This window comes from Euprymna scolopes, chromosome 44, assembly GCF_053919585.1.
Source record: "Euprymna scolopes isolate OS-2025 chromosome 44, ASM5391958v1, whole genome shotgun sequence".
NCBI classification, from domain to species: Eukaryota; Metazoa; Mollusca; class Cephalopoda; order Sepiida; family Sepiolidae; genus Euprymna; species Euprymna scolopes.
The window spans coordinates 33,118,738-33,262,916 of record NC_136525.1 but is presented as its reverse complement, the minus strand read 5'-3'; the positions used below and the strand labels follow the sequence as shown (position 1 = coordinate 33,262,916).

Genomic DNA, 144,179 nt, shown 5'->3' with positions numbered 1-144,179 from the left:
CCCCCTAAAAAATCATGAGGAATTTTAATCGCCTCAACTGTAACAGACATAGTGCTACTCTCCCCCGACCCCCCCCCCCCCAAAAAAAAAATCAGGAGGATTTTTTTTTTTTTTTTTTGTCACTGCCTACCGGGAAAACCTTGTGCACACACTCCCCGAACCTGTCTGGTCTCTCACCATTTTTTCAATAAGAAAGACAATCTTTTATACATTTTACTTAAATAACACTTGCAACATTATTAAAAAAAAAACAAGTGACATTTTAACAAAACAAAATTGCTTCTCTACTGTTTCTGTTTTCGACAACACTAAAACAATATAATTGAACACAATAAAACTGAACCTGAAAAAAATTGCATTTAACAATTATAAGTCTCTTTTTATCCTATTCTTTTTAACAATTAAAATATAAAGTTCCTATGTATGCGTACAGAAAAATTTGTTTAAACAGTCTTCATGTTTTTCTATAAACGACAATTTTAATAAAAAGAATTTTTCATTATGACCGTCTATTTTTTATTTTCTTTTCCTTATTTTTTTTTTCAAGTGAAGGGCCTTGTCTCTTCCACTCTGCACAGATCATCCGCTTGCATCCCCCCCCGTGAATCGTGAACAGTGATAAAAAATATTAAAATTCTAAAATTCTTGACCGACCTCACCCTAATCACTCATCACGTCAACCTTGATATTTACCAATAATTTATTCTGTTATGTAATGGATGGCTGGGACCATCCGATACATAACTGAAAATAAAAACTTCCTTAAAAAAAAAAAAAGATTTGAAAGGTGGGCATCGAATATCGATTGTCCACCAGTCGAAGCAGCAAAAATAATTACGTCGTCAACAGAGAAATCGGACGACGATTTTTTTGTTTACAAAAGCGAAGGTTTGTGAGGATTGAATATTTTGAAAAAAAATGTAAAAAAGTTAAATAGCATTCATAAAAAGAAAATTGTTTAAATGATCAACCTGTCGATAAAGCAAAATGTTTCTCCCTTTTTTTTTAATCGTCGGCTTAACTTATAGAAATGTGATGGAGGTTTATGGCTGCTAACTTAGCACATGCGGACATATGACCAACACAAACTGAAGATCTTCAACCATTATTCTTTACACCACATCCTCCGGGTCTGCTAGCAAGTTTATCCTCAACAGTACAATCTTTCCTTGCCGGTCACCTTTGTTGGTTTGTCCACACCCTTTCACTTCATCTTTGAAGTCATTGATCCAACACCACCACCAGGCTTGAAGAAATGCTGCAGTGGATAACTAAATACCTGGCTCCAGACAGAAGCAAGATGCTGAACTGATACTTGACCCTCAGTTTTACATCGTCTGTGTAACAAAGTGCATATGAGTGCATGGGAAGATGTGGCAGTGAAGCATGGCTGCCTTGCAAGGAGATTAGCAGCAGTAGCTGAAAAACGCACATGCAAATTAGAAAATGCGTGAGAAGAAGGAAAACAAAAATGCATCATGTGCTTGGGAGAGAAAAAGTTGGCGTCAAAGTGAATTGATGTATAAAGTGAAAAATGACTGATTGCAGCCAGTGTGAGGTCAGAGAGGAAAATTGGGCGAGATGAACAATGGCGAGAGACTTTTAAGTGGTGTCGAAACAATTATAACGGTAAAAAATTTTTTTTGACAAGGTTTTTATTTCTTTTCTCTTGTTTGTATGTAACAACAACGTTACAACTGTTGCTGGAACCACGCACAACTTGCACTCATAACAAAAGCATCCTTGAATCACCATGTCTGTTCGGTGTTCGGGATGTGGTGAACCTGTTGGAAAAGCCGGCCCAACTGTCCCAAAGTGAATGCCACAACCACGACCATGATGAGGCTTAAGAAAAATCTAGAAAAGAAATGTTATTTGGGGTGATAAGCATTTGATTGCTTTTTTGTTGTTTATTTTATTCATTGATCTTTTTTTAATTGTGTTTACATGGATTCGAGACTATCAGTGCCCCCCCCACCACCACCACCACTAAATGTTAGAAAGTACAGGAGTAAAGACACACAATATGACACAATATGAAATAGGTTTGGTGAAAAACTTAGGAAGTCATTTATCAATGTAGACAAAAGGAGGTTGATATTGGATTATAGGTCAGGATGTAGCAGTACCGGTAACAAAAAGATTAAACAATCGATGTAGATATATTTTGTGGGTTTGCTATGTGCGGCAGTATGATGGTGATGGTCGTGATGATGATGGAAAGAAAGGTTGTTATAGTATTGACTTAATACAATTATTTGTGGATATAATGAATTCATAAAGAAGAAATCTCTTCTTCCCTGATAATTAGAATGACACCCAACAGCCCTTAAAAACACGCTAACTGAAAAAATTGGTGTCTTGGGTTAGAAAATGTCAGAAACGGTGCCTTTTGGCAATTTTACAAGTTCCATCTTTATGCCACCTTTATTAAGAAAAGCAGTTGACCTAATTCCTTGGAGAAGGAGGCGTGCCTGAAATACAGGTCAGGTGTCATGAGTTTCTTTGGATAGGAAAAGCAAGATACTGGGCACTAATTCAAGTGGCCATTAATTGTGTTTGGACCTTGGAAATAGAGAGAAACTTGGTTATCCAAAAGATAACCGATTTACTTATTTTTTACAGATACAAAATGCCATTTGAGAAAAAGCTTGACTATGCAAATGGAGCTCAAGAGGAGGAGGGAACTTCTCACTTGAGTGATGGTGAAAGATAGAAACCTAATGGAGGTAGAAGGCAATGCAACCTTCCTGTTGAAAGTGGCAGTCAGAGATATAAATTTGAGGAAGAAGAAGAAAAGGAACATTTTTTTCAGAGCATAAAACACTTCCAAACAAAATGCCTGAGATTAGTTTACTGAGAATTGTTAAATAAGATTCTGTAGATCGGAAGGCAGGTTCCAGTCCACTTTATTCTCAATATAATGAAAGACAAAAATAGCCTCAACACACTCTGTCTGATCGCCGGAGGATTCACATTCAGAGAAAAAAAAACCCTTGACTTTCACTCAACTCCAATTGTTATAAAGCTGTGGAACACAAGAAATTATCTGTTATCTGTCTGTCTATATATGTATGTGTATCTATCTGGCGAGGTAAACAAAAGATGAGATGTGGAGCTATGTTTTGATAAAAGTTGTCAAAACATATTGAGGTATAAAATGGACACGTTGCACTGAAAGTTGTAAAAATAGCTGACCAGAAAGACGTGGTTGTTACCATGTGATCAGGTTGGCTGGACATAGAGAGAGTTGGAATTTGGATGTAAAGAAGAGCGGACAGGTTAACGGTTATCTCTCTTGTTCCCCCTCCCCGGGAGGGAGATGACATGTCTCCAAATAGGAGATTAGAATTAAACACAAGCAAAGATCCTCACTTTCGATTTTCTGTGTTCAACACCTAGAAAGTAAATAAAAAGCCATATTAAACTAACCATTGCTTTGGAGTGAAATGCATTCGTTCAAAGTTTCCAGCTTCCCTCTAAGAATAGATGAATTCAAGGTGGACCAAAAGACTAACGATGCAGTTGATTAGGTATGTCAAAATGCATGTATGATACACATCCGCATGAGAACAATCCACACTGGAGAGACAAGCCCCTAGACTTAGGGTCGCCCATTCCAACTTTACTAAAAGAAGCTGCCAGTCCTTGGGCATTTGCATTTTGAGTCAGAAATTTTTAAATGATCAGTTTTGTAATTTCCAGTGAATAATTATCTTGTTTTTTATACAATAAACCCAATTATCAACTTGTTATTCTTTGCTTCTTTTGGCTTGAAATGACCTATAATTTGCAGTGATACTGACTTAGGAGACCAGAGGTGAATGGATTGTACACTCAACTCCAAGTGCTATATAGTTGTGGAACACAAGAAATTATTTATTTATTCGTCTGTCGATCTATCTATATATCTATGATCTATCTCGATCTATCTAACTGGCAAGGTAAACAAGAGGTGAGATGTGAAGTAATGTTTTGATAAAAGTATGTGTATATATGTATATATATATATATATGTGTGTGTGTGTGTGTAACCCAGTACTACCTGCCTCATGGTTGGGTCACTGGCGACTAAACTGGTTCTCCCACCAGACTTGTTTGGTGAGGAGGGCAGCTAGTCTCCCTGAAGGATTAAAAACAAGACCTTTCAAAGGGCGAATGAACCCTTTTTCGGGGTTAACGGTCAACTAGCACCGTGAGTGTTTGTGTGTATGTATGTATGTGCTGGGGTGGAGAGGGCTCCCGTAAGCCATAGTGAAGGCAACCTTTCTAGGAGAAGCAAATCTCTGATTTAAAAAACCATAAAGCGGGAGAGGAGTACCTGCATTAAGCTGGTCTGCAGTTTAACTTGTTGCTGGTTATCTTGCTCTTGCTTGTTGCTGGATCTCAACATTTTGAACCGAGAGAGAGCCTTAGCTGTCAGACAAATCGAAGACTCTTTAGCATCATCTGTGTATAGATACTCCCTCAGGCATTTGTCTATAAAAATGGTCCTCTGGCGATGGAAGTCATTTTTAGGCTCATGGACTTTAAGTGTCTGAGAGAGTGGCACTAGTCTGACAAGACGTTGCAATCATCATCATAAATATATATATATATACACACACACACAGGGTGACCCAAAAAAAACATATATATATATATATATATATATATCCACAATCAACACATTTTCACAGCAAGTGCTCATCTGAGTATGACGAGATCCCTGGCGACACCAGATGATCTTGCTTCTCAAATAGAGGAAGAGAAGATGGGAGAGGATGAGGTATGATTAGGGTGGCGATGCTGAGACTTGGTCAAGGAAAAACAGATGTTTATGAGATTTCTGTCCACCAGAGAAGAAATAGTATCTTTAAATGAAAAGCAGATCTAAAATCTGATAACAGGATTCGTGGAACAAGAGATTGTTTTTCTAGTTGGATTTGGTAAAAATGAATTTTAACTACTAATTGAGTGAGACAGGTACAATGACTTGGGTTCAAAGGGTCTGCTTTGGTGTCTGGGAGATGTTGTCATTTGGGTCCACCTGTTGTATTTAACTACCAGACCACCGAGCCAGTGATAAGTTAGTTGGACAGATAAATAAATAAATTGAACCTAGGGAGAGATATGGTCATGAAAGAGGAAGAAGAGGGTCACAAATAATAGAAAATGAAAAGAATAAAATAAGGGGATAGAGAAAGGAGTTCACGAGAGAAGAAAAAGAATAAGATAATGGGATAGAGAAAAAAAAGGAAAAGTAATCTTCAATATGAGAGAGGGAAGAAGAGGCCAGTTTTATAAAAACGATTGGCTTTTTAGAGTTAGGGTTCTTTTACTGGCTGGTATCGAGGCGTCCACATCGCTCTCACCCCACATGGGGGGGGGGGACACCCATAAGAGCTGTTGAAAAGCTCTTGTTCTTAGCTGGGAAATTAATTAGAGGAACTTAAGTTATACAACCTGCATCATGAAGCTTGGGTCAAAGAATTTGACTATAAACAAGTGTAAAACGATTTATGAATAATTATTTTGTTTCATTATATAAAAATGTTCCAGAGTTTTTCCTTGTTTCCCGATTGCCGGCCTGAATAAGGATACAGTTTATTTCAGGTATACCCTGACGCAAGATGATGAAAGAGATAGACTGGATCCAGCACGAAGCCAGAGTGACGGCTGAAATCGACAATGTTGCCACACAGACTTAGGGTCATGCACATTTTGCGTGCCCTGAGCAGCAGAAGGATATTTTCCAGTGACCAGTGAGAGTCTGGTCACCCTTGAGGGGTCCACCACTAGACAAGTAAGAATATAGCCCTGCTGGGTTGCATCTATGGTCCTGTGAGCTGGGAGCGACGAACACGACCAGAAGTACATCACAAGTATGCTCCAGTGAACCAGGATAGCGACGGATGCGGCCCGGCCCTCGGACGAGAGAGGGTGTTAGGGTTATATTATGGTGCCGATGACATAGGATATCACATCTCTGAGATGTGTACGAATGAGTAACCACAAACACATTTTTGAAGCGTCCATGAACAAAGCTTCTTTCTTAGAACTGCCTGCTTGTGGAACTCTGTTCCACTGATCTAACTTCCAGCTGACTATAATATAGTCGTCTTCAAGTTCAATGTGAACAAGTGTATGGCAAAACTAAATCCAGTGTAATTATATACATTTGAAAAAATGCTAACTCATGTCACTGGAAATGACGTCAGCTCTCTTTGATGGTGACTTTTCATAGTTAAATAAAAAATTGATTTAGGGTAAGTTGACAGTATAGTACAGAATAAATTATTAATTTATAAATATTAAAAATGGTACCAACGTGATTATCGGGTTTACAAAAGTAAAATAACAAAGTATCACGAAAAATGATAATACGCTTGAAAATATTTACCGGTAAGAAGAACCAAATACGAAAATAATACAAAATAAAACGATAAATTTTACAATGAACTGTCAAGTCATTTTACCAGAAATGACGCCATGACACTGAAACTTAATCAGCCATTTTTCTTTTAGCATTAGTTACTATATGGTATTCTAACCCTGTTTATATGGGTTGGGGGGGGGGTTGCTTAACTGGAAAGGTATTGAAATGTTGAAGCAAGGGTTTCATAATCACAACCATGACAATTTTTTATGTAATTATTTAGAAAATCTGATGAGTCATCGTCCAGAAATGATATTATTTCTCTAAAGATATGGTATGTCGAAATTAGTAACATATCCAACAATTATGAAATACTGTGCTTGGTAAGTATCAGATGGGTGACTAATTGGGAGTACCAAATGCTTTATGTAGATCACCAAATTTAAGCAACATTGAGCCTGCTCAGTATGAGATGGGTGACCATTTGTGAATATCAACTGCTTTATATAGATCACCAACGTTAAGCAATATACTGTGTTTGGTCAGTATGAGATGGGTGACCATTTGTGAATACAAAGTGCTTCAAATAGATCACCACAGTTAATCAACAGTGTGCCTAGTCAGTGTAAGATGGGTGACCATTTGTTAATACCAAATGCTTTATGTAGATCATCAAGTTAAGAAACATAGTATCTGGTCAGTATGAGATGGGTGACCATTTTTGAATACCAAGTGCTTTATGTAGATCACCAAAGTTAAGCAACATTGTACTTTGTCAATATCCGATGGGTGACTATTTGGGAATACCAAATGCTTTATGTAATTACCAAAGTTAGCCAAGATCGAGACTGGTCAATATCAGATGGGTGACCATTGATGAATTTTCGAGTAGAAGGTGGGGTGATAACCTGACGTGTTTACTTCCATTAATGACGTCATTCCTCTTAAAATTATAGTGTTAAGTGGCTGGCAACTTGATATTATATCATGGATTGGCGAGGGTTTAAATGAGTCAATATTCCCAGATATTATCTCCATTTTTTTTATTCGAGAAAGGAGGGGGCGATTATGTGGGTTAAAATTATGAAAAATGAATGTCGAAATTAGTAACATATCCAAAAATTTTGAAAAATGATAAAGTAGAAAATTAATTATTAATGAAAATAGTTTTTGAACCAGACTTGAGATTATACATAATAAATAATAAAGAAAATAAATCTATGGTTTCTACTTAATTGGTATGTTGAAATTAGTAACATATCCAACAATTATGACAAATGATAAAATAGAAAATTAATTATTAATGAAAAACACTTTAGGTTATACATAATGAATAATAAACACAATATACCAATGGTATCTACTAAATTGCTATGTAGAAATTAGTAACATATCCAACAATTATTAAAAATGATAAAGAGGAAATACATACTCGTAGAAGGCTCGATATTGTATAGGATTGAATTAGACAGGTGAAAATATTTGCTGCCAGAAGGCCTGGTGTCGCCCGAGATTGAATGAGACAGGTGGAAATATATACTGGCAGAAGGGCTGGTGTCACCTGGGATTGAATGAGACAGGTGGAAAAATATACTAGCAGAAGACAGGGCGTCACCCCGCTTTAAATGAGAAAGGTGGAAATATATATTACCAGAAGGCCTGACGTTGCCCGGCATTGAATGAGAGGGGTGGAAATACTAGCAGAAGGGACATCATTGCCCGGAAATGGAATGAGATAAAGAAAGTATATACTAGTGTAAAGAAATATGGTATGGGTTTGGATGTAGAGAAGAACAGACAGCTTAACAGGTCGCTCACTTCCCTTCACTGGGGTGGGGACGCTGACATGTGTGAAAATAAGACTTATGCAAACAAAGACATTCACTTTCCATTCTTCTGCAATCAACATCTGGAAGGTGAATAAAAACTATATAAAACCATTCATCGTCTTGGAGTGAATGAATATTCGTCCAAAACAGGTTTCCAGTCTCCCCCTCCAAGAACAAGATGACTTCCAGGTGGACAAGATCAACGACACATGAAGAAGGTATGTCCAAAATACATGTACCACACACACACACAAAAGCATATAAGCAATTAGATATGAATATATCACAAATAGACAGAACATTAGACAACATACAATGGTGTCTCCTTTTGTGATAACAATACAACGGACCCCATTTTGGTGCTCGTGTTCTGGTGCACCCATACAAGGGTGTGGAAACAAAAAATCGAATGTGGAGGTTACCACGGTGGAGAAAAATAGACACAACAGAAAAAAAAAAGGAATGGTTCTGAAATACATGTACCACACACACACACACACATAAAAAAGCATATGAACAATTAGATGTGAATATATCACAAATAGATAGAACATTAGACGATCGACGGACCAACCGCTCCGTTTCGGAGCGCGCGTGTCGCGTCCCCTGCCACAATGTATGGGGCAAGAGCCAACAGACAGTATGTCACGCTTTCTCTCTCCATAGCCTGGATTGACTTTCTCTCTCTAACTCTCTCTCTCTCTCTCTCTCTCTCTCTCTCTCTCTCTACAACAATAGACTTTCCCTCTCACCAGCTAACAGCGAGAGACGCACGCCAAACTAAACACGTGCTGTATCTATTCTTTCATTTATTGCTTCATGAAATAAATTCTAGTTCGTTTATTTCAATTTAGCACGTTCGTTTCTTTCTCAACTCAATCTATTTTTCCTATTTTGAACGACTGGGGATATATATAATATATCCATCAGTCCTTAACAAGTCTCTAGACTGAAAATTGTATACACACACACACACACACACACACAATTTTCACTTTTATATATAGATTATGTCAGCCCCTTTAAGAAACTCGGTTCTTTTCATTGATCATTTTACAGTTCAAATAAAGTCGGTCACTTTAGTAATATTATAATCATTAGATCAGTCTGACAGACGTTAAAACGATTTAAAAAATAAATGTTTAAATTTCAATTATATTTCTTGTGGTTGGCAGTCACCAAGTGGATTTGGTCCTTGCTAATGGAGTTAGAGATGGTTTCGTTGCAGGGGTTGAATCTCCTGACCAATGGTAATTGTGACACCCTGCAAAGATTCCCAAATTATTAGTGTCTGTAGGTATTTAGTAATTATCACAGTAAATAATTATATATATATATATATATATATATATATATATATATATATATATATATATATATATATATATATATATATATATATAAATAAAAAATACAAGATTCAAGCAAGCAAACAAGGACACCCAGCCAGTCCACAGAGTTTTATAATTATTAAAACATTATTAAAATATTCAGTGCTTGTGCATCTATGTTACAGCGATATTTTTGGAATAATGTATTCAAGTTAAATTCAATTTCTCTGAACTTACTTTGTAGAATTAAAGTCCCATTCTAACATTTAATGCAATTATTATTGGCCATCTTTGTTAAGCCTGTCATAATAGACAAGGTGTTAGTAACAGAGGATAAGTAAAAGAAAAGGATTTTGAAGAGGCAATAATATGAGGAATCAAAATCCTGTTTGTAGGGAACATAGAAAAGTCCATATAGTTTGGAAGTAAACCTTTGTGTCAAATGGAATTGGGAGTAGGTCAACGTGCACCAGGTTGCTATGTTGGATGGTGAAGTCTTCTTGTCATTGTCCATAGTCTGACGAGATTAGTTCAAGTCTCAGGAATGGAGTTTAGTGGTCAAACTGAGCGACATAGGTCCGTTACGCAGTTGTGTCACTTCGCAATTAAAAAGAGTGAACTTCAGTAATTACTGTTCTGCTTTCATAAGAGCTTGTTTCTGATTAATTAAATTAGAATTGCAATTACTCTAATCAACGCCAAGCTTATAAGCCAAGCTGATATTTCAAACATCGTTAATGCCAGCTGCTGATGCTGATGCTGTTGCTGTAGTACTACTGCCACTACAAATGAACTACTAAAAATATTAAAAAAAACTAGAGTTATCTCCCTTTTCATCTTATTTCCTTTCCTTATACTTTAAATAAGGCCCTGTCTCATTGGCCAAAAGTGCTGCTCATCGACCAATCACAGCAACCTATTTATTAAGCGGGACTAGAGATTCCCTTTAAACTCTCTCTTTCATTCGAACCTCAGTGGAGAAAAGACGTTTTATTCCATCTCTCCTTTTCCTAACTTTAATGGAGCCGTCAAACTGAACACGTTAAAATAAGAACTTTTTTGGGGACTTCTTGAAAAAACGCAAACGCAATTGTTTTGCAACCTGCTTATTTTATATTTGTATTTATTTGAAGTTAAATACACTTTTATTGTTCTCCGACTTGTATACTCGTGTTTCTTTTTCATCTGAGTTAAATACACTTTAATTGTTTTCCGACTTGTATAATCATGTTTCTTTTTCGGCTGAGTTAAATACACTTTTATTGTTTTCCGACTTGTATACTCGTGTTTCTTTTTCGTCTGAGTCCTCTGGTCGAAACACAGCATTTTGCAAAACAATTCTCAAGTTTAGCTGGTTGTATAATGGTACTGATACTTCACCAATCACACCGTGTGTTCTTAACCTCATCGGACTCCACCCAATATGGCAGGTGTTCTCTTGATTGTACATTGTCCCGTCACAAGTTGGCCTGTTGATCGTCTTCACCCACTGTGTTTTCATGGTGAGGCGCTTTGCCTCTCGATCGAATCGTCTCCTAACCTGTGTAGGTAATCTCCGGGTACATCAATCACTCCGCTGGTCCTTGTGGCTTGCTGCAAAATGAAGAGTCCTCACCACAAACAGAACTCTGGTTTATAATAATAACAAACTATTTATTAATTTCATTACTTCATAACAGCTACTGTCTAAATTGAGGTGACTGACTATAGCAGTGAAACGATGTAAGACCAGACCAGTAAAGCCACAGATTTCCCATTAACACAGACTAGTTAACATAATAACATCAGGCCCTGAGGGCTCCCAAATCGGGAGCGCTTGACCAGCCCAGCCGTTCAGTTTGCTGGCTATGACTCTACTCTTTTTAGAATTCCCTTTTCTAAATCCAACCCCTTTTCCCCACCTCTTCTTCAAAGATTGGCTACAAACAGCACCTCTTAGAGCTTATCTCTACCAAACCTCAACCCCCACCTGCACTGAGGGTTTTACTGATCAAATAAGTAGTGATTAGTCATTCCAGGTTGAACAATGCCTGGTGGCGACCCCTACCTCCTTGACCCCCATTCTAAGCTGTCAGCCTTAATCAGCCAAGAATCTCTGGATCTCTTCACACCTCTCAACAGAGGTTTTAAAAACAACCTTTCATGTTAAAAGATATATAATCACAATGAGATAAAAACAATTATTATTTGTTTTTTTCTCTTTCTAACAAAATCCCATAGACATTTCTGTTTTGTCCCAATCAGACATCAACACCCCCTCTTCTGCCCTCTCTTCCTCTATTTGACAAGCAGGACCATCTGGTGTCGCCCGGGGTCTTGCCATAGCTGTTACAAAAAAAGAAAACACAAAAAAAATAAAATACAGGAGTTCACTTTTAAAGAAGTCCCTTATTTATATAGATATAAAAAAAAAATCTCTACATATACATGAACGAACTGTGTTTACATTCTCAACGAGTGAACGAGGCACCATCTTTAGGACCTCGTGCGGACTTGGAAATATTTGTTAAAAACAAAAGAAGAAACATTTACAACAAAACAAATTAATTTTCATTATTGTGCAATAAACTATATTTATTTCACAAAACACTTGAACAAGTCACCATCTTTATGACATCGTGCGGACTGGGAAATATTTGTTGAAAAGAAAAAAAAATTCTTCGCTATTGTTTGCCATTGTGACAAAAAAAATTTCTTCACTATTATTTGTCTTGTGACAAAAAAAAACTTTTAAAGCAAAGCTTATTTATTGCTTATCCCCCCATCCCACCCCGCCGCCCGAGGAACAAAAAAAAATAAAAATATTTTACTATTCTTGAGCTAAACTCTGCTCTTGTGGGGAGACAAGAAAATAGAAACATTATTGGTCTACTTGGGACTCCACGTGTTTCAAAGCTGTTATTCTCCGGCGAGACTCTTTTACAAATTGTTTGTCGCTCTTCGAGAAAAGAAGAAACTGGATTCACGTTTGATTTAAAATAAATAGGAGTGAATCCTAAAATGGAGAATTTTAAGACATGGAAGGGTGTAAGGGCTCTCGAAGTTGTCTTAACCGTACTGTATACCGATACTCCATGGCTGACTGGGATAGCTTCCGTACATTTATATCTGATCTACCTCTGCATTCCATGTTTAAAAAGGATGTGTCCTCTATAGTATCAGACCTGACCGAATGGTTACTGTTAGGCATAGATCGATTCATACCATCTAAAAAATTCCAACAAAAACCTACCAGCCAGCCAGCCATGGTTCTCCCCAGAATGTGCTGCTGCCATCGCGCACAGAAATCACTTTTTCCATAGCTACTAACGTAATAGATGCACTGAGACTAAAGCTGCTTTCAGGAACGCCAGCAACCACTGTAAAAGAGTAATAAAAAATGCAAGAGAGCTATATGCCCAGTCTGTTAAATCCAAAGTAGCTAATTAGCGGCTTGGTTCCCACCAGTTTTGGCAAATAACAAATAGGATCCTGAACAGAAGTATGCGTTCTATCCCAACCATTATCAATGGACCAGAGGTCATCTCGTCAGCGCCAGACAAGGCCAAACTATTTGCCAAGAACTTTGCAGCTAATTCTACCCTATGCGATGAAGGCCATCAACTCCCCATATTTCCTCCTATAACACAGAACATGCCAGGTAACATACAAATATCTGTGCATGAGGTCGTCAAGCTAATCAAGAACCTTGATTCCAGTAAAGCAACTGGCCCCAATTATAGTGTTCAAAAAGCTTCAACCAGAACTTGCTCCCATACTTACGAAACTGTTTAAGCATTGCCTTAAGGAGAAGTGCTTTAGTGGTTGATGGACAAAAATCAGAGGCCCAGAGTATTAATGCTGGAGTCCGTCAAGGGCCCATCCTGGGCCCAACTCTCTTCCTGATCTACATCACATACTTAAATCATTCGTTGACATCTATGCTGATGACACAACCATCTACGGCAATACATCAAAGGCTGTAAATGACAAAGCTCTCTCTCTGATTCTTTCTCCTCTGATCTCGAGCGCGTGGTTCAGGGGGGGGGGGAGACGTGGCTGGTTACCTTTAATGCATCTAATACCAAACTCCTATCTTTACATCATCAATGCTCTGTTCCCCATCTGGCATCAATTGAAATGGATGCCTCTCGTCTAGAAGAAGCCCCATGTTTTGACAAGCTTCTGGGCTTGACCTTCATTCCTGATCTGAAATGGAACACGTACATCAAGTCTGTTGCCAAGGTCGCTGGAAAGATGGTGGGATCCTTCTACCGCTCCAGAAGATATCTCATTACTGATGCAATTCTCTATCTATATAAAAGCCAAGTACGTCCAAGGATGGAATACTGCTGCCATATCTGGGCAGGAGCTGCTGAAAACAGCCTATCCTGCCTTGACAGAGTGCAAAATAGACTTCGTGGCTTAGTGGGGGATGCCCTTTTCTCTTCTCTGCAACCTCTCGCCCACAGAAGAGACGTTGCAAGCCTATCTTTGTTTTATCGTTATTTCTATGGCACTCCAATCTCTGGTCCCCCCCTCGCCAATCTTTTACAAAAAACACCCGTCTAGCTGAATCCACTGTCAAAAACTTTCCCCACTCTTTATCTATGTCTAAATCAAAATGTAGATTCCATGAACAAAGCTTCTTTCTTAGAACTGCACGCCTGTGGAACTCTGTTCCGTCTGCCTGCTTCCCACCTGACTACAACCTGGATGTCTTCAAGTCCAACGTAAACAAATTCCTGATGAACCGCCCCCTTAAGTAAACACTTTATTAAATCTCAACACTAACGTACTGTACTTACAATAACCCTTATCCCTGAGTGGCTTGATAAGTGGTGACCACCTTGTAAAAAAAAAAAAAAAACCATCAAAATGCTGGAACGTGAAAGACTAAGAGTAGGACCTTCCAGAAAGAGGAAGATATTATAAAGGAGATGCTAGTTGAAGTTCGTTCCTTGAATGAAAAAATTAAAGCAATAGTCATCAAAGCAGAGTTTGATTTGAAGAACTGTGGTTTCATTGACGAACAGAAGAAAGAAATTGAGTTTTGCTCTAATGTTAATGATCGTCTTGGTGACATTGAAGAAACAGTTGAAGAACCCAACACATCGGAGAAATCTGAAGTTGGCTTTGTACCTCTGTTATCCATGCCCAAGTTAGAATGTGCAACCTTCAGTGGAATTAATCCATCCAAATTCGAATTCAAGACTTTATTTCACAATTCAAAAACTGTACAAACTCTGTTAAATCCGTTAAGTCTAAATTAGCTTTATTGAAAGGTTATTTAAGCGATTATGCTTTACAATTGGTTTCTCGTCTAACGTTGGAAGATGAAAATTTTAATGTTGCTGTCGATCTACTGACAAAAGATATCTCCTTTATTATTAACGAAATTTTTAAGCAGATAATTTCTGCATCATCTCAATATGACCCTGAATTTGTGTCTGTGAAACAATACCTTGCGGAAGTGAGAGCAGATTTGTCTGAACTGAAAACGTCATATCAGATCGATTTGTTTTTAGAATAAGTCCCCTGGGTTTTTGTTGATCAGTCACATTATGTTTGAAAAGTTACCTGTGGTCTTGAGAAGGGAAATTAGTCACAGAGTGGGCACGAATTACCCGTCTCTGACTCAAATATTTGACAATTATAATGAAGCTGTTTGTGCTCTGTCGAGGAAACAGAAACTACTTCTAAAGGCGAAGGAACACATGTTAAAAATCAGAATAAGGGGAAAGGAGATGCTCCCTTACAGAATTTTTCTACTAATTATGGCGGTACATACTACAAACTTTGCTCAGTACGTGGCCACTCCATATTGAAGTGCAGCAAATTCTCTACTCATAAAGCAAGAGTTGAGAGGTGTAAACAGTTAAAATTGTGTATCAGATGTTCTAGTTATAAACACAAAAGCGAAGATTGCCCTGGGCGCCAGGACAATTCTCTCTCCTGCAAACTGTGTCCCTCTAAGGCACATATTACACTTTTATGTGATAGTCCCAAAAAAGTAATTTCACTATTTTCCCATGTTGATGAAAACAACACCATATTACCTATTACATAATGGAACAAAGAAAACTACGGTTAACTGCCTTTTAGACACTGGAAGTCAGTGCTCTTATTTTTCCAAAAAAATATTAAAGGAACTAAGATATCCTGATGGAGATTCGAATCTTACCAATTACCAGATGAAAACCTATGCAGGTGTTACGGTAAAGAGTCTTGAACAAGTTGTTTTGAATGTTAATGTTGGTAAAGGGAGACAACTCCCCATTCCGGTTTTAATAGATGACAAATTTGGTATACAATTCCAGTTTGATAATTTCTGTCAAGTAAAGTCCAACCTAAATAAACTAAAATACAGGTTGGCATTTTCTAGTGAAAAACAGAGCAATGCTATAAAAATTGACGGTATCCTAGGTGTAGATATATTTCAATTCATGACTAACTCCAGAATTATTAAATGCATGAATGGACACGCATGGGATTGACCTCAAGAGATTGCTCCATTTGGTAATGTTCAGCATTTTTTATATGCCGATTAAATCTTTCCTGTAGGAACTGGAAGATCCGATCATTGTGCTAATTATCATACTATAATATCGGACATGTACGTTGCCTAGAGCGCCAATTGAACGCTATATTGGAACCCAAATTAATCTACCAGGATCCATTCTCTGATATATTTGAATCTTCAAATGTGGAGAGAAATTTAGAAAGGATGTTTACTGTGGAAACTGATGGCACTTCCCTTGATGAAGAATTAATCACGGACTATGACCGAAATAAAATCGATAGCTTCAAGAAGTCTATTGAATTTAAAAACAACTCATATTTTGTGGATTTACCTTGGCATAAAGATAAAATCAATTCTGTGCCTTCCAACTACCAAGTCGCTCTTAAGGTACTTGACAGAACTATGCTTTCCTTGGAAAAGAAAAAATGGCTGAGGCCTATACTGATATTTTTCGTCAACAAGAGACTGAAGGAATTATCGAGAGAATTGAAGTTGCCCCACAGGATTTTCACAAAATATATGGATACCCCATAGACCAGTTTTCAAATTTGATCAACAGGTAACTACCAAAATAATATCTGTTTTTAATTGTTCTTTAAAGGCTGGAGGTGGTTATTTTCTTAATGAGGCATGTTACCCGGATGTTAATATGTTGAGTAATATGCTTGAACTTTTACTTTACTATAAGCTACCAGTACCCGACGCCGTACTGTGAATTTTGCTCTATCAGCATTAATCTCAGCAAGAACGCCAAGAGTACAGCCCCTTCCCGAAGTTAATCCACTCTCGCGCGCATCATCCTTACGAACTTTGAACACTTTGTTTATTTTACTTTCTCATTAAGTTTAATTTTTATAAATAAACGATTGAGAAATCAATCATTTAAAATTTAAATATATATTGTTTGTCTGGTTCCTTCTTGCCACCATACGCTTATTCATAATATAACAATAAGGGACCAGTTTTCCTACCTAGTGAAAGGGGACGAGTTTTCCAGGGACGAGTTTTCCTAAATTCATTTTCCGGGAACGAGTTTCCTAAATTCATTTTTCGGGTACGAGTTAGTTTTCTGGATACCAGTTTTCCGGAGATGAGTTTTCCGGGCACCAATAAAGTTACATCGTGTTACATATAGGGCGGGTGTAATTCTGTGGTAAATTTTGTCTAGTAGTCTCGTTTGGGCCATAGTTGAGTCTCGATAATCGCTGAACAATCGAAAATTAAACTAAATACTGAGAGAAAAACATCCCATAAATGTCACAAATCATGCGAACATGTATTGTTCTACGAGTATTTTGTTTAATTTTCGCTTTTGGAGCGATTTTTTTTAAGGAGACCATAATTTTGTTTGTTCTAACACTACGCTTTTTATACTAGCTTTATTTTTAAGTAAAATGTTTTAAAATAAGTTTAAACACAAAAATCTTATTCAGGTAGTAGAAGAGTAATTTAGCTTGGTTTTGATAGTATTTGTGGGTTAAGTTCAAGAATAGTTACCCGATGTTTTATGTGTGTCAGAAACTTTGTGAAAAATATTGAATAATTCGACACCCTGTCTTTCCAAGCTTATAACTACTCGAAAAATGTAATTCAAACCCTAATTTTATTTTCAATTAAAGGAGCAAGGACCAAGGTTTCATTAAAAAAACAAAAAAAAACAGCAACGTGATTTTAAAAAAAGAAAGGTTTTAAACTTCAGACTTTGCAGGTAAATTTCTAAAAAAAATACTATTTTTTTTTTGTTTTAAGTTTGAATATATTATTTATTGATCTTTTATCTTCAATTTGTGATATATAAAACTTTGGTGACTAAATTAATTATTTACTTTTTAATAGATATTTCAAAATGAGGGGGGTGGCGTGAATTAATTCGACCCCCTGTCTTTCCAAGCTTATAACTACTCGAAAAATGTAATTCAAACCTTTTTTTTTTTCAATTAAAGGAGCAAGGACCAAGGTTTGCTAACCTTCCAGAGGTTGAAACCCAATTACAGGAGACTAAACCAGACATATAATTTCTAAGTTAAACTGGCATTGGACAGACTATTTCCCTAGATGAGTTCGTAATTAAAGGATACTCTAATTTAACTTCCAAATCTGACCCCCAAGATCGCCATGGGCATGGAATATGTGCCTACATTAAAGATGGGTTTCCATGTGGTAGGGACATCTCCAGAGAAGATCCTAACACCCTATATGTGCTTCTGGGTTGCACTAGCTCAAACTATTGCATTTATATTTGCTCTCTATTGCCCCCACAACAGCGGAGTTACTATCTTTAAAAGCATAGCAGAGAAAATTCAACGCCCTATCTGCTTATCTTTCAGCTAATATTCATGTCTGTGGAAACTTCAATGTTCACAATGTGGAATAGTTAACTCACTCAAACAAGACCGATGATGAGGGGAGGTTCTGTCATGATTTCTCCATTGCTTATGACTTCACTCAGATTGTTAACGAACCCAAGTCTCCTAGACCTCTTTCTCACAACTTGCCCTGAACTGTGTCCAGCTTCTGTTCTGTCTCCACTTGGATCTTCCAACCACTCAGTTGTATCAGTTAAGATAAAAATGAAATGTAATAAGTCCCCAGATGTATCTCTCCATTGTACAGTATATCAATACTCTATGGTTGACTGGGATAGCTTCCGTACATATCTGATCTACCTCTGCATTCCATGTTTAAAATGGATGTGTCCTCTATAGAATCAAACCTGACAGAATGGTTAATTATAGGTATAGACCGTTTCATACCCTCAAAAAAATTCCAGCAAAAACCTATCAGCCAGCCATGGTTCTCTCTGGAATGTGCTGCTGCCATTGCGCATAGAAATCACTTTTTCCATTGCTTCCAATGTAATAGATGTACTGAGACTAAAGCCGCTTTCAGAACTGCCAGCAACCACTGTAAAAAAGTAATAAAGAATGCAAGAGAGTTGTATACTCAGTCCGTCAAGTCCAAAGTAGCTGAGCAATGGCTTGGTTCCCACCGGTTTTGGCAAATAGCAAACAGAATCCTGAACAGATGCGTGTGCTCTATCTCAACTCTCATAAATGGACCTGAGGTAATCTCGTCAGCATCAGACAAAGCCAAACTCTTTGCAAAGAACTTTGCATCTAATTCTACACTTTGTGACCAAGGCTGCCAACCTCCAATATTTCCTCCTGTATCAGAAAACATGCTATATCAAAAACCTTGATTCCAGTAAAGCAACCGGCCCTGACGGTATTCCAATTACAGTACTCAAAAGACTTCAACCAGAACTTGCGCCCATACTTACAAAACTGTTTAAACGTTGTCTTAAGGAGAATTGCTTCCCGTCACCCTGGAAAATCTCATCAGTATGCCCCATATTTAAGAATTCAGGTGATCGGTCATCTCCCTCACAGTACAGGCCAATAAGTCTCTCGTGCATCATGAGTAAGTTGCTGGAATCTGTGTTAAATACAGAAGTAATCTATCATCTTAGCAAAAATAACCTTCTTAGTGACACACAATATGGTTTCCGTTCTGCTAAATCTACAGCAGATGTGCTTACAGTTATATCTCATAGGATTAGTGAATCTCTCGACGGAGGCAATCTTTCTAGAGCAATTGCTCTTGACATATCAAAGACCTTTGATAGAGTATGGCATAAAGGTTTACTTCACAAATCTCCAGCTTTGGTATAGCTGGAAATGTCTTCTCAATTATTAAATCATTTCTCTTTGATAGGTTCATAAGAGTAGTGGTTGATGGGCAGAAATCAGAAGCTCTTAGTATTAATGCTGGAGTCCCTCAGAGGTCCATCCTGGGCCCTACTCTCTTCCTGATCTATATTAATGATCTTCAAATCACATCCTTACATCATTCGTAGACATCTATGCTGACGACAGTACTATCTATGGTAGCACATCTAAGACCGTAAACGACCAAGTTCTCTCTAATTCTCTCTCCTCTGATCTTGAGCAAGTGGTACAATGGGGAAAGAAGTGGCTTGTTACTTTTAATGCATCTAAAACCAAGCTCCGATCCCCATCTAGCATCAATGGCTCTCGTCTTGAGGAAGCCTCATGTTTTGACAAGCTTCTGGGCTTGACCTTTACTCCTGGTCTTAAATAGAACACCTACATCAAATCCGTTGCCAAGACAACTGGAAAAATTGTGGGATCCTTCTATCGAGTCAGTAGATATCTCACTGCTGATGCAATTCTCTATCTATATAATAGCCATGTACGTCCAAGGATGGAGTAGTGTTGTCACATCTGGGCAGGAGCTGCTAGAAAGGACATCCTGCCTTGATAGAGTTCAAAATAGACTTCGTAGCTTTGTAGGGGATGTTCTTTTCTCTTCCCTGCAACCTCTTTCTCACAGAAGAGATGTTGCGAGTTTGTCTCTGCTTTATCATTATTTTCATGCCAAGTGCTCGGCTGAGCTCCAATCTATGGTCCCCCCCTCGCCAAACTTTCACAAGAAACTTTCACATCTAGCAGAAAACACTATCACTAGTTTCCCCCACTCTTTATCTGTGCCTAAACCTAAGCGTAGATTCCATGAGCAAAGCTTCTTTCTTAGAACTGCACGCCTATGGAATTGTCTTCTGTTTTTCTGCTTTCCAGCTGACTACAATATGGTTGTCTTCAAGTCTAACATAAACAAGTTTTTGATGAGCCGTTCCATATGTTAACAAATTTACCGAATCTCCATTACTAACGGTTACTATATTGTCCAATTTCTACTTTACACCCTTTAACCCTTATCCTCGAGTGGCCTCTTGGCCTTGATAAGTGGTGATGCCTATGTAAAAAAAAAAGAAAAAAAAGAAAACGTATTATCAAAGAAAGCAATTATTTTATTCAGAAGAATTAATTCAGTTTAAATAATTCTTGTGTTATTACAAAACAACAAAAAAGAAAACACGGTACTTATGTATTTTTGGTACCGCGCTGAAATCATAATGTTATTATTTCGAAAGCCATTCTTAACATTGGGGGGGGGGACCCCGCCTCTTCCTCCAATATAAACAGAAAACATAAACTCTCCTAAAAATGTTAAATGGTATTCTAATCGGTAAATGTCGGCGTATTACTTACAGAAAAACGGTTAAATAAACTGCAGAAACATATGTTAAACCACACAAGTTCTATAATTGAATACCCCCAACAAAAAAAAGAAAAGAATGAAAAACATTAAAAACTATGTTGTAAGAAATTCTGCAGAAATAAGTAAGCTTTTTATTGGATGGTTTCTCCACCCACGGATTTATTTTAACCAATCAAATTGCATGTTATAACTAACTACCGAGAATGTTCTCGGCGCCAAATTCCCTTTTCAGATCAGAATCCGAGCAGATGCGGAGTTGGAAAGACTGGATTTCTCACTCGAATCAAGGCAGCGAAATTACTTGTTGCTTCGAGACGTTTTAATGCCCAAATGTGGAACGGAACATTATCATTACAATTACCAATGCCCTTAAGTAGGACGAATTTATATTTGCACACTAGTGCTTCAATTTAATGTCTGTCAAGAGGAAATTAAGGTCTACAGTTTGACCTGTTATTTGTCCGCCATTGGACAGATTCTACAAGGACTCCTCGTGTATGCCCAGCTAGCAGCCCGACTTGGAAGTCACCTCAACAATTCTACCTAGCCTTTATCGAAGACAAACTATTATTCCCTTTGGGGACGTTACCCGCCCAAAGTGGCAGATAGCTGAAGATGACACATCTTTTGCAACATGGACTTTTTTAATAAAATTTACGTTGAAGTTTTAAGGTGAGCTTGTTTTAATTTCTGTTTAGTTTTCTTCCATTCTTCCAGGGGCAAAAACCTTGTGAGAGAAATCTCACATTGTTTTTTTTTTTTGCTGTTCCCCCCACCTCCCCTAATGTTTTTTTTTTTTTTTTTTGTTTTTTGCGAAAGCATAGCCCTCCTTCACCTTTTTTTTCTTGCAAGAGTCACGTTGGTTTATATAATTGTAGTTTAAATTCTCATATCATTAACTTGCAATAAATGCCAACGTTTTTTTTTTTTTTGTCGGACTGTTGATTTTTTTTTTAATATTGAAGCGTTCTTGAATTTATAAATTGTTAAAAAAAAATATTATCCATCTTATTAAATTGTAATGGTTAACAAATTTATTAAATAAATAAATATTGTCCATCTATTTAAATTGTTACTGAAAAAAAAAGTCGTCATCTTATTAAATTGTAACTTGAAAAAAAAAAAAAGTTGTCATCTTCTTAAATCGTAACTTGAAAAAAAGACATCTTTTTTCTTCCTTCATTATTCTAATTCCTTGTGAAGATATTTTTGATATTCATTGATTAAAAACAAAATCTTTTTATCAGTTGTGATTTCAAGTGTTGTCTGTTGCTTAAATATTGTGTTGGAGAATTTGTTTTTTTTTCATACAAAATTGGTCCGCAACGTCTGTGTACATTTCCCTACACAATAACTCTGTTAATTTTCATCTACAGATTAGAAATTTGATATGCAGACTATTGAGATTTGGGAAAATCTTTGTAATCGGTTTTCGGTCAGAAATTTGGCTGTTAAGGAGTCAAAGTTCAACGATTTGACGTTTGAGAACTCTACCAAACTCTTCTGCCAATTTTGAGTCTAAACACTTGAAATTTTAGATATAGTTTCCTTGCACATGGATCGAACTTAATAACTTGATTTGAGCCTAAAACAATAAATGAAATAAGGGTCAAAGTTGAAAAAATTTGACCTCTGCAGTCTCTACCAAATTACTCAGACAATTTCTGGTCTAAATATTTGAAATTTTACATAGAGGGTATTCAGAGATAGGGCAAGCTTTTTAATCGGTTTGGGTCGAAAATTTGAGCTTCCAATATATAAATGTATGTATGTTTGCATGTCTTCCTAAAACTTTTGACAGAGGCGACAAATTTTCACAAAATCAGTATCGTTTTGGAGCTCGACCCTTCAGTTATTGCGTAGGGAAATGTACACAGACAGACACACAGAGAGACAGACAGGCAGACACTTTCCACTGAAAAGTATTTTAACAAAAGTTTGCAACAATGGTTGTTGTGACCTATGGCGTAGGCAAGAAATAAACACCTCGTCAGTCTGGTAAAGTTAATACAGACGTAAGTCTTCCTGTCATATAAACACCTCGTCAGTCTGGTAAAGTTAATACAGACGTAAGTCTTCCTGTCATATAAACACCTCGTCAGTCTGGTAAAGTTAATACAGACGTAAGTCTTCCTGTCATATAAACACCTCGTCAGTCTGGTAAAGTTAATACAGACGTAAGTCTTCCTGTCATATAATGCTGGACTGATCCAGAAACAGAATATTTATTTTCGAAAAAATACAAAGCAATATTTTAAGAAAAATTTGGCACAAGGCCGCAAAAATGGGGGGGGGGGGGGTAGGAATATCTTCACAATTAATGCTAACTAAGCTAATCTAGCTAGTTCCTTCATTCACTCTACTTTCACCACAATACCGCATTCATACTATACATCCTTCTTCATCAATAAGAACATCATACAATGAGAACCTACTTAAAACCCATATAAGAAAAAGGAGTGTTACAGGAATAAAAATTTTGTGTCCAAAAATAAAGTGATATTTACAATGTTAGTAACAAAAGAGCCCCTCTTTACTAAATTGTGGCAGATGAGCCGATTTGCCAGTCGAAAGGATGATGTGGGTCTAAAACACCTCTTAGAAAAATTTAGAAAGTTAGAAAGAGGAACTCGCATCTCTGACAAATCAAACGATCTGTGACCTAATTGGGGAACAGAATGGGAGTAAAGAAAAAAAAAATTAGGGAACAAACTAAAGATGGGGGCTGATGATCACTATCACACACTAGCTAGATTATGAACATAAATGCTTACAAAACTGGTCTTTAATCTAATCTAAAACGTGACCTGCTCTTGACTAATAAACGGGTCAAGATTGACTGTTTTTGTTTTTCAAAATCGTTTTCCTAAGGCACGTCCAAGTACCAATCAAACTTTGCTCCAATCATTCGGCAAACACACACAACAGATACCCACCTTTCGGCAAAGTCTGACAAAAAGTGTCTAACCCTCTCTGGCTTAATACGATCCTTCAAGCAGCAACAGAAGATTCGTATAAGGTCGAGAGGAGTGAAGTCCTCAAATCCGTAGAAACACTTCATACATGCGTTCCAAATCACACCACTCATCACAACTAGCAAGGTCAAACACAATTCTTTTTTAAGCCCATCAGTTGTCGGTGCCCAATTGCTACAGACATTGATAGGAACCAGAGTAAGAGATGATACATTTAGGATGTGGACCATGAGACCTGCAAAAAACTCAATCAGTGGCACAATAATGCAACAATAAACGAAGGCATGACATAAAGTCTCAACCTAACCGCCACATCGCTTACATATTGGCAAAGTAACCAAGCCAGCTGAGTGAAGTCTCTTACCGACCCAGAGAGTATCTTGAATCACCAGTCAGGCTAGAGAAGCCTCATCGTTAGTGAGACACCCTGACCTTGGCGCCCAAGGCCAGACTGAGCAAAGCTGACCCTTTGTCAAAGGGAGCCCCTCACGAATATCATCCCTAATGGATCCCCTCACTAAAACCCAATATAATGCCTTTCGTGACAACAGCAGAGTGTAGAGAGGCTTTCCTCCACTCTTAAAAGGAACTTCAATGCGCGATGACAGTCGTGATAGAAGGAGCACTCACCTTGGGGCAACCTGTGTGTCTCCCCCTCAGACAAGTACACACTCCTCAAAGCTGGGAAGGCTTCCTTAGTGTTCTCTTTCCATAGGCCACCGTTTTCTTCACTTTGTGTACACATTCGATCCAGGTAGTAAAGCCGAAGTGTGTGCAGACACAACTCCACATTTTGCATACCCAGACTGCCTTCAGAAGGATGAAGATAAGATATCACGGCAGACCATAGAGGCCTTTCCAAGCCATAGGAATCTGAAAAGAGCCCATTGCAAATATAGCATTGTATCTGGCAGGATAGAAAGAACAGAAAGACGGTAAATAAAGATTGGATGATGTGCGCGTTGCACATCTCCCCTTTCTTCTTTAACGAAAGGTTTCTGCTGATCCACAGACTAGCTGCAGACCGGACCACTTTCAGAACCCCCAACCAATTTTTCTCTAGGTTAGGACCGAACCAGACGCTGAGTATCTTGCAAGGCTTGTCATTCCAGCTAAACAGTTCCTTAAGGGGGACATTCCTCCAGGCACCGATGCGCAAGCTCGAGGACTTGTCACAGTTAATTTTAGCTCCTGTTACCGTTCATACAATCTAATTTCTATGCTGACAACACTAATCTCAACATTGCTTGTTACAAGCACTGTTTCATCGTCGGCATAGGTGGAGTACTTTACCAGGGAGAAGCTACCTGGCAGAGTTATTCCGCAAAGGACCGGATTCACCCTTAGGCTGCAAAGAAAAGGTTTCAATGCAAGCACATGGACCATAGGTGATAAGGGAGAACCTTGACAAATGGAATGGGATAAGCTGAAGGGCCTTTATCTGTTCCCATTCACTTCTCCCATCACTGCAGGGTTAGCATAAACCCACGTGAACCCACAAGCGAAATTACGGGCCAAAACTGGCCATCAACAAAACAGCCCTCAAGTACCGATGGTCCACCCTATTGAAGGCTTTAAATTGATTAGTGTGGCCTTAGTGTCAACTTTTTCTATCAAGTGTATCGTGCGCAAGTTATCCTGGATTGTCCTGCCTTTCATGGCACAAGTTTGCTCGGGGCTAATGAGACTAGCTCGGACAAGCTGCAGGCGATTTGCAAAAATCTTGACCAAAATCTTTAACTCAGCATTAAGCATCGTGAAGGGCTGATAATTATCTAACCAATCCTCACTATCTTTGCTTTTGCGTAACAGCTTCACGACGCCCATGGTAAAGTACTTGAGGATTGAGCCATTCCTAAACCATGAGTTAAATAAAACTGTCAGCAAGGGAACAAAGATGTGCGACAACCTCAAATATACTTTGTAGGGCAGACCATCGATCCCCAGTGACTTATTAAAGCTGACCCGCTTTAAGACTTCGATGACTTCACCCTCTGTTATGCCACCTTTGTACCTAGCCGCTTCAGTAGCCAAAAGATGTGCAAAGTCAGCCAAATAGGTGTCGAACTGTTCTAATGACAGACTGGGTTCCATGTATTCATGCACTTTGTTAAACGTCAAGTCATTACGCAAGTGCGCACATTTCGGTAAGAAATTGATCGCACATAGCGTTAACGAAGGTGGTAAAATGGTGCAAATAGTCCCTGGGTTCAGGAGTTAATACCATGCAGATGGTAAATTTGCGACGGGTTCGATTATCAGATTCGTTGTCAGCGACCTTGAATACCCCTAGAAAACCAAATTAGAGTGGTCGGTGTTCTGTTATAGTGGAAGGTAATATTTACTGATGAAATTAAAAAAGTGAAAAAAAGATTGTCCGTTTCGATATCGGAAAGCGGAAAAATATTCAGATGTGTACCCTGAACTATTCTCTCCTTCAACAAGCCGGTATAATGTTCAATCTATCCTTATACACAAGCTACTCTTATACATGCTACTAATGAAGATGACAAATAAAGTTGTTTTTTTAAATGTTAAAGTGAGACTTCCTTTCGTTGTCTTAATTTATACTACACACCCACAAAGAAGGTAGAATGCCATTAAGACATCCTGTGATTAAAGGCCAAACTTAAAAAGAGTATCCTAAGTTGTGTAGCAGGTTACTCAATCACATTATATTTAAATTTCTACATCTTGGTAAAGTCTGGGAAACAGGGAGCAAGGAGAAAATTCCAAAGGCAGGCAGTTTGAGAGAAAAAAAAAAGCTGTTAGGGTAGGAAGTATTCAGCATCTGTGGACCTCTACAGTTAAGGAGTGAGATTTTGCTACTAGTCATCATTCTCGGAAATTTATCCGTGTTCAAATAAATTCGACATAAAAACGAATAGCCTGCAAAAAAAAAAAAAATAGGGTAAATTAAACAAATAAAGTCGAAATAGGTTTTGTTTAAAATGAAGAAAATATTTTATTTACAAAATAGGTTGCAAATTATTCCCTTTGCAGACAAGCCAAAATAATAAAAAAAAAAACGCCAAGTAACAAAAAATACGACCCCCCCCCAAAAAAAAAACTGGTTTATAAATTGTAAACGTTGCTACAACAAATGACTACCATTAATCTGAACATTAAGAACAAGTACTTCCAAAAACATGTACACAATAAATTCTATGGAAAAAAACATGTACACAATAAATTCTATGGAAAAAAACATGTACACAATAAATTCTATGGAAAAAAACATGTACACAATAAATTCTATGGAACATACTCACATGTTTGAAGATTGACTGTACAGTCATTTGTCTTTTTTTTAACAGTCAGTTTAAAGGCTTTGAAATTACTCCAAATTTCTTTCCCTCAAAATATGTGCGGATTGTGGCTGCATATATAAAAGTTATAAAGAAATGTTCGCCTTGTCGAGACCCAGGTTTTTTTCTTGATGGGTTATACTTCCAGAAGGAAGGCTCAAGAATCCTTGTCCACAGCAGGCAATGATGCACACGTCCACTCTCTCGAAAAGGAAGATTTTTGGATCAAGTAAAGAATAGATACCCTGTGGCAGACGCCGCCGCCTGGCGGTGACAAGCGCACATTTCAACTAACACCGGTGATTCGAGCTTGACATTGGCACACGCACATAGCGTCGGTTGTTTGTAAACACGTCAAATAGCAAAAATGCTCGAATATTCGCCAGCAATTTTTTTTTTTTAATATGATTGATATCTCTCTAAGATTCCAGTTTCTTGGTATGATTGATATCTCTCTAAGATTCCAGTTTCTTTTCATATCATACATGAGACCTTGATTTTACATTAATCGCCTTTCTTGTCACCATCTAAAGTATTCACATGCAGACAAAAAGTGTGCACGGTAACACGCAAGCAAAAAAGCAAGCAAGATGACAACATCTGAGATTTCGTAGTCCATAGATTAAATATTCGTATCAGACTTGACTTTTTACATTTGGTTTGAAATGAACGGCCTTATTTGTACGAGGAAATAATTTTGGTTTACACCGGTAACCGGTGCATTCGAAGTAAACGTGAAAAACATGGAAATTTATGAATCGATTTTTTGGGTGATTTTTATATTTTTAAATTTTATTGCCTCCTCACAAACTCTTCCTGGTATGTATTTTTATTTCATTATTTACACTAAAAGCAATAATGGCGAAGATTTTATGATAAAAACAATAACAATAGATTTACAACTTTTCGAAAGTTTTTTTTTTTTTTTTTTTTTTCTTGGAATGGCGTGTTATTCATACAACATTTCGGCCGATGTTACTCCCGACCTTCTTCACGTGTATCTTGTCGGACTTGGGAACTTCGAAGAGGAACCTTTATTTAATTCATAGTGGTATCATGCTCTCGTTCCGTCAGCCATGACTAGGTAGAAATCCTAAATAATTCGCACTGAGGATTGACCCTTCAACTTCGAGAAGAATGTAACTTACAACTTAATTTACCAAATATTTTATCCATCACAACGCGGGTTCTTGCGGTCAACATAGATTTCCGAGTTCGACAAGATACATCTGAAGGTCGGAGATTGCATCAACCGAAACCAGGAATAATTCTGTCGAATTCGGCGATAACACAATTGCGAATTACTTAAGACTTCCACCCGAACATGGCTGACGAATCGAGAGTAACTTACCTTCATAAATTAAATAAATAAATAATTAAATTAATTAATTAAATAATAATTCGAAATTCTGTGCAGATTCTAGAGTTAACAGAAAGATTTCCGTGTTCGACAAGATACACCTAAAGATGGTCGGAGGTTACATCGGCCAAAAACACTCAAGATGAGAATAGTCCAAATAATTCAAAATAAAAATCCTCATTTCAAAAATTTCGAGAGTAATCATTATTATTAACCGATATAAATTCTTTTAAATCATATACGGCTGAGAAATTAGTCAAAACAATTTTTGGGTGCTTAAAATTTCCCCTCTCTCTCTCTCTCTCACACACATCTATATATATAAAAGCCAAACGTCTGTGTGTATGTATGTATGTTTGTTTGTAACGCTAAAACTTTTGAAAGACGGAACCAAACTTGACAAATTTGGTATCATATCGAAGCCCCATCACCCGGATGACAAATATCGAAATTTCACGTCAAACAGACCACTAGAAGTTGGTCAACTGATCAGTTATCTTCGAGGGGGGCCCCAAAAAACCTGTCATTATCTATGTATATAAAAGACAAATGTTTGTTTGTAACGCCAAAACTTGAGATGAAAGATTCCTCTCCCCTAAGAATAAAACATATGTTCAATATCTGCTTTTGTTTTTTCATTGTTTATACGGTCCCGAGCAACGCCGGGTAGCCCTGCTAGTATATATATAAATAAAGAAAAATCGGTATTTTTTTACGACCTGTCCCAGCGTAGTATAAACAGTAAACACCTAACCATCCCATGTTAAGAACGGCTTTCGGAATAACCCCCCCCCCCCATGTTAAGAACAGCTTTCGAGGTTGGGGGTGGTATTCCGAAAGCCATTCTTAACATGGAAAGGTTGGGATGTTTATAATACGCTGGAGCATTGGAGCATTGGAGTGGAGCACTCACGTCGTAAAAATTTACCGAAAAATCTGTATGATGTATGTACGTAATCGTGATGGAAAGAAAATATCCTCCACTAAAAATCATGTAAATTGATCAAGTATTTTTGATTTTAAATATGAAAATCAAATGTTTTGGTCGAACGAACTGCGACGATCTCGTGACGACATATTGAGATCAAGGAAAATAACTCGTAATAATTTAAACGAATTTTTAGAAAGCCATTCTTAACATAGGAACAGTGAAAAAACAAATTCGCTTAAAAATGATTTTCATTGTAAAAATAAAACTACTTGATCAATTTACATGATTTTTGGAATATGATATTTTCTTTCCGTCACAAGTACGTACACCATATAGATTTTTCTTGATTTTTGTTTTTAATATAGGGGAAAATCTGAACAAGCACCATTTATTTTGTTTGCTTTACCAATTCGTGTGTGGACTATTTACGTTAAAAAATAATATTTAGTAGAAGTTAATATAAGCGTTTAAATTTACGTAAATATTGGATCTTAAGAAAGTAGTCATTTTTATTCACTAATTGATTAAGGATCAGATATTAAAGGAACTTTAAAGGCTTAAAATTTTTATTGTTGTAGACTTTCAAGAAATAACCAACAAAACAAAAAACGATTTGAAAAATAAGTATACAACAAATGAATGCTACAAAAGGCAAGATAATTTACTCTTCTACCTACCTGGATAAGTTTTATGTGTTTAAACTTATTTCAAAGTGTTTTTTTACTTAAAAATAAAGGTAATGTAAAGCCTGTCGAGTTAGAACGAAAAACAAAATGGTGGTCTCGTTATTGCCATGGTCAGGCCTCGATAATCGCTCCAAAATAAAAAATTAAACAAAATACTGATAGAAACACATCTAATAAATGTCACTGATCACACACAAATGTTTGTTCTACCAGTATTTTGGGTGCTTATTTAAACTTGCTGTTATTTAGGAAAACAAAAATAAAGAAAAACCTTTATGGTGTACTTGCTTGTCATGGCATGAAGATGTGATACTCCGAAAATCACAAAAATTGATCAAGTGTTTTTTTTTTATTTAAGAAAATCAATTTTTACGATTTTTAGTGATTAAGTACTTTCATCAGCCATTGATGATTTCTCGTTTCTGGAAAGGTTGTTAAGTAAGAGGTAACAGGTGATCAATTTTGAATTCAATCAAATGTGGCGACTGGTTTCTCTTGCATCAATCAAGTCATAATATTTGATATTCTTAAATAAAAAAATACTTGATCAAATTATGTGATTTTTGGAATATGCCATCTTTGTTACATGGCAGATACTAACATCATAAAGACTTCTTTTTTTTTTTTTTACAAGGTGGTCACCATTTATCAAGGCCCGGAAGCCACTCAGGGATAAGGGTTATTGCATGTACAGTACGTTAGTGTTGAGGTTTAATAAAGTGTCTACTTAAGGGAACGGTTCATCAGAAATTTGTTTACGTTGGACTTGAAGACATCCAGGTTGTAGTCAGGTGGGAAACAGGCAGACGGAACAGAGTTCCACAGGCGTGCAGTTCTAAGAAAGAAGCTTTGTTCATGGAATCTACGTTTTGATCTAGGCACAGATAAAGAGTGGGGAAAATTTTTGACAGTGGTTTCAGCTAGACGGGTGTTTATCGGGAAAGATTGGCAAGGGGGGACCAGAGATTGGAGCTCAGACGAGCACCTGCCATGAAAATAACGATAAAACAAAGACAGGCTCGCAACATCTCTTCTGGGGGAGAGAGGTTGCAGGGAAGAGAAAAGGGCATTCCCCACTAAGCCACAATGTCTATTTTGTACTCTGTCAAGGCAAGATAAGCTGTTTTTAGCAGCTCCTGCCCAGATATGGCAGCAGTACTCCATCCTTGGACGTACTTGGCTTTTATATAGATGGAGAATTGCATCAGTAGTGAGATATCTTCTGGAGCAGTAGAAAGATCCCATCATCTTTCCAGCAACCTTGGCAACAGACTTGATGTACATGTTCCATTTCAGACCAGAAGCTTGTCAAAACACGGGGCTTCTCCTAGACGAGAGCTATCCATTTCAATTGATGCCAGATGGGGATCAGAGCGTTGATGATGGATAGGAGCTTGATCAGAGCGTTGATGATGATAGGAGCTTGGTTTTAGATGCATTAAAGGTAACCAGCCATGTCTTTCCCCACTGTACCACGCGCTCGAGATCAGAGGAGAGAGAATCAGAGAGAACTTTATCATTTACTGTCTTTGATGTGTTGCCGTAGATGGTCGTGTCATCAGCATAGATGTCAACGAATGATTTAAGTATGTGTTTTGGGAGATCATTGATGTAGATCAGGAAGAGATGGACCCCTGAGGGACTCGAGCATTAATACTGCGGGCCTCTGATTTTGTCCATCAACCGCTACCCTTATGAGCCTTATCAGAGAGAAATGATTTAATTATTGAGAAAACATTTCCAGTTATACCGTAGCTGGAAATCTTGTGAAGTAGGCCTTTATGCCATACCTTATCGAAGGCCTTTGATATGTCAAGAGCAATTGCCCTAGAAAGGAAGCCTTTGTCAAGAGATTCACTAATCCTATGAGATATAACCGTTAGCACATCTGTGGTAGATCTTGCAGAATGGAAACCATATTGCATGTCACTGAGAAGGTTTTTTTGGGGGTTTTTTTTTACATGGGGATCACCTCTTATCAAGGCCCGGAAGCCACTCGGGGATAAGGGTTATTTTGTGTACAATAATCAATGGCATAATATCGTATTAATAGCTGGTATTGGAGATTTGATAAAGTGTCTTACTTAAGGGGGTGATTAATCAGGAATTTGTTTATGTTGGACTTGAAGACATCCAAGTTGTAGCCAGGTAGGAAACAGGCAAACGGAAGAGAATTCCACAGGCGTACACTTCTCAGAAAGAAGCTATGTTCATGGAATGTACGTTTTGATTTAGGCACAGATAAAGAGTGGGGGAAATTACTGACAGTGGTTTTACCTAGACGGGTGTTTATCGTGAAGGATTGGCAAGGGGGGACCAGAGATTGGAGCTCGGACGAGCACTTGCCATGGAAATAACGATAAAACAAAGACAGGCTCGCAACATCTTTCTGTGGGAGAGAGGTTGCAGGGAAGAGAAGAGAGCATCCCCCACTAAGCCACGAAGTCTATTTTGTACTTTGTGAAGGCAAGATAGGCTGTTTTTAGAAGCTCCAGCCCAGATGTGGCAGCAGTACTCCATCTTTGGACGTACTTTGATTTTATACAGATAGAGAATTGCATCAGCAGGGAGATATCTTTTGGAGCAGTAGAAGGATCCCACCATTTTCCCAGCGGCCCGGGCAACAGACTTGATGTACGTGTTCCATTTCAAATCAGGAGCTTGTCAAAACATGAAGCCTCCCCAAGACGAGAGCCATCTATTTCAATTTATGCTAGATGAGGAACAGAGCGTTGATGATGTAAAGTTAGGAGCTTGGTTTTAGATGCATTAAAAGTAACCAGCCATCTCTTCCACGCGCTCAAGATCAGAGGAGAGGGAATCAGAGAGTCTTTGTCATTTACGGCCTTTGATGTGTTGCCGTAGATAGTCGTGTCATCAGCATAGACGTCAACGAATGATTTAAGTATGTGTTTAGGGAGATCATTGATGTAGATCAGGAAGAGAGTTGGGCCCAGGATGGACCCCTGAGGGACTCCAGCATTAATACTGCGGGCCTCTGATTTCTGCCCATCAACCACTACTCTTATGAACCTATCAGAGAGAAATGATTTAATTATTGAAAAGACATTTCCAGTTATATTGTAGCTGGAAATCTTGTGAAGTAGGCCCTTATGCCAAACCTTATCGAAGGCCTTTGATATGTCAAGAGCAATTGCCGTAGAAAGGAAGCCTTTGTCGAGAGATTCACTAATCCTATGGACTTATCACCCGAATTCTTAAATACAGGGCATACTGATGATGTTTTCCAGGGTGTTGGAAAGCACTTCTCCTTAAGGCAACGTTTAAACAAGCAAGTTCTGGTCGAAGCTTTTTCAACACTATAATTGGAATGCCGTCAGGGCCAGTTGCTTTACTGGAATCAAGGTTCTTGATTAGTTTGGCGACCTCATCCACAGATATTTGTATGTTGGATAGTGTGTTGTCTCTTGTAGGAGGATATGGGGATTTGATGACCTTCGTCACAGAGGGTAGAGTTAGCTGCAAAGTTCTTGGCAAATAGTTTGGCCTTGTCTGATGAGATGACCTCAGGTCCATTGATGATGGTTGGAATAGAACGCATGCATCTGTTCAGGATCCTGTTTGCTATTTGCCAAAACTGGTGGGAACCAAACCGCTGCTCAGCTACTTTGGATTTGATGGACTGAGCATATAGCTCTCTTGCATTTTTTATTACTCTTTTACAGTGGTTGGTGGTAGTCCTGAAAGCAGCTTTAGTCTCAGTACATCTATTACTTTGGTAAGTATGGAAAAAGTGATTTCTGTGCGCGATAGCAGCAGCACATTCTGGAGAGAACCATGGCTGGCTGTTAGGTTTTTGTTGGAATTTTCTAGATGGTATGAATTGATCTATGCCTAACAGTAACCATTCGGTCAGGTCTGATACTATAGAGGACACATCCTTTTTAAACATGGAATGCAGAGGTAGATCAGATATGAATGTACGGAAGCTATCCCAGTCAGCCATAGAGTATTGATATACAGTACGGTGGAGAGGTACATCTGAAGACTTATTCTATTTCATTTTTATCTTAACTGATACAACTGTGTGGTTGGAGGATCCCAGGGGAGATAGAACGGAACATGAACATAGCTCATGGGAAGTTGTGAGAAAAAGGCCTAGAAGGCTTGCATATCGGGCACACGGGTGGGTTCGTGAACAATCTGAGTGAGGTCATAGGCAATGGCAAAATCATGACAGAACCTCCCTTCATCATCTGTCTTATTTGAGTGGGTCAGCCATTCCACATTATGGACATTGAAGTCACCGCAGATGTGAATGTTAGCCGAAGGATGAGCAGACAGGATGAGGTAAATTTTCTCAGATATACTCTTCAGGACAGTAACCCCACTGTTGTGGGGGCGATAGAGAACAAATATGAATGCGGTGGTGTAAGCAAGTGCCACCCAGAAGCACATATAAGGTAAATTAGGGTCTTCTCTGGAGATATCTCCACCATGCGGGAAGCCATCTTTAATGTAGGTGCATATTCCATGTCCATGGTGATCTTGGGGGTCAGATTTAGATGTTAAGTTAGAGTGTCCTTTTATTATGAACTCATCTAGGGAAGTGGTTATTTCTGCTGAGGTGGTTGACTACTTCTCTATTTAATATGGATTCCAGCAACTTACTCATGACACACAGGAGACTTATTGGTCTGTTCTGAGAGGGAGATGACTTATCACCTGAGTTCTTAAATACAGGGCATACTGATGATGTTTTCCAGGGTGTTGGAAAGCACTTCTCCTTAAGGCAATGCTTAAACAGTTTCATATGGGAGCAAGTTCTAGTTGAAGCTTTTTTAACACTATAATTGGGATGCTGTCAGGGCCAGTTGCTTTACTGGAATCAAGGTTCTTGATTAGCTTGGCGACCTCACGCACAAATATTTGTATGTTACCTCGCGTGTTGTGTGTTATAGGAGGAAATACGGGGAGTTGATAGCCTTCATCGCATAGGGTTGCATCTCTGATCTCACTTGTTGAACATTGTGTTACTTCTAGACATGTTAGAAGGTTCTCATCGCTCTTCGGATTTGTACAGTAACACAATGTTCAACAAACGAGATTGGAGATGCGCCGCTGTACAACTCATGCTCTCTACCAATCCAAGTTATGACAACAAGACTATTGCTAGCACCCTCAAAATGCATCGCTAGATTGCCACAAATAACAGAGATGTGCCCAGGGTGATGAAAACAAAGTTTCTGGCTATGGTCATGGTCTTTGGTGTGGTTTCAAGTGAGGGCTACATCATGCCGACACCGACAAGTTCAAAAAGATCCAGGCTTGGCTCCAGAAGGAGTGCTACGACTTTGTACCCTTCTCTCACTGCGCCCCCACCTCCTCCTGACCTGAACCCGCTGGACTATTTTGTTTGATCATACATCGAGAACATCACCAACATGATCTCCCATAAAGCCAGCCTGATTGTTGCCATCCGCAGAGTATTTGCAGAGCTCCTGCCAGCGCTTGTGGAAAAGGCATGCTCCCAGTCCTGAACTCGTATCAAGACGGTGATTGAGGCTGAAGGCGGCTACATTGAATAGATGTCAACTCTAATACATAATCAAGTTACCGGAATTGATTTTGTCAATAAAATTAAAAAATAAAGCCACAGTGCTGTTTTCTTTAGGGCGTTATCGTTCTACCCCGTAGTTCAGAAAAAGTCGGTTTGATTCAATTCAAATTCTAAGAAGCACTAATATAATTTCTGTTGGTAAAGGTGGTAAACATTTCCAGACACATGTAATTTTATTGGAAAAGCAATGTACCTCAAAAATTGTCATTTTTTAAGATTATGACATGCTGAATGTATTGATATTAAAATCAATTACTTATGAAATAGTTAAAAAAATAAAACGCTTTAAATTAGTAAAGTAGGCGGCATACTGGCATTAATTCAAATTGTCCATTTGCAAAAGCTAATCAGTATAAAACTTGAAAAAGAGAAAATAGCTCACACAAAAAGAAGTAATTTAGCAAGTTATATCAAATAATTTATTGCAAAAACAATAATTGGCATTTGTGCATTTTAACAATTCAAGCAGCTCCTGTTACTCTCACTTCTCTTTATTTGTCCCTCAGTCCTCATTTTTTGATGAGTGATTTTTCTAACAAAGGGAGAAGAAAAGCTTATTCTAGGTTGGCAGAATTTTGCACGAACAGTTGGCAAAGGTGTCAGAAATTTTCTGTTTCTATGTCTATCCTTGTAGCCATGTCACTAGTAAGGGTGCTGGAGGTAAACGTTTTATCTGGGCTGACATTATCCGCCTGATAGTCAGGGACCCGAACCTTGGATTAACCACTAAGGAGGCTGTCCTATCAGTAGGCGCAAAGTACTGGGGCTGCTGTATTGCCATTTGGTGAATGGATCCTGGACCATGCAGTAGCTTCTGGTGGGGCCTCTTGATGCCACATTAGTGGATAATTGTTACGGCTTTACCTTATCATGTTCTACAAAAAAAAAAAAAATTTTCTTTGTTTCTTTTTCTCTCTTAGTTTCCCCTCTCTGTACTGCTCTAAGCAAGTCTGACGACCTAGTCCACAAATTCCAAAACTCCATCATGACAAGTTTCAAGAAAAAAATACACGATTAAACCTGGATCTCCAACTTCCAACGCAGACCCCCCACTACCATGTCTCCTTCACCAACATCAGGGGTCTACGTTCTAACATCCCAGAGGTTGAAACCCAATTACAGGAGACTAAACCTGACCTTTTATTTTTAAGCGAAACTGGCATTGGACAGACTATTTCCCTAGATGAGTTTGTAATTAAAGGATACTCTAACTTAACTTCTAAATCTGACCCCTAAGATCGCCATGGGCATAGAATATGTGCTTATATTAAAGATGGCTTTCCATATGGTAGGAACATCTCCAGAGAAGATCCTAACTTACCCTATATGTGCTTCTGGGTTGCACTAGCTTACAGTACTGCATTTATATTTACTCCCTATCGTCCCCACAACGTCGGAGTTACTATCTTTAAAGCATATCTGAGAAAATTGACAAAGTCCTATCTGCTTATCCTTTAGCCAACATTCACGTATATGGAGACTTCAATGTTCACAACGTGGAATGGTTGACCCACTCAAACAAGACCGATGATGAGGGGAGGTTCTGTCATGATTTCATCATTGCTTATGACCTCACTCATTTTGTTCATGAATAATAAAAAGATCACCAGTTTTAAGGAAAATACAATATGGGTGAAAATTTGGAATTTAATTTTTAATAAATGGATGAAAAATAAATCTTGTACTTGTTTGGTCTTTTAAAACTTTTAATTCCAATATCAACAGTACTTATTAAACAGTGGATTTTCTATTATTTTGATAGAATAATACATTTAACTGGAAAAGGAATGCAGGAACATAGATATGTGAGCTGGGTTACTTTGTCGGCGGGCATAAAGGTAATTTATCTTGAGTTATTCCTGCCTCGTATCACCATGTTAATGTAAATAACGGAGTGAAAGAATGCTAATCTGTCTACATTGAAGTCTCAACGAACTGATTTGTGTTTGCCCAGGAAGATAGCCGGGCAGAACTTAGTGAGTATGTACGAGTAACTGTGTAATTAATATGCTGACCAAACTACACCTCGGTATACCACAGAATATTGCACATACATATAAAAAAAACATGTCATTCCTACAAATATGTAACCATTTTTTTTTTATCTTGACCATTTTCTTAAGTTTTCTGAGACAAGTTCTGTGTGTATATACAATCTTTTTTGTGGGGGAAGAGGTGTTGTATTGAAAAATGGATTAAAATATGTTAAAATAAAGGTACTTTTTTTGTATTTTTCTAACCGATGCCTCTACCACCATTTCTCCATCGACACTCCCAGAATTCCTTGCATTTGCCCATCTTTTCATTTTCAAGCTGGAATCATCCTCACCTGTTTTGTGCTTCTACGGGTGATGCCTTTTTCTTTGTTTCCACATAACGTTAATCCTAAATTGACAGTTTATCTCCCTTTTTTAAGAAAATTATTAATATATATGGAAGTGTGTAAGAAGGTTGTAACAATGTAGAACACTAAGGTATTGAAGTAATATGGCAACAGACAAATGAATGATGGTCTTGATGATTTCATAAAATTTTATATATCTATTTTTCAAAATCATTCACATATATAAATTAGTAAATATGGATTTACAACTTAATATAACCGAGATGGTAAATGTCTTTGATATTTCAAGAATAACATCTGTTTTATTATTAATATATCCTTATAATATAATTCATAAGTGAATTACCAAAAGTGGTGAGTGTTAACTTCTCATCTGTAGAATAAGCCATAAATAATTTGAAACAAAAAATATGAAAAAAAGTGTTTTACAAAAGTATAACATTGTTGATGAGATTGTGTAGCATTTTTTAAAAATTTAATTAAAAAGTATTTTTTTTACTTTTTTTAATTGTTGAGCTTACATTTTTATAATCTGCACTGGCTTGCTTTCTTCTACTCCTCTTACTACCTCTTTTTAATCTTCTCCTCCTACCCCTTACTTCTTCATACTGTGACGTAACCCATAAATGGATTACGTAATTGATTGAAAATTGAAAAATTTAATTTCGGGCCAACGAGAAATGTATCGTTTTTTGTTATTTTATTATTTTGCCAAAGGCAAATGAACATAGTTTCAAAGAGAGAGAAAAAGACAGTGGGAGCAGGAGAGAGAGGTGAGGAAAACCTTTTGACAAGCAAGCTAGCGAGATGACCAGGTCATTTGACCAGAAACCCATCGATCTGTGTGGGTTGCTAGGCAACGAAGAATAAAGGAAAGAAAGGGGTTAAGAAACATACTGAGAAGAGGAAGAGAGAGAGAGAGAGAGAAAAAAAAGAGGAAGAAAGACCTTTTGGTACAGGATGCAGACTTTTGGCCGGCACACCACGGCGTGCACAAGTGGAAAATTTTCCACTGCGTCACCCAGCGACAGACGAACGAAGATGTGGATATCCCTCCCCCTCCACCAACAGCGAAAGGAAGAAAGTAATGCCTGGGAGGAACTCCATATCAACGGCGAGAGAAAAAAAATAATGCTTGGGAGAACAAGCTGGCGTTGTCGGAATACTGGGTGTTAATTTCACAAATACAGGAGGCATGATATTCCGAGAATAACCCAAAACAGTGAATGGATACGACAAAGGAACACAGCGTGCTGTGAACTATTGTCCGAGTTGAATAAAATGAAGGTTAAAGCTTGCTTTGAAAGTTGAAAGAAAAAATAAATAAGAGAAAAGAAACATAAAATAACCGTGAGTTACCTCTCTCTCTCATATGTTTAAGTCAACAAGTTCATATTGCCATTGTTTCGTTTGGACTGATATTTTTTTTGTATTGAAGTATTTCTCGTTGGCATCCTTCGAATAGTATATAAAGATACCCCTCCCCATCTTTATAATTTGTTCTTTTTTATTTTCACTTAATTACATTATTCCTCGCCTACCATAGTTAGTTCATTGTTTTATGATAAAATTTAATTTCGAAAATATTACCATAGCGTGTCGTGTTTTTCGGTTTTTTTTATACGCTGTTCGTCGTCTATTGTATATTTCTGGTTTTGAAAGAGTCTCCCCATATTTTTATTACAGCAAGTTGTACCGAACCCAGGGGGCGTACGTGTTTTAATGTTCATTGTATTTCATGAATGTCTTATTATTATTTTTTTTGTTATGAACTCACGAATGTGTTGTTATTATTTTCTGTTTGCATTAATAACAATGGAATTCGTAATAATACCCAGTCATGGCAAAAAAAATACTTCTATTAATCCATTATTGTTGATGTTAATGTTTTTTTTATCAATTATTTCAGAAAGTGATGTCTTAAGCATCAAAATTGTAGATGACATCGACAATAACTGGTAAGTAACGATTGTGTTTTGCTTATTTTTACTGTTTAATCACAACTTATCAAGGCTAAGAGTCACTCAAGGATAAATTTAATGATATGGGAAGATTGTCATTTGAAGGATGCTGAGCAATCAATCGCATGAGTTAAGTTTGCTTATTTACTTTACTTACCTCCTCTCTACGTCAGGTTAGACACAAGGGCAGATTTTAAGCTGGCTGAGATATCATGAAAATTAACACACTTTGGCTTACAAGAATGCTTGAACAGCCTCATCAGCATTCCCTAGTAGAAGCATCTCAGGCAATTAATCCCTTGTAAAAGTGATATGAAATAAACTGATCTGCTCATTTTAGGAAAAATGGACTTGCCGAGAGACTGTAAATTTCCATCTAACATGTCAATAGTAGCAATTTGTAGCAGTTATGGTGCCAGAATATTGATGTATACTTGTGTAACATACTTTTGTTAATAATATCACCATGTTTGTCTTGATTATTACTGGCTTGCAAAATCACAGCACAAAGAGAAGGTAAAGCATGGGAGGGTGGACCTCCTGAAACTGAACAAAACCACACCTCATCCCAACAGCAACAGTCACTGTCGGACTCATCATCAAGGATATATCCCTGATGTGCCTGAGTTGGTTCTTGTTGATATAGCATTTGGAGACGACCAAGCTGTAACCTGCAGGGAAGCTGTTGCAGTCTATAAGGAAGCAGTCTTTGTGGTTCCCAAAGAAAGGAAGTTCTTGGAAATAAACCCTGTTCATGCAAATTTGATAAGGAATGGTTGTCAGCTGAAAGATGTGGTATAAATTAAGTTTGATTTCTTATATGGTGATACTCGTTACAAATCAATATGTTCATAGTAGTTAAGTGAATACTCGTTACAAATCAATATGTTCATAGTAAAGTAGTTAAGTGAATACTCGTTACAAATCAATATGTTCATAGTAAAGTAGTTAAGTGAATACTCGTTACAAATCAATATGTTCATAGTAAAGTAGTTAAGTGAATACTCGTTACAAATCAATATGTTCATAGTAAAGTAGTTAAGTGAATACTCGTTACAAATCAATATGTTCATAGTAAAGTAGTTAAGTGAATACTCGTTACAAATCAATATGTTCATAGTAAAGTAGTTAAGTGAATACTCGTTACAAATCAATATGTTCATAGTAAAGTAGTTAAGTGAATACTCGTTACAAATCAATATGTTCATAGTAAAGTAGTTAAGTGAATACTCGTTACAAATCAATATGTTCATAGTAAAGTAGTTAAGTGAATACTCGTTACAAATCAATATGTTCATAGTAAAGTAGTTAAGTGAATACTCGTTACAAATCAATATGTTCATAGTGTGTATTGGGCAGCATGGCATTGTGAATGTGTGTGCGTTTACCTTTGTTCTTGTAGTGTGTATGTAGATGTGTGCAAGCGATAAAAGGCTGGATACACAAGTCATTGAGTTCTTTTGCCTTGTCATCCTAGGCTGGTGAAGTTTCTTCTCCAAACTGATTCTCTTGATCAAGTCTTATAAGAATTTCTAAGTTTGCACTGGCTTACTATATTCACGTATAGGTGTTACTTTTTTTAGATTTGCAAAGATTTGACTGAAAATATTTTTGAGTTTGCACGTCCATGTCAAAATCGTCTTGTTTGGGACAATGATGAAGAATGAATTCCAACAAAACGGAGAAGGAACTAGGTGTAATCAATCATAGCCATTTGGGCACTTTTCTACAGGGAGGAGTCGCTTTTTTTGCCGATATTTTCGAAAGTCTTTTTGATTATCTAGCCTTAATTTAAACTCATGCCACTTCCAGTTTGGCGATGGGCGCAACAGCTAACACGACACGTTTTTTTTTTCACCCTTTGCTGTACGTGTTCTAGCCCGCCTACTACAATTTTCTTTTTTTATTTTTTGTGCTCGCAATTTTCCTTCTTTTTTTTTTTTTTCAACCAACACCCTTACACACACCTCCACCTCATCTTCGTGTCACGGGTTCAAGCCTGCCTGCTACAACTTTTTTTTTTCTCAACACACACCTACAAATACCCAGGCAATGCCGGGCACCCAGTCTAGTAGAAAAATAAATTATAATCAATATTTCAACTATTAGGGTGCTTTTTTTTTCTTTTTAGAGGCAGTAAAATTTAAATCAACAACTTTATTTTCTTTAATTGTAAATTTGACAGTTCAGCTTAGTTTGGAAATTCATCTTGACTGACACCTGAGCAGCATTTGCAAATTTCAAATGATACAATCAATTTACTCAGAGAAGCATTTGATGAACGAATACTTTCATGAAATGGATCTGTCAGCTGGCCATGTCTATGATGATAAATCAAACACTTAGAAGATAACATTTAGTGCCTGATTTAGTGTATAGTTTGTGAAAATTTGACCTCTAGATTAAGCCATATATGCAAAGCTGCAAGGTCATATGCCCAAAATTATATTTAAATTATTATGTTAAAAATTAATTTTATGAATAAACCATATATTTGTATAATAAAAATATTTTTCTGTGATTTATTTCAATTTAAAGTGTGCTACCTCTAAAAACAAACACCCATTAGAAAGATAAAAATCTATGTATATATTTACAGGTAAGTGGAGAGATGATAACCCGTTTATGTGCAACAAAATGTTCAACAGTGGAGATGTGTAATGTTTTCATTATAACAATGGGTTCTTTATATGCGTGTATGGAGTGTTTATACATACTTGTCTGGTGCTGCCACTTCCTTTCATTGTCACTGTTTCGTTTAGTGGTTGCTATTCAAATAACTTGTTTTCATGCAGGAAAGACACAAGGAGACGTTTGCTGAGTTTTATTAAAGGTTTTATTTTTGAAAGAATTGACTTAGGAAAGAGAGAGAGAGAGTGTTCTCTTAGCTAATTATTTAGTTATAGTTAACTGCAATGGGTGACAAACGGACAAAAATATTGAGGTAACACATTGCAATTAGTGATTATTAAAGTTTTTTATGTTATTGGCCAACTGCCTTGCACAACCCATGATTCTGGTTTGCAGATCTGGATTATTAACATGCACTTAGCGTGACCCTTGCCAAAATCCACACTAGCTAATTTAATCGCCATTGACATAGGGTCCATAATATATAACAGATCGATAAGAACTCAGGCATCATCATCATATTTGGTTAAACGTTCATTTTACATGCTAGTATGTGACTTCTTTTATAAATTGACTTCCAAAATAATCTATCTCTGGCCAGATCTTTATTTATCCTTCTGTCTCTCAAGTTCATCCTTATCATTTCCTCATTTCCTTTACCAACTGACCCTGCTGCCTCTACTGTTCTACATCTATTACTCCATTTTTTCAACATGATCATACCAACGCAGTCTCCTGTTCTGAAAAATGATATGATGGATGTGTAATGGTAGGATTTGCGACCTCAGAGTAAGATTGAATCTAGATAGTATTGGAGTATGTTTGTAGAATAGCAGACTTTAATGGTATGGCCACGATGAAATAATGCATGAGGCGTTTTAAGGGTAGTAGATGTAGAACAGTTGAGATAGCAGACTCGGTTCATGGGGGAAGCCAAGGAAAACATGGAGAAGTGATAAAGATGGACTTGTTAGAAAGAGGGATAAATAAAGACCTGGCCAAAGATATGCCATTTTAGAAGTCAATTTTTGAAAGTCATCCTACACATGTCAGCATGTAAAATGGATATTAAACCAAATATGATGATTAGGAGGACACAGGTAGATTTATGCAAAGATTTCTGTTTATTAAGTTCATAATTGACATTGTTTATGTCATAAATAGAAAATATCTTCAGTCTAATAATGTTCCTAACTGGAATAATACAATAAGAAAGGTAAACCTGTCAGTGTGTGTTAAGTAGGAATACGGAATGTGTGTAGTTGTGTTCGTTAATGTCATTCTGGAATTCTTGTGTGATTATTACTATTTTGTTATCGTAATCGAGCATGATAATAAAATTCATTTTTTTTTTTTTTAAATTTTGTCAATTTTTGCATTTATTCAATTAGAATTATGGAGTCAAAGGCTCAAATTCTAGTAAATCTTAAATTTAGCCTATTATTATTGCAGCAAAGGAGAGTGTAATGTTTAATATCATGACGAACGAACATATATTACACTCGATGCCTCCGTTCAGTCTCGAAAGACAAAGGACACCCCTGTAGGGGCAGTTGCGCGTGTAATTGTGAGGCAAGGGTCGCGCAATCCCTAACCACACCTCTCCTGAATCGACACTGTTTTGGGTTCAGTGGCAAGGAGAAGACCAAGACGACTGGAAGCAATGCCGAGATAAGCGGAGAGCACATACAGCACCTGGAAGTCCCAAATGGTAACCCATTTAGTACTGACCAGGCTCAACGGTGCTTAACTTCGGTAATCTGGCGGGAACCAGTGTGTCAACGTGATTATACCATATATATATTATATATATATATATATATATATATATATATATATATATATTACACTATTGCACTCTTAAAAGAGGAGTTAACATCTGTAAGGATGATCACATGACAAGCAAGCATATATTACACTACCTCACTCAGAAAGAGGAGATAATACTTAAGAAGGTCGTCCCATGGTAATGGGGCATGTACAATACTGCCTCCTCCATCCAAAGAAGGCAATACTTGGAATTATGATCTCATCACAGCAGAACAGATACTACAACAGATGCACCTGAATTGAACATTGACAGATAGTAATAGTATAGTTTCAATTTCAGACAGATACCAAATTTCCATTGTTAATAGAAGTAATAGTATAATTTCCACTTCATACAGACAGATACCAACTTTCCATTGTTAATAGAAGTAATAGTATAATTTCCACTTCATACAGACAGATACCAAATTTCCATTGTTAATAGAAGTAATAGTATAATTTCCACTTCGTACAGACAGATACCAAATTTCCATTGTTAATAGAAGTAATAGTATAATTTCCACTTCGTACAGACAGATACCAAATTTCCATCGTTAATAGAAGTAATAGTATAATCTCCACTTCATACAGACAGATACCAAATTTCCATTGTTAATAGAAGTAATAGTATAATTTCCACTTCGTACAGACAGATACATAATTTCCATTGTTAATAGAAGTAATAGTATAATTTCCACTTCGTACAGACAGATACCAAATTTCCATCGTTAATAGAAGTAATAGTATAATTTCCACTTCATACAGACAGATACCAACTTTCCATTGTTAATAGAAGTAATAGTATAATTTCCACTTCGTACAGACAGATGCCAAATTTCCATTGTTAATAGAAGTAATAGTATAATTTCCACTTCATACAGACAGATACATAATTTCCATTGTTAATAGAAGTAATAGTATAATTTCCACTTCGTACAGACAGATACCAAATTTCCATCGTTAATAGAAGTAATAGTATAATTTCCACTTCATACAGACAGATACCAACTTTCCATTGTTAATAGAAGTAATAGTATAATTTCCACTTCGTACAGACAGATACCAAATTTCCATCGTTAATAGAAGTAATAGTATAATTTCCACTTCATACAGACAGATACCAAATTTCCATCATTAATAGAAGTAATAGTATAATTTCCACTTCGTACAGACAGATACCAAATTTCCATCGTTTGCCAAAGTAAAACAAGTGTATTTATGCCAGTAACGTAAAAATCTTGTGTTCTGGTGGCGATGAAGTCACTGAAGGCGTTTTTGATATTGCTTAGGTTTTTGAAGCATTTCTCATGTGGAAGGTTGTAGAGATACTTTAAAAAATAGTAGTCGGTAGGTGAGAGGTCTGGAGATTATGGTGGATGAGGCAGAGTGTCGTAGCCCAATTCGTTCAACTTCTACAGGGTCAGTTTAGCAACATATGGTCGGGCATTGTCATGGAAAAGAATTGGGCCGTTTCTGTTGACTAATGCTGGATGTTGTTGTTGAAGTTTCTGATGTATTTCATCCATTTGTTGACAGTAATTCACTTCTAACCATTGATCTGAGTGTCGCAGGTTGTCGTAAAGAACCCACTTTTCATGGCAAGTCACAACCCGGTTGAGAAACGGGTCGTTCTTCATAACAGCGTTTCTTTTAGTTGTCATTCAATTCGTGAGGCACCATTTATCAATTTTATTTGTCTTTCCAATCTCTTTTTAGTGGTTGGAAATTGTATGCATAATGTCGAATTTGGAAGCAAATTGTCCAGCAGTTGTGCATGAATTGGCTTCAAGGCTTTTAATTGATAGTTGTCAATGTCCGATGGCTGACTGCTATGCTCATCACCTTCAAGACTCTCATTGCTGCCACAAAATTTCCTAAACCATCTGTGTGTTCAGTAGTGGTTTTAATGCTATCACAAAATTTCATAAATCATCTGTGTGTTCAGTAGTGGTTTTAATGCTATCACAAAATTTCCTAAACCATCTGTGTGTTCAGTAGTGGTTTTAATGCTATCACAAACTGTTTCAGCAGCTTTTCTGCCTAGTTTGAGTTGAAATAAAAAAAATTGTGCGAATTTTCCTTTTTCCATTTTGTATTCAACGTTCTGAAAAGAAGACGTAATTGTTTTAAAACGATTGTAAGTTAAATCAGTAGATAGAGCGAAAACCGCTCTTTAAAATTAGATATAAAATATATGGTATTATAACGAAAACTTAATAGTAAAATACATAATTTCAAATCAAAATTAATAATTCCCCAAGAACTTTCTTCTCAACCTAATAATAGAAATTTTAGTATAATTCCCACTTCAGACAGACACATACCAAAATCTCTATTATTAATAGAAATAATAATATAGTTTTGTCTTCAGGCAGACAGATACTAAATCTTTGTTATTAATGGAAGTAAGAGCATAGTTTCAAACAGGTACTAAATCTCCATTATGTTAAATGATGTAAAAAGGTAAAAATTGAAAGTCTTAACCTTTCATTATGTTTTTCCTTTCCTTAGGACAAACAATTTTGGGAATCAAGCACAGGCAAAACCTACACTGGAAGCCAATGTGAAAGCAGCTAATTTCTCTGGACCTCCACATTTTAAAACTTTGTTTGGAAAATGTTTTGAAAAAGTTACAACTTTGTAAGTTTCTTTTTTCTTTTTCTTTTTTTCATAAATTTGTTTGCTAAAAGTTTGGTCCTCTTGGATACAAACAAAACGACTTACAATGGTGCAGCTCCAATTAGTGAGTTTTGAAGAGTTATTTTATTTATGACTCTCAAGTTCATTCTAACTCGAAATGATAATGTTAGATAATAGCCGTGTAGAAGCATTAATTATCTATCTATCTGTATAATTATCTATCTATCTATCTGTATAATTATCTATCTAGCGATGAGTGGACAACAGAGATTTGAATCGTCATGTTTTGACAGGTGTCAAACTCTGTGATCCGGTGGGTTTGCACTGGATGGACTAAACAGGTCTCCCCTCAGAATGGAGAAATAGAAAATCCCACAAGCCAAGATCACTCCACTTCTGCTGAAAAAAATACTGGGGAATAAAATATATAAAATCCGACATCTTGGTCTATGTCTTGTGAAGCATCTTCCTCAAAATAGGTCCGGTTCCCCAAGATGGTTGAAGAAGCTCCCAGAAGCAGCAGCAGCAGAAACAGATATGTTGTCATGTTATGTGTATTATATGTTCTGACACACATGCATCGATAAAGACTAGCCAAGTTACAGGCTGTTAAGATAGACATTTAGTGAGAACAACAGACATTTATTTAGTGCCACGTACACACACAAACACATACACACATTTATATACACTCCGTTAATTATTAAAGAATACATAAAAACAATTTAGTGATAACACAACATACGTTAATTTGGTACCATATATATGATGCCGTCATATAGACCCTCCCCCTAATACACAACAATAATGTCCATGGCATGGAGGACACATTTCTTGGTTAAATGGAATTTGTTTTAACTATGATTTGAAACTTAAATTTAGATCCAAATTTGGGAGCTTTATTTTCCATTTTTTTTTTTTTTTTTTTTTTTCACTGAAATACAAATTTTATTTGGTTGAACTATAATAAAGAAAACTCAAGCATTTGTCTGTTACAAATGTTTGAGTTTTTTTCTTTTTCTTCTTTTTTTATCTTTTTCTTTTTGTTCTGTTTGATTTTCCTTTCCTTCCTATTTTTCTTTTCATTATCTTTTTTGACTTTTCATTTGTTTTGTCAACTTCCTTAACAAAAATGCACCAACCATTGATGTTGTTTCATTATCTTTTCCATTTGCAAAACTCAATCCTATTCTGCCAAGCCAAAAACAATTTTCCTCTACAAAACAACATAACCAAAAATCATGAATAAATATTTGAAGATATAAAAGACTTAAAGCATAAAAACTTTTACCAAAATGATTGGATTTGGCATAAAATAGTCCAAAAAAGGTGGATATGACATAAAATAATCATTTGTTTTTTCTTTTTTTATATTTTGATCATTTTCTTTTCTTTCATTTTTTTGTGGTGGTGGGGGGGACTTTCTTTTTCATTTTATGTTCTTTCTTTTTCATTCATTTCTTTTGTCATTTCTTTTAGTCAAGTATTTCTTTTTTAATTTTTGGTCATTGAATTTTAGGGCTTTTTCGTTCATTTTTTTTGCTTTATCATTCATTTGTTTTGTTTTTTCGTTCATTTGTTTTTCATTTTTTTTGTTTGTTTTTGGCGTTTTTAAAAATTTTTTTGTATCTTTCATTTTTTTTACTTTTTCATTCATTTAATCTCTGGTGCCTTTTCTTTTTCTTTCAGTTCTTATATTTATTTATATTTTTTTATTTTAAAAAATATGAAATTTTACTTCTTTAGACAATTTTAGAATAAGAGTTAGTAATTGTATCGGAATGGGAATTTAGAACAGAATCAGTAATTATATTGAAATTGGGAAAAATATTGGAGTTGTTGCATCATTACTAACAACACAACTGTTTACAGTACTTTTGTTGATGAAATGATGATCGACAATCTGTTGAGGTCCAAAGAATTTCCCACAGAACATCTAACCTATTACAAACTGTTTTCTTTTTTTTTCACAGATATAAATATGTGTTTTGTCCATTCCATAATGTAACTCAACACGAAATATCATTGCAATGGAAACCTTATAATGGAATATTGGGGTAAGTATCGGCTTTTCTGTTTTTGTTTTTGATTCTGTCTCTACAGATATTCCATTATCTCTGACTACTAAAACATTTTTTTGTCTGATGTATCTTTGTTTGCATTCAGTATCCATGCCTTGCATGTGCAAAGCGTGATCGTGATGATTAGTGCATTTAATAGCTTCACTTTGGTTCTGAGATGCAGACCTACAAAGGAGGATCCAAGCAGTAGAAATGCGATGCCTCAGAAAACTCCTTGGTCATACAAGGACCATGTCATCAAGAATGAGGCCTGCAGAAAGGTCACTCAATAAGTGCGTTACTATGAAGATTTACTGACCATGGTGGTAAAAGGAAATTCAAATGGTAAAATGCTTGGGAGGATTTATAAAAACTGCAAGGAACAAGAAGTGGGTTGACAACATCTTTTATTGGACAGGGAAAAGTTTTGATGTTATCCACGCACTCTCCCATAACCACACTAAGAGGAGCCAGCTGATCCCTCGTTCATCCACCATACAATGCCTTGGCGGGTTATGATAACAGTATCTTTGTCGTTTACACCTGTTTACATGATTTTCATTTTGAATATATATAGTTTTTATTTTAATTTTATATACAGATACTTTCTTCTCAGAACAAATTTTTGTTAGATTGGTTGAGCTTGCTAATAAATCAGTTTCTGTAGAGAAAATTGTAATGAGTATGAAAATTATTTGTCTCCAAAAACACCCACGTTTCGGCACATCCTGTAGGAATCAGCTGCTGAATAATAGAAAAAAAAAAAAACAAAATGACGATGCCCAGTTGATTTTATCATCAACAGTCACATGATCTAATGAAAATTCTTACCGGTCATATGCAAATTAGACAATCTTGGGTTACATAAAATAAGCTGTTTAAGAAACAAGAAGGTTGATTTTGAGGAAAGATGTTGAGGCGTGACGTATTATTTTGAGGAAAGATGTTGAGGCGTGACGTATTATTTTGAGGAAAGATGTTGAGGCGTGACGTATCATTTGGAGCTGAGTGAAGTTAAGAAGTAATGCGAATTATGGCAAATGGTATCAGTGGAAAAAGGATGCTGTTAATTTATTTGAGAACACAGTTTCAAAACATCATGTATCACCAAATAGATAGTATATCTACGGCAGCCATTTTAGTCCTACATTAGCAAATATTTCTGTTGGACTTTTAGGAAATCATTTCCTTTCTAAAACTACTAAGCCAACTTTTTTACATTGACTTGAGGCAACATTCACCCAGGATAGGTTGAGCTGACTCCTCCCACAGAACACACAGCATCCTGGATGAACACAGGCCATGCATAAGTCTGCAGCAGCCAAGATAGTTATGGGTAGCCAGTCCTCGAACCAGTGTGCCTATTGTTTTATTGTGGTTTCTGCCCAGAAAGCTGTTTGCCATGCCCAGAATGTAACAACCATTACAGAAATATCTCCAAGATACAGACAAATTAATTCACACTACCTAGCAAGTAACGTTATCACATTCAGTATGCAATATAATAATTTTGATTTGTCATTATTAGGCTATGACAACAGCATATTCTTTTCATTGTTTTGACTCTCGAGTATATATCCGATACAGTTAGACACAGTTCATCAACCAAGAACCAGATCACTGTATATAAAAATATATAAGATATCAACAGATACACACTCGAGAGTCAAAACAATGAAAAGAATATGCTGTTGTCCTAACCCTAGTCAGTATGATTATTGCTACTTGTGTGAATGTATGGTATACCAATGTCTAATTAAAAAATATATATATAAACGTTCACTGCTATTGCTGTACACAGAGGAAAATGATGAGGATGGGTTTAAAAGAAAGAAGGATAACTAAAGACTTGGCTAGAGCTAAGTTGGTTTGGAAGTCAATTTCTAAAAGCTGTCCAACACATGCCTACATGTAAAACAGATGTTAAACTAAATTTGATGATGAAAGAAAATGAAAATGTACTACTCTATGCAAGAATTGAACTCCCAGCATCCAGATTATTAAAGTTTTGTATTTAATGTATTACTCTCCCTTTATTTCCCTCCGCCCATCATGTCTCGTTTCATTTGGTCACTGTTTAGACTTATGCAAATGTGCACACCTTGTCATTATGATTATTGCCATATGTATGAGTGTGTAATATTATGTGTTACTCTGCTCAACAATGATAACCAATCCCAATGTTCATTTCTTATCTTCTGTCTGTGTTGTTGTCTAGGCATGTGTGCACACGTTCACAATATAAAAAAATAAAATAAAACACAAACTTTTGACACATTCAGTTGCATTCTAAGAGTATGTGTGACAACATCGACTCTCTAGATGCTAACGTCCATATCTACATTCTGTCGATGCCGTGTTTGTCAGTTGATGTCAGCTCATCTCAACCCTTTAAAAATCATTCGATCTGGTCCAAGGCCATGATCTGCATTCGACTCTCCAACTTGCAACTGTCCTCAACTCTGACTGTTGCAAGACTGTCTCCAATTATCATAAACTGTCACAAAATTTACCACCACATCTAAAACTGCCTATAAACTAACCCTCCAGTCTTGTGCCTGCTGCCACACCTTAATTAACAATGCTATTTTAATTTTCATTGTGTGTGTTGGTGAGCAACTTCCTCTCCATTGTTCTGCTGATAAACTTACTTTCTCTTTGTCATATTTTTTCCTCTTTTTCTTAAATTCCTAACATTTGGGAGAGGAACGTCGATAGTAGCACAGGTGTATCGTTTAATTAAAAAAAATTGAAAGCATTTGCTGCTATTGCTGTAATTATTGGATTGTTTTTCCTTCAAATTTCAGAATCTGGCAAGAATGGGAAATTACGGACAACAAATTTACGGCCATGTTAATGAAAGACGGCGACAAATGTGGAAGTATTTATCGATCGGCAAGGGTGAGTAAAAGTCATAAAAAACCACAAATCCTCGGCTTTTTTTTTTACCATTGTTGTGTGACAACGTCAAGCTCAACAACAATCACCAACCCTAACACTGTGTGCTGTAGATTTTTTCATCTTCTCTTTTCTCTCACATTTGCATAATTGGGGAGGGGGGGGCGACATGATTACAGAAACCAACTCTCTAAATGCTAATGTCCTCATCTTGATCGTCTGTCGAGGCCACGTTTGTTAATCAGTGATCAATTTATCTGCTCTCAGCCAGAACCAGCTTTCAACTGTCATAAACCATCTTAAAAACTCATTACCATTTCTAAAACTCGATAAACTAATTCTAAATATATTGACTTCTATGTCCGATTCTCTGTCACAGTTACTGCCACACCTTGATTAACTATCCTATTTTGAACAACTTCCTCCCCATTGCTTTTCGACTAACATTACTTTGTATACTTTTGGTCCATTGATCAACTTATTTCCTCTCTTTGCTATAGTTTTTTTATTTCCTAACACTTGAGGGAAGGGAATTCTCAATGCTATCACATTGTTGTAGCGACGTGTTTGATGGTTCATGCATACTGCTCCTCATCTAGAAGGAAAATTTGCAATGTAATTCTCCCTATCTTACTGCGTGAGGCATATAATGTTTCACTGGGAAATAACCAATAGACGACAGGGACATAATCATGAACTCTGATAAACAAGTAAACAGACTCAGGTAGTGGGTATTGTGATTGGTTAACCAAATAAACAGGAGAAAATGCAAAAAAACATGAACTCCAACAGATTCCGTATATATCTTCATCTGCTTTAAGGCACAACCTGCTTTTAACTGTCCCTAACTGCAAACTGTCACAAAACTCACTATCATTCCCAAAACCGTCCATAAACTAAGTCTAAATATCTTATTCTCCATGTCCGATTCTTTGTTACAGTTATTGCCATATCATGATTAACAATCCTAGTTTTGAACATCTTTGTGTGCCAGCTCCCCCATTGATTTTCTATTAACATTACTTTCTTTACTTTTGTTCTATTGATCAACTTATTTCCTCTTTTTGTTATAGTTTTTTTTTTTACTTCCAAACACTTGGGGGGGGGGGAAATTCTTAATACTATCACATTGTTGCAGTGATGTGTTTGATTTTCCTTTTTTAATGCTTTTTTTCTAAAATTTTGTAGGTGGTGTTTACGTGTTCCAACAAAAATCAATTGAACGATGTTTCCGAACCCGAAGTATGTCATTACCTTCTCCATTTTGAGACGCCACTTGTTTGCCAACCACAGACAATGTTTGTCTATCCATATTTAAGCGCAGAACTAAGAGACGCATGGGACGAAATTGAAGGAGAGTTGCTGAGAGAAGAAATTACAAAAAAGGTTCTTGTTTGTATTTCTCTATATTTCAAATATAAATATATGCTTATATATTTTTATATAACTAGATTATTTGCTTGGAAATTTAACTTGGTTTGTCTATGCCATGGGGACATTTTGGAAGAGTTGTTACATTTTGAGCATGGAACATCAGCTACCCGGGGTATAAATGATTGATATGTTGTTTGCTTAATTGGTCTTTTGTCAAGTTCTCTCAAGTTGGATCATGATGCTAGAAAATGTATGTTGTACAAAATGAGCTACAAGACGTTTTTGTAAAAATAAAAATTATTTCATTTGAAGAAAGAACATTTTTTTTTAAACCCAAAAAGTTGACCTGTTTTTTTTTTTTTAATGATCACAAACAGGGTGGCAATTCCAACTGCTAAGCAAATCTTCTCTTGTGATGATGAAAAACGACAGAGAAAACACAAATACATATTAAAGACAAAAATATTGTCATTGTTTTTAAGTTTAACCAACTGTCAGCCTCATTGATCTGATCTTTTTAACCTGATAGCCATCACTTTTTATCAACAAGCTGTCAACCTGAGTCAAGTCTGTTTCCATCATATTTCGTAACATCTTTTTCAATTTTACTTGTTTTCCCAAAAGAACAAGGAAGGTCGTGTATAGGACCCCAAATTTTTGGTGAAGCGCTAGTTCCTCAAAATGCGCCCTTATTGTGCCACGTCTATGTATAGGATTCTTTCCTAAACTAATTAACTGATCATTAATTTTGGAGCGCAGCTGCTATGTCTATGCAATTGTAATGTACCTATATTAAGTTAATTTAGCTTTATACAAAGGAGTGAAAGCTGTTTGTGAAAATTCAGATGCATTTAATTTTTGCGAAAACTGAACAATAGGCATTAGAAATAAATTAATAAATATTCTCCAAATTTACATTTCTTTAGGGTATTTTAAAGGCATTTTAACATGAGCACAAACTCCCATTTGAAAATTCAAATACTTCAGATTTGCATTGAATTTGATTCATAGTGATCTATTGTGTCTAGTTTATCAACATAAACATGCGATTTTACATATCTCCAAAAATAATCTCATGGGGTAAAATCGCACAAATGCGGTGGCCATTTTGTGAAATTATCCGTTCATCAAATGTTTCTCTCAGTAAATTGATCATATCATTTGCAAACGCTGTTAGGTGTCAATTTCTTAAAGATGAATTGCCAGACCAAGCTGAACTCAAAATAACCGATAGTTGCCAAATTTGCAACAAAAGAAAATTGTCAATTTAAAGTTTGCTGCCTAAAAAAAAAAACCACCTTATATATATATATATATATATATATATATATATATATATATATATATATATATATATATGTCATCCTGTTGGACTTTAGAATTTAAACCTAAATAGCATTGCATTTGATACATCGCTATTTGATTCTGACTAGCTAGTTTATCTTTCCCTTCCTTCCAGCATGTTCTTTAAAATACTAAAATGTTAAGGGGAAAAATATTCTAGTTAGGAAGATTTTTACAATTGTCACAATTTTAGATGACAACTAAAATAATAAATGAACCTGAAAAAGATATCTTTAATAAAGTGACCCTATCAAGAAAGTAGAGGCTCTACACGGTTAAGAGGAGCAATTCATATATTAAAAAGATGATGAATAAAACTTACATAGAACTTTATTGTATCATCCGATCCTTACATTTGTATAATGCTGACTTTTCTCCTTTTCTGATGAAGAACATCTAGCTTCGAAATGTCATGGCCTAAAAAGGTTTTTCCTGCTTTTTTCTCATTTTCGTCCTTATTGATCTAAGGTTCTATGTAACTTCTATTTCTCATCTTTTAAAATTGATAACAACTAAAATAATATAAAAAGATAAATTTCTGCAGCTTAAAATTTAACTTATCTCCCTTAAATTATTTGAGCTGTTATTGAACTTCTTCTGACCAAGATGTCTATTTCATAATATCATTATTTTGGTTTGTTCAGGATTCCTCCACTATGGAAAAACAAAAATAAATAAAAATCTGATGTACATACCTGTGACAGAATAAAATTATCATACACCAAAAATCATGTAAATTGATTTATAAAGAAAATCATTTTTAAGTAAATTTGCATTTTTCCAGTGACCCTCCTTCTCCCCATGTTAAGAATGGGTGTCTAAAAATCTTGCAAGTTGGAATTATTTGGAGTTATCTTTCTTGTTTCTTCAGTCTGTTTTTAATCAAACTGGTATGTACATAATAAAGTTATTGTGCCAATTTTTTTTTACTATTAAAATTGGATAAACACCAGAAATTTTAATTCTTTTTTAAAACATAAATTAAAAATATACTATAGACTGTACTAAGGATTGAATCTTAAACGTCCAGAAGACTCTCTCTTAGAACTGATTATTATTTAGCATTATTATCTAGTGTGTTAATGCTGTATCTGAGTTGTACACTATACTATGGATCTGGGATTTGCTTTGTTTTTTTGTCTATTAGTGTTGTTTGGATATTCGGTTAATGTAACCTTCGACTTTCTTGAGGTGTACCTTATCAAACTCTGAAACCTTCATGTTAAACTCTGGAATCTGCATGAAATTTGAATGGAACCTTTTATTTAATCTCTCATTAGAAATCCTGATTAGTGTTGCCCCCATTTGGGATTGAACTTTTAGTCTCCAGAAGAGTAATTTACAATTGAATTTTACCAAGTACTTTACGACATCGCCACAGGTCTTTGCGGACAATTCAAGTATGAATTTTAGCAAGTCATAAAACTATTTTTTGTTTTTAGAAGTACAATCTTACTAGTTGGTATATTTATTTGTACATATATATTATTTTAATCTATTTATAATTATTATTTCACATCTTGTGTTAAATTCTGTACTAAGTCTGCTTAGTAGTTTATCGTCACCCATCATATATGCTGCTCCTTTAAGTCATCTTACTTTCCACCGTTTTCCTCTGTCTATAATTTTATTTTGTGTCATAAGAGTAGTTTACCTTTTCTCTCCATATGTGATTAGTCATACCTGACTTTTAAATATCTCAACATACTATGGCTTTTTGGTCGTGTTCTAACTTTTGTGTGAAAAACACTGAAGATGAGAACAATAGTCCAAATGATATCAAATCTCATCTAAAAAATTCAGTCATTTATGTATGATTATAACTTAAGACTTTTATCCATTGTGCCACGAGTATAAACTCTTTATGTATTATTTAATGCTGAATTTGTTGTTTTTTTGTTTTACTTTGAAATTCCTTTCCTATTTCCTGCTTCCTTGACTGTACGAATCTGCAGAAATTTAAATGCAATGTGAAGCGATATCTCACTGCTCAACTCTCTGCATAGTGTACCTACAAACATGATCCCAAATGTTCAAGTGGCAATATGACTTGTTGAGGGCAAATAAGAGTTAAAAAAAAAATGAGTATAACTAATTTCTAACCGCCATTGCTCATATTATCGATGATGATGTTTCCATTTTCAGGGTTATCAAAAAGAACTAAGCAAAATCTTGACGCGTGCGGGATTTTTGATGACGAATGAAACAAAAACGTCTTTGGTTAAAAAGGCAGCAGAAAAACTGGTAGATGCCGACAAAGCAAATGATAAATTTGATTCACTTGAGAAGTGCTCAGCTGTAAGTATCTTTTCTTGTTCTTCTGTGTCTGCATACAAAAGAATCTCAAAGACAAAATATAGTGTAGCTGGTTATATCGAAGCGGTTAGCTCTCAAAATGGCTGCCAAATTTTATTAACTAGTTTTATCTGATTTTCAAAGTAGAGACAGGTCAAATTAATCGATTATATCAATTTGTTGTTTGGTTTTTGCAGTTTTCGTTTTTTGCAATTTTTATTTTGCAAAAATTAATTTGTTTTCTGATTTTTTTATTTTTTGCAAAGATTAATTTTTCTGATTTTTAAAAATTTTTATTTTTATTTTGTTTTATTTTTTTATTTTTTTTGTTGTTTATAACTTAGAACTGATTATTACTTAGAGCTTTTATCCATTGTGCCACGGATATTAACTTTTTTTGTATTACTTAATGCTGAATCCCATCATTTGGGTCTGAGTTACACTGAGTATAGAACACTATGGATCAGGTTGAGTGAGAGTAGCAACAAGGAATATTTGGATTTAGTTTTTTTTTTTTTCTTCCTTTAAACTGGTAGACTTTGGAATCCCTCCCTGTTTACTGCTTCCCTGACTGTAATATGCAATAATAGATATTCCATTATTATGTTTAATTTTTTAGTAGTTTTCACTATCATCAAACGCTGTTTGATTTTATTATTCGTTTTTCTTTTTACAAACAAAACATAAGCTCCATATCACTAACCCTAAGTCCAGGTGGCTACTCAGCATTACACATATATGACATCTATGAAAAGGAACATATTCACTGTGTTCATTTTTAGATTGATACAAATTCAGGAGAATATCAACTATTAAGGGGAGTCGAAGGCTGACCTAGAGTTTATTTTCAGCAATCATGTAACTCTTGTTTCCCTTATTTTGTCCTTTACTCCTCGCATTCCATCAGCAATGTTTCTGACGACGGGGAAAGAATTACTGTTTTTGGGTAAGGATCTATCCATCGAACACTTATTGTTGACTGGTTTTTGACCTTGAAGTTTTTTTTTCTTTTAGCTGCTTACATCAAATGGCTTTGTCTGGAGCGATTTTTATAAAAAAATAATGAAGTGTAACAGACTGAAGAAAACGCTATTTCAAATAATCTGAAGAAAATGCTATTTTAAATAATCTGAAGAAAATGCTATTTCAAATAATCTGAAGAAAATGCTATTTCAAATAATCTGAAGAAAATGCTATTTCAAATAATCTGAAGAAAATGCTATTTCAAATAATCTGAAGAAAATGCTATTTCAAATAATCTGAAGAAAATGCTATTTCAAATAATCTGAAGAAAATGCTATTTCAAATAATCTGAAGAAAATGCTATTTCAAATAATCTGAAGAAAATGCTATTTCAAATAATCTGAAGAAAATGCTATTTTAAATAATCCGAAGAAAATGCTATTTTAAATAATCTGAAGAAAATGCTATTTCAAATAATCTGGAGAAAATGCTATTTTAAATAATCTGAAATGCTATTTTAAACATAAACATGATGAACTAACAAAAATATGCGTCGCTACAAAACTAACACTTTGACTTATGAGAAAATAAGTTGATAAAATGTGAAAATCTGTTTTCTCTCATCTTCGTATTATATTTCTTAATCTCTCTAAAGTAATAGCAACTTTTCTGTGAATCTGTAGAAAATATATGGTGCAAGTCCACTATTCAACCTGAATAAAAAAAAATACAAGAGAATAATATGTATAAAATAATTTTATAAAATCAATAGTAGGTTCTCTACTGGTCAAAGTAGACGACAATGTATTGTGGACTAAGTTACTGTGGATAGGTATGTGAAACTTTTGAAATAACTGTGGATAGGTATGTGAAACTTTTGAAATAACTGTGGATAGGTATGTGAAACTTTTGAAATAACTGTGGATAGGTATGTGAAACTTTTGAAATAACTGTGGATAGGTATGTGAAACTTTTGAAATAACTGTGGATAGGTATGTGAAACTTTTGAAATAACTGTGGATAGGTATGTGAAACTTTTGAAATAACTGTGGATAGGTATGTGAAACTTTTGAAATAACTGTGGATGAGTATGTGAAACTTTTGAAATAACTGTGGATGGGTATGTGAAACTTTTGAAATAACTGTGGATGAGTATGTGAAACTTTTGAAATAACTGTGGATAGGTATGTGAAACTTTTGAAATAACTGTGGATGGGTATGTGAAACTTTTGAAATAACTGTGGATAGGTATGTGAAACTTTTGAAATAACTGTGGATAGGTATGTGAAACTTTTGAGATAACTGTGGATAGGTATGTGAAACTTTTGAAATAACTGTGGATAGGTATGTGAAACTTTTGAAATAACTGTGGATAGGTATGTGAAACTTTTGAGATAACTGTGGATAGGTATGTGAAACTTTTGAAATAACTGTGGATAGGTATGTGAAACTTTTGAAATAACTGTGGATAGGTATGTGAAACTTTTGAAATAACTGTGGATAGGTATGTGAAACTTTTGAAATAACTGTGGATAGGTATGTGAAACTTTTGAGATAACTGTGGATAGGTATGTGAAACTTTTGAAATAACTGTGGATAGGTATGTGAAACTTTTGAAATAACTGTGGATGAGTATGTGAAACTTTTGAAATAACTGTGGATAGGTATGTGAAACTTTTGAAATAACTGTGGATGAGTATGTGAAACTTTTGAGATAACTGTCGATAGGTATGTGAAACTTTTGAGATAACTGTGGATAGGTATGTGAAACTTTTGAAATAACTGTGGATAGGTATGTGAAACTTTTGAAATAACTGTGGATAGGTATGTGAAACTTTTGAAATAACTGTGGATAGGTATGTGAAACTTTTGAAATAACTGTGGATAGGTATGTGAAACTTTTTCCTAGCGATTCACATGAGTCGCTGAGTAGAGCATGCAATCAATTAATTTAATTAAAAAATGAGCAATTTGACTAATTTTCATAATAAAAGAACATTCGTTGATCCTCATTCAATCCTGGACAACATCAGGTCTCCCTGCTAATTTTAAATAATGGCTTGAATTAAAGTTTAAAATGTAGAAGTTAAGTATCATGGTTCAATTGTGCTCTTAACAGAAACATTAATTTAGAACACACCCCTGTCTTATCAAAGAACCTACTGTTGATTTTATATGCCAGGCTCTTCTGCTTGTGTAGTGAGAAAACTTTTCAAATGCACATATGATGTTAGGCTGCATATAACTTTGGTCAAAATCGCACTGTTCCTTCTTTAATCAGATTTTTTGATTATCGATTTTCCATACTTATCGGGATACAAAACCCATCTAAGAACATTCCCAGACACATGAAGTACATTTCTGTGAAATTTCAAAAAATCGGCTCATTCGTTTCAGAGTCCATAGAGAACGAGCTCGCACACGCACAAAATGTCTTTTAAGAAGACATAGCAATCTTTATTGCATTTTTTTTTTCAATTTTGCTGTTTTCCAGGATCCACCTGGTCTTGTGGAGTATTCAACTATGTGCTCTTACCTGAGATAACATCACTTGGAGTAAGAGCACCATTCCTCATGTGAGCCAATTTATAGCCACGTTAAGGGATCTTGGCTTCGAATATTATGTTATTTGAATATTTAGTCAGTTTACTAGTAGGGTGAAGGATTGTCATGACAAACCTTTTACACAGTGAGATCAAAGACACGCAAGGATGGTATTTAGTAGGTATTCAAATTCTGTCCAGTAGGTGTGTGTGCGTGATTTTCTAAACTAAACACAGTTTCTTATGGGACGAATAAACATCTTTCTGAGGAATTATTCAGGCCAGAAAGAGATGAAACATATTTTCTTCTGTCAGTTGGTCTTCATTGACCGTCTTAAACTGCAAGAAGATTTTTTGAAGAACAACAATCAACACTCAAGTTATTTTCTGCAACTTTATTTCCTGATGTCCCCATCTTTGGAATTGCACAATTTTCTTAGTCTCTACAGTTTGCTATGCGTCCACTCTCCAACTTGACCAACTTCTTTCTCTACATGTATATATAAACCTACCTTTGTAATGTGGGCAAAGAATCTTTGTCACGAAGAATGTTATATATGAAAACTAAAATTCCTGTTTGTTCTAAAATTCCATTTTACTAAGTTAACATTCCTGTTACATATTTTAACTGATAAAACGTAGATTTCGAATAACAACAATCTTAATAAAAATCATCTACGTTACTTTAGAACATAGTGCATGTAAGCACCTGGAAAAGTATCAGCAGCGGCAAAGGATGGCTGGCTGTAAAGAGATTAGCAGCACCAGTAGTCGAAAAATGCACATATGCAAATTAGGAAGAAAAAGGGGAAAAAAAAGAAAAGAGACAACATGTGCTTAAGGGAGAAAGAAAGAAAATGGACGTGTAAATGCAAAGACAAGAAATGGGTCAACTGTGGCCGGAGGAAGGTGAAACGCAAACCAGGCTAAAATGTGACAACGAGAGACCTTTTAAGTGATGCCGAAAGTAACGATAATAAAAATATTTTGTAAAAAAAAAAAAAAAAAAAAAAAAAAAAAAATGACTCAGATTTTTACTTATTTCTTTCCCTTGTTTGTTTGTAACGGCTACATTACAACTTGGCGTTGCCCAGGCAGTCCATAAGTCCATAAGTCTTTTTTAATCTGCTTCTTTTTAGGAATATGCACGATTGCAAGCAGAAATGGAAGGCCTCCGAACGTTGATTTCACTAACAGCCCGATCGAATCATCTCGAAAGACAAAGTAAGTGGATGATGAGAATTTTGAAAAAAATTTTATTTACTTTCTTGTTAATGTTTTTGAATTTTTGTACATTTGGATTGATAATTCGTAGTGTTTCAATTATTCGGACTAGTGTCCTCATTTCAGTTATTATTCTTACAACGTTCTTCTGGTATATCTTGTAGAACTTAAGAATCTTTCTGTTGAACTCAGATTTTGTACGAAATTTCAAACAGAACCATTTATTGAGTAGTTTGCTCTCTTTCCATCAGTCATGACTGGATAAAAGTCTTAAATAATTTGGAATTGTATTCTTCATATTGCTTGTATTGATTGAACCTTCAACCTCCAGAAGTGTCAATTAGAACTGATTGTTACTTAATACTTTTAGCAACAGTAACATGGGTTCTTGTGAATTAGAGAAAGCTACTCTCGTCGATTAAATAAAATGTTTCAGCAAAAATTTTGTACAGATTCTAGTGATGGGACAATTTCAATATTTCTCCTGATTCCGATTCTTTAAAATTTTTAAATATATAGTTTTTTAAAAAAAATTTTAAGGTGAGGGTTACCACAAAACCCATCTAATATGTGCATATATTTTCATAGACGTAAAAATAGCTTGTTATGAGTAAATAATAGATATTAGTTTTATTGATAGATTAAAATCTATAAATATTTGTCATTAATATGAGCCATGGAAAATTAAGTTTTAAACAAACAATAAAAAGAATCGTTTTTGGCTTCAGAAAATGGACACACATGTTTTCCGTTTCCAATTAATCGTCCCAACGCTAATATATATATATATATATATATATATATATATATATATATATCTGGTTGACAAGAAAGTTTGTACAGTTTTAACTTTTAAATTCATTGGATTGGTAGTACCTGTTAGGGTCCCAACTATGGGTTAAATAGAAACCGACTTAAAAAACAAATATACGCTATTAAAAAATTATTCTTCAAAATCTTTGGATTCGGCATTAAATAACCTGAAAAGGGTTGATATGCCATAAAACAACCAACCAACCAACCAACCAACCAATTGTTTAATATAACTCTGTAGATCATTTTTATAGAACACCTCAGATTAGTCCTAAACGACAAAATGACTTCAGAAATCAAGGCTGCATCATCTGAAAAACACTTTCTTTTAAAAAATGACTACATGTCTATGAAAAGGTGAAAGTCAGAGGGTGCAAGGTCAAGAGAGTAGGGGAAGGGGAGAATTTTAGAGCCACATGCCCGTGCTTCTGATCTGGCGACATGTATGTTGTGGACAGGATCATTGTCTTGCAGGTTGAGGAACCTGGGAATCTATCCAGCAGACACTTTATACATATGCAAATTGTTACAAATAATAGTTTCCACAGACCTTGTACTAATTTTGACCTATTTGCTGAATAGTCATACATAGATCTTCTAAAAATAGTAGCCTCAACTTGACCGACAGACACTTTATCAATGGCAGAAAGGTGGTAAGGAGGCGGGGGACGACCAGATCCGAAACCTGTTTCTATAAATTTCCTGCCATGTTATAACTCATGATGCCAACATTTTACAAGGTCATATGATGTGGCATCATTACCATATGCTTCTTTCATTTCATCAAAAATCTCCTGTTCAAATACAAAAACCGAATCACTGTGTGACACGCAACAGGTTTCATTTCACACCTGATTGGTCCGATCACCTGAATCATCAGAAACCACAAATTAGTTCAGAGCTATAATTTGCTACACAACACATAGAGATGTAAATCATTGCACCTGCAAAATTTCAACTAGATCAGACAAATGGAAATGGATCAGAGGCATTATTTATTGAATGTCCCTCGTATGTATTTACTGCTATTTTATGGTCCATTTTATTGCTAGATGTGTGTTCTGTGTGTTGCTACATGTCTCATTATAGTGTTTGATGAAAATTTTGATGTTACAATGGGATTTTATGATGAATCTGTAGATATCAAATACTGTACTGTACTGAAGCGACACTAACCCTAAGCAGATTCAACAGACTTCCTCCAAAGGAGGAAGTTTCATGGGAATATAAAATTCATAAGCAGTCTCCAGTCACATGTATATCACCATCAGGGGAGATGACAACATTAGGTTTTTGCAACTCTTGCAGGGAGGTGTCAACATCCTCCTAGATATTTCAGTTTATTTATTATAATATGTCCTCAATTTCTACATTTTATATTGCATTTTAATGTACATCTCTAATAATAGTGTTAGATAAAAATTTTGATATAACAATGGGGTTTTATGATGGGGTTGTGCATATCAAAAGTAGTTTTCAGTTTGTTTCTGTCTGATAATGTTTTCTACATGCTTTTTTTTTTTTTTAATTTTTTTGCAGAAAAGACAGAAATTGCAGCCGGAAAAAAAGAGGTCAGTATTTTTTTAATCTTGATCAGTTTGATAATTAGGATGCTGTAAATATTTCCAGAATCTGGAGGAGGCAATATCAGACAGTGTCTCACACCTGACAAAAGAATTCACCCAGATGTTGTATCATGAAATGGAAAACAATATTAATATATAATTGATTAGGTACAATAATAAATGTCCATGTCTGGTAGCAGCAACTAGTAACTGAGGTGGAAAGAAAACCACTAATGGTTTGCAGTTTCAGTTCCCATCCAAACAGTTTCACTCTCCTTAAAAATATGTGACCCTTATGTATTCACAATCATGTGTCAAGCTAGTATATATATATATATATATATATATATATATATATATATATATATGCATAAATAAATTGTGGGTTGAGCTCTCTAACGTGAATCTAAAATGTCAAACTGTTTATGATAACCATATTATTTGGAGTCTTAGGACGACTGTTCTCATTTTGAGTGTCATTTTCATGTTTTGGTTGATGTAACGTCTGACCTTCTTCAGGTGTATCTAATCAAAAATGACACAAGATGAGAACAGTCGTCTGAAGAATCCAAATAATGCAATGCTTATCATAATATTGAGTGAACTGACAGCCGGGTTTTGAATTTCAATATTAAAACACTTAGTATATCATCATGAATCTATGTTACATGCATAGATTTGACCCAGAAAACAGTAATTCTTCACCCTTTGTCAAAAACATTGCTCTTGGAATGTAAGGAGTAAAAGATAAAATAAGAAAAAATGTGTTATGGAATTGATGCAAGAACTGCCATGCTATAAAATGACCGAACCATATGAGGCACCAATTCTGTAAACAAGTGAAGATGCAGCATGTATCTTGGGTGACTTGAGCCAACTTTTCTTTTAGACAATATTTAAATTCAAGTCATTCCCAGTTGCGTACAATTTATTTGGACAACAATTTTTACAGAGAATTATTGCCATCCTTCTACATACAGCACCTGGTATTCCAAAATGGTCACCCATGTTGTATTGACGAGACTCAATGTCGTTCAACTCCAAAAGCCACCTGAGGACAAAGGTTAATGAGATTAACAGATTGTCAGTTGAATGATGATGAATATTATGAAAGGATTGTTGAAAGTGATAAATGGAAAGAATAAAATTTGATTTCATTTAAAGAAGGATGACTATGTTGAAGTCTGAAGGGAAGACATCCCATAGTAACGTGTTTCATAGATGGGAGGTTCTTATAAATAAACTCTGTTCATGGAAGATACTTTGATATTAGTCAAATCAATAATGGATAAAGAACCCGACTGGAAAAAGAGTCCATAATTATATGTCAACCTTGTGCAACATTTCCCAACATGTTGTAGTCTCAGTCGCAAAGGATAGAAAAGAACTCCAACTCGTTTTTTTTTGTTTTATTATACAATGACATTTATTTCCTCATTCTCCTGCCATGCGTGACTTCTCATTACAGCTGTGACGTCTCTCATGTGATTGTTTTCTTGACCGTGCTCTTTCCTTTTTATAGCACTTTTTTTCTTACTGTGACATCATTTCACTCACGGCTCGATATGTGTCCATGCTATGTTACACTAGTATATATATATATATATATCGATATGTGTCCATGCTATGTTACACTAGTATATATATATATATATATATATATATATACACACACATATATGTGTGTGTGTGTGTGTGTGTGTGTGTGTGTGTAAATACAAAATTTGTATAAATTAAAATATAATTTCCTCCTTCGGATGATTTTGAGATGCCAAGTTTCACTTCCATATAAAAACAGTGTGGATAAGATGTTACTGTTATAAAATCTTACATGAATAGTTTCTCCAGATTTTGCAGAGCTGGTCAAATGTTGTTGAGGTCTTACCTATCCTGCACCGCAATTTAGTCTATGCTACCTCCTTTGTTTGCGGAGTTTCCATAGTAGATGAAGTTTTCAACTGTAAATATTTCTTATAGATTGTTTATGTGTCCCAGAAAGCATGTTTTGAGTTTTATTAGCATTAATAATATAAAGATACCAATGCTTCCTGATTCAACTTTGATCTTGTTGACAATGCCTTATTGGTCAGTGGTATTCACTGCTAGTGCAGCAATATCGTCTGCAAAGTCGAGTTCAAGAAGGTTTCCACTCATTGACCCATGCTATACCTTGACCTTGCTTTTCATCAAATGAGACACACTTTATTCCATGGCTTGAGAGGAAATGTCCTAAAAAGTAGATCTTTCATTGCATTGAAAGTTGATATCACTATTTTTGATGTCAGGTTTGAATATTTTGTGTTGTGAAGTGGTGGAGATGTGGGTTGAATGGAGAACAATCTTCGATTTATTTTATTAAATTCCTCAGCATTCTACGAAAGGCGTTCCAAAAGTAATGCCTCCTATTTTTTATTCTGCCCAAATTCCAAATTGTATTGTTATGATGACTGAACTTCATTCATTTATGACCTGAAACTTCATCTCTCTGTTGCAGATATTGATAGTGTGAGACTTTAATAAAGCAACCCATGTTATGGATGTGCATCAAAAGCAGAGATGTGTCATTGAATAAAAAAATTGAACTGATCAACATTCACCGACATCTATTGAATGTTTACAAAGCTAATGCAGTTGCGATCATTTAGGAGATGAGTTCGTTGATTTCAGAGTGGCAATGGAGATGTGAGTGACAAAACTTGCTCCGGATATCGATGCACAGACACTATCCCATCACTGGTAAAAATGGATTGAGAATGATGGTGACTGTAGAAAAATTAATTCTGGAGCACAAAAGGTCACTTGTTTTAATGGTACTACTCACATCTTCGTAGCTCTTCAAATTTTTTTTTTTTAGTTAAAAAATAGGATGCATTACTTTTGGAATGACCCTCGTACAATATGTTAAACATTTGGCCAATGTTGGGTAAATTTGTTGGTGTTTAATCTTATATTTTTTAATCACTATTTTGTTGAACTTTAAAATTCTGATAACATCTTAAACTTTGATCTGAAATTTTGTCCTTTTTTTTTTTTTGTTAAAGAAAATAGGAAGGATAAACTATTTCAAGTTTTTCTTTGAGGGGGTTGGGGAGGAGGCAAGTTGGATGACAAAATTCTAATTTAAGAAAAACAAGATAACAGTGAAAACTGGTACAGACGATAAATAGATATCATTTCAGGAAATGTATTATCTATCTAAAAAATATATACATATAGATAGATATATAGATTTATGTTCCTCAGAAAAAGGCAGTTGGAAATTTTTTTTTTTTTTTTTCTTGGATTAAAAAAGACCAAAAATTGGTGAAAGGAAATAGAAATCCTTAAAAATCATAAAAAGGTAAAGGTCTTATTATATAGATGTCTCTTGATGTTCCTGTGGTTTTTTTACTTTTAAATTCAGATGAACATATCAGCTCAAATAAAAATTTATTGATCGAAATAAGCACCATCAGAATCAACACACTTTTGCCAACGCAAAACAAGTGTATTTATGCCAGTAACGTATAAATCTTGCGTTCTGGTGGCGATGAAATTGCCGAAAGCATTTTTTGCTATTGCTTAGGTTTTTGAAGCATTTCTCACACAAAAAGTTGTTGAGATGCTTAAAAAAGTGGTAGTCAGTAGGTGAGAGATCTGGAGAGTATGGCAGATGAGGCAGAGTTTCGTAGCCCAATTCGTTCAACTTCTGCAGAGTCGGGTTAGCAATATGCCATCAGGCATTGTTGTAGAGGAGAATTGGGCCTTTTCTGTTGACTAATGCTGGGTGTTGTTGTCGAAGTTTCTGATGCATTTCATTGATTTTTTGACAATACTTCTCTGTTGTAATTGTTTCACTTGCAGTCAAAAAACTGCAATGGATGAGACCAATCGCAGACCACCAAACAGTCAGCGTGACCTTCTTATAGTACAACTCTGGCTTCGGGAAGTGTCGTGGAGCTTTCGTCAATATTTAATTACTGAGCTGAGCATTGCAGATTGTCATAAAGAACTCACTTTTCATCGCAAGTTACAATCCAGGGATCATTCTTGTTGCATAAAAGAGAAGATGGTTTGCAAGTATTATATAAATGTCTCTTGTTTTTTCATTTCTCAAATTTTCTTTTCGTTCACACATGACGTTACATTGTCACATTTCTAAACTTTAAATTTTTTCTTTTGCAGACAAACAGACATTCCACATCGCTTTTTCACAAGCTGAGAAAGAAAAAGAATTAAATTATTTATGATTAAAAATTATTTTCTCAAATTAAATATTTTGTTTTAATAAACTGTTAAATTGTAACTATATTTTTATAAGTTTGTTTTTTGTTTTTATTTAATGATATTTTTGTTTTTGCATTCGAAATTCTGAAACAATTTTAGGATAATATATACCAACATCCTGGAGTCAGCAAACTCTTCTAGGAGACATGCTGAGAGTGGATAAGGATTCGTTGTGATGCTCTCGGATAAAGTCCAAAAGAAGTTTTCAATCTAATAGGTCTCACTTTGTCAACTTAGCTCCAACCACTGTCCCATCACCGCAATGTTGCATCTCTGTGTCCGTTTTACAAATATTTTAATGGAATGTTCTGATGAACTCGTTGCACTTGTGCCCCCATGATGACAAAACCGCTTAGCAACAAAATCACACCCCTTTACTGTTGAGGTCCCCAAACCCCAGAAAAGCTTTCTACGCTAATAGTTTCTCCCCTTGATCAGCTAGACTTTGGAATTCCCTTCCTGTTACCTACTTCCCTGACTGTACTGATATGCAGAAGTTTAAATGTAATGTAAGCCAACATCTTGTTAATTTTTCCAAGGCATGGCCTCAAATAGTAGCTCATTACGTCCAAGTGGCGATGTGCCGTGTCGGAGGTGAACGTGAGTGAAAAACAAAAATTCCAAGAACCATGCATCAAATGTGGTGAAAGGAAAAGAATATCTTTACACGTAAAATAAGGCTGTCAGTATTTAACGACGTGGACAAACAGAACTGTGCACATCTTTTCTATTTATATTTTAAAGGCACCGTGTGTGCGTTCCTTATGAACTTCCAAACAGCTGGGTCGATTTTTTTAAATTTCACACAATTGTAGTTGCAAAATAAAGCAAATTAATTTTTTTTCTTCTTAACAATATGAACCAATGCTAAAGAAAAGGAAATGGCTATTCAGAATAAAATATCAATATTTTAAGACAACAGCCATTTACATCTGAAGTCGAAAATACAGCTGACTTAACTTTATATATAAAAAAGTGAAAAAGAAAACTCTTGTGAATAATCCAAATGTTCAACAAAAATTAAATTTGTAAATGGTGGAGATTATACACAAGTAAATGTTTAGAAAAAAAGAGAGAAATAGCTCACACTGCGATTTGAGGCTCACAAAATCTTACCCATACTGCCTTCACCATTGTAGCCTTACTGAGTTCACATTCACCACCTTTGTTGATGTATATTTATTAACGGAAGATCTTAAACAATTTACTAAAATTATTTGCATTTTTTCTATATGCATTATGATCAATCTATAAATTCTGTGCATCTTTATGTTTTTGTCGATAGGAAAACTGTTGAATAGAAAAGAATTTATCCAATGATGATATACGTGTGCTCTCACATGTCGTGATCGTCTTGCACGTTTCTCCAGCCTATGGATGTCTACAAATCCAATCAAAACTTCAATAAAGAGTCCTAAGACCAAGAAAAATCCAAAGTCCAATTTATAACCAAACTAGCAAGCTGCCCGGCGTTGCCGGATTGTAAAATATATTTCAGTTCATGCAAATTTCAGATTTATTTGTTATAGAGCCAATTCTCTATTGATTATTATATTGTACCCAATATGGTAGTGATTTTAAAATTTAAGACAAATGACTTGAGTGTGATCAGCTAGAATTGTAATCAAAACTCTTCAGCATTATTCGTTATGCATATGAACTTAACTCAGATGATATCCACAAAAATAACATTAAATGTATATTTGCACATTATGTTGAACTACGCCCACCAAATTTTATTAAAAAATTTTTTTGACCCCTTAGCAGCTCCTGTTTTGGCTAAAAATCAAATTGATTTTGTTCAACAGGTCCAAATACCCCATATATCCAGTTTCAAGTATGTAGACCAAAAATTAACAAAGTAGTTTCATAGAGATCATTCAAAGATAGAAATTTACTTTAAATACAGTTCCAAATGCCATGCAATTATGCACAATCTAAAAAAATATGCACAAAAAGAACTGCACTTTTGAGATTATTGTACCATATTTGTCCAAAATCTTCTGTGTCTGTCTATTTAGCAGTTTTGCATGGTACTGAACTCAAATTTAAATATGTTAAGGCCTTGGGGACTTTTGGGGCTAAATGGAGAGGGTGCAAATGATGAACTTAGTGATTTCTTTTTTTTGCATGTGTAGAACTCTAATTTACATATGTTAAGGCCTAAAACTGCATTGTTTGTTCATTTTCACCAGATTTGGCATCCCCTGGGGACATTTGGGGCTAAATAGGGAGGGAACAATGCTGAACTTAGTCATTTTTTTTTATAACTCATTGATTGTGCACTCACAGCGACCATGCACGCTTCATGTTACGTACAAGCATGTATTCAAGAAGAGAAATCCCATTTTTAGTGAGGAGTGAAAAAGAACTCACTTTTGAGAAACCACCTGCTCTATCCAGGATATTAAGCACTTTGGGTTATGGTTCTCTAGGATATTTAGCACTTCTGCACTACTAAAACCAATTTTCTAATCCCTTTATTGTTTAAGTGATCAGCAAAAAGAAAAAAAAACAAAAACAAAAAACGCCTGCAGAGCACTACTAAAAGCACTAAACATAATTATGGATGACTTCAGAGTACTATAAAACTGTCTCCCTTTCCCTTCTTTGTAGTTATAAACATGAAATTAAATTCACACAAATTATTTTTCAACTTTATTTCAACATAAAAAGTTTACTAGAAATGACATGTTAAAATTTCAGGCGGTGACATCATGACCAGTAAATTCAGTTTCGGTATAATTTTTAGTTTACAAATAGAATCTGTCTACTTAGATGAATGACAGACATGCAGCATTGAATCTTTGCTTGACCAGACCAAAAAAGTTCTATTATAGAGTCTCTTGGTTGACAGCCCCAAAGAAACCAAATTTGTCAGAGAGACACACTCATCCAAACTGCCTCACTAGCTCCCAGCAGAACCAACCGATTGCTCCCCAATGTTCAAATCCCACACATTCCAGGAAGGCAGGACTGGTTATAACAGTCCCTCTCTCTCTCTCTATTCTCTTGGGATCTCTTCACCCTTGGCTGGTTCTGGCCCTTTGTTAGTGTTCTAAACTGTCTCCATACGTGCAAATAACCTTGGATATTATTTTTTCTAAGAAAAACAATCACAGCAGGACATTCACTGAGGGAATTATTTTCTAAAGAGAAAAATCTCTTTGTTGATCAAAGATATTTTCAGTTCTCTGCACTCTTCTTCTTCCATTATTTTTGCAACGTCCGCAATGCACAGCACTTTTACATTCTTATGATTCAGTAATGCTCTATTAAAAAAAAAAAAAAATAACAAAACTTTATCTTTTCAATTTATAATCTTTTTATTAGATTTTTTTTTTAATAACAAAAAAGAAAATAAAAATAAAAAAATGCAATAAAATAAAATTTTTTAAATTCTGTTTAATCAGCAGTAATAAAATCACCAAATTTCATTCTTCCGACATAAAATGCCGCAAATATATTTTCAAATTTAAAAAAGTTCTGGAGGAGTTTTATTTATTTATTTTTTTTGTGTGATTAACACACAGCAATGCTATTTTAATGCTCGTCCAGAATTCTCCCTACATTAAAAAACAAAAATAAAGAAGAATCTGTATGATGTATGTATCCGTGACAAAAAAAAAAAAAAAAAAAAATATTCCAAAATCCATGATGAAGTAGTTTTATTTTTAAAGAAAATCAAATGTTATGGCTAACCGAGGAGTGCCAGTTTTCCATTGAAATTTTTGAAAAAAAAAAAAAAAAAAAAAAAAAAAAAAAAAAGGTAAATAATTCAAAATGATCCAAACATTTGCAAGATTTTTTGTTTTCATTAACGCTTAATATTTTTTTTTTTGATAAAAATAAAACTACTTGATCAAGGGGGGAATTCTGGACAAACACTTTCTACATGGCTCCGTTTCTGCTGTGCATACACCAGTCATAAATTCTTGTAGCATTTTGATAACTTGATTTTATTTACACATGGAGGGTTTCCTCTTTGTTACTGTGGTTAAAAAAAAAAAAAGTTCACTTTTTTGTTACACTAAATCAATTTTGTTTGTAAGATCTCTTAATATAAAGAACAAACTAAAACTTGAAAAATACTCAAACCCCTATGAAGTTAGTAGTTTTTAAATTTGTGTTAAGTTCGGAAAAATATCTAAAAGTTAGAAAGAGAGGGGGGGGTCATCTGGCTATTAATATCCTTTAATGTTTTTAAAAATTAAATAATTTCTAATGCAAAGGGAAGTAACTGAATTTTTTTTAAGTGATGTGCATGTCAAGAGAGAGGAATGGGCTGGGTGAAGAAAAATGGGGCAGAGAGAGTAAATTTCTCATTTTAAAATATTTTGATGAAATCTGTCGTATCAACAAAAATCCAAATGGTGTCCAAGATGATCACATAATTATTTTTTGAAGGAGGGTGGGGGGGAGGTGCTGAAAGGACAATAAAAAATTTTTCTGAAATTTATCAAAATGCAAATAATTACTTCTTTGAAATTTTCTCATTTTTACACAAATTGTTTTAATGATACTGTGATTATTTTGTACTTTCGCGACATTACGTAATTTCACAAATTTGAGAATTAGGTTCATGAAACACCCAATTGTCAATAGTAAACTCATCTTTTTAGCACAACTATAAAAAACCTTCCATTCTTCTAAAACAGAATTTCCATGAATAGAGTTTCTTTCCAAGATTTTCACATCTGTGGAACACTACCATAGGACTACTTCCCTGAGAGCTACATGTTCTTTTTAAATCTGACATCAAACACTGATCACAAAACATCCTCATATATAATAAAATTTTATTAATTCCATTATTTTTTTTTATCTTTTCATAATATTCGTCAGAAATCAATCCATCTCGATGACTCGTTAGAAGATCAACACGAAAGGAAATTGATTCATATTTTATAGGAAAGAAGCTAGTTTTTCATACTTGTGAATCTGTGACCCTCCGCCCCCACTCCTCTTGCCAGCTGCCAATGCGAGAGACGACAACATGGCCAGAAGAGAAGATGAAAAAGAAGACCGCAAATGTTGAGGTCGGCATTTATTGTCGAGTGGTTTTATCACAAAGCAATTATGTGTAGTTTTGTGTTTGTTTTTTTTTTTTGTTTTTTTTTTGCAAAATTTAGATTACCGCTAGGTTAAGGATTTCTTTATCTTTCCAATATGACTGACTTCGAGTTAAATGATCATCTCTGCCACCATTTTCATTTTTGCATGTAGATGAGCCTGCTTTTATCAAAATAAAACTTTGAAATAAGGAATGTTAAACATCTATGGTTCTTAATGTATTTATTGCAGAGTATTTTTTTTTTTTAAGCTGTTTCACAACATTTCAGCCAACTACTTTTTCTGGCCTTTGTCAGACGGAAACCATGATAGGATAGGAGCTCCGAATCTCCTAACTGCATCCTCAGTTCCTATCCCATCGCGGTTACCACCTGACAAAGGCCAGAGGAATTGTTGACCGAAATGTCGTAAAACAACAACTTAAAAAGGATAATAGTCCGCAATAAATAATACTCATCTCAATAATGAATTCCAATATATATCTATGGTTCTGTAGAGAAATTAATTCTACTGTTTATTATCAACTATGTTTTAATTTTTTATTTACAAGTTCTCAACTGTTAACTATTCTGGACTTATTTTATGACAATTGGTGTACCTGTGCGAATAATTGGACAATTAAAAAATAAATAAAAATAAAGCCTTATTTTCATGCTTGTGTGACCATACTGAACCCGACCAGATTCTTTTTTTCTTGCCGATGACAAAAGTCGATGCAACACAAGTCATAATAATTTGGTACAAAATCATAATTAAACATCTTGCATAGTTTTTTATATTTCCAGGATATAATTTGGATATTTACAATAGAAATTTCCTATGGAAATAGCTAGGAAATTCTCTTCAAATTCATTAACTCTATAAGTGTACAACCACACATGGTCACCATTTTAACTATTACAATTATTCATATTTATCATATATAATTTAATGGATCGATTTCTACCAGTATTTTGTTTAATTTTCTATTTTTGAGCAATTATAGAGATTACATGTTCGTCAATTTTTCTTGTTCTAATGTAACATTTAACACTACTTGCTTTTCGAATTGAATAAATGCTTTAAAACACTAAAAACTTATCCAAGTAGAAGAGTAACTTACCTTGCCTTTGGTAACATTTATTAGTTGTATACTTGTTTTTGACCATTTTTTCTTTCTATTGGCTATTTTTTACTATAGACTTTAAGCTAAAGTGTTGAAAAAATAAATGTACAAGTAACTGTTACTTAAGGCGAGCTAAGTTACTCTTCTACCTACCTTCAGTGTTTTAACTTATTTTAAAGCATTTAAGTTTGAAATGCCAAGAGCTTAAGTTAAACCCACAACAAAGATGCCAACTGTTACTTTTGGAATCTCAAGGATAACAGAAAACTCCAAAATAAAATAAAATACTGATAGAAATCCACCCAATAATGGTTACTGCTAGTGTCCAGACTTTGACTAATATCAAAGATGGTCAATATGGAAATAAAAATTTAGCAAGTACATAAAATTAATTACATATTTCATTAATGTTATGCGTTGTCATGCATTATCTCCCTTTAAGTCATTTAAAATTGACACCATTGTAACAATTTTCATAATTGGAATAATAAAAAAAAATTTCAAATTCCATTGAAAGCCATGTACTAGACAGGATGCTTAGTGGTGCATATGAATGGCAGAGATATAGTCAGCCAAAGAAGTGGGAGGGGGAGAGTATAAGAAATTGAAATTATCTCCAATTTTGAGTTAGGCCACCCAGAAAATGTTTTGTTTGGAATAAAATAAGTGCTTTATTAAAATTAATGTTCCCAAGAGATCACTTATAGCCATTATCTTTAGTGGACATCTGGCCGGTCCTTCTGAATGGCCAAGATAAAAACCAAATGTCTGGAATTTCCGGTCGAAGGTGCATATACATTCCAGGAGATGGAAAAGGGAAGAAATGATCCTCTGGGCGCAAGACGGTTGGGTCTGTGTGCCTCACTAAGCAAGATACATGTTTTTATATAATAGCAGATGATTATTGAGCAGTGTCCTTTTTTAATCGTCTTTTTTCTTTATGGTTGTAATTAATGAAGCAAGGACCCAAGAGTCGTATTTTTTTAAGTCAATCTTAACATTTTGATCATTAGGAGTTAAATTTTTATTTGCTATGTTTTGTTTTTTAGGATTTTATTATTTTAGTTTATAGTTTGGGCAAAAGAAAAAAAAAAAAAGTAATTTATTCTGTTATTTATTTATGTAGATTAATTTGTTGGTTTTTAATTATTGAAAATGCTTAATATATGGAATTTAAATGCTATTTTGTTAATGTAAAAATTTAGCAAGAAATCTATAATGAATACATAAAATCAATTTTATATTATTTCACTCATGTGTTATCTCCCTTATATTATTTAAATTATTTTAAATTGTTGCAAAAAAACAAAAATGAATAAACAATTTTTTTTTTCATACGTACTATATACTTGTTTATTTTTTAATGTAAATTCCTTCAAGAATTTTTTAATTGTCTTGTGCTGTTATTTTTGTATATTATTTTAGTATTGGAGGTTAGAATATGTTGGATCTCCGCTGACTGCTATGTTTATAGTTTAATTGCGTTAGTGACTCATAAATGGTATACAAGAAATCTAAAAGACATTCGTTAAATGAATAAATGACTTTAGATAACCTGACACTTTACATAAAATCTATCAGATATTAGTGCAATTTAAATTCATATATTGTTGAAGAAAACAAACATGTTAATTCTTCTTGACATTTACACCCCCACCCTTCCACTTATTTAGTCATAAAATTGCAAAACATCACTTCGATATAAAAAGTAAACTATTTTTTTATTCATTAAGAAAAAATTTAGTTTTAAACTCAGTTTAAAGGAAAACAATTTCTTTGAAATATTTAGGATTAGAGATATACTAGAGTTGCATTTCTCAATTGGTGTTCCACGAGAACTTTATTTCATATTCATAATATTACTAAACACACATAATATTATTATAGTAATATAGATACCCTTATATCTAATCTATTATATTATTAAAATATAATAAACATTGAGGATACATCTATTGATGTCTGTACAAACACACTAGTTAGAGAGAAAATGGAAGAAAGAGATAATCAGCAGTAAATACAAATGATAGTCAATAACGAACACTACCGTTATGTGTAAGTAGAAAATTTTCAAATCAACCACTCTTCCTTATTTGAGGCGGATGACGTAAGAAAAAAATTGTCTCTTAAAACACACGTAATTCAGAGTTGCACTTATATTCATTATTATCAAAATTTTAACATGGTTTTCGACTGATGACGTCAGCAATTGGTAAATTGAAGTCGGTTTTTTTTATACGTCTTGTGCTGTATGATCATGACCTCTCAGGTCGTAATTCGGCCAGCCCGTTCCCTTTCACATGGAATAATTTTTGTATCCTCTCTCTTGGAGAATTCAACAAATCACAGATTGAGCAGTTGTTAGGATAGTAGATGCAGAGCCCTGGAACATTCACGATTAATAAAAACAGGAAGAAAACTTCAATAAAGAAATCCATTTTCCAGAAATAACCTGAGACTGAGAGCAGTTTTGCAATGAATGGTCCAAGGCCATGCACGATTCAAATTTCTTTAAAGTCAACGGATAATGAGGTTGCTGGTCGTCAGTGTCCGAATGTATTTTCTCCACTGTAAGCCACGTAAAGAAAGCCGTCTTCATCTTTGTGTTCTGCATAAACTTCACCCATACTTGCACTGAAAAAAAGAAAAATATAAAATAATCGAGGGAAGTTGAGTCATGACATATATGAATCCAAACAGTTCAATGACAAACTCTATGGTTGATTAAATAAAATTCAAGTTAAGGTTACTATGTCAGCTAACATACTTCCTAAATTCCATTGTGTCTGCTACCGGAAGTGGTGACAAGGCAAATCAGTTCCTTCACTTTTATTGTTCTCCAGTATTTCTATTGTGAGGCGATTTATTGAAATAATTTTAAAAAAGGACATTATTGAAAATATACAATAAAAATTATATGGATAAAAATAACACAAATAATAAAAAATAAAAAAAATAGGAACTACTTCCTCTAAAGATGGTTGCGATGGTGATGATGTTGCTCCTAGGATGTAATGTAGGATTTTATAATAATGACTAAATGTGTCTAAAATGGCGTTATAAAGTTACATAAGACCATGGCTAATAGTCTAGACATAATAAACTTGTATGTGGCATCTGTTGTAGCAAACCTATGGTACTTTGGTCTAGAGGGGAATTTCTGCAATCAAAATATTATATAGGATATATGTTTATGAAAGTAAAAAAAATAAAATCATTGCAATCAAAACATAGCATTGTACTAAATGTGTTTGAAGTTTCATTACTGTTTTCGTGGCTGGTATTGCTTCATAAACTAAATAGTTCAATAATTGAAAAGATTTTTAAACATGTTTTCAATAATTCAAAAAAAAAAAAAAAACCCAAAAGTATTTTCAATAAATCTTTAAAAAAAATAAAGAAAAACTAATTTCAATAATTCTTAATTAAAATAAGACTGAAAAACTTTTCAATGGTTATTAAATAAAAAAAATTTGGAAAAACGTAATTAAAAAAAAAAAGGAGTATATGCACAGGGGAGATATAATATAGGCGTGAGAGAAAAAGCAAAGGAACTGATTTGCCTTGTCACAGCTTATATCAGAAGTTAGGAAGTATGTTAGCTGACTATTACCCAAGTCAAACATCTGTAAAAAGTGATGTGAATAATCTGAATCCAAAAGGCTGTAGAAAGTAAACTTTTGATGAACTAATATTTTTTTTTCAACATTTCAATTTGTTTGATCTATGATATTGAGTATCCTTTTATCGTGATACAATCTAATAAAAAATATTTATCGTGATACAATCTAATAAAAAATATTTATCGTGATACAATCTAATAAAAAATATTTATCGTGATACAATCTAATAAAAAATATTTATCGTGATACAATCTAATAAAAAATATTTATCGTGATACAATCTAATAAAAAATATTTATCGTGATACAATCTAATATATAAAATATTTATCGTGATACAATCTAATATATAAAATATTTATCGTGATACAATCTAATATATAAAATATTTATCGTGATACAATCTAATATATAAAATATTTATCGTGATACAATCTATTATATAAAATATTTATCGTGATACAATCTATTATATAAAATATTTATCGTGATACAATCTATTATATAAAATATTTATCGTGATACAATCTATTATATAAAATATTTATCGTGATACAATCTATTATATAAAATATTTATCGTGATACAATCTATTATATAAAATATTTATCGTGATACAATCTATTATATAAAATATTTATCGTGATACAATCTATTATATAAAATATTTATCGTGATACAATCTAATATATAAAATATTTATCGTGATACAATCTAATATATAAAATATTTATCGTGATACAATCTAATATATAAAATATTTATCGTGATACAATCTAATATATAAAATATTTATCGTGATACAATCAAATATATAAAATATTTATCGTGATACCATCAAATATATAAAATATTTATCGTGATACAATCTAATATATAAAATATTTATCGTGATACAATCTAATATATAAAATATTTATCGTGGTACAATCTAATATATAAAATATTTATCGTGATACAATCTAATATATAAAATATTTATCGTGATACAATCTAATATATAAAATATTTATCGTGATACAATCTAATATATAAAATATTTATCGTGATACAATCTAATATATAAAATATTTATCGTGATACAATCTAATATATAAAATATTTATCGTGATACAATCTAATAAAAAATATTTATTGTGATACAATCTAATAAAAAATATTTATTGTGATACAATCTAATATAAAATATTTATCGTGATACAATCTAATATAAAATATTTATTGTGATACAATCTAATAAAAAATATTTATCGTGATACAATCTAATAAAAAATATTTATCGTGATACAATCTAATAAAAATATTTATCGTGATACAATCTAATATAAAATATTTATCGTGATACAATCTAATATAAAATATTTATTGTGATACAATCTAATAAAAAATATTTATTGTGATACAATCTAATATAAAATATTTATCGTGATACAATCTAATAAAAAATATTTATCGTGATACAATCTAATAAAAAATATTTATCGTGATACAATCTAATAAAAAATATTTATCGTGATACAATCTAATAAAAAATATTTATCGTGATACAATCTAATATAAAATATTTATCGTGATACAATCTAATAAAAAATATTTATCGTGATACAATCTAATAATATTTATCGTGATACAATCTAATATATAAAATATTTATCGTGATACAATCTAATATATAAAATATTTATCGTGATACAATCTAATATATAAAATATTTATCGTGATACAATCTAATATATAAAATATTTATCGTGATACAATCTAATATATAAAATATTTATCGTAATACAATCTAATAAAAAATATTTATCGTGATACAATCTAATAAAAAATATTTATCGTGATACAATCTAATATATAAAATATTTATCGTAATACAATCTAATAAATAAAATATTTATCGTAATACAATCTAATAAATAAAATATTTATCGTAATACAATCTAATAAATAAAATATTTATCGTAATACAATCTAATATAAAATATTTATTGTGATACAATCTAATAAAAAATATTTATTGTGATACAATCTAATATAAAATATTTATCGTGATACAATCTAATAAAAATATTTATTGTGATACAATCTAATATAAAATATTTATCGTGATACGATCTAATAAAAAATATTTATTGTGATACAATCTAATATATAAAATATTTATAGCATTCAATTATGTATATTAGTGTTAAGGTAATTAATCAGAATCGGAAGTGTATTTTTACATTTACATATATTACATAAATTTTTGCATATATCACATGGGTTTTTTGAGTAATCCAAATAATAAAATAAAAAGAAACAACTGTATAGCTAAATATTAGGTTATAGAAGAATTAGAATCGGTAATCGTATAAAAAAAAAAAAATACTGGAATCATCCCATCACTGATATATATTTCATTAAATAAAATAGATATTTTTTTTGTGTATTAATTCTATTTTCAATCCTTTCCAACTTCTGAATAACAGTCTTAACTTCTGGCAGGAACTGGCTGATGTAATAACCATATTTATTATAAGTTTGAGTACTTTGAATTATCCTAAGTCTGAGTACGATGAATCCTGAAGGATTGGAAAGTACTTAATCTTAATATGGTGATTACATCAGCCAGTTCCTGTCAGAAGTGAAGACTTATTCGGAAGTTGAAAAGGATTGAAAATAGAATTAATAGACAAAAAACGTCTATTTTATGTAATGAAATATGCCATAGAGAAAAAATGCTGCCTTAATATACATATATAAACACACACACGCACACGTGTGTGTGTGTGTGTGTGTGTGTGACACAAGAATCATTCCAAAAGTAAAGCCTCCTATTTTTTTAACGCAAAAAACTTAAACAAAAAGACAGGAATGATAACATTAAAATGAGCAAACTTTTTGTGCTCCAAAATTTGTTTTTCTACATGGTCACCACCATTTTCAATACATTTTTGCTACATGGTCACCACCATTTTCAATGCACTTTTGCTACATGCTCACCACCATTTTCAATGCACTTTTGCTACATGGTCACCACCATTTTCAATGCACTTTTGCTACATGGTCACAACCATTTTCAATGCACTTTTGCTACATGGTCACCACCATTTTCAATGCACATTTGCTACATGGTCACCACCATTTTCAATGCACTTTTGCTACATGGTCACCACCATTTTCAATGCATTTTTGCTACATGGTCACCACCATTTTCAATGCACTTTTGCTACATGGTCACCACCATTTTCAATGCACTTTTGCTAGAAATTCAATGACGCATCCGTTTCTGATGCATGTCCATGACAGAGGCTGATTTCTTAGAATCTCACACTGTTAATACTTGCAACAGAGAGATAAAACTTTCAGGTCATGAATGCATAAGTTCAGTCATCATAACAATGCAATGATGAATCTGCTTTGACCCATTCATGAGTAGGGGCAGAGTCTGTGATACTGAATATGGTAAACAGTGTGCCACATATTCAGGTTAGGTGGGGAGAGATTGGACCCCATGAGAACACATGGGAAGAAGTTTGGCTCGCATAGAATGGTTGGATTGATGGGATCAACAAGTTGGAATTTTCTAATGTTTGCTATTTATAAAAAAAGTAGAGGAAAAACAAAATCAAAATGTTTTGAAATTTTTAAAATTTATTCTAAAAATCAGTTGAACTTTAAAAAGCATGACTTAGTTGATGTTGACAAATATTTAAAAAACAAAAAAGCACAGCAGTAATTATCACAAGCATGAAACACTAGTGTCTTTTGGTATAATTATTATTGATATTTATTGAATATATATATATATATATATATATATATATATATATATATATATATTATAGATGATTATTAGTATTATTGTTCTCTATGTTTGTAAACAAAGAAACATTTTCCTGATGATGATTCTATTATGGGTTGAAAATAAGAATTTAAATAATTTATTTAAAAACATCTGCATTTTGACTAGTTTGTAACCCATTATATATATATATATATATATATATATATATATATATATATATATATATATATACACACACACACATTATTTATATATGTGAGAGGGAGTTGAGTGTTGAGTTTTTCCTATCTTAAGTTTTGCTTTGTATTAGATATATTTCTTTTGCTAGTTTCATATAATTTTTATTTACATAGACAAATATTACATAGTCACTTCACTGGACATGCTGTTTCAGACAAGTGGTTAGTCAGGACCACAAGTCTTCATCAGTCGATGTTATAAAGTTTGTGTTTCACTGAAAAAGTCTGGCCCTCAAATGGGAGAATTGAAGAAATATTTAAAAAAAATGAAAACGTTAACATTAAGAGGAAGGGGTGGGAGTTAAGTGACATTTTAGACTCCAAACATTGAAAGCGACAGCAAAAAGAGACGGCAAAACTTGAGAAAAAGAAAAGAAAAAGTGTGGGGGGGGGTCAGTGTGGTTATAGCGTCATAAGATATGGAAGGAAGATGAACATAGTTGAGTTATCTAGGAAAGAGAGGAGGGGAAAGTGCCAAAACAAGAAATCTTTCTGAACAAAATATATATTGAAAAGGGAAGAAGTTAGTTAAAAAGAGAGGGAGTGGACACAGATATATGTATGCATAGAACTTACATCTAAACATATACACACACATGCATATGTGTTTATACACTAACAGATGCATACACAAAAACATACGTGTGCATATTTATGCATATATAAAAATATATTTCAATTAATACGTAAAAACGTCCACTTTATTTATTGCATGTAAAAAAACACATCGTATTGTCATAGTTCATAGTAATGCAAAAATGAAGATAAAAATAGTTCAAAATTATGAAAGGATATGAAAATGGCTAAGATGTGGTTTGCAGTGTCTGCAGTTGATAGAGGTTTCATTTTTTTATATTTAGGAGCTTATCTCTATCCTTGAACCTGGAAATAAACAATTTTTCAATTAAGCACAGGTAGCAAGGAATGTCCCATTTCACAATTGATGTTAGGTTTTACTCTTTTAAATTTCCATAGTATGTGGCGAGTGATGTTCTGCTCTTATATTTTGGATTATTAATATATATAAAACTTCTTTCTTCATTGGTTTATTTGCTAAAAGATTTTTATCTTTATCAAATTTATATATTATTTATATATCTGAGAACATTTGTATACCTGGACTGTGGTAACATTCTACCAACGAACAGGAAAATAGCCTTTTCCGAAGGTAAATGTATTTTCTTTCGGAGCATCCACATAAACTGAGCCACGGATAAATCATTTGGTACAAGGAATTTCTTTTTTTCCAAAAACTGGATTTGTGACCGAGGAAGTTTTTCCACTATAACCTGGAAAAATAAAAATAAAAACGTAAATAACAAATATAATCAAATAGAAAGAAATTTTAATTTTTTTTTTTGAACGAAAATAGAATGTTGATGTGAAATATGGAAAGATTAATATGGAAATCTAACATGCAGACTATAAGTTGCCCCATTCTCTGAATGTCTCTTTCCCAATATTGTATCAGACATATTTAACTTTACCTTGAACCCATAAGTGCAAACAGGCAGTCCACTAATTTTATGGTCAGTTGAGTTGGTTCTATGTTTTTGAATTTTTGAGATGAGAATTGATAATTCGTATTATTTGGATTTTTCAGACTACTGTTCTCATCTTGAATATTCTTTTCACATTTCAATTGAAGTAACCCCCGACCTTCTTCAAGTGTATCTTGTCGGAATTTGCACGGAATTTCAAACGAAACCCTATATTTAATCCACAGGGGTGGCACGCCTTTGTTCTGGGTAAAAGTCCTAAATAATTTGCAATTGTATTCTTAAATGTCGCGTGCACTGAGGATTGAACCTTCAACCTCCAGAAGAGCATAACTTACAATTGAATTTTACCAAGTACTTTATCCACTACACCATGGGTCTTCGCAACCTTAGGACTTCTACCGAGTCATGGCTGATGGAATGATAGCATGCTCCTTTTGTGGATTAAAAGGTTTCGTTTGAAATTCAGTGCAGATTCTGGTTGAGGAGCTCATTTTCAGTGAATAACTAAAAATGCAGACTTTAAACAAAAAAATCTTACAAATGTCATCATGGCATCTCATGATAAACAAAAACTAATGGAAGTACATTAGAGATTTAGTAAAAATAAAAACAGATTCGAACCATATAAAACAAGTGTAAACAATTTGATAATGGGGAAAAAAAATTAACTTTGATTTTTTTTTAACTTAAAATCCTCCATTAATTTTTTTTTTTACATAGGCATCACCACTTATCAAGGCCCAGAGACCATTCGAGAATAAGGGTTAAGAGTGTACAGTAGTCAATCGAACAATATAATAATTGTTAGTAATAGAAATTTGGTAAATTTAACTTAAGTGGAACGGCTCATCAAGAATTTGTTTACGTTGGACTTGAAGACAATCAGATTGTAGTCAGCTGGAAAGCAGGAGAACAGAAGACAGTTCTACAGGCGTGCAGTTCTAAGAAAGAAGCTTTTTTCATGGAATCTACGTTCAGGTTTAGGCACAGATAAAGAGTAGGGGGAATTATTGATAGTGTTTTCAGCTAGACGAGTGTTTCTTTGTGAAAGTTTGGCGAGGGGGGGACCATAGATTGAAGCTCAGTAGAGCACTTGCTATTAAGTTTATCATATTGACGAGTGGTTCCTTTTCTTTGAAATGCGATTATATTTTGTTTATATTCAAATTTTATTAAAATAATCTAAAAAATAAGTTATGACAAGTTGAAATTGAAGGGAATTATTATGTAAGCATTTTCAAACACTTGAATTGGTTGGTTTAGGATAAGTCAAAATAAGCCAGAACAGAAAAATTAACTCCTAGTACCCATGGAATGCATTAAAAGACAAAAGATATTTTGACAATCAGAACAAAAGATCAGAATATGAGATCAGCAATAGATTTGTTGGCATTTAAGTAGATCAGCAGGTCACTAAAAGGTCAGTTTCAGTGTAGAAACGTAAACAAACTTTAGTCATTTTCCAGAACATAACAAAACAAAAAAGAAATAAAAAAAAAAAATATATATATATATATATATAACAAATAAATGTTACCAAAAGCAAGTTACTCTTCTACCTATTTGATTAGTTTTTTGCGTTTTAAATTATTTTAAAGTGTTTCTTACTTTAAAGACCTGTCAAGTAATTAAAAAAAAAAAAAAATATGGTGGTCGCATTTCAAAGAAAAAGAGCCACTCATCAATATGACAAGATGAATACTAGCCAAGCTAATCAAGAACCTTGATTCCAGTAAAGCAACTGGCCCTGACGGCATCCCAATTATAGTGTTAAAAAAGCTTCAACATTGAAGAACTTGCTTCCATACTTACGAAACTGTTTAAGCATTGCCTCAAGGAGAAGTGCTTTCCAACACATTGGAAAACCTCATCAGTATGCCCTGTATTTAAGAACTCAGGTGATAAGTCATCTCCCTCTCAGTACAGACCAATAAGTCTCCTGTGTGTCATGAGTAAGTTGCTGGAATCCATATTAAATAGAGAAATAGTCAACCACCTTAGCAGAAATAACCTCCTTAGTGACACGCAATATGGTTTCCGTTCTGCAAGATCTACCACAGATGTGCTAACTGTTATATCTTATAGGATTAGTGAATCTCTTGACAAAGGCTTCCTTTCTAGGGCAATTGCTCTTGACATATCAAAGGCCTTCGACAAGGTATGGCATAAAGGCCTATTTCACAAGATTTCCAGCTACAGTATAACTGGAAATGTTTTCTCTATCATTAAATCATTTCTCTCTGATAGGCTCATAAGAGTAGTGGTCGATGAACAAAAATCAGAAGCCTGCAATATTAATGCTGGAGTCACTCAGGGGTCAATCCTGGGTCCAACTCTCTTCCTGATCTACATCAATGATCTCCCAAAACACATACAATCATTCGTTGACATCTATGCTGATGACACGACCATCTACGGCAACACATCAAAGGCTGTAAATGACAAAGTTCTCTGATTCTCTCCTCTCTGATCTTGAGCGCGTGGTACAGTGAGGGAAGATGTGGCTGGTTACCTTTAATGCATCTAAAACCAAACTCCTATCCTTACATCAACGCTCTGATCCCCATCTGGCATCAATTGAAATGGATGGCTCTCGTCTAGGAGAAGCCCCATGTTTTGACAAGCTTCTGGGATTGACCTTTACTCCTGATCTGAAATGGAACACGTACATCAAATCTGTTGCCAAGGTCGCTGGAAAGATGGTAGGATCTTTCTACCGCTCCAGAAGATATCTCACTACTGATGCAATTCTCTATCTATATAAAAGCCAAGTACGTCCAAAGATGGAATACTGCTGCCATATCTGGGCAAGAGCTGCTAAAAACAGCCTATCCTGCCTTGACAGAGTACAAAATAGACTTTGTGGCTTAGTGGGGGGTGCCCTTTTCTCTTCCCTGCAACCTCTCTCCCACAGAAGAGATGTTGCGAGCCTATCTTTGTTTTATCGTTATTTTCATGGCAGGTGCTCATCTGAGCTCCAATCTCTACCCCCCCCCCTCGCCAATCTTTTACTAAAAACACCCATCTAGCTGAAACCACTATCAAAAAATTTCCCCCCTCTTTATCTGTGCCTAAACCTAAACATAGATTCCATGATAAAAGCTTCCTTCTTAGAACTGCATACCTGTGGAACTGTTCCGTCTGCCTGCTTCCCACCTGACTTGGATGTCTTCAAGTCCAACGTAAACAAATTCCTGATGAACAGCCCCCTTAAGTAGACACTTTTATTAAATCCCCACACTAATGTACTGTACATGCAATAACCCTTATCCCTGAGTGGCTTCCGGGCCTTGATAAGTGGTGATCACCTTGTAAAAAAAAAAAAAAAAAAAAAAAAAAAGGAAAAATAAAAAGCTTCGATAATCACTCAAAAATTGAACATTAAACCAAATACTGCTAGAATATTACACATTTGCACAATTGGTGACATTTATTGGTTTCTGTTAATATCTTTGATTTTTAAGTGATTACCAAGGCTCAATTATGACTAAAGAGACCATTTTATTTTTCATTCTAACTTGACAGATTACACACTACATTTATTTATAGATAAAAAAAACTTTAAAATAAGTTAAAACACATCACAATTATACAGATAAGTAGAACAACAACTTAGCTTGCCTTTGGTAACCTTTGCATAACTTTTTCACCTTTTTTGCTTTGTTGGTTATTTTGTTTGTTAAAATTGAATAATAGAAAAAAATAATAACCCAAACTACTACAAGATGTATCTATGACTCATTGGGTCACAAGCACTTTTGATTCCTCTTTGATTTCATCTGAAAATTCAACAACTGTGACATATTTAATAAGACTGTATAAAATTTATTCTTTGATATAGAAGTAAAAAAGACTTATTTTGCTATCTAACTTACAAACATATTTATGGTGTGTATGAACACACTATGTAAATTAGATGGCAAACTAAAATAAAGAAACAATCCCGAAAGAGTCACACTTTCTCTAAATGCTCACAAAGACATTAAAAAACACAATGTAGACTAATTAAGTTTGCGAATTCAGTTGACAGGGGAAAGGCCAAGAAAAACATAAGAGAAAGTGATAAAAACTAACCCAAGGGAAATAAATAAAGACATCGCCAGATAGGTTATTTAGAGGTTACTTAAAGTCATTTAACACATGCCAGCATGTAAAATGGACATTAAACCGAAAATTATAATTGTCCCGACATCAGAATCTAGATCATTATTAAGATGCCTTTTCCAAATCTTGTTGACCAAGGTATAGCTATGGTCATGCACAGTTTTGGAAGGTCCACCCTCCAAGGCTTTGCTTTCTCCCTTCAAGAAGGGATTAGTTTATTGCTAATCATCTGAGATACCCCTACCAAGAAGACATTTTTTTCAGGTTAAGTGTTTTTCTCCTAGGGCATTGACTCTTCAAATCCCATTTTCTGTCCCTCATGTCACCTCATCATACTATGGAAAGGAGATAAATAGGGAGAGTGATAGTCATGAGAGTTAATTTTCTATAATATAAAAGCGAAAGTGTGTGTATGTGTGCATTTTTTGTGTATGTCTGGCAAAGGCCTTTGGGGGGGGGGGCACTTGGCGGGGGTCACTCATGCTCCGTAGATTATAATATCTAAGATTTACGAAATGAGCTCGCGAGTATCTTTAATTTCAGTGATTTTTACAAGTTATTTTTACACATTTTTTACACATTATTTTCAAGATTTTTTTCACTCGCCGTGTGTTTCTTTGGCTTTTCAGTATAAAAAAAGCGAAACTGAAAGCGAAGTTGTTCTCGGCCTTTCGTGTGAAGACACCCAGAAAGCAATAAGGTTTGATCAATGTTGGGAAAAAGAAACCGTCATATCAGGCAATTGCTATTCATTTGGGCACTCCCATTTTTAGTGGAGCTGTTTTCCCCAATAGCTTGGCAGGGGAAACAAATATGCAGAAACTGACTTGCAGCGCCAAAGTTAAGTCACGTGATGTTTGACCTCATTAAATTCACACACCTGATAAGATGTTAGGGGTTTTTTTCCCCTTTCTTTTTCACCTTCGTGTCAAGGCTTCAGGTTCGAACCTACCTTCCTAGCAAAACCATTTTTTCTTTTACACCTCTAAAACACCCGGGCAACGCTGGGCACCCACGCTAGTTAAATATAAAATGGTAACTTTGACCTCCTCCCACCTAATCAATGTGTAGTGAATCATTGGATTTCACTCCAAAGATTGAATGTTTTTAATTAATTTATTTGTTTTAAATCAGAATAAAAACGTTATGACAATTTTAAGGCAAGAACAGGACAGTTCAGGACAACAGCTAGTGATATCAATTTTTTTAAACTCTTATTCACCCCAAATTAGGTTTATTACTACTTTACTATAAAAGGCTACTATTTGGGACTGTGTCTAACAGGGGATTGTGGGGAGTTGAGTAGCGAGATATCGGTTCACATTACATTTAAACTTCTGCATGTCAGTACAGTCAAGTAAACGAGAAACTGGGAAGGAATTCCAAAGTCTAGAAGTCTGAGGGAAGAAACTATGTGAGGAGAAAGCTTTTTAACATCTAGGTACCTCAGCAGTGAAGAGGTGGGATTTTGTTGGTTTTCAGGTTAATTGAGAGTATGTATCTTGAGGGGGCACGAGTGCTGTGAGTTGAGAGCACATTACATTATAACAGGCACAGGGATGCAACATTGCGGGGATGAAACAGATGATAATGTGGGACTTATTAGATTGGAGACTCTTTTTTTGGATCCTGTCTAAGATGGAAAGACTAGTGGTAGACGCACTGGCCCGGATATAGCAACCATACTAATTGGAAGAAATATTTGGATTTGTGAGATGAAATTCTGAATGTAAACTTGTAAACAAAGAAACACAAAGATTTCCCCATGATAACAGACGCCAGGTGTTTACCTACATATTGACCTATCAATAAACAAGCGTGGGAGAAGGTGGGAGACTCGCTCAAATTGGCCTGGCCTATTAGTCAACAGATAAACATTAAAATCTAAATCTTATCCGAACCTAATCTATAAAGTAAAGTTGGTCTCTTTATCTCGGTAAACGTTTAACGCTGCAGGTTTAGTGGTTAGATGTACATTGATGATGGCAGGCATGCCAGTGGAAAATATTTACTCAAGAAAAAGGATCACACATGAAATGAGCTGGCATCTTTGAAATAGTATGGTCTTCTGGGATACAAAGATTCATGCTGTATTCCTAAGGTGTGCATATATATATATATATATATATATATATATATATGGTATAAGCACGTTAATACACTGGGTCTCATTAGATCAGCAAAGTTAAGCAATGTTGAGCCTGGCCAGTACCAGATGGATGACCATTTTAAAAATATGTATGTGGAAGAAATAAACGAAGCAAACCTCAGGCATTGAGGTATCCTTATAATTATTTTTGTTTTATTTCCACCTCAAACAAAGCATATTGCTCCATGAAATGTAAGAGACTACTATCTTAGATTGTATCCAACAGGGACACTATGTAGGGAGTTGAGCAGCGACATGTCTATTATTCACATTACATTTAAACTTCTGCAGGTTAGTACAGTAAGGGAGGCAAGAAACAGGGAGGGAATTCCAAAGTCTAGCAGTTCAAAGGAAGAAACTATTAAAGTAGAAGGTTTTCCAACATTCAATGAATTTCCTGTTTTTTAATTTATTTGTCCATCAGCATCTTTATTTTTTAATTGTAATTTTCCACTGTTTGTTATTCTTGAGATTACAATTTGCAGCACAGGTAAAGAAATTGTGTTTTAGTTGCCAATTTCTAAAAAAAAAATGAAGAGAGTAGTTTTCAAAATTGTGATCACTTGTAAGACAACGGACAGAAAAACTGATTGTAGCACGGTATGCAAGTGCGATACATAAATGGAGCAAACGGTACTGAAGTAAACGCGAAACGTAACATGAGATTAATACAACAGATACATAATAATATAGATGCCATGATAATCTTTATTTCTTTTAATAAAATAAATATTTTCAATGAATATTTACTTAATAGACTTCATATTGAAGTGAGTCAGACACAATATTTATTTTCTTCAAAATTGGAGTGTTCAAAATATATCCAGATTAAATATTGATTTATCAAGATCAAATGAACAACGTTCAACGCTTATCAATTCAGATTTAAATATTTTTTTTTATTTTAATTAAATATGATCAAAGTACAACTGATCCAGTATGGGCAGACAATGAATATTTATTATCTCGTTGGCAGATTTTATATCAGGCAAGAGTAAATTAATTTCTTTTGAATCATTCTTTTAAATTTTGATAAAGTTTTATAAAAATCAGAAATCCTAAAAAGTTAGGTATTCTAAATTATATTTCTCTTTGCCTGTTTGTCCATTCTACTTTTTCTTGGAAACTTCTGAGCCAATCTAACAGAAAATTTGTATGGACCATTGCTATGATAAAGTACGGCAAACTAAGTTTTATGGTATCCATTCGATGCATATACTAGAGAAGTTTTACTCTAATTTTTGTTGAAAACTACTGGGCTAATCTGGCAAAAATTTTGTTATAAGGTGCAGCGAACTAAGTATTATGATATCCATCCCTTGCACAGTCATACATATTAGTATTAAATGCAAAAATGAGCACAAATGTAACCATTAATTTGGCATAAAACACTCATTCTAAGTCAACAGGCTATATAACTTTTGCCTCTTTAACAGGCTAAAAAGTTTAGTGGTTATAACAGGGTGGAACAAAAAAATTATTCCTCTAGAAAAGATGACATGATTCCAGTTCCATTTGATGAAAACCGGTTTTCTTTTCTTTTTTTCTTTGTTGCAGACAATCTACTAGTTGACCAATTGTGTACAAATCCCAAGGGCAATATGAGACTTATCATGTCTGAAAGTGACACAATGTTCAACAAGCGAGATCAGAGATGCACCACTGTAAAACTCATGCTCTCTAATGATCAAAGTTATGATAATAGGACCATTGACAGCACCTTTAAAATATATCGCTGGATTGCCATGAATAATAGAGATGTGCCCAGGAATAATAGAGATGTGCCCAGGAATAATAGAGATGTGCCCAGGAATAATAGAGATGTGCCCATGAATAATAGAGATGTGCCCATGAATAATAGAGATGTGCCCAGGGTAATGAAAAAATGGCGTGGTTTCAAGTCAGGGCCATATTCTGCCACTTCACATCTTTGAAGTCGGCTTGAAAGTCAACACCAAAGTGTGCCTGGATGTGCTGAAGAGTGTGGTGATCCCTAGTGCAATCAGGTGGCCGCTGGCAGACCCTGAAAGTGGAAACAGGATTCTGCGCCAGCTCACAAGTCCAAAGATACCTAGGCTTGGCTTCAGAAGGAATGCTACAACTTTGTACCCTTCTCTCACTGTCCCCCTCCTCCCAGATCTGAACTCGCTGGACTACTTCATTTGGTCATATGTCAAAAACATCAACATAACATCCCACAACACCAAAGCCAGCACTTTTGTCACCATCTGTCTAGTATTCGCCAAGCTCCTGCTGGCGCTTGTGGAAAAAGCATGCTTTCAGTTCCAGACCAGTATCAAAGTGGTGATTGAGGCTGAAGGCGGCTGCATTGAATAGATGTCAGTTCTACTACATAATAAAGTTACCCAAATTGATTTTTTTCAATAAAAGTTTTAAAATAAAGTCGTAGTGTTGTTTTATTTAGGGCAACAGATTGTTCCACCCTGTATATTTATGTTCACTAAGAAAAAAAAAAAAAAAAAAAAAAAAAGATTGTATTTGAAATGCTTAACTATTGAAATAATTTTGTAATTAAAACAAAGTAAATATTAATTTTTCACTGGGCTTTGTTTAAAAATGTGGAGTGAATGCCTATTTTACTTATAAAGAGAGAAAAGAAAGCCATTTCTCACATTATTTTGGTCCGTGGTTCAATTTGTTGCTTTAAAAAAAAAAAAGAGGTGGATTTAGCTGTCGTACAAAGCTACTAGATCTCTACATTACAGTTCAGATAAAAACAATGACACTAGTTACGGAAAAGTTGTGACGTGTGTGGCTGTTACAGTTACTGATCTGCACACAGATGGCATTAGGCCTATCCTAACATCGTTTTTCTGAATGAAGATGTGGCACTCATGACAAGATGTTGCAGTTATCATATACATATTACATTATATATCATCATCATTCCTCAACTCATGCTGGTCTGCCATTCAACTTGTTGCTAGCTATCTTGCTTTTGCTTGTTGCTAAATCTCAACATTTTGAATCAAGAGGGAGATTTAGTTGTCGTACAAAGTTATATCTGTACATTAACCATCTCAATACAGATACTCCTTTAGGCAATCACTCCGACTATAGAAAAGTTGTGACACATGTAGGCCTGACAGGATGTTGTTACTGATATAAACAGAGCTTATTTATATAAAGTTAGGTATATATATATATTTTTTTTTGTATGGTCACCGGAATTGTATAAATAAAAAGAAAACATTAGCCTTATGCAAAGAGCATAAACGTTTCCAATCCCAACTATATAAAGTTAGGTATGTATAGATGTTTATATGTATGTATTTCTACATACAGAATTCATCCCTAAACTGATTATTATGGGACATTCCAGCATATATCATCCAGCCCTGACACCATCGCTCTTAGATTTTTTTATTATGAACACCTGATAAAATTTAGGTAAAAACTAAGAGAATGTGCATTTTCAGCTATATTTGAATAGGAGAACCCATTTTTTTTTTAAAGGGTTGATTTCAGCCCAGAAATAAGAAATCTGTGCGTTATGACACTATTTTGGAATCCGAACTTGCAATTTTAAGGCTAAAAATAATACTCTTGGTCCTGAATTTCACCCAAGTATGTTTTCAAGGGTGAGGAATCCAAACATCATAGTTAGAAAGGCACCAAATAAAAGGAAAGAACTCGTTTTGACCAATTCATGTGCCACTCCGGCACTTTTTAAGAGGTTGTTCAGCAGAGCAACAAAAAGGATAACTGGATCTTTTCCTGAAACAATTTTTTCATTTTTTAAATAACATAGGATGAAACTTTAATAAAATCAAAAATATTTCTTGGCATTACCACTATTCTGCCGTATTTAAACCCTGAAATTTGTTATTTTTCAAAAACTTTCTCGGTTAGAAAATTGTGATATTTGTGACAGACTAGTGTGATCTCTTTGAGTAGTAGAACAAAAACACAGAATTTTAACTCTTTGGAACTCAATTTGATCATTGCAGATCTCACTACGTGCAGTATATTAGTTATTTGTGTATGAAATAATGATTTTATTCCAAGTTGTGTTTGAGTTTTCGAAGGGCGAAGTTATGCTGGTCAGAATTTTGGCATTTTGTGAGTTATTTTGTTGCTTGTAGTATTCTTTACCAGTTTGTCATTGCTGAAGATACTTTCAATGACTTGCTTATACAGTTCCTGTCTAATAAAACCCCAAAACATGCAACTAAGAACAGTCTTCAGGTACAGTTACATGCATACGACATGTTTCAAAATCTTGGTCACACTTTGGAACAAGATTTTTTGACTTGGAACAGACATGATATACCACATATACAGATTTTTGGGTCAAAATTCAGTGAGAAATTGAAATTTGAGCATTTGAAATTTGAAATTGAAATTTGAGCATTTCAATGCAAAATCTGAAAATTTTTTAAATTATGTATGGACCCAAAATACGGGAACGCTCAATTTTGGGCACTTTTTGGCAAACTATCCATATAAAAACAAAAACAAAAAAATTGAAAGCCAAAATTGAAAGTTTGACTCATAGAAGTTGTTCCTTATATGGATAGGCTACTTTTGTTTGTGCCAGATTTTTAATTTAGGATTTCAGAAAAAGTGTTGTTTTACATTTTTGATAATTTTCCAGAAAATCCAGAAAAGTCATAAATGTCAAAAATTCTTGGTAAGTATTTACTTTTAAACTGGATAATTTCTTGTAGTCTAATGACAGTTATTCATCAATTGAGGATTTGTGGGTATTGCTGATGACTGATTCCTAAAAGTTGGTTGTGCAAGAAGTTTACAGATTACTTCAATGTATCTGAATACATAGTCTGTGAAGCAGGAGCACTTAAAGCCACAACATTATTTCATTAGCTGACAAGAAGAAAGGAAGAGCTTTATCCCAAGAAGGTTTTGAGTTCAAGCATTCTATGATGATGATGGATGTTCAAGCATTCTATGATGATGATGAATATTCAAGAATGATGCCTGGACGTAAAGATTATGTGAGCATTGGCAACAAAATTCATATGCAATCTTCTCTCTACACAGCCTACGAGCAGAAATATCTGGACCACAAAATAGGACTTTCTAAGTTTTGTGAGCTCCATCCAAAATAATGTGGGGTTTGTATTACTGTACACATAGATTCGAAAAAGTTGTCAAAAAAACAAATATATAACAAATAAATGTTATCAAAGGCAAGATAAGTTACTTTTCTACCTAACTGGATATATTTTTTGTGTTTTTATTCAATGTAACATGTTTATTCAGCTCGAAAAACATGCAGTGTTTAGCAATGTATTGGAAAATTCAAAATGGCGGCCGACTGTCTCTTTAACACGCTAAGTTTGGGAAAAGATGTTATAAATAATAAACTAGACAAAATACTATTAAAAAACCACCGAATATATGTCAAGTTATGTCACGGTAACATATATTGAGCAAATTTCTAACAGTATTTTGTCTAGTTTATTATTTATAATACCTTTTCCCAAACTTACCCTCTCCGAGAGAGAGTCGGCCGCCATTTTGAATTTTCCAATACATCGGTAAACACTGCATGTTTTTCGAGCTAAATAAACATGTTACACTGAATAAAAACACAAAAAATATATCCAGTTAGGTAGAAAAGTAACTTATCTTGCCTTTGATAACATTTATTTGTCATATATTTGTTTTTTGACAACTTTTTCGAATCTATTTGTACAGTAATACAAACCCATAATGTGTTATTGTGTCATCATCAGCTTCCTATTCTGCATGTATTCGCACTTATTAACATTACAAGCGTATGCTATATTTTCATGGACACCGGCAATATTACATACCTACTGTGCTTCAACAAGTCATATCTTTTTTATTTGTGGGTCAATTTTTGAATTATATTGATGGAAAAAGAATAAAAGAAGTATTCCAATGATGTTAATTTATTTTTCTTTTATGCGTTCAATATTTTTATGCTCCAAGTTAAAAATGAAAAAACAGTAAAAAATGACGACAGCAAAAAGGGAAACAGTTTTTTCAATGTTTACATTTTATACGTTACGTTTGGATACATATGTGCGGGGGTCAAATTTGATTGGATATGGCTGAAATTTTACAGGTTATATAAATAAAGACTGATTTTTTTTTTACGACTACAGGAAGCAAAGTTATGACCGAGCAAAATTGACAAAGAATATTTCAAAATCGATAAGATAAATCGGCACCATTTTCATATAGATAATAGTTTCAGAATTTTTTTTCATCTAAAATATGTCAATATTTGATGATTATTAATTGTGCTGCATTTTCTTTAAAATGTTATCTTTTATAGAAATCAAATCCGCTTACAGAAAAAACGGTCGTTAAGTGCATCATGCGCTGATCTGATTAAAGTATTCTCTTAAAAATAGAAAACCGTCTTACTCGACTCGTTATTGTTTATTCTGAGTTCGTCAATTTAAAAAAAATATTTTAAGTTTTTCAAATTTGATTTCCAAACAATACTATTTTGTTGTTTTAATACACATGCACTAAAAGTGTTAACATGCGTTTAACTTCTTATTTGTTCTTAAAGTAGAATTGTGTTTTTTAGTGGTAAAAATATATATATATATATATAAGTTATAAAATGTATATGGCTACACCCAAGATTAAGCTCTCCTTTGGTGAGGAGGAAGGAAAATTCCTATCCTCAATAAAGCTATATTTAAATACTACTATAATACTTAGTTTTGTTCATAAATAGACACCCACTGTATGATACCACACGGCAGTTTAAAAAAAATTTTAATTTGTACATCTAAAATTATAATTCATGACATCAAATTTGACTGCGTAATCAGAAAGAGCACACAATTTTACATAAGAGTACCAAATTTTATGAGAATAGCTTGAAAAATAAATAAATGGTGGCAAAATTAACAAATTTCTTGAAATGTTGAGGCCTGTAATTTAGCCCATTTTTTCTAAAAGATGTACACAAAAAAGCCTAAATTTTAGCATTTAAAATTCTCATAACTTTTGAACTACTGATGGTGTTTGCATAATTCAAACGGTTTTAAACACCTTTACATAGCTCTTTTCATGCAAGTTGATAAAATAATTATCTAAAAAGAAAAAAAAACAACTTGTAATGCTACACTTATCAGAATATAAAACTGTTGATTGTTTTAACTCTGCTGTTAACACAGTTGAAAAAGAAAGCTGAAGAATCTGAAGACACAAATACTGATAATGAAGCCACCCAACTCCCTAAGTTCAGCATCACCTACAAGGACTTGATGGCTATGGCAGTGTGTGACATTACAAATTTTGAATATATGGTGCGTCACTGTAAAAAATGTCCTGGATATACTACTCTGGAAAAGTACATTCATGACAAATTCATTGAAATTAATGAGATGTCTTACAGCCAGTGGCAAATGTAGACATGACAACCCTACAGACATACACAGTTGATATTGAAGATTTCATGAAGCTGCTGATTTTTGGCATAGATAACTATCCACGCTTATATAGTAAAAAGTCAGGTTCAATTCCTCACACAAAGAAAAGATGAGATTACTGGGGAAGAATGCATCATTCTTCTGGACTTTGCAGAAAATTACCATTACGTAATGCAGGATGAAATCCAAGGATATCACTGGAAAAAGGACCAGTGCACCATGCATCCTTTGGCGATATATTTCAAACAAGATGGAAAACTTCAACACATTTCTTTGTGTATCATATCTGATGATCTTGAACAGGACATCCCTTTTGTCCATGAACTGCAGAGAATTGTCATGGCATGGATCAAGGAGAATTTGCCACAGATTAGAAGAATTGAATAGTTTAGTGATGGCTGCGCTGGTCAATATAAAAGTTACAAGGCATTTCTCAATCTTTGCCACCACAAATCTAATTTTGGCATCGATGCAACGTGGACATTCTTTGCAACTAGTCACAAGAAATCCCCTTTGATGGAATCGGGGGTAATATACTGCAAGCCAGTTTTCAAATGCCTATCAACAACCAAATTTTAACGTTCCAAGCAGTTGAGGAATATTGCAAAACAAATCGAGGAATTACTTTCCTTACCATTGAGCAAAAAACAGCAGTACGAGTCTCATATTTCCGGTACTAGCTCAGTGATACCATCCCTGGCACTAGAAGTTGTCATCACTTTATTCCAACATCCTAATAAACAATCCAGAGATAACAATTAAGTATCAACACAGTGTTGATTATTCTTTCCTGGCCATGCCTGAACAATAGAACGAGATACTAGTCTCTATAAATGCAATGACTACATCACTTGCATCTTTGACGGGTTTTAGTGGTTGGCATCGATTAAGGTTATAAATAAGGATGAACAAGACCTCACTTACAAATTCCTGCATCCACATTATCCATCAGCTCAATTTCACTAACCTTGTACAGATGATAAGGAATGGACTCCATTAAACAAGGTAATCAAGAAGATGGCGGCACCAAACACATCAAATGGAAGAAGATATTTCATCACAGATGAGGAAAAGAACAAAACCCAGAACTACTTTGATAGATGTTGAAAGTACAATTGATTTTCGTCTGATGATTTTTGTACATATTGGTTTGCATATTTCACAGTGATGCATATGTAATCTGTTGAACTGTCCTAATTCTCCTGGCATTTAAGATGACAAAGTCAAAATTTCTGTAAATACAGGGTTTCACAATTGTGTTCCTAACGTGGGAGGACACATTTTTTGGATACTCATTAAGGATCCATAACTCTAGGGGAGGGGTTAAAACAATGTTTTTGAGTTATTTAGACCAAGAGGATTTGTTTTAAATTTAAGAGTCTTTTAAAAACTATTTTAAAAGTTAGACAAGAAATTTTCGGCTGAGGTAGGGGATCCCCCTGCTCCCACTATAGTGGGAAACCCTAAAATAAGAGCAGATTTGCTGGTCTGTAAGTTTTCACTTGACATTCTGAGCTATATTTTCAGCAAAGCTTTGTGTTTTTGTTCTACCACTCAAGGAGATCACACTAGTCCGTTGCAAATATCACAATTATCTTACTTAAACCAAGAAAGTTTTTGAAAAATACCAAATTTTGGGATTAAAATATGCCAGAATAGCTAAGAGATATTTTTTGATTTTATGAAAGTTTCATCCCATGTTATTTAAAAAAAATCCAAAAGTTGTTTCAGGAAAAGTACCGCAGTTATCCTTTTTGTTGCTCTGCTTTGGAGGGCTGAACGACCTCTTAAAAAGTGCCGCAGTGGCACATGAATTGGTCAAAATGAGTTTTTTTCCTTACATTTGGTGTCTTTCTAACTTTGATTTTTGAAAACACACTTGGGTAAAATTCAGGCCCAAGAGTAAAATTTTTAGTCCCAAAATTGCAAATTTTCTAAAACATTCGGATTCCAAAATAGAGTGCCATAATGCACAAATTTCTTATTTCTGGGCCAAAATCAATGGATGATATGGGCTGGAATTTCCCTTATGATTTCTGAAACAGTTTCTAAACATAATGTCAGCTATATTTAGTTTCATGTAAAGGGAGTAAAAAGAGGTGAAAGTCCTTTTTGAAAATTCAAATATTCCCAATATTTGGGTAAAATGTCAATAATAGGTATAAGACATCAATTTCTAAAAAAAATATTCCCCAAATTTCAGTTTAAAAGTCCCACTTCAAAATTCAAATATTACAGATTTGCACTGAATGGGATTCATAGTAAATACCAATTAAGCAAGTTTCCTTGAATTTCAATTTCTTAAAACCTCTTAAATTTCAGACATTTTCGAGAATCAAAATAATTGATTTTGATCCAAATTAGAATAAGGCTTCCAAACAAAGCTTAGTACCATTATATTTTGATTTTAATCTTCATAATGGGACATAAAACTGTTCAGAGAATTAATTTTTCCTATCCTGGAACAGATACCCTTATCAATTATAAAAATGGAGGAAAACAAAATGCTTACTGGTAGTCTTTCTGGGTATTTCCTTTTGATCCGGAAAGCTTCAGCTTGCCGTTCTTCTGAAAACAAAAATATCAAATCAATTAAAAATATGAAACAAAATCATGTTATAGTTTGCTTGAAGCGTTGTATATAGTGTAACGAGTTTGTGTTTGAATGTTATGACAATGCAGTTGTGTAGAAAAATACAGTTTGGTATGAGACAAGGCAAAAAGAATGACAATATTGTAAGATTTCAATAATTTTTAATTATAAATTTTTTATTTACCAACATATTATTGAACCAGGATAGTATTGCAGTGTTCTGTCATTTTACTACATCTGACTCCAGATATAAACAAGTATCAACCAGGTGATTGTACATATTTTTTTTTATCTTTATTGCTGAAAATGAGGTATACCTGGAAAATTCACAAAAACATAACACTACAATACTATCTTGGTCCGATTCATTATGTTAGTAAATAATTTAAAATTATTAAATTATTTCAATATTGTCATTGTTTTTACCTCGTCTTGTACTCAACTTCTTACAAAATAAAAAAGGCTGAAATAAAATTTCTTTTCATGGATACATGCTTAAAATTTTTTTTTTTTCTTTCCAGATAATGTGCAAAGATTTGAGGGAATTAATTTTCATTGTCATCGAGCTGGGGGGGGGGTATGATCTGATTTTCCTGAAAAGACCATTGTGTCATACCCTGTCAAAAGGCTTAGATATATCTATGGCTACTGCTCTACCCTCACCTGCTTTGTCCAGTGAATCGTATACACGTTCAGAGATTACAGTTAGGATAACTGCTGTGGAACAGGCTTGCTTAAATCCATATTGTTGGTCAATCAGATGTTTAGCAGCTGTAAGGTGATAGACTAGAGCTTAGTTAATTATGGACTCAAATATTTTGGCGAAAAGCGGGAGGAGTAATAATTTAATGGGTCAGTTCTTTCGCCAGAATTCTTAAAAACTAGTACCACAGAAGCAGTTTTCCAGCAGTCAGGAAAATAAGATTCGTTAAGGCATTTGTTGTATAGTTTGGAGAGAACTGGAGTAACCTCAGCAGAGCATTTTTTTAATAGCACAGCCGGGATGAGATCAGGTCCACATGCTTTTAAGATTCCAAGGTTTTTTATGATATAATGCACCTGAGAAGGGATGATTTTCAGATCATCTAGTGTAGCGTCTGTCCGCAAAGGAAAGTCAGGAAGGGAGTGGTTATGGAGTTTGAGGTAAACCGACTGGCAAGCATGTTAGCCTTCTCGGTAACCATGCAAACAACCTCATGATTGTTTGATAGTGGATGAATTGTTGATTGCCCATTATTTACTACACTGTTGTAGATTTTCCAAAAATCCTGAGTTCCTAATTTCTGTGCTTCCATGCGTTTTCTGGTGGTTTCAGTAAATTCTCTCTTAGCTGTCACTATTTCTTTCTTACAATTACTTGTAGCTTCTATAAATTTCTGTCTGGACTGGACTTATGTCGGTTAAATCTGCAGTACACACGCTGCCTTTGAGCAATGGCAGCTGCACAAGTAGAAGTAAACCATTGGGGAGAGTGGGGTTTGCTATAAAATTTCTGCATGGGAACATATGCTTCAGTTGCCGTTTTGAACCATTCAGTGGTTTTATTTATGCACTGTTCAGTGGAAAGAGAAAAGATATTTCCCCACGGGGCATCTCTGATGAGATTTCATGATGGCTTCCCAGTCAGCCTTTTTATAATACCTTGTTGTTTTGAGCAATGGCTCTTCAGTTTTGGGTCAAGAATTTAGGGCAATTTCTACTATTATCACAGTGTGATCAGCATCCCCAAGTGGGCTGTGGGCATTCGTTACACAATCACCGGGAACTGTGGTCAGAAAAATAGATCTAGAAGTGAGGCACATTGATTTTGCTGATCTGGAAAACGTGTCGGAAATTTAATCGTATGTTTATAAGTAAACGTTTATTTTCTTATCTATTTCAAATTTTAAAAAATTGTTATCGCACAATCACAGCAATTTTGCCTACATTTCAAAAGGTTTAACCCATTTGCGTGACGTCAGTATCTAACGTCACTCAAACAACACCATTTTGATCATTTTGTTTACATTAGCGAAATGACCTCATTTACAATATCACGATAAACCTGAATACAATGCCTAAATACAATAAATATACATATATATAGTAAAACTTAAAATTCTATGGAGGGGAGGGGGGCATATATTGTTAAAATAAAAAACAAAACCATACTTTATTATATATATATATATATATATATATATATATACTCCTATAAATTCGTTTTTCTTTTGTGTGTATTGATATTCATATTAAAACCCCTCTTTTTAATTTATTTAAAAAATTATTTTAAAAAGAAACTACAATTTTCTTATATATGGGTTGTGGAATTGCAGTCACTAGCAAAAGATATAGCTAATTTGCATATTCTTTTAAACATTCATTTTAATTAATTCTCTATTCGATTTTTCGGTTTTCTTATGGGATGATCATCTTTAGTTAAGTATTACGTGTAATTATATTCATGCAGATATTCTACATGATTTATACTTGCATAATATTTGCATAAAAAGTTTATAGTAAACACAAAATTGTTTCCATATATATTTATGTATACGTATATATTTTTGCTTAACAAATTTTGCCTACCAAACTCCTAGAGTTTTTGGTCTACCGACATTAAACTTCATATATAAGGTATTTGATTCCATGCAAAACTTTATATTTGGGTTTTAGCCCGGAAAAATTGGTGCAAAAGTGTGAAAATTAAAAAAAATGAAATTTGCCAGATGAAGGTCGAACGCCGGCATTATGAATGCATAACATAGTAACTATTGGTTCATGTTTTAATTTTTAGCCTTGCAGTAAACATGTTTCATAGACCAGTCATTGCGGCAGAGGCAAAATAAATCGTGAGCTGAACGTTTTGGTTTTGATTCTCGGTGGTGGCGCATGAGTCTTCTTTTTAATACTTTTTAAATCATTACTATATATTGCATACAATATATCTACCTATCTATATATCTATAAAAGTGAAAATGTCTTCCTGTCTTTTCTCTATGGTAGTCAAGGAAGACTATTATACAGAAAGGCATTACTTTACATATTCAAACTTTTTAATATATACTTATGCACATAACCTTATGAACAGTACATAGGGCCTGAGCAAAGCTGGGCGGAACTGCTAGTATATATACAAAGAAGTGGAGCTACCAACAGTTATTTTTTTTTTTTTAAGTATTTATTGCTTAATATTTTCATTTTTAATGTTTATATTAATATTACATGTGTTTCAAGTTTACCAAATGTTACATGTATTTCAAGTTAAAAGTCAAGATAAAAATGGCTTCTTTGCACGTCTTTTAGGGGAAAATCTTATTTCTTTCATTCGTCTAGATATTGTATATCAAGAAAGAGAATTTCCAGCCCCTGTTTTAATACTTTGCTCTGATCAACATAAGTTTTCTTTCAATCCTTCAAAACAGTTAATTTAAGACTGTGGTCGTCTTTCAAAGTGAATGCTCTAGGACAACCAGATCCAGATTTCCCTTTTACAAAGTGTTCAACTTTGAACATTTGACCAATTCGCTTCACTACAGAGAGATGTTTTCACATTTTCTTTTCTTAAAATATCAAAAATCTGCTTGTAAATCATTTTGGACTGCCTTAATCCTGCAATTCGGTTTTTTATATCCTTGCCAAGTTGCGGTCTTATCATTTTTAGGATTAATTTTTTTCATTTATTATTATATGGTATAATAATGATCTACAAAATAGAAATTTTCAGTTAAAATTAACAAAAATCCATGGCAAAATATTGAAAAATCGATTTCTTCCTTCTTTCACTCTTGGCCCATTTTTTTTCTTTTTTGCTCATGAGTGTATGTACACAATGAATTCTAACAAAAATTAAATGCTGTGTAAATTAATTTCCATATTTTCATAACTATATATATTTACACTTCGCAAATTTTATGGAAATTTTCATACAAAAATTAAATATATAGTAAATTAGATAAAAATCTGAGAGGGGGGTGCTGTAGAATATGCTGACTGCACCTTTAACCAATAAAGAAACCGAGCTATTTGTTTGGCCATGGGTAATTACTAGGGCTGTGACAGCAGCATATTCTTTTCATTGTTTCAACTCTCAAGTGTGTATCCGTTGATATCTTACATGCTTTTATATAGAGTGATGTGGTTCTTGGTTGTCTGTGTCGCATATATACTTGAGAGTCAAAACAAAAAGAATATTAATGATAGAAGGCAATAACTGAAAGTCAATCATACCAAGTAAACATCATTTTGAAAATGTATTATACTGGCCATGTTGATTTCAACCAAAGTGATTGGATTGTTGAGTACAGAGTTTTTACAACGAGCTGTCCATAAGAAGCCGATTCAACCTGTTTTGGGTTAGTTCTGCTTCAGTACAGTATTTGATATCTACGTATTCATCATAATATCAAATTTTTTTATCAAACATTATGAGACATGTAGTAACACACAGAACACACATCTAGCAATAAAATGCACCACAAAATAGCTATCAAGTACATACGAGAGATGTTCAATAAGTAATGTCCTTGACCCACTTCCAGTTGTTTAATCTAGCTGAAATTTTGCATGTGAAATGATTTATATCTCTCTGGGTTATGTGCCAAATTACAGCAGTGAACTAATTGTGGTTTTTGATTTAGAAGTGTTTGAATGGAGTCAGCTGTGAAATTTGGATTATAAGAACATCGATTGATTGAAAATCAAATCCTCAGATTAAAAAAAAAAAAAAAAAATGTAAAATGACATAAAGGAGAAGGCTAGTTTTATCGTTCAGGATTTATGTGGCTAAACATTGGTACATGGAGCTCATTTTATGCTTAACTTGAATTGAACCCATAATTAAAAATGTTAAATAGTTTTTGAATTAAAGTAATTTTTCTGAAAAAAAAAATAATGTAATGGTTTAGAGAGCAAAGTTTTTTTTAAATAAATGCACAAACATTTAAATTCAAATTTGACCCATGTAGGAATTTTTATCTGGAAAATATAGACAATATTTTTTTAAGTGACAACATGTGTAAAAAAAAAAGTATATGTTGTTTTTATTTTCCTGATGAAGACTTGTCTATGGATCGAAAATGTAAAAAGAAAATCTGCATTTCTCTAAAACATGATATTAAAAGTAATTTTAAAAGTTAATTGATAATTTGACTTATTCAAATTACTATTTTCATCTTAAATGTTATTCTCATATTAATTTTGGTTGATCTAACCTATGACCTCCTTCAGGTGTATCTTTGTGAACTCCGGAATGTATATGAAATTTAAAACTGAACCCATTACTTAATGCTCTGAGGTATATTGTTCATGTTCTGCCAACCATAAGTAGAAGTCTTGAGTAACTTATCTTTCGTGGTGAGAATTCAACCTTCAGTAAACTAACTTAGAACTGATTGTTACCAAACACCTTTATCTATGCGATCATAAATTTTGAGAAATTTAAATCTAATTTTGTTTCTGATGTATAATATTACAAGGAAATCTTACATGCGATTATATAAATATCTGATTATACAGTGTGCCCAAAAAGTCACTGAAAATCTGTCATTTAATGATTATTTTTCTCTATTCCAGATATTTTACAGATAATATTTTGATTAATTGATTGGTTTTACGGCATATCAACCTATTTTTTTTAACTTTTTTTATTGGGGGGGGGGTGACTTTTTCAGCCTTTCCTCCCTTTTTTTATAAAATTGAACTAAGAAATTAAATGTTGTATTTATACATAGATGTGTATATTTGGGTGACTTTAAATTTCCTTAAATTTTCTTATATAAATTTACTTTCCTTAGGTATGCTAGAATATTTGCTGAGTTGACCTTTTCAAAAAGGTCTTCCGTATTGCTTTCTGTATAATATAATTTTCTAGTTGGGGCAAGGTCATCACACCCAACTAGGATATGTTTTACTGTGAGTGTCTCCTGGCATGGGATGCACTCTGGCGCCGATTTTGCATTTAGTATATAAGCATGAGTAAAGTTGGTGTGTCCTATGCGCAGCCGAGTCAGTATCACATCTTCTCGGCGTGATCTCTTGATGTCCGGACATCGTTCCTTAAGTTCAGGTTTGATTGAGTATAATTTGTTGCCCTCTTGCTGACTCCACCGCAGTTGCCATTTTTCCTGTATGTATGTTTTTATCTGGGGTCTAAGATCAGTATGTGGAATCTTAAAATTGTCAGTTGGAAGGTGAGAAGATCTTTTTGCAGCTGTATCTGCCCTGTCATTGCCTTTGATCCCCACATGGCTGGGGATCCAGATAAGAATAATGTTTTTAGTAGTTGAAAGGATATTGATTTTTTCTATTAATTTTGTTGTTAGTGGGTTTTCTAGTTTTTGATTTTGTATAGATAATAGGACTGATAGAGAATCTGTGAGAATGATGAAGTTTTTGGTGGTTTCCTCTGAAATTATGTTGAGTGCTAGATCGATAGCTATAGTCTCTGCAGTGAATATAGATGCTTCATTTTGAAGATTTCTCTTCATTGTGGTTTTATGGTACGTTGCTGCACATCCAGTGTGATTGTTGCTTTTAGACCCGTCTGTGTAGATAAAGGTGTAGTCTGAATATTGTAATTTTAAATGTTGAAGTTCGTCGTGGTATTCAATAGGGTTTGTGGTAGATTTGGACTTTTTATTTAGGTTCAGTTTTATTTCTACTTGTTTCATGGTCCACGGGGATGTTTTAGGCAGTATGAAGTTGTGAATGCTGGAGATTGGAATTTTCGATTCTTCAATGCTTTCCTTCATTCGGAGCCCGAAAGTTTTGATAGTTTTTCTTCTCATGTTAAAGAGTTCTTCATATTTAGGATAGAAGGTACATTGGTATGCAGGGTTGTTTGGGCAAGACTTCAGTTTGAGTAAATATTGAAGGGCTAACTTTTCTCGCCTTAGATCTAGTGGGGGTTCATGTGCTTCCGTGTATAGACTGTTCACGGGGGAAGTTCTGTATGCTCCTAGGGCCAATCTTAGGCCAGTATGGTGAATAGGGTCTAGGCTTTTTATATATGATGTTCGGGTTGATCCATATATGAAACAACAGTAGTCTAGCTTTGAGCGGACTAGTGCTCTGTAAAGTTTAAGGAGTGTTTCCCTGTCTGCACCCCAATCGGTATGTGCTACCACTCTCAAAAGATTTACAGCTTTTTTACATTTTTTTTTTTCAGATAGTTTATGTGTGGGATGAATGTTAACTTTTTGTCAAATAAAATCCCTAAGAATTTGTACTGGTCAGTAACGGGTATGGGCATTCCTTCCATGGTTAGGATAGGATCATTATGCATGTTCTTTAGTTTGCAGAAATGCATGCATTTCGTTTTTCTTTTGGAAAATCTAAATCCATTCTCTTCCGTCCATCTCATTACTTTGTTTAAGCACAATTGAAGCTTCCTTTCTATTATAGATATATATCTAGATCTACAGCATATTAGGAAGTCATCCACATATAGGGAGCAATCTACCCCAGGGTTAAGGTTTTTTACAATGTTGTTAATTCGGATACTGAACAGGGTCACTGACAGTATACTCCCTTGAGGTACTCCATTCTCTTGTTCTTTCAAGTCCGAGAGAGCTGTGTCAACCTTTATTCTGAACCGTCTATTTTTTAAAAAATTTTCAATAAAAATTGGCATTCTGCCTTTTAGTCCAAGCGCCTTCAGATCCCTTGTAACACCGTACTTCCACACAGTATCGTAGGCTTTTTCCATGTCAAAAAACACTGCTGTTAAATGTTCCTTCCTTACAAAGGCTTCTCTGATGAAGGTTTCAAGTCTGACTATGTGGTCTATTGAACTTCGGTTTTTCCTGAATCCTGTTTGAAATTCTGTAATAAGATTCTCTGTTTCCAGGAACCAGATTAGTCTTTTGTTTATAATCCTTCCCATGGTCTTACAAATGCAGCTTGTTAGAGCTATTGGCCTGAAATTCAATGGATCTGAGACGTTACTTGATTGGGATTGGATGTTTGAGTTTTCAGATTTGGGGATTGATATTATTGTGGCCTCTTTCCAGGTCTCGGGTACGTTTCCACTGGACCATATAATATTGAAAATTTCAAGTAGGTATTTCATTGAGGTTTCTGGAAGTTTTTTGAGGATTTCATATGGAATTTCATCGGGCCCTGTAGCTGTGTTATGGGATTTGGTTAGCGATTCTTTTAATTCAGGCAAGGTAAGAGGTTGGTTGTATTTTTCAGTATTTTGTGATTTAAATAGAATTTTCTTTTTCTCTTCCTTTTCTCTAATCTTTTTGAATTTCTCTGTCTGTCACATGATGAAAATTTTGATAAATTATCTGCCAGGTAATTGGAAATGTCTTTTTGATCGGTGTATATTTTGTTGCCTTTGGAGATGTGGGATATTGGCGTACTACTACACTTTCCTTCTATTTTCCTCATCATGTTCCAAACTGTTTTCACCTTGGTATTCACATTAATTTTGGATATATAATTTCTCTAAGTTGTTCTTTTGGATTCCTTTATGATTCGTCTGGCTTTTGCTCTGTTGTTTTTGAAGAAATCCAGATTTTCGCTTGTTGGATACTTTTCGAATTTTCTCAAGGCAGCTCGTCGAGCTCTGATGGCTTTTCTGCATTCTTTTGTGAACCAAGGTTTGTTGCGATTGTTGGTTTTGGTTGTTTTCGGTATGGTATTATTTGCTATGTTTGTGAGTGTTTTAATGAAGTAGTTCAAATGGTCATCTTCATCATTCTTTTCGATAATTAATTGGTTTTTGCACTGTTCCTGGAAGTCTTCCCAATCCGCTTTATGTAGGTTCCATTTGGGTGTTTTTTGTTCAGTGCTAGTACTTAGACTTTCCAGGATGATTGGGAAATGATCACTCCCACAGGTGTCATTGTGTACTTTCCAGTCATAGTCCATATATATGGAAGGATCACATAAGGTAAGGTCAATGGCGGTGAAAGTACCTGTTGCTGGATACATATAGGTGTAGTTTTGATTATTAAGGAGGCATAGATTATTTTTATTTATTATGTTTTCTATTTCTTTTCCTTTTTTATTTGTTTCTTTACTTCCCCATATTACATTGTGACTGTTGAGATCTCCTAGTAGAAAAAAGGGTTTAGGGAGTTGTTTTATTAATTGAGTTATCTCAGTTTCGTTGATTGTATCTTTTGGAGGGATGTATATTGAGCAAAGTGTTATAGTTCTATGTAGAGTCACTGAAACTGCAATTGCTTGCAAGTTTGTGTTTATATTTGTCTTTGAGGGACTTCATTCTTCACGAGTATTGATGTGCCTCCAGAAGCTCTGTCCGTATCTTTATTTATGTAGTGTAAGATGTGTAGTGTTTTATGTTGATGGTATTATTTTCTTTCAGAAAGGTCTCCTGTAGACAGACAAGTGCTGGGCTCATATTTGTTATTAATAATGTGAGTTCATTTTGGTTTGCTTTTATCCCTCTGATATTCCATTGTAATATTTTGTTCATCATTTGGAATTGTGTTCAACTTCCATCGTCTCCAATCCCTCAAATCTATTTTCTGTCGGAGTCCCTGTTCGAGATATAGATCGGGATCTTTCTTTTCCTGTTTTTGTTTGTTTTTTTTTTTTGTCTGGGGGGATTTTTGATTCTTTTCTGGCTTGTGATGTGTTTGATGGTTGTTCGGTTGTTTTTGTAGAAATGGTTTGTGGTTTTGTTTCTTTTTGTGGTTCAGTAGTGTCTTTACTTAATATTATCCTTGGATTGGTTGCAGACATTGCACTATTCATTTTTCTCATTTCTTCTAATAGTTCTTTCATTTCCTTTATTAGTTTGCTTAGGACATCAATTTTCTTGTCAGTTGTATCCGTTACATGTATATGACCATTTTGATTGTTGATTGGAGTAGTTTTTTTAGTTGCATCTGCATATGTTTTAGTTTCGATGATTTTCCTGGCCTCTGGGTAGGATATATTTTTTATATGTTTTAGTTTGGTCACTTCTTTTTCTCTTTTCCATATTTCGCAATATCTAGAACCAGCGCCATGGTTTCCCAGGCAGTTGGCACACTTGAAATCTTTTCTGCAGTCAATGTGTGGGCCACTTTCTCCACATCTTCCACACACTGGTAATCGTGTGCACCGATCTTGATGGTGTCCAAACTTCTGGCACTTGAAGCATTGGAGGGGGTTTGGAATATAAATTTCTACATTTATTTTCATATATCCAACTTTCACTTCTTTGGGTATGGTGAGGGAATCAAAAGTTAGTATATATGTATTGGTATCGATTTTCTCACTGTTTTTTTTATTTGAACTCTGCGAACATCTAACACATTCTGTTTCTTAAGTTTGTCCTGATTTCCTCCAAGGGACAAAGTGCAAGTTCGTGGCTTTTCACTACTCCTTTGCAGGTATTTAGGGTTGGATGTCTGTAGCATTTGACTTTGATGTTTTCAAATAATTTTAGTTTCAATATTTCTTTAGTTTGTTCTTCGTTATGGGTTTCTATTAGTAGGCTGCCGTTAAATTGTTTTTTTAATAGACTTTGGTTTTAGAGTTTTAAGATTTTTTTCAATTTTAAAAGGTGATAGTTTGCTCAAAGGAGTTTCCTCCATTGATTCTATTAGTACGAATGTTGAGTTCTTGGTTTTATCGTCTCTTCGTCAGAGCTACTGATGTCAGAGACATCAGAGTGGGTTCTCTTTGGGTGGTTGGGTGGTTTTTGGGAGGAATAAGCCATATATTTTGTTTTCTTTTTTCGTCATCTTTGTTCCCCACCCACCTCGGAGTCCTATTTGGGAAGAGCCTGGGGGAAAACACATTCGCCCAGCCTCTACAGGGATACAATGATGATATAACTGACTTTGGTGGTATCATAATGATTATCTGTTCTCTCTTGATATTGCTATGGGATCTGTAGCAATCCTGAGGGGTTTACAGCCTCGTCATCGATATTCACACCTAATTGATTGACCCTCAGCCACCGCTTTCCATCATATATTAGGGAGTAGGGTTATTTGTGGGAGAGGGGGGGATGTGTTGTGTTAGTAGTGAGTTTTTGGAATGGGCAATATATGGTGGGGCTTGGCGTGACTGGCCGATTGGTCGGATCGGGCCTCTCCGACCGCCCGTCTAATCGAAGTAAGGGCCAAAGTAATGTGTTGCGGTGCCTAAACTTCTATGTATCCTGGTTTAGGTTCGCTCAATCACCAGGATCACGTCCTAAGACTTTACGGGTAGCAACCCACGGCTAACTGGTTGCCCCATTGAGGGATTTTTACCCTCTGCAGGGGGGGCAGTCGGTTTGTTCTCATGCTCTACCGACAGGGCAAAAAAAAAATAAATAAATTAAATAAATAGATAATTTAATAGAATATATTTGTTTTCTTTTTCTTTCTTTTTTTTGTTGTTTCTTTTCCTTTTTAAAATCTGTTTCTATTTAACCCATAGTTGGGACCCTAACAGGTACTACCACTCGGGGTTAGGGTGGACCTGGGAGCAATGGCAATTAAGAGGTGGCTCGACACTCCCCAAGCCCGTAAGCCGGACCTCACCATCGGATGTAGTTTAAGGTCATATCCAGGACCGGGAGTAAGGTAGGAAAAAATAAAATAAAAAGGGGGGGGGGAATAGGCTGTTGTTTTTGTTTTTGGTTTTGCAGAACATAAGTTTTACAAAAAAGATCAGAAAACAAAAAAACGTCAATGTAGGTGCATTTCGTCTCAGGAAGCCATAGGGCAGCCTGATCTGGTAGCACCAGAGATAATATTTTGGAAATTAATTATGGATAATATAGCATTGAACAATGTACACAAGTTGTGAAATTGTTTTACCAATGCTTTGGCGACAACATTATTTCTCGCTATGGCAATATTAAATGGCCACCATGTTCCACAGACTTGATTAGCCCTGAGTTTTTCTTGTGTCAATATTTTAAAGGAAGAATCTATGTTAATAAAGCCTAAATCCTGCAAGAATCAAAAGAAAACATCAGGAATGAAATAAGTTCAATTGCAATCCAGAGATTCTGCAATCTGTCATGAATAATGTTTTGGAAAGAGCACAAATATGCAAAGCTGAAAATGGGCAACATTTAAAAGACATTTTTCGTATTATTCATCGGACTACTGTTCTCATTGAGTGTGATTTTCACGTTTTGGTCGATATAACCTCCGACTTTCTTCAGGTGTATCTTGTCAAACTCGGGAATGTTTCTGCTGAACTTGGAAATTTGGATGGAATTTCGAGCGGAACCCTTTATTTACTTCATGGGGGTAGCATGCTTTTGTTCTGTCAGCCATGACTGGATAGAGGTCCTAAGTAATTTGCAATTGTATTTTTTCGGTCACCCACACTGAGGATTGAACCTTCAACCATTGGTTATATTTATTTATTTATTTTTTTACTTTGTGAATGATCACCAATAACTCAAAATAAACAAGAGCAATAACTCATTTTAAGAAAAAAAATTGTCTCCCTTAATATTTTTTTCTAAATTCAAAAAAGTCAAACTAAACTGAGATCAAAAACTAAAATGACATCACTGTATGCCGGACAATGTCGGGTAAAGATATCTAGTATAAAGGCCTTGTGGTTGGTTTATACACAAATGAGAGTGAAGATAAAATGTTTTGGATGATAACAGATTTTAAGGGGCTTCTGCTAAAATAGTCCTATTTTACAAAAAGTTTTTTTATTTTCATATTATGTAGTTGAATTCCCTTTTGTAATTGTGAATTCTTTAGCCGACTTATGCAAGTACTAAGTCTTCAGTATTTTAAACTTAGTATTTCAAGGAATTTAAACTGCATTTTAGAAATTTTTATATTATAAAATACTCAAAGCATATATATATCTCATTTCCAAGTTTAACAAGATGCACCATAAGAAAGTCATAGGTTATAACAAATGAAACAATATGTGAATAACATGCAAGAATCGTTCTCAGAATAAGCAAAATTATCACCGTCTAAAAAAAGGAAGTCATAATATTCCAAAGAATTTTGTAATTTTAGAATATCACATTTGTTTAAAAAAAAAAAAAATAGGGTTCATAATTTTCTTGTGAGAAAACAGTTGTTTGAATTAGAGTTCTTTGGTTTCAGTATTAGATAGTGCTATGGTTATGGGATTTGATACTTTTATACTCATTCCTAATCCACACCCCAAAATTATATCTGAAACAAGAAATGTTTCCATAGTAATATTTACAAAAAAGCAAAAGTTGTGGCAATTTGATATGAAGTTGTTTTAGTGGAGCAGATTTCTGAAACAATCTTTCATTTGGTGATACAAGCACCAAAATTGGCACACAGGTGCTTCAGAACTCCCTCTTTCAGAAAAGCACATTAGCCAACTTCAGAAACAAAATAGCCATCATTTTTCAAGATGGCCGCCATTCGTACCAGTACGAAACAGTATTTGCACTAAATATAGTCAAAGTAATGAAATTTGGATGATCTGTACATCAAAATATGTTTTTTGACACTAGGAATCGAATTCTGCGATCAAAATTTCAATATCCTTAAGCATTATAGTGATATGATAATTATATGAACCAGAGCTGTCTTTTCCCCTTTTTTTTTTTTTCATTTTTCTTAAACTTTTTCTTCTAGGGGATGGGACATCCAACCAGATGTCTGACATTTACCCCTATTTTAGTGAGTCCAACCAAGAGATGTTTTCAGGATTCTAGCCGTCCCTTTCAGTGCAATCGTTTGTATTTCACTTGCACTTGGTTCACCGGGTATGCTTGCTATGTACTTTTTAAAGTTCTTTTTCATAAGCCCAGTTGCTCCTATGATGACTGGTCAGTTAAGTTACCGATGTGGTATCTCAAATTGTTGTGACAGAAGCTCAATATACTACAACAGACTGAAGTGATTTGCTTGAATTTAATCTGGATCATTGTTTTATACTTTGCATTTACAGCTACACATTAGGGTGCAGTTCAGGGTGTAGCAATAACATTTGCATGGTCCACGACATTCACCCGTGCAATGACATTTTTTTATATGCTGACACGACTGAGCAATGGGTGGGAGGGTTGACCAGAGTACTTCTCAGGCTTCACCTTTTTTTTTGCCAGCTCCAGTTGCCAGGACTTTCAGGTTGCTTTGTATATTCTGTTGATTGGCCTGATATGCAAGTAACTTGGAATGCAGATCGTCTAACTAGAGATGCACTAGTTGGAATGGAGTCATAGGGTCTTTGCAAACAAGTGGTCTTGCCTCATCAACCTTGGTAGCGTTAAATATCAAAGTTTTTTTACTTTCATATTATGACAAACACAGTGTTTGTCATACATAGCGACAACAAATTTCTTGAGAATGTTGAGATCAGCATCTTCTATGGTAGATGGGTACTGACATTCATTTCATTTTTGGACCATAAAGAAATTGTGTTAATCAGAGTTCCTCTTCAAAAATTGAAATTTGTCAGGTTTGCTTCTGCAGCCATCTTGAAAACTGGCAGCCATCTTGAATTTTCTGATGGCTAATGCTCTTTTCTTAAAATGTATGTTCTGAAAGTCATTTGTGCCAATTTTGATGCTTGTATCACTAAGTGAAAGATTCTTATGGAATATTGAGATAACCTGCCCCACTATTACTAAGTCTGTTCAAAATGTATTTCTAACTCTTTTGGAGCCGATGACCAAGCATATAAGGATAAAAATTTCAACATGCAATAAGTATACACAATGAGCCAGATAGTACAAGCCAAAATATATTATGCCCAACTTTGGGTTCACGAGAGAGCCAATCACTCACACACTATCATACACACAGATACACACTGACAAAAGTTGTGTGCGTGCACACACACACACACACACACACACACACACACACACACACAATTCCTAATCCTCTCACACATATATAAACATTGAATGTAACCTTTTTTCACTCCAGACATTCAACAAAAAGAGAGTTCAATAAAAAAAAAAATAAATAAAAAAATGCAAAAATAACTTTCAACTAATTATAAAGTTTAGTGCATACGTAAAAGTTTGCTATGTAAGATACTTGAAACAAAAGTGTTGCATTTATTCATATAAACATTTTGATGACTTCAATATTTAAATAAATTCATTTAAATAAACAAATGTTCACATCTCAAGCATCATGTATGAATAGTTCAAATAGAAATTGAAATCAAAAAATGATGCAGTTATAAAAAGAATGGAATCATATATAAGCTGAGGCTTTCAACATTTAAACTCCCCACCCCAAACTCATTTTGTTAGTATTACTATCAGAGAGAAGGGAGGGCGCAGGCCTCCTGTGACAGAAAATGTCCAGCAAGGTATAAATCAAGTCTGGACAATGTGTTGTGCTTGGTGGCACCGGGGGGGGGGGAGGGTTTGAATAAACAAATATTCACATCATCAGAAGCATCATATGTGTGTGTGAATATAATAGAAATTGAAAACCAAAAATGATGCAATTTTAAATTTTTTTTATTACTTCGCCCACATCAACACATCGGCCACACTTGTATTACATGTTTGTTTTCACCATCATCCTATCATCTTCCCAGCCTAGCAAACATTTTTGCTCGTTTAAAATACAAGCCATACAAATTTAATGGCGATTTGGTATCTGTCTGAATACTATATTATTACAAGGGCTAGAACAATAGAATATTCTTTTGTTTTCACTCGAGTATATATCCGTTGATATCTTATATGCTTTTGTATAGAGTGGTGTGGTTCTCAGTTGATTAACTGTGTCTAACTGTGTCGAATATATATACCCGAGAGTCAAAACAATGAAAAGAATATTCTGTTGTCATAGCCCTGTTTATTACTTTCATTAATGTTATACTATCTTTCATTGTTCAATTCAGGGGTGGGAACAAAGTATATTCTTATAATACCATCCTCCCAGGCATTTCTGGAGAGGGGGGGAGCATAGTGTAGTATTCGTTCTGTTCCTATTTATTTGCCTCGCCACAAGGGTAAAATCAGACCTAATGTTGGTTTTTAAATTAAGAAAATCCAACTCCTTGAAAAGAAAGACTAAATGAAAATTGCCTCGGTCTAAAAAGGCTTCTCCTTCACTGACCGAGCACAGAATAAACTAAGTGCAGCATTAAAACAGATACTACACTTTTTTCCTAGCCAAAAAGCCAAATAGTATCCATTCTGTTGTCAATAGGAACATCTTCAGTGGTGGTGGTGGTGGTGGTGGTGGGGAGTAATTTCATATGTTCATTCATTGTAATACCATTCCTCAAGCATTATTACCTCCCAATTGAGGGTGGGGGAACAGTATAGTATACCAACTACCCAAAAATATGCTTATGGAGAGAGCATATATTTGATAGTCCCCCACCTCCCTTCTAATTTGCCAAACGTATTTGACTTGATGCAATCCTCTACTTGAAGAGTTAAATATGTCTCAAGATGGAGTACTGTTGCCATATCAGGAGAGGAGTTCCTCAGAACACCTTTTCCTGCTTTGACGAGATGCAAAACCAGTTTTGAAATATGGTGGGCAATAGTATTTTTTCCTCCCTGCTTCTTCTTTCTCACAGAAAAGACATTGCAAGCCTATCTCTGCTCTAATGTTAGTTTCATGGTAGGTACTCAACTGAGCTTCAATATGATTCACTCCCCTGTAAAAAAATCCACAACAAACACCCATCTAGCTACCACCACTATCAGAAATTTCCCTTACTTTCAATCTGTGCCAGAGATGGAATTTTCGTTTAGTTTTACTAAACAAACATTTCATGAGCAGAACTGCTCATCTCAGACTTGCTTCCCAGTTGACCATTTTCATGTCCAATGTAAACAAGTTCAATTAATCTCTACCTGATTTCCATCATCATCAATAATTACTGTTTCATTAAATAGCAGTGATTGTATAGTAACAGAAAAGTTGACAAAAACTTCCAATGATTAAAAGGAAAATACACAGAATATTCTTCAATCTTAAACCAACAAAACGGATGAAAATGGAATCAGAAGTTAAAGAACGGTTTAATTCTTTGTATCGGAATCTACAATCAGACAACTAACACTTAAGCTGACAAATCAAATTTTTTTTCTGATGCGTGAATTTGTATTTTGAAGAGACAAATCATAAAGCCACTTGATTTTGGAGAGACAAATCATAAAGCCACTTGATGTAAGGAGCTAACAAGATTGAAAGATGATTATCGTAAAGACAGGATATATCTTGAAAAGACCCAAGCTGTAAGTAGGAGGAAAACAGTGAGCAGGAAGAGAGTTCCACAAACTTGCAATTCTTGGAAAGAAGCCGACAGGAATATACATATACAGGAATATACATATACAGGAATATACACATACATATACAGGAATAAGAACGGTGAATTACAAGGAGATATTAAAACGGTGAATTGATGAAGACCACTAGACTAACAGAGATTCATTATGACAAATTGACAATAGTACTCCATACATGGTCTGTAGAGATAGAGAATAGCCTCCATTTTGAGAGTGTTTAGAATGACAAAAAAAGTGATTTTACATGAAGCCGAAAGAGCAATGGATCCAATGTTTGAACTCCATGAAAGATTTGTAGAAATAGAGAATATCCTTTGGTGTGAGAAAGTGTTTAGCGCGATAGAACCGATTTTTCAAGAAGCAGAAAAAACAATGGATTTAATATTTTAACTCCATGAAAGATTGGATGAGAAATAAAGACCAAGAAGTTTTATTGTCGATTTTTCATTGAGAGCAGAGCCATTTATAAGAAAAAATTGAAAGACAGGATTAAATGAAACAAGCCAATGGATCGCGGTAAGAAATGTTATTGTTGAATAGGGTTGTTGGTTATATTATTATTATTATTTATTTTTTTTTTTACTTTGTGAATGATCACCAATAACTCAAAATAAACAAGAGCAATAACTCATTTTAAGAAAAAAAAATTGTCTCCCTTAATTTTTTTTTCTAAATTCAAAAAAGTCAAACTAAACTGAGATCAAAAACTAAAATGACATCGCTGTATGCCGGACAATGTCGGGTAAAGATATCTAGTATAAAGGCCTTGTGGTTGGTTTATACACGAATGAGAGTGACAATAAAATGTTTTGGATGATAACAGATTTCAAAGGGCTTCTGCTAAAATAGTCATATTTTACAAACCAAAGCACTTTAAGTCCTTAAAATACTACCGTTTGTTCAGAAATGAATATACTTTCAACTAAATTAATAAATAATAATGTATATTATATATTTTTTAGAGTTTTAAGCAAATAAAGTGATAAAAACCTGAACATCATAAGACAGAGTTTTCTGTAAGATTTTATAACCCCCCCCCTGATTTGTAAATGCTCATACTGCGTTTGTATTAAGAATTTTTTCATGGAATTTGGAAACTAAGCAGAAGAGATGTCACTTAATAGTTTGAGGTGTCCAAAATACTTTTGACCACTTATTTTTTTGTTGCGTTAAAAAAGATTTCAACATGAGTATTTAAAATTTGGAAAAAAAACTTTCTTTGGAAAGTTAAATAGAATGTTAAATAAAACAATCTTTTCACTGTTTTTTATCCATTAAAAGTATAATTGTATATTGTATACATGGTAGCTAGCAATTTAAAATCATATTGTTTTGAGTTTGACTGTAGTATCAGCAGCGATAGCATGACTGTAAACAGTTTTGGTTTTTTTTGTTGATTTTTATTCCACATTGAATTTTTTTTTTTGAAAATCTGATAAATTTTCTTACATGTTTAAAAAATACTTGATACTTTTCTAAACGTCACATTTTCTGTTAGAGTGACATCACTTGTTTTAAATAACATTAAATTTTGTCTGCCGTAATTCTTGTAAGATTTACAATAGTGTCAAATGCCTTCTTAACAAAAAAAAAAAAATTAATCCTAACCCTAGGTTCATACCTAGGGTTAGAGGTAAGATTAATTTTTTTAACCTCCTTCCAAAACGTTTAGCCCTAACAATAATGCTAAATCAGAGAGGCAAGCCCCCCAACAAACAAAATTCCTCAGCTACATGTAAGCATAAAAAAAAAAACAGATCTTTCTAAAGAAAGATCTGTTTTTTTTCCCATAAAAATAAATTGGTCAACAGTCCTAAAATGCTAGAATGGTCTTGGAATAATACATTTATATGGTAAATTTCATTGTTTTTTTTTAACAAAGATAACATTTTTACTGAAAAAGTGGTGTAAAAAATGTGGCAAAACACATATACTCTTAAAGAGGCAAAATATCCAAACGTGCAAGGCACAAAAATAATTTTGACTTCCTTAATTTTATTCAGATTTTTTTACATTTAAACACATTCTTTCTTAGCTTATCAAACTCTTTATGTAGTTGTTTCAATTTTTTCATGTGTTTATATGTTTATACGTGTTTATATGTTTATACGTGTTTATATTGGTTATCTTTTAAACCAATGCATTTCAGGTGAAAACATTACATACTTACTTAACATGGCGAAATTAGTATAAATTTAAAAAATGATGCATGATGTATTTTTAACAAAAAAAAAAATTAAAAAAAAATAATCAAGCACAATTATGTTCTGAAATGTGTTGGCTTAAAAAAGGTGGACTCTTAATTTGTTCAGTCAAGAGTTACCTCCCTTATTTGTCATACAGAATTGGCTGCACAACTTTTCCCCATTAAAACATACGATAAAACTCAAGAATTTGATAAATCATATTTTTTTTACTTCTGACTAGCAGGGATACTCAGTGTTGCCCGGGTCCACAAATAATAAATAGAAGAAATGAAGTTCCATTTTGGACACACCTGCTACGCTAAGAAGTACCTGACCACCTCCCCACCAGATTCTTTGGCAGTTTTCCTCCCACAATCAGATTATGGGAGGGAGAGATAAACAAAAGATTTAGAGATACAAAAAGAAGGAACTCTTCTCAGGATATTGGGCACTTTTTGATGACTATATACCACTTTCTATCCTTGCAAAGCAATTTTCTTAAATGCTGTTTTAGTTTAGAAAGATTTCTCTTTATTGTCTGTTGTAACGGCCGTGGTTATATCAGTAAGGTCCGTAAATTTCAGAATTTTTTTTTATATCTCTTTCAAAGATACGGTAGAAAAAAACTTAAATTGAAATTCAATTTTAAAAATAAATCAGGAATAAAAAAAGTTATTTTCAGTGCTTTGCAAATCGCACAAGTGTTTTATTTAAAGCTAAAAATAAACATTTTGTTTTAAAAATGGCTACAGATTACTTGTTATTAAAAGGGGGAAAAAAATGACCCGACTGAGCATAAACCTGAAAAAACAAACACTATAAACGAATACACTATTCATTAGACCAACGACGTTATAACGTTACACATTTATCTTTTTTAAAAGAAGGAATGAACAGCATTTATGCATGCGTAGATTGTTAAGAAAGAGTGTTGAAGACAAGATTTTTACCTGCACCCCCCCCCCAATTGATTTTTTTTCTATAAAAAATCTGGATCCTTGTTTTTTCAGTCGATATCATATTCATAATAGTTTGCCTTTTATTTTTTGGACTTTTAGAGGGACATACAAACACACATCCATACACACAGATGTTTACCTTTTATACAGTAGTTTTTTCTACTGGATCATTTCTTGTAATTTTTGTAATTTATCTCCATTTTGCCATGACACTTAAGTATGTAATATTTTCACCTGAAATGTGTTGGTCTAAAAAAAATCACCAATGTAAACATGCACTGAAAGTAATTATCAATCCTAATAAAAAATTGCAAAAATGAATGAGTATGCAAGTAAGTGGTTGCTGCATAAATTCTTTGGCATTTTATTTTATTTGAACCAACAAGATAATTAGTTTAAATCTTGATTTTAAAGTACTTCCTTTCCCTTGGCAGTGCCACCATGCCAAAACCTCTTCAGCTGATTTTTATGACATAATGCACATAAAAATAAATTATATATTATTAACTTAACGAAAACTAACTTTTAATTAGATAATAGATTTGTGTCAGGAAAAAAAAAATTCATTATCGTAAAATGAACATATGCCAATAAATGTTACCTCTCCATGCAGATACATACCTGGAAAACGAAGCTATTAAATCTGACAGTGATATGAGATGAGAGGGAGAGAGTAGCAACCCTAGTTAATGTCAATGTCCCTAATGATGCTGACTTAAACAGAACTGAGGGAGAAAATAACAAAATACCAAGCTCTTGTGTGTAACATGAAAAGGAACTGGAACTTTAGGAAAATTTCCAACATTAATTCAGCAACCTGATTCCTGAAAAAGATTTTAAAAAAACAAAAAACAAACTACCATGTAAATATACTTTATGGAGCAAGTGCAAGAGAAATACAAACAATTGCACTTAATGGGACAGCTAGAACTTTTTAAAAAAATCTCTCGATTGAAGTGTCTGAAATATCGAGTCATTGTTCAAACAACTGTTTTCATCATTTTGAGTGTTTTTTCACAATGATTCGGTCGATGTAACTTCAGAATATATTTTGTCAAACCTAGGAAACCTTTGTTGAACTTGGGAACCTGCACAAAATTCTGAATGGAAGTATGATGATGACCCCCCCCCCCACACACACACACACCAAAAAAAAAAAAAAAAAAAAAAAAAATTTTTTTTTTTTTTTTTTCTAAATTGAGATAGTATACACCCGGAACAATGTTGATTTATAATTTCTATTATAAACATGTTTGTTTTGGATTTTAAAAATTTTAACTGGACATCCAAACATAATGGTGCTAGGATTTTCAGTCTTTTTACATTGGAATCGTAATGTACAATTTTTGTTATTAACTAAAAGTTATCTAAATTGTGTGGGGCCAGTTGTGTTCTTTCAAATGTTGGAGTTTTAGATACTTTTTTTGTTTCTTCTTTTTAATGGAAATTTGAAAATACATAGACTAACATTATGACATGAGCATAAGAAGCTCTATTAATTGGTGTTTTTATTGTGGAAACTGATAAAAAGAAAAAAAAAACAGGTAATTAAGATGTCTGGTAAAAGATATGACATACAAATTTTCATTTATCGTTCATCATGTCTTCTTATTAGGTACATGTCAGAATGTTATCCCGTGATTTTTCAAATATACTTGACTTAATTTTCTTCAAATCAACATATTCGATTAAACATCTGTTTGGCACGCAAACATGTGTTGGACAACTTTTAGAAATCTTTAGAAACAGATTTTTTTTTTTTTAACATAAGAATCACCATTTATCAAGGCATAAAAGTTGCTCAAGGATAAGGGTTAACAAGTGTCAGGTGGTCAGTGAGACAACACCTTAATGATGGGTAGTGGTGGAAATTGGGTAGAATTTCAGAGGACAGGTCAAGCAAGGCTTTGTTTATATTGAACTTGAGAACGACCATGTTGTAGTCAGTTGGAAAGAGTTCCATAGATGGGCAGTTCTAAGAAACTTTGTTTATCGAATTTGTGCTTGGGTTTTGGTTTCGTGTTTAGAAAGTAAAGAAAACTGTTGACAATGGTTGCAGCTAGACGAGTATTTGTTGTGAATGTTTTGCATGTAGGTACCATAGAGTTGACTTGACTTGAAACGACATTCACCCTGGAGGAGTTGAGTCGGCTTCATGAAGATGCACAGTAGGTAGCATAGAGTTGAGCAATTGCTACAAAAATAATGTCATGTGGGAAAAATGACATCGCCTACGAAGTTTTGAAGTCAAGCAACTTTATCAGCAAGAGCTGATTATACTGGCTGCGTTTTTCAGGGGGGGGGGGGTAGTAATAACTCTTAATTATCATTTACTATGTAAAAAATTAAACTCTTATAAAAGTAAACAAATATTTTTCTTCAAAATTAAGGGGACTTTTTTTTTTTTTTTTTTTTTTTTTTACTATAAAAAATTTCAGACTCAATTTCCTATAATTTTAATAGTTGAATAGTGTCATGAAATCACAAAAAAAAGCTTTAGAAAACTTAAGTGCCCCATACTGTTACATACAGGGTTACCCAGCCATATTTTTAAAGACCAGAATGTCTTTTCTTTTTACATTTGATTAGTATTTTTTTTAAATACCCACCACCACCTCCGGATAATTTTTTTTTTTTACAAAGATTTAAAAAAAACAAAAAAACAATGCCATTTCATTCAAATAAAAATTGATTGCTTCTTGTTTTTGACATAAGAATCTAAGAAAACTGATTCTGATTTTATTTTTATGAACTTTTAAAAAATCGTTCTTTTTTAAAACTTAAAAATAAAATAAAGTTTATTTTTGAGATTTTGCAAACATCAATTAATTAAAAAAAAAAAAATATTTGCTTGCCTCCTCTCGGGGACAGAGTTAGACGCAAAGTCAGTTTTAAATATAGGGAAAATCCAAGTCTCCTAAAAGTGGCATAATGAATTGAAAAAAAATTGTCGCAGTCTTTATTGATTTTGTATATAAAAATACTTGTTTTGTGTTACTTTGTTTATTTTTTATAATGATTTTCTATTATGTCATGTAGATTTGTTGTTCGACTTTTAAAGAAAAGAATAACTCGTCTTCACATTATTGTATTTTTTCAGGCTTAAAAAAGAATATTAAAAAAAAAAATCGAATGTTTTCTAAATATTTTTTTTAGATATTTTGTGCTGAAGGATTGCTGGAGTTTTAGTTACTTAAATAGAGAACCATCAGCAACAGCAATTAGTTGTACATTAATTGTGACTAATTTAGCCATAGATAAATTAGTAAAAGAAAAAATTATTAAGTCAATCATTTTTGAAAATAAATCAACGTTCCAATTTCAAGTCTTCAGGTTACATTGCTATTCCATGTATTTTTATATGCTTTCGGTAAAAATCTCTGAAAATCAAACATTTCTCTGTTTGCCATAAAGTGGTTTGCAATATAAAACGCCTTGTTTAAAAGCTATTTCTATCCAATAACTTTATAAATATTTAAGATTAGTTACCCATGTCTCAGTATTGCCCAATAAGATAAACCAAAGAATGCTAAATGAATGATACTTTGGAAAAATGTCTTATTGAAGATGAAAGCAAATGTGCTATCAGTATTAATAAATATATGGAATAGTCTAAGTGCAGTAATATTTCGGAATATTTATATATTTGTATAAATTTTCTAATTGTTGGAAAAAATGTAATTTTAATCATGTTTAATACAATAAATATCTTTTGGTGAAACGAGTGAGAGGACTTAATGGATAGAGAGTAAAATTGTTTGCTATCATATTAATTTATTTTTATTTCGGACTATTAGTCTCATCTTTATTAGTTGTTGTTTTTCATCCTTTATTGGGTTGTTTATTCACAACGTTTCGGCCAACTATTCCTCTGGCCTTCATCAGGTGATGAAGGCCAGAGGAATAGTTGGCCGAAATGTTGTGAATAAACAACCCAATAAAGGATGAAAAACAACAACTAATAAAGATGAGACTAATAGTCCGAAATAAAAATAAATTAATAAAATTAATATATATAATGCTCATCTCAAAAATGAATTCCAATTAAAGAATAATATATATATATGTTTGCTATCATCTTTGTTTGAAGGAGGCATTTTGTTGGCAATAAATGTAATAATTCTTAAACAGGGATGAAATTTACAGTTTCATGAAACATGCTTTAGGAAGTGCTAAGAGTAAAAGATACGTTTTGGAAGTGTTCGATTATTTTTATATTGAAACTTTAGTATCAAGGAAAACATATAAAATGAAAGCATTACTTAAAAAAAACGTTTTTTTTTAACAATTAGGTTCACTTAATAATAAAACAATAACAATTAAATTTATTTGTTAATTAAAAATGAGTGGCTGTCAAGAATTCCCACTAAATTAAAAAACAAAAATGAAGAAAAATCTGCATAATGTACATAGCCATTACAAAATGAAAAAATCATACTCTAAAAATTAGGCAAACTAATCAAGTAGTTTTATTTCATAAAGAAAATCAAATTTTATGACCATCAGAGTGTGACAGTCACGCTTACCATTTTGAAAAAAATAGTAAAAAAAATAAGGGAGATAACTCAATAATTCAAAACTTGCAAGATTTTTGTTGTAATGCCTACAAATTCCTATTAATCACTTAAAAATGATTTTCTTTATAAAATAAAACTACTTGATCAATTTAGCTGATTTTTGGAATATGAGATTTTTGTTTTGTCACAGTTATGTACATCATACAAATTTTTCTTTGCTTTTGTTTTTTTAATATAGCTGGAATTCTGGACAAGAACCAAAATGTGAAATAAAATATAAAAAGTCAAAAGATGCCAAGCAACACTTCGATGGTACAGCACATTAAAATTTTGTACAATGGCCACTATAGATACTTTAATTGGAATTGCCTTGCAGCTGTGTTCACCCGAGCTGGCTCCAATGGAGTTAACCACATCACATAAACGCCACTGACCTTCGATGATCAGCAGTAGAGTCAGTGGCATGATCTAGCCATTCATGATTCCAGTGTCGTACACCAAAAACGCAAGAACCGGATGAGTTCCATGTGAGTCTTTATTGTCGCGAGCCATGCCCTGAGTTGCCATGTCATCGCTTTCTCCAACCATTGGGTGCTACGAGTTTACAGATGAATCCCTCATCTAACCAGTGCAAGACATGGTTAAACTACCAGAGTCTCCTTTTGAGCAGAGTTTCTTCCAGGCCAAGAATCCACATTTAGCATAGATGAGCGGGTCATCTTTCGAGACAAATAGGTGGTCGGCAGAAGTAACCTCAAAGCAATAGAAAAGACTTAGAGAAATACTCAAATCTTGTGTAGCAAAGACCTCGACAACCAGTTAGTCATGAGATAAAACAAAATTGACGGAAACTAAAGCAAGATTCCTCCTCCAGGAGTGATAAAAAACAAACAAAAAAAACACAAACAAACAAAAAAATAGACAGACAACGACGATCAATTATTAAAATTGATTTGAATTATTTGAACAACTGTTCTCACAATGTTTCAGTTGTTATGACTTCCAATCAGACAAAGGTTGGACCCGAGAATCTATATTGAATTTCAAACTGAACTCTTTAATCCACAAGGGTAGATGGATATGTGACGCAACAGATAGGCTTGTTAAGCAACAAGTGTTGGCAAGTTGAGGGTTCAATCCTTACTACAAATAATACTAAGAATAAAATATAATTTACTTAATTCTACTCAGTCATGGCTGATGAAATGAGAACAATCTACTTCTACGGGTTCAGTTCAAGAAAGATACTGAAGTATGACAAGATACACCTTAAAAAGTTAAAGCTTACATTAACCGAAACATGGAAATAAGATCCAAGATGAGAAGCATAGTCCAAATAATTCGAATTATAAATCTTCATCTAAAAAGTTCTGAAAACTTTATTGTAGACAAGTTTTTTCCTCTATCGTTTAGAACATCTTTTCTACACCAGATGCGAGTTGCACATTGGCCATAGCAGCATGAAGCAACTTTCTCCATCAAATTCTATCCTTTATGTTTCGATGGACTTTGGGTCATCTTTGAAAGAGTTATTCCAAGATTTCTTCGGCTGCATCTTCCTCAGTTACCCTCAACTGAAGATACGGACATGATCGTTTATCCAACCAGAACTTTGTTCAATAAGTTCATACCACCAGAAGTAATTGCGTACAGAACTTGTTTCAACACGCACATTTTTCAGCATTAGTAGCAGGGAATTAAAGCTAACTGGTGTCAAGATGCCCACTGCAGATCCACTAAGCCAATAACCATGTCATTCCTCGGTATTTTTAATGACAGATTGATTTGTTGTTTTTGTTTAATGGCATATCAATCCTTTCTGGGTTATTTAATCTTGTAAAAAGTTTTTATGCTTCTACTTAAAATTTTTGTTCATGGTTTATGGCATATCAACCCTTTTCAGGTTATTTAATCTTGTAAAAAGTTTTTATGCTTCTACTTAAAATTTTTGTTCATGGTTTATGGCATATCAACCCTTTTCAGGTTATTTAATCTTGTAAAAAGTTTTTATGCTTCTACTTAAAATTTTTGTTCATGGTTTATGGCATATCAACCCTTTTCAGGTTATTTAATCTTGTAAAAAGTTTTTATGCTTCTACTTAAAATTTTTGTTCATGGTTTATGGCATATCAACCCTTTTCAGGTTATTTAATGCCAAACCTGATCATTATGGTAAAATGTTTTTATGCTTCAAATATTTATTCATGCTTTGTAAAGAAAAACTTTTTTTTTATTATTTTTTTTTTTTTACTCTAGAGAACATGATTGAGTTTCGCAAAAGAAAAAAAAAACAACAACATTAATATTTGCTGTAATTTTGGTCAGGAAGTCAGTATCTTCAGACACCTACCAGATGTAGCACTAGATGCCCTAACAGGTATTATCATCCCGAGCTAAAGTGTATCATGAAGTGGACATGGGAGTTATGGTAATTAAGAGGTGATTCCACATTCCTCACAGCCAACAAATGAGGCTCACCACTGGATGTTTTAAGGTCATATTCTGAACCTCAAAGACAGAATTAGCAGGAGATCAGCATGCAATGTTTTAATAAAATACCACATGAAAAGTCAGTTTTTTTTGGGTTTTTTTCTACTGGATTAATTGTAGTCCTAGAATATTAATGAGATCTAAAGTTTATAGAATTTTGCACTTTTTTTTTTTTTAAAGTTATATATATATATATATTAAACATCTGACAAAAAAAAACAAAAAAAAAACCCTAAACTCACCCCAAAGCAACAGAACTTGAGCTGGCCTGCTAGGACACTATATATACAAATATAGGCAGTTTTGCTGCTTCTGTTGTCTCCCTTTTGGCCTTGCCAGGCCACTAATATCTATACTTGTAGCCAAATTGAATATTGAAATGTTCACATCTTTGGTTGCTTAGGACAAAACTACATGAAACTTTGCAGGCTTTTTGATTATAATGGTTAAAATTTTATGACAACTTGTAAAAAAGAACCTATATTTTCAAACCAATAAAATATGCTCAAATTTGCCTACATTTGTATATATGGTGTCCTAGCAGGCTAGCTTCAGTTTTGTTGCTTTAGGATGAATTTTGCTTAAGGATATTTTTTTGCTTGGTTGTTTCCCCTGTGGCTTTGCTAAGCCACTAATAAGACTTAAATGGTAAAAGGCCAATACACGTTAATGAAATCATGTATCTAAAATATGGAACATAGTTTTTTCAATAATCTAGATATTAAATATGTAGTGATAAGTCGTGAGATTGCACGTCTAAGAACATTAATAAGTTTAAAGTTTCCAAAATCCATACAAAAATTGTGTGCAAGGACCTGTAGCGTAATGGATAAAGTACTGAGTATAAAGTTCTAGATACAATCCCCCGGTGCAAGCGCAATTACATTGCAAATTACTTAAGACCATGGCTAATGGAACAAAAGTATGCTACCCTTGTGGATTAAATAAACGGTCCATTCAAAATTCTGTGCAAATTCCAGTCTGACAAAATACACCTGAAGAAGATATAAGGTTACATAGTTGGAAACGTTGTGCGAAAAATCTAAATTACATAATCAATCTTCATGTAAAATTTTAGAAACATTAGATCAATTTTTTTTTTTTTTTTTAAATCTAAAATTTTTGTTTTAATGTGATGGATGCCAGCAATTTATGTTTGTTTTTATTTTCTTTTTTCAAAAATCATAATTTCACTTTGGTTAACATCTTTAATGTTAAAAAGTCCAAATGGCGATATGAAATGTTTGAATTTTCAAATGATGGTGGTGCCTATATTATTCCTCTTAATACAACTTCAAAATACTCCTTTTGCATAAAACTATTTAAACGAATATAACCTACATTATGACCCATTATACAAATGTAATCCAAAATTTATAATATACAAATGTAATCCAAAATTTATAATATACAAATGTAATCCAAAATTTATACTATACAAATGTAATCCAAAATTTATAATATACAAATGTAATCCAAAATTTATAATATACAAATGTAATCCAAAATTTATACTATACAAATGTAATCCAAAATTTATAATGATCCATTCATCAGTTTAGGAGTGAATCCTGTACTTGTACTGGTTGTGGCATTCACACTGGAGCAGTTGGGTCGACTACATGCAGAGAATTTATCACACCTTGAACAAATGCTGACCATGCGTGAGGGTCCACTGCAGTAGCTGATGCAAGTATTAGCCAATCAGAATTCCAGTAGCGAACCCCATAAAGCTAAGGAGTTAAGATTAATCCTGTATTATGCTTCACTGTTCTAAGCCAGGTTTACAGCTGGCCTCTGCATCATCTTTTCCAACTGGGAGGGAAGGGGTCAATGGCCTTGTGGATGAATTATTTGAGTGACAACAAAGAATGTGACTGAACCAGTGAAGACGTTTTAAGAGGAAAGCTTGCTCCAGAGAAGATATGTTACAGTGAGAATGAACAGCATTTGAGACAAACTGCTATCGACACACGCAAAGAACATGATGTAAATAGTAGTAATTGAACACCTCAAGCTTTTGTAGAAAATCGCTTGCTCTCATCGGCCAGGTTTCACAGCTATACAATAGAATTTTTTTTTTACATTTTCACCCCAAACAAGGCACATTGCCATTTTGATGTAGGGGGTTACTATCATAAGTTTCAGGGTTATTATGTAGGGAGTTGAGCAGCAAGACGTCTGTTCACATTACACTTGAACTTCTGCATGTCAGTACAGCTGGGGAAGCAAGAACCCGGAAGGGAATTCCAAAGTCTAGCAGTTCTGGGGAAGAAACGATTAGAGTAGAAGGTTTTCTTATATCTAGGGAACTCTGCGTAGGGGTGGGACTTTGTTGCTTGTCAGGTTTGTCGGGGGTATTTACGTCGGGGGGGGGGGGGGGTACGAGGGCTTGTAATTCGGTGGAGCATCCACCATTAAAATACTTGAAGAACAGGCAGAGAGATGCAACATTTTGTCAATGGGACAGAGAGCAAATCAACTTTGATCAATACAGTGAAAACAGTCATATTAGACATTTGGACATTCCCCTTTTTGTAGGGAGCTGGTTTTCCCCAACATCTTGGGGAAACAAAACCAAACAAAAACTGCCTCACAGTCAAAGTTAAGTGCGGCATTTCATTCCCTATCGTGTGATGTTTGACCTCATCAAATTTACACGCCTATCATTTCACTTTTTAATTGTTAAATTAGAACGCTTTTCACTTCCTGTCACGCGTGGCCAAGTGGTAAGTTGTTAGTTTCTTTCACACATTTTTTTCACCTTCACGTCAAGGGTTCAGGTTCGAGCTTACCTGCCTACTACAACTTTTTTTTTTCTCAACACACACCTAAAAACACCTGGGCACCCACGCTAGTCTATATATATAAAAGGCAAAATGTGTGCGACTGTGTTTGTATGGCTCCCAAAAACTTTTTTCAGCCGCATCAGACCAGGTAGAGAGCGGTACCATCTGAAAGAGTGATGTCTTGCTTAAATAATATGTGAGAATTAGAAAAAACACTCAATTATTTCATATCGAAATAAACATTTATAACAAGGGAGGGTCAGAAAAAATTGTTCCTTTTTAAACGAGGTCGGGTAATAATCTTTTAGTTTTCACATTCGGGACCACGTAACAGGGGTCTATTTTTTATTTTTTTTTTTAATTTAATATTTAAACAGGGTTAAAAGCTTTTTATTTGCCATAACATTTTTCTTATTTCGAGGGTTACCTAATGTGATTTTCCTTTTAAAACAAAAACTGAATTATTTTTAAGTTCGTTTAAACTGGTTTTCACATACTTCTCTTTATCGCCAATTACATTTTCGTGTTGTTTTTTTTTCACACCTCTCTCCACCCGGTTGCTCAATATCCTTAACACCACCTCTCTTCACATGGACAATGCCAGATATCCCCGCTAGTCTTTAATAAAAAGAATTAGTTACTTAATAACCTCTCCAGAAAAAGAGATCAAAATCAGCTTGCAATGGCTGCAATTTACTATTGAAAATCATATGCTAGAAATCAGAAAAAATGATTTTCTATATATAAAAAAAAATACACTTGTTAAATTTACATGGTTTTTGGAATATGATATTTTTCACTCCTTGACAGGTATATACATAAAGATTTTGTTTTTGTATTTTTGTGTTTTTAATTGGGTTGAATTCTGGACAACTATCGTTAGAATCAACTAAAAGTGCGTCACAAAAAAGTTCTATTAAGAAAATAATTAAAAATATAACATTTTTTTCATATAAAAGGTTTTTATGTGAAGAATAAATGGATTGTGATTATTTTTATGTAATTATATTTTCTTCTTGTCATACGATTCAGGAATGTTTATCAATCTGCACCATGTCCCCGTGATGGGTTTTGATTGCAAAACATTATGACTCAATTGTATTATAAGAACTGTTGAATGATCTTGTCTATTTCACTTGGTATTATTGACCAAAATTAATTTATTCACTCAAATCAATTTCAATTTAAAAATTGGATAAAATTATAACCATGTGCCCCTTGTTAATACACCCCCCAGCAAGGCTGAAAAACATAAAAATAAAACAAATTGGTTACATGTCCTTAAAAAACGCTATATTGCACAAAAATGGCTGGATGGAATACTGTTGCCATATCTGGGCAGGAGCTGCTAAAAACAGCCTATCCTGCCTTGACAGAGTACAAAATAGACTTCGTGGCTTAGTGGGGGATGCCCTTTTCTCTACCCTGCAACCTCTCTCCCACAGAAGAGACGTTACGAGCCTGTCCTTGTTTTATCGTTATTTCCACGGCAGATGCTCGTCTGAACTCCAATCTCTGGTCCCCCCTCGCCAATCTTTCACGAAAAACACCCGTCTAGCTGAATCCACTGTTAAAAATTTCCCCCACTCTATATCAGTGCCTAAATCAAAACGCGGATTCCATGAACAAAGCTTCTTTCTTAGAACTGCACACCTGTGGAACTCTGTTCCGTCTGCCTGCTTCCCTCCGGACTACAACTTGGATGTCTTCAAGTCCAATGTTAACAAATTCCTAATGAACCGCCCCCTTAAGTAAACACTTCAGCAAATCTCCTCACTAACGTAATGTACTTGCAATAACCCTTATCCCTGAGTGGCTTCCGGGCCTTGATAAGTGGTGATCACTGTGTAAAAAAAAAAAAAAAAAAAAAAAACCATTTCACATTAAATTTATATATGTGATACTGGTCCCCCACTGATCATTTTACTGGTCCCCCACTGATCATTTCACATTAAATTTATATAAGTGAAACTGGTCCCTCACTTTAAAATCTAAAATAATTTCCTTTTATAATAAAGATAATTTATAGAAGGCAATACAATGCAGACTGAATCAATAAAGGTGGAGCAAGCTATGCAGATTCACCTTTTATTAACAGCATATTTTTTAATATATTTTTAACATTGCATTGTGTTTTTACTTGCATCAGCATGGTTATGGAAGTTTCATATTGTATGATATTTCGAGAAATTTTCCTTCTTCAGATAAGTGCTTAACTTTAGTTCAAACGTTGCAAATGTAAGCAGTTGCAGAAGCTCTGGAATTAATTTTTTTAATTTCATTTTAAAATCTATTATTTAAACGTAAAATTTCAGAGCCAGTGTTAATGTTCTTTATAATTTTATTTATTTTGTTTCCATTTGTTTTATTTATATTTTTTGCAAATTCCATAATTTATTCTTTACCAGAAAAAAGAAATGCAACACAATAGTAATCAATATACTAGGATATAAGAATGCAAACTTATGAAAAGCACGTTTGAAATATGTTAACATTATCAGAAGAAACGAAATCACACGACATCAGGTAAAATTTGGTCTTATCTTGTTTTGATTATGCTTATTCATATAACGTTGATAAATTTCAAACATGATTTTCTCAAGTTTACATGCATAATACTAAATTGATTTCAACTCCAAATTGTTCATCATTTAATAGTATACAAGAAAAACATGAAATCATTTTTAATGCTTATAAAAATTTTTTTCACATTCTACTCTAGCCGCAACCTTTAACATTTGCCACTAATTGTTTAGGGTCAGTGGTAAGGTTAAGGAAGGGCATGACCTTTAACATTGACATTTTTATACTAAAAGTTTCATCAGGGAGATTATTACAACGAATTAGCTACAGTTTTCCCATAATACCTTTTTCGAGTCATGAAAAGTTGGATTTTTGTTGTTTATATTGAACATTTCAACTCTAATAGCAATTTGGTTCAATTATTAATACAACAGATAAACAATACTGTAATATATATATATATATATATATGTGTGTGTGTGTGTGTGTGTGTGTGTGTGTTGGGATCGTTAATCGGAATTGCGAATTGGAAAAATTGGAACTTTTTTGTATCAGAAAAATTTGTGCCTATTTTCCAATGCCAAAAACGATTCTTTTTATTGTCTCTTTTTATTAGATTTTGTTGAAAACAAAATCTTCCACTGTTGGTAATAATGTTATCATAATAAATATTTATGGATTTTAAATTACCTTTAAAACTAAAATCTATAGACCATCCCCCACAAGTGTACTTTTATATTTGAGAACATATCTGCACATTTAACGTGTGTTTTTACCGTAATCGGAAAAAATAATTTTATAGTTAATATTTAGAGATTTATAAAGAATCGGTAATTGTATCAGAATGAGGAAAAATATTGAAATCGTCCCATCACTAATATCTATATATCTATAATGTTGAGTTTTTCTCGCTTTGACATTAATATTAAAAGCCTACGTTTTCTATTTAAAAATTATAACTTCTTAATATACTCAGTAATTCATATGCAAGAGACTAAATAAAGGTTAATAAATTTACGTATTCTTTGAAAAACGAACTTTATTTTTTATGGCTTGGTATTGGATGATTAGTTCCGTTTAACTATTAAGCCCAGTTTTTTATGGCTTGGTATTGGATAATTAGTTCCATTTAACTATTAAGCCCAGTTTTTTATGGCTTGGTATTGGATAATTAGTTCCATTTAACTATTAAGACCAGTTTTTTATGGCTTGGTATTGGATGATTAGTTCCATTTAACTATTAAGCCCAGTTTTTTATGGCTTGGTATTGGATGATTAGTTCCATTTAACTATTAAGCCCAGTTTTTTATGGCTTGGTATTGGATAATTAGTTCCATTTAACTATTAAGCCCAGTTTTTTATGGCTTGGTATTGGATGATTAGTTCCATTTAACTATTAAGCCCAGTTTTTTATGGCTTGGTATTGGATAATTAGTTCCATTTAACTATTAAGACCAGTTTTTTATGGCTTGGTATTGGATAATTAGTTCCATTTAACTATTAAGCCCAGTTTTTTATGGCTTGGTATTGGATGATTAGTTCCATTTAACTATTAAGACCAGTTTTTTATGGCTTGGTATTGGATGATTAGTTCCATTTAACTATTAAGACCAGTTTTTTATGGCTTGGTATTGGATGATTAGTTTCATTTAACTATTAAGCCCAGTTTTTTATGGCTTGATATTGGATGATTAGTTTCATTTAACTATTAAGCCCAGTTTTTTATGGCTTGGTATTGGATAATTAGTTCCATTTAACTATTAAGCCCAGTTTTTTATGGCTTTTTTTTTATGGCATGCTGAATTTTTTTTTTTTTAAGTGGAAGTTTGTTATGCTTAGAATGTCAAGTAAATATGGGATGCTTACAACAGTTTTTTCTATTTCATTCAATGTTTTCTTTTTTTAGATAAAAAAAAAACAAAGAATTCAGTCGATAAAGAAGTATTAAAATATATCAATCAAAAACTCATGTATTTCATTAAGAGAATAAAAAAATAAAAAAATCGGTCAACTGGTTTTTTTGTCTAACAATAAAAACTTATAAGTGAATATGTTCGGTTTTTAAGTACGGAGGACCGAAATACTAAATTTGGTTTACAGCACGCATTAAAAAGACATAAATTATGTCCCTTCAAGTATTCAAATATTGCATAATTTGCTATTAAACCTGTTTTTGTTTTTTTTTGTTTTTGTTTTTTTTTTTAATTTTGGTCTTTGCTCCTTTAATTAAAAAAAAAACGATTTCTGACACTGCTAGTTATTGTGTGGTCATTTAAGGGTGGCACATTTTTGCTCGCCACAAATCAAGGATTTGTCTCATGGAACTCAAATTAACCACAATCGCAACCATTTAAAAATTAAAGAAAATCGTCTGCTTTGAATGTTTTAGAAAAGTAAAAACCGGTGTTTAATTTTAAGTCTACTCCGAATACTTGTCGACTTCACAATATTTTTTTTAATTAATTTTTTTAATTTATCTTTCAAAATAGAATAAACTTTAAGTGAAGTATCTGTTCTGATATTATACTTAATTTTTTCTGTCCTTGGTCAGTGAAAGAAATCTTTCTAGACTGCGGAAATTTTCATTTTTATCGCAATCCGGGGCGCCCTTTTTTGGAGAGATGAATTTTCTCCATATAAAAACCGACATCGTAGGGAGCAAAGTAAATATGGACGGTAAATGGTAAAAGTGTAGAATAATTAGTTGAAAAAATTGTAAATATAACTAAAAAAGTAAAATAATTGGATTTCTACCAGTATCTCGTTTAATTTCGATTTTTGAGCGATTATCGAGACAGAAACCCATCCAATAAATGTTACCATTACATTGTGATGGTAACATTTATTGTGTGGGTTTCTACCAACATTTTATTTTATTTCTTACTTTGAAGTGATTATCGAGTCTTCAAAGATATCGAGGTCATCTTTTCCTGTTCTCCAGCAGCGTCCAACATTACTCATTTTTCGAACCGAAAGCATTTTACATTAAATAAAAAACTAAAAACTTATCCAGTTGCCTTTGATAACATTTGTTATATATTTGTTTTTTGACAACTTTTTCGTGCCTTTGTGTATAGTAATTTAGTAAAGTCATTTTGATAAATAATTGATCTGATGTTAAAATTACCCCAAAATCGCTGTTTGCAAGAAAAAAAGGTGAAAGCTTTCATTTTGTTTTGTTGTTGTTTTTTAGAACAATCGAGAGAGAAGACCACGTGGTTGGGTTTTCGCTTTTCGTACGACGACTCGCCTTATTTTGGGGGGTGTTGTTTGTCTTGGAAAAAGAAAGAGAAAACATTTCGTTAGAAATATTGAGAATTCTACAATAAGTTTGAAAATGAAAATTTGTCATTTGATTAATTTTAATACAAAAAAAAAAAAAATTTTTAGCGAAAAATTCTTAGAAATGAGGCCACAGATAACGGTTTCATTTTTTACAGCTAATTTCGTTACTTGTCAAGAAAATTCCCAAGATGTTCTCCAGTTGTTTTAATATTTCATGTATATACATTTATAATATATTACGTATATTTTTCTTGCATTAATTTCAGTACATGTTTTTCAATGATGATGGCACAGGCACAGCTAAGTAGTAGTAGTAGTAAATATTAACATGTACTTATGGCAAGTATGCTTGCTACACATTCGCGTTTCTATCTCGAGGCTAAGTGCGATTTCATTCGAGAATGAATTGATTTGTCATAAGTATATGTACACACACACACACAAGTTATAAAGATACATGGTTATGACAATTAAGCTAACGAGTCCTGATGAGGACGAAACGCGGAAACCCCTGTGTAGCTTAATTGCCATATATATATATATATATATATATATATATATATATATATATATATATATATTGTCATAATTTACTACCTAGTTCTACTCGCGTATTGAGCACTGTTAAAGCAAATACTAAAAATCGATACAGTGTGTGTGTGATACTTCTACAGAATTTGAACCGAACTAAACTTACGGTTTAAAAGGAAAATATCATGCGATTTTTTTTATGGTATTTTCAAGATAAATTCAAGGTTTACGATATCTTTTTTATTATTGTTAAATAAAACTACAGAATAATTACAAAACACCAAATGACTTTCTAAGTAACGTTATTATTCCAACACGGTAACATTAAAAGCTATTTGCAAGTTACATGGGAGTTTTGTTTAATTTAAAATCTCTATCGAAAATGTTGTTAGAAAATATATGCCATTTTCATAAAATCATACCAGTCTCCAAACCGGGTTTTTCTTAACCCGAAAACATAAAAATAAAAGAGTTAAACACCGCGATAGAAAAGAGTACTTCTATAAATTACCAAATATGTCTGTGTGTGAGAGAAAGATAGATGCACAAACAGCTGTTCTGCCCTATCACAACGCATCAGTGTGACTAGAGATAGGGGGGGGGTGTCACAAAGTAAACTTCGTGATAATCTATATTTCAAGTGATAAAAAGGAAAAATATTAAAAGATACACGAACCGTGTTTGTAACTATTCTGTACTTTCACCTAACAATTTAATAAACAAAACATACCATGGAAATTAAATTTAACCTGGAAATCTTATCTAAAAAAAATAGCAAGGGATCCGGATTCTGCAGAAGTAAAGTGTTTTAAAAATGTATTTCGAATAGTTCCACACAATAAAAACTAACTCTTACCTTATTTTGTTACCATTTCCAGAAAAATAAAAAAATAAAATTTACGTAATAAATTGATATTATTTTGTAAATTAAAAGCGAATTAGAGTATTGAAATTTTAGAACAATTGTATGACATGTAATATATATATATGTATATATATATATATATATATATATATATATATATATATATATATATATATATGCAAGCTAAAACATCCGATGTAAAAGTTCCATTTTGAAATACTTACCCAACGTGTTTTCCTCTTTGTATTTAAATTTCATTTTCACCATTTAAAAAAATAATTGTAAACACTTCCTTCCTCTGTCTTTCGTTTTTTAAACAAACAGTAAATGACTAATCATCAACAAGTCGACAAATACGGATTTCTAAATGGAGCAAATGCCAAAAACGAAGCAGAAACGGTCAGACGAAAAACGTGACTCAATTCGCGGGGAACGCATACGCGCGAGACGCTCGGTGGCGTTTTGTATTGCCGCCTCCTACTCCAATTGTTAATAACCTCCTACTCATACACGCCCTTCGCCCCTCACTTGCTAAGCCTACGTCACGCTTGTGGTGGGTATTTTCTTCTTTCCTTCCAGTTTACACTAGTGGCGTGGCGCGCTCCAACTATAACCGCTTTGTTTTGATCTAAGACCACACCAGAATTATAATACAGTTCCTGTCCAGAATTCCTCCTATATTAAAACACAAAAGGGTGTTTGTTGATAGAGTCGACAGATCGATTTTTTAAATATGTGGGTTTAAGCAAAAACAATAGTATTGTTATATCGTGATTTTGTAAAAAAAAAAAAAAAAAAAAAAAAACACAGATCGCATCAGCAGGAGCAAAGACACCCAAACACCAGGAGCAGCCACACGAACCTTAGCGACAATGGTACCAACTGCGGTTAGCTACAGTACTCAATCGACTACCAACGACACATTAAGTTGTCAGAAACTATGTTTTTTCGGACCCATCCTTCCACTACGATATACTGTTCATTATAGCAAAGAATTATCGGGCAAAACATTACCCTAGGAAATAGCTGCACTAAGAGAGAGAGGTTAGAAAAAATTCGACAGATGAGAAACGGAAATATATGATAAAATATTTATAAAAGGACAACAAGTGACAAACTTAATCTAAATTTTATTCACAGTCACGCCAAGTTTAAATGGAAACAAACAAACACAGACTCCGGGAAATGAACACTCCCTCACAACGAGGATAATCGTGACATTGCAACACAACAATGTTGTAAGTATTAAGGGTCTCATAGTTGATTGAATCACTGAAACTAAAAATACTTAGCAAATATAAATACTTAATGAATACAAATAGTTCACAAGTAGATAAATACACATAGTTCACAAGTAGATAAATACACATTTATTACGAACGACAAACGTAAAGAATAATGTAACATCACAATACAGAACAACAATAATTTGGTACTCACTTTAGAAGTGGTTAGAGCTACTCTGTCTTTCATGGGAACTATGCCCACAGGAGGAAGGGTATATGCAGCTTCTCTTCTCTAGGCCAAGACTCGGTGTGTGTGTGTGTGTGTGTGTGTGTGTCCCAAGAGAAGTAACTCTCTGGTGTCTATCTAAATCAGTGTTCTTTGCCCAAATTCCCTTACAATACTCCCCCCCCCCCAAAAAAAAATAGAGGGGCAACTTTCTCCAGTGTCATATCTGCTAGCAAAGCTTGAATGGCATCCATATGCATGCGTGAAAATATATCGGGATTGCTTAAGAATCAGATGTGCTTGTCTCACTATTGTGGATTGACTCTACCGTATAAGGTAGGATTAGGGTTCTTACTTTTGTGGATTGACTCTATCATATAAGGTCGGATGAAGCGCCCCATGAGTTTTGACCCACTGTAGGAGGAAACATGCTTTCACATCCGCTGACTCCTTTCTGATTATGTTGTCTGTGGTTGACCATTCCTGCCCATGCCGTATATCAATGTAAATATTTGTCCAAGGAAGCCTGCAAGGCACAAGTCATAGTTGGGTTGGATGTGAAACAATTTTCAGCCTCCTTCAACTTGAACTCATTGAACGCTCCTACTGCATGTTCTGAAAGTGCAATGTTACAGTTCTTGTCAATCAGTTTGTCAATGACAAAAGTACTTGTGCACAGGGGGGGGGGGAGGAACCTACGATAGAAGTTTACTAACCCTAAGAATTGGCACAGGTGTCTCATAGTAGCAGGAATAGGAAAATCCTGAATGGACTTGACTTTCTGGTGATGGGGAAATTCCCTCCTCTGTGACTTCAGATTGACCAAAAACACATTTTCATGGGTTTAGGATTATCGCATATTGCTTCAGGCGTTCCAATACTTGTCACACATGATCGATGTGCTCCTATTTATTTTTGCTAGCAATGAGTTCACCATTTATATATGCGCAGACAAATGGCAAATCTGACAATAATTTATGATTATTTTTTATTATTTACTTTTTATTTACCCACAGCGAATAGTAGTTAGCCGAACTCGCACTCTATATAGTAGTAATTATTACTGATACATGGAAAGGGAAGCAAGCCGCATGTGACGTAGCTGTTTACTTCAGCCAATCACAAAGCAGGTGCCGACTGCAATTTGAGGAAAAAGCAGGCTGCCATATTGAAAAGACATATCGATGAGAAAAAATATACAATGATAAACGATAAATAATACATTTCTAAAAATAAATCTGTTACAAAAACGCAACTATTTTTTATTATTTTTATTAATTTATATGCAAATATATTTTTTTTATAAGTTTACCTGTTTTGTATTTTGATTTTACTATTAATTTTAGCTACTTTGACTACAGAGTTTGTGTCAAGACGTTGCAGAGGGGAGCAAAAGATGATAAAACTAATCGACCGTACAACAGAGAATATAAGACACAGAGGCAAAAAGAGAAATAACAATAGCAAACGGAAGAATGACAAAAAACTGAAGTACGTTTAAAGACGACGCATCACCTTTTATTTTCGAATAAAGAAATAAGTGGAAATGCTCAATTCAAAAAGACCTGGAGATTTTAGTCAGTCTATCAGGATCAGCCTGACGTTGGTGGGCACTGAAAGGTTGGCGTCAGTGGGCTGCTGAGCTGGACATCAATGGGTTTTGGAAGGTGAGCATCAGCGGGCTACTGAGCTGGACATCAGTTATCTCTAGTATAAGTAACTGGACGTTGTTAGGCTCTAGAGTGGGTAACCTGATGTCAACCAGCACTGGAAGAGGTAGCTTAATGGCTACAGGCACTGGAACAGGTAACCGGACGTTGACAGGCTCTGAAGTGTGTAGCCTGATGTCGACCGGCACTAAAAAGCTAGAAGTGTAAGCCATGTTTAGTTTCAGAACAGTTTCCGATGGTTCATTGTTCTACACAAGTCTTGAGAGGTGACTTGTTTGCAGTAGACAGTTCCACAGAGCAAAAGATTCTTACCGTGTCGAGACGGAAAAAACATGCGAAATTGCTACAGAAAAGGTTTAATATTTATGGAGCAATTCTGGTTTCTGATTGGTTGGTAGCAGAACATGAATTAATTCGATTCGTCAGTTCCTAGCAGCATCTTTATAAATAGAATTGCCCTACTGTGTGGGATCATACCGCATTATTAAATAAAAAATATTGTAGCAGCTGCAGGTGATGTTGGAAGGCTGTAGGAAGCTGCGGCAGGCGCTGAAAGGTTGCAGTAAGCTGAGGGTCGCTAGAAGGCTGCAGGAGGCACTGGAAACTGCAGGAGTGAGCTGAAGTCCTCTAATTGAAGGAGGTAGTTTCAGGGAGCAGGCAGTAGTAGTCACAAGGTGTGACGGGACACCGGACGATGCCGGGTGTCCCGTTCAGCTAGGTGAAGATAAGAATGCTTATGGCCGGGGGAAGGGGCGTGCTGATACTGTGTCAAAGATTAAGACAGGCGGTTGTTCGGGAGACATGATATCTGTTTTAATGGCGGAAAAAAAAGGAGATTATTCTTCTAGTTGGATCTGGTGAGAATGAGTTTTAACTAACGTAATTGATTCGGACAGTCTCGAGAATTGGGCTCCAAAATGTCTGCTCGGAGTCGGGGACCCGCGGTGTGTTAACTCAGAGACCACCAAGCTAGTTTGACAGATATGTTCACAAAACAATAGAGAAAGAGAAAAGAATAAGATAACAGAGGGATAGAAAAAGAAATTCACAAGAGAAGAAAGAGGGGGGAATAGAAGATAATGGAGAAAAGGAAGGAAGATGCTTTTGATATAAACAACGATCGCCTACTTGAAAAAGAGTTAGAAGGGTTTTGGCAGTCTTTGGTCAGCGAGCGAAGCGTACACTTCGGCTCTCGCCCCGCCTGGGGTGAGAGGCAGGGGCAGAAATCTCAGTAAGGACTAACTTAAAAAGATCTTGTTCTTAGCTAGAGAATTAACCTGAAATCTCACGTATACAACCTGCATCACGAAGCGCGGATAACGAAAACGTGACTTTAAACAAATGTAGAATGATTGCAAATAATTATTTGGTTTAAACGAAAATGACCTCAGAGTTTTTTCTTTGTTTTTCGATTGCCGGCATAAGTGAAGATGCAGTTTATTTCAGGTATGCCCTGACGCCAGACGACGAAAACACAGACACAAAACCAGAGTGATGGCCGAAGAGGACAATGTCGCCACACGGACTTGGGGTCATGCACGTTTAACGTGCCTTGAGCAGCGGAGGTATGTTTTCCAGGGACCAGTGCGAATCTGGTCACGCTGGAGGGGTCCACCACTAGACGACGCAGGCCCGGGACATCGTTCCCGTTACAACGTGATGCGCGTGACGCGTCCGTTACAACGGTAGTAGTTTGTGGATTGTGTAAGAATAGTTTGTATTTCGTATAATTAGTGCAAATGGGGAGGCCTGCTAAGAGCTGTTTAGGTAGCCCTGAAAAGTGACTGTTTGAATAACTGCTGCTGCTCAGACCCTTCAGCTGGAAGGTTTCCTGCTCCCAAGCCAGTTTAGCTGCGCTGGGTGCAGACGTGCTCTATTTATGAGAAGGTATTGTTACAACAGATGTTGCTCTCAATAAGAAAGACTAATGAATAAAATTAATTCCTCACTGAATACATCACAATAATTAGAATTTCCAATGTAAATTTATCGTATTTATGTTTGATTTAGCTCGGAAAAAATATGCGCATATTTGCATGTACAGAAATAGTCACCACTGATAACATCTGTATACAGATTTTTCTTTATTTTTTGTTCTTTAATGTCCTCGTGTCTTTATTATTTGAAAGATGAAAGCAGAAAAAAACGCTTTTAGCCCAGAGAACAAAAAAAAAAAAAATGCCCCCTTCACTAGGTGGCCAGAAAGTGGGTGCTCATTTTATGTTAAATTTATATAAAAAAGTCATCCCCCACTTTTTGAAAAAGTCATCCCCCACTTTTTGAAAAAGTAATTTCTTCATATCATGAAAACTATTTCTCTTTTAAAATATATATTCATTTTCAGCACTCCTGAAAACATATATAAGTCGTCATTGTAAAGGTTTTTGTGGAATTGGAAAGATTCTAGATATTGATCAAGATAAGTATATCCTCTGTATTCACAATCTTCAAGGTGCTCACATCTAGGGAAAATGCAGTTTCACCTATTTTTCATAAAACTTACTTTTGATTATAAATAATTTTCTACTCACTGAAATTTTGTAATTTTTTGATATATTACCATTTTCGACATGACAATTATGTCATATTGTTTTTGCTTAAAACGACATATTTTAAAAAATCGATTTTGACATATTTTGTAGTGTCGTTACGAAAATACATTTGTTTTTGGAGTAACAAATATAAAAAAAATGGGGGAAAAATAAAGCAAAGTCTCATGAAAAAAGACAAAGTGACAACAAACAAAATGGAGGCAAAATATAAAAAAGGAGCAAATGAAAAGCAGACTCGAAAAGTATATCAATTTAGTCAAGTTTTATTGCAAGAAATGCTGAATTGCTTTTATTTCCCAAAACAAAGGTTTTTAGTTAAAAATGAAGACAACGAGAATAAGTCTCATTTTAACATTTAATAAACAACTTTATTTGTCATATTTGTTAGTAGCATGTACAAGAGAGAAACAGGTTAGTGGCTGAGTTCAGTGTTCATGTGCGCTTATATTTATAGTAGTCGTGAAAAGAGTTTCTGATGTGGGGATGTAGATTAAATATCCGACGAGCCTGTTGAAAAAGAGAGAGACAAGTGTTCAATGTGTTTATGTGTTGTAGAAGCGTGCGTCTGATAGTAGAGATGGAACAAAAGGGTCTTGTGGTAGGAAAGAGTACGTGTGTGAACCGCGCATGGAAACAAGTTTTGACGATAGCCATGTTGACTCGTTGTACTCACATTAGCCTGGGAAAGCCAGGGAGAAAGAGAAGGAAGAGTTGCCAATTTCGCCTTTTATGTACTCGATCACGTGATTGAGAACTGGCTTGTGATTAGACAAGCCGGGGTGAAAATGGTTTTCAAATCTCGAGCCGTGAGAATTAACTCCTGTTATTGTGCTTGTTGCAAGTTCATCTGCTACAGGGTTAAGTACCAATTGTAAAAAGATAGAAAACAAAAATAGAACATACAGAAAAAAAGGCCATTATA

General features: G+C 34.2%; 2 protein-coding genes across 3 annotated transcripts; one reads left to right on the top strand and one right to left on the bottom strand.

Moving 5' to 3' along the window:
* The first annotated feature begins 28,053 nt into the window (after positions 1 to 28,053).
* Positions 28,054 to 68,697, top strand: LOC145268775 (N-acetylglucosamine-1-phosphotransferase subunit gamma-like). 2 transcript variants are annotated; one of them, XM_080124381.1, is made up of 10 exons: positions 28,054 to 28,204; positions 40,197 to 40,245; positions 47,200 to 47,328; positions 49,302 to 49,385; positions 52,196 to 52,289; positions 53,475 to 53,672; positions 57,150 to 57,302; positions 61,945 to 62,029; positions 64,382 to 64,413; positions 68,572 to 68,697. In XM_080124381.1, the coding sequence occupies exons 1-10, from the start codon at positions 28,129 to 28,131 to the stop codon at positions 68,623 to 68,625; spliced, it is 954 nt and encodes a 317-aa protein (XP_079980507.1). In that variant the 5' UTR covers positions 28,054 to 28,128; the 3' UTR covers positions 68,626 to 68,697. The 2 variants fall into 2 exon arrangements, with proteins under 2 accessions (XP_079980507.1, XP_079980508.1); XM_080124382.1 differs by lacking the exon at positions 68,572 to 68,697 and adding an exon at positions 68,251 to 68,516.
* Positions 68,698 to 72,415: 3,718 nt separating this feature from the next.
* Positions 72,416 to 140,284, bottom strand: LOC145268776 (gamma-aminobutyric acid receptor-associated protein-like 2). Its single transcript, XM_080124384.1, has 4 exons — positions 137,808 to 140,284; positions 100,176 to 100,231; positions 83,619 to 83,791; positions 72,416 to 77,485 (listed from the first exon to the last, which is right to left on the bottom strand). The coding sequence occupies exons 1-4, from the start codon at positions 137,848 to 137,850 to the stop codon at positions 77,395 to 77,397; spliced, it is 363 nt and encodes a 120-aa protein (XP_079980510.1). The 5' UTR covers positions 137,851 to 140,284; the 3' UTR covers positions 72,416 to 77,394.
* Positions 140,285 to 144,179: the final 3,895 nt, after the last annotated feature.

Bases quoted from the DNA above. Each gene is read 5' to 3' on its own strand.
- LOC145268775 (XM_080124381.1), top strand. From the start codon at position 28,129: ATGGAAATTTATGAATCGATTTTTTGGGTGATTTTTATATTTTTAAAT. The intron at 47,329-49,301 runs GTAAGTTTCTTT...TTTTTTTCACAG, and splicing joins TTTGAAAAAGTTACAACTTT to ATATAAATATGTGTTTTGTC. The intron at 57,303-61,944 runs GTAAGTATCTTT...GCTTCTTTTTAG, and splicing joins CACTTGAGAAGTGCTCAGCT to GAATATGCACGATTGCAAGC.
- LOC145268776 (XM_080124384.1), bottom strand. From the start codon at position 137,850: ATGGTGAAAATGAAATTTAAATACAAAGAGGAAAACACGTTGG. The intron at 100,232-137,807 runs GTAAGTATTTCA...TTTTGTTTTCAG, and splicing joins CAAAGAGGAAAACACGTTGG to AAGAACGGCAAGCTGAAGCT. The intron at 77,486-83,618 runs GTATACAAATGT...TCTTTTTTTCAG, and splicing joins AGAATGTTACCACAGTCCAG to TGCAAGTATGGGTGAAGTTT.